Source organism: Pezoporus occidentalis, unplaced genomic scaffold, assembly GCF_034315485.1.
Source record: "Pezoporus occidentalis ecotype Australia unplaced genomic scaffold, CSIRO_AGI_Poc_V1 ctg45, whole genome shotgun sequence".
Taxonomy (NCBI): Eukaryota; Metazoa; Chordata; class Aves; order Psittaciformes; family Psittacidae; genus Pezoporus; species Pezoporus occidentalis.
In genome coordinates, this window is record NW_026915780.1 from 5,436,927 (window position 1) to 5,581,105 (window position 144,179).

At 41.8% G+C, this 144,179-nt stretch overlaps 1 protein-coding gene across 12 annotated transcripts; it reads left to right on the forward strand.

Annotated features, from left to right (window-relative positions):
* Positions 1-5,880: 5,880 nt before the first annotated feature.
* On the forward strand, positions 5,881-92,693 carry FGFR2 (fibroblast growth factor receptor 2). 12 transcript variants are annotated; one of them, XM_062635276.1, is made up of 18 exons: positions 5,881-5,969; positions 10,121-10,380; positions 25,942-26,208; positions 27,408-27,482; positions 34,759-34,928; positions 41,320-41,443; positions 59,824-60,014; positions 60,847-60,994; positions 64,873-65,075; positions 73,799-73,950; positions 77,522-77,643; positions 78,267-78,377; positions 79,141-79,331; positions 82,654-82,776; positions 84,108-84,178; positions 86,188-86,325; positions 87,115-87,220; positions 90,886-92,693. In XM_062635276.1, exons 2-18 carry the CDS (start codon positions 10,206-10,208, stop codon positions 91,048-91,050), a joined length of 2,532 nt encoding a protein of 843 aa, XP_062491260.1. In that variant the 5' UTR covers positions 5,881-5,969; positions 10,121-10,205; the 3' UTR covers positions 91,051-92,693. The 12 variants fall into 12 exon arrangements, with proteins under 12 accessions (XP_062491260.1, XP_062491270.1, XP_062491271.1 ...); XM_062635278.1 differs by lacking the exon at positions 5,881-5,969 and adding an exon at positions 7,527-7,883 and having other exon boundaries at positions 64,873-65,069; XM_062635275.1 differs by lacking the exon at positions 5,881-5,969 and adding an exon at positions 7,530-7,883.
* Positions 92,694-144,179: the final 51,486 nt, after the last annotated feature.

Consider the following 144,179-nt stretch of genomic DNA (forward strand, 5'->3'; position numbering starts at 1 on the left):
GACTTTTGTTCAAGGAACTCCATATTCCCTAAACAAGCAAATCCCTATTTGTGTTTGGGCTTTACCTGCTTGACCGTTCCGTTCTCATCCCATTTTGTTTGGACTGCAGCTTCTGAACGTGGTTACAGAGTTAGCGAGCAAGGGCTGTTAAACCTTGATGCATCTCTGTTTATGTGGAGGCTTTCTTGGGCACGTCACTGGCTTCTCTCCAAGGCAATCCAGTTTCTCAAGTAAAATTGTGGGTACCTCAAATCACCTGGCAAAGTGGAGGAGGAGGTCATCTTACAGTGGGGACTGATAAAAGACATGGCTTTCACTGAGGGAGATGGGAAACACAGAGGAAGAAGCAAATTCCTGGGAAAACTACGGTAGGAGATAGAGAAGTGGAATTATGTGCAAGGGACAGGGAGAAAAGGAAGAATATGAAGTGCTTGTGGAATGCTGACTTAAAGATGGTTTGAGGGACGAGAAGAATGAGGCAGGGAAATAGTTGTAGGCACTTAGTGCTTTATTACCCGGGGTTGTGGAAAGTAAAATATCCAAAAAAGACTTTTATTTCATGTTTCTGAGCTGCTAGAGGGTGACTGTGCCCGTTTGTGTCCGCAACTGAGCCTCGGAAAGACTGGAAACACAGAGCTTGGCACTGCAGTGAAGGATGTGGGAAGCAGAAGGGGTCTGCTGGGATTCAGTGGCATGGGATGGCCCGGTCAGAGGACCCTGCCCTGGACGAACAGATTGCTTCCACTGTGCATCCCTGCCATGTAGTTTTCTGCCCCTTCCAGGGTTTAAGCTACAACACGAACCCTGGTGTGAGGCCAACTTCACACCTTCTGCTCTGAGGTTGTGCCTGAAAGTAAGAGCTGAACCCTGCGGTGTCACCAGAGAAGCATCTGATCTGATGTAACATTGCAGGGGAAGCTGCCACAACCACCAGTTGGTCTAGTTAGACAACAGGGCTTCAGTAAAACAAACCAGTGGGTATTGATCAACTGGAAGCAGGAATGAGAAGCGCGCAGGCCAACAAGCAAAATACATCCAAGTTCTGTAAGAGAAAGACAAATTGTCTTTGCAGCCTTTGTCTTCTCGGTTTTATAAGTCTGGCTCTGTCTTGCTGTGCCCTGCTCAGTGCTGAAAAGGAGTTTATTCACATGGTTTCTCTGAGGCCTGCTTTAAGGGAGCTCGCTGTTAAAACATCTCCAATGGATGCTGCTTTCCACTCCTTTAGAACAGACACTATCCCTCAAGAGCCAGAGGTGCTCTACCAGGACAGCGTGTGACAAATTCTTCATGAGAGAATACATAATAAATTGAGGATTTTCTTTTATTTTGATTATTTAGTATTCAATATTTGCATTATGGAAGTGCCTGGAGGTTCCAGCTGAGATCAGTGTCCTATTGTTCTAAGCCATGCATAAAAACACGGTCAGAGATGAGGAGCTTACCATCTAAATAGATGAACTGGATAAAGGGTGGGAGACAGGAAGCATCTATTATTCTCATTTCATAGCTGGAGAGCTTGGACACAGACAAATTAAGCGCCTTTCCCAGGACTGTGTAGGAAAGCTGATGTAGAAGGGCAGAAAGCATCAGATGTCCAGTACCCCAGTGCAATACCCTGCTCATAACACACCACATTTCCTGTTTAATACATCCTGCAACAGCGTAATAACAGCAAAAGATGGGGTTTTTTAGTGTTTTCCTTAAGACACACAAAATGAGAGAAGTACCAGAAAGGTTACATGGCTACAAGGCATAACAGTCTGGAGGGACTGTTGATACTCAAATGCCATTAGAAGACACACAACAGGAGTGAAAATCATCTCTTTTTTACCAAGTGCTTGGCCTTACAGCACAAAGCAGTGTCTCTCAGAAGTTTCTGCTGTGCATTATGCAGAGGGAGAGAAAAAAATTGATAGACAAAGGCAATTAATTTGCCACTTTCTGTAGCTTAACCAGAATGAGGTTTTTATTGATAAATCCTCAGTAAAATCATCCCTTTACGTAATAGGAACTTCAGCCCCCCCCCATATATTTTGCTGCAAAAGTACTTGGTAGCCCATCTGCTTTGTACTTTTATGGATAATTCTTGGATCTCCTGGCATTAAAATAAAGAAATTCTTATCTCAGTTTTCAGTTCAGCAGCATCTTGAAGTAATCCGTGGTGAGGACTAGTGATGGAAGCCTCTCAGTAGAGGTTCTTCTGTTAGAAATGGATCGTGTTTATAAGAACACAAAGTGACTTTCCCCTAAGACACGGACAAACCTATAGAGCAACTTTGCCTGTCTTGGAGAAGAGAAAGATTTCAGAAGTGGGTTCCTATGATCTGCTTCTTTGGCACCCTAAAATCAAGCTCAAAGCTCTCAGGAAAGGCAGCCATAAATACTTTGGAAACCAGGTAAATATTTTAGCTGCCAGAGTGAGGGTTTAGGCACTTTAGAAGAACTTAAAAGGAAAAATCAATCTTGGACAAGTATTTAATTGCATCCATCATGGTCAAGCAAAAATTCTGGGGCAGGACAAGGGATAACAGGGAAGAAATGCTGCTTCCCAGCATCTTCTGTGGAGAAGCTGAATCCTCAGTGGGGTTTGTGACTGAATTGGGATCTAGGGGGTTTCTTTCCATAGACCTCTGAACTTGGATGTGTGGGTTTTCTTTATCTTTATTTAATATTCTCTATTATATTCCTATTTCCATCAGATAGAAATGCGACGTGATAGCAGGTCCTGTGCCTGGAAAACAGAACAATAATGAAGAATTGCCTTCCCTCAGGTACCTGTGGCCTCCCTTGCCATCTGTCTGCAATGTGGCAGGACCTGGGGCTCGTTCCTCGCTGGGATCCCATGGAGGAGCCGGTTTCTGTGGAGCCCTGCCTACAGTAACATCTCCAGCACTTAAAAGAAATGTCAGGGGCTCTGTAAGGGTTAGAACTGAGGAGTGCTCAGAAGCTCTGCGCTGTGTTTTCATCTAAGGTGACTTTTCCCACATTACTCGAAGGCATTGGTTGCCTGTCTCACCTCATCTCTCTGTTGATGCAGTGCTTAACCTTCTACCTTCATCCCTAAAAGCCCTTGAGTTTGGGCTCTTGGAGGCTCCAGCCAGGGAGCTGCCTGAAATCAGGCACATCTTCACCTCACCCTGCCAAGGAAGAGGAGATGCCAAGTGGAAATGAATCCATCTCCTCACCTCTGTCTGCTCCGCAGCGGAGATGGGGCTGAGCCCAGCTGTGCCTTCCCTGTTGAACATTAACCGTATCCCTGCCTGCGTGCGGAGGGGGGACCAGGGTCCAGCTGACAGCACTGACAAAGAGCTGGCAGGGCTGAAAGATTCAATTTAACTTGGTTTCTCCTCCCTCGTTTCCATATGCGAGGGGGGGAACGGGGGGGGAACGACACAGCACTGTTCCTGCTTTTGAAACTTGCGGTGCAAAGGAGCATTGGTGTCCTCATTTTCCTTCCTCCCTATTGATGTATCATTGCCAGGATGAAAAAGGACGTCTCAAGAGCCTTTGAAAAAATGGGTGACTACTCAAGACATTTTATAAAGGAGGAAGAATGGGGAAGAAAATAGGACTCGGTAGGGGGTAGAAGGAGCCTGAATGTGTGCCTTGTTTGTCTATTCTTCTGCTTGAAACCTGGAGCTGTTGTTCGTATTTCAGTTCAAACTGTCACCTTTAGTTCATGATGGCTTTACTGCCCTTGCTCCTGAACCTCAACAGATTGGGGCTTATTTACCTATTCACACTCTGCTGTGGAACCTCATTAATAGGCTTATTAGCCACACCATTCACGTGCAGGGGGGCTCACAGAAAAGATCCCAGCCACTTTGAGAGGAGGAGGAAAAAACTGTAAAGAGATTATGCTCTCATTCAGCCGCCTAACTGCTATGAAAGGCTCCCTGGGCCCACTGAGATCTCTTGAAGCCTAAATATGATGACAGAATTGATCCCCCCTCTACTCCCCCCCTTTTAATTCCAAACATGCTTCTGCTTTTCTCAGATGGAGGAGCTGGGCTGTTGTGGGCCACTTTAGGAGAATGTGGCTCATTTAAGAGAAAAGGCTGCTATTGATAGACTGCTATCTTTTCATCCCCCAAAAAGAATAAACTCTGACAAGTGCTTCCAGACACTGGGAATAGGTGTTCTGGCTTGTCATTTTTAGTGGAATGCTTCCTTCTCTTTCAGAGTACGCAAAGATATTGATGAATGGGGAAAGGTATCGCAGCTTCCTGTGCCGGACAATAATTTATGTGAGAATGTGTTAACAACGTTTTCAATGGGCAGTGGACATGCCGGAGCTGGGAAAATTGAATCTCGACTGTGACATCTCAGCTTCTCAATTAGAACATTCACATGCCTGTTGCTTTAGGAACAACACCAGAAAAAAACAATTAAACCTGTGTTTCTAATCAATTACAAATTTGTCTGATGTCCCCCATAGAGCCTGAATTACTGCTGGTGATGGTGGGAAAGTACTTGCTGGGAGGTAAGTATATGTTCCAGGGAAAACTCGGTTTTGGTATCTGGAAGCATGTAAATAGGGAGTCACACTATGCCATGCAGGCGCAGTCCTTGAAAACCCCCGTGGATCAATGCTGCACACAGCATATAAAATGTACAGTAGGGCTATGCTTAAATAAAGTAGCTTTAAATTGATGAACGCTGATTTAATTTGAGGCAACCACCGCTTATTGATTTTGTTGTCAAGCTGACTCTCCAAAGCAAGCATTACATGGGCTCTGTATTAACAACCTTTTAGCTAATGGTATCTAAAGCAAATGTTTTATTAAGCATGTATCAGGTTAAGCTGGAGTGAATTTTGAACGCTGGTTTAATGCAGTTTTAAATCTGTTTGTGCAGGCGGATGATATTTGCACAACTATTGGACAACTTCCCCTGTTTGGGCACTATTAGCAAAGGTGCTCCGTGAGACACATTCACCAGGTGGTTGAAATCAGGCTTTGCACTGAAAGGCTCCTTAAGCGGAGTGCGGTTGTTCTAGCGGGTGCTATGCGCTCATCCCCTGTAGCTAACAGGCCACAGGCCAGGCAGGGCTTCTGAGCCAAAAGAGCTCCTGGAGAGGTTTCTTGGGGGGAAGCTGTTGAGCTGGGACCACTTTTGCATGAGGATGCCGATGCCGCCCCACCTTGCGCCCGGGCAGCACTTTCCCCACCCTTCCTTTCCAAACTTTGTGCGGGCTTCCTCCCGCCCCATGGCGGGGGTTGGAACTGGATGAGCTTTAAGGTTCCTTCCAACACAAACCACCTGGATTCCTGCTCCTTTCCTGCCCCTGCGCTACCCCCGTTCCTCCGCGGTACCCCCGCTGGGGTAGCGGCGGAGCGCAGTGGGGCCGTGCGGTGCCGGGCGGCGGAGGAAGGGGCTCCGGCGGCGCGGCCGCCGCGATTGGCAGAGCCGAGCAGCGCCGTCCAGGAAACGGCTCGGGTTGCAGCGGGGGGAGTGACCAGGGGAGGGAGGAAGGGAGCCGGAGGAGTGCGCCGGGAGAGAGGGGAAGGGGAAGAGAAGGGGGGGGGGAAGAGAGAGAAAAAAAAGCCCCACCAAAACCAACCCAAACCACCACCCACCCGAGGGGGGCTGTTGGCTTGACAAAGCTGCTGGCGGCTGGATGGAGCGGAGCGGGACCCGCAGCGATGCCCGCACGGGGGAGGAGGCTGCTGGCGCCGGGCACGGCGGGCTCGCCCCTCTGAGGCGGTAGCCGCTGCAGCCGAGCGAAGGGAAGGGACGGGACGGGACCGGGCGCCGGGCCGGCTCCTGCCTCGCCTCCCTCCTACCGCGTCCCGCGGGGGATGCGCCCCGCTGCGTTGCTGCGGGTTTGCCAGCCGGGGCTGCCCGCGGAGTGACCGCGGCTGCGGAGCAGTTTTCCTGCCCGCCGCGGGGACCCGCAGCCCGGCACCGCGCCTCAACCCGCCTGTTGCGGGCGACCGGACCCTTCCCTTGAAGCTTCCTCGCCGCAGGTAATGGCACCGAGCGGGATGGGGCGGGGGGGGGGAGGAAGGCGCAGCCACCCTGTAAGGTGGCGGAGGGCAGCGCTCGGGCTGCCGGTGCGGGGCCCCGCAAGTGGTGCACGCCGGCTCCGGGGCGCTCGGGGTTTGGGATGCGGCGGGGGGCTCCGTTCGCCCCGTGCTCCCCGTTCTGACACTTGATGGTCTCTGTGGGGTTGTGTGTGCGGGGGAAGCCTGAGGTATCTTTGTGACCGGTGTCCAGCGGTGACAGCGGGGGTGAGGAAAGGCACGCTCTGCCTCCGAGGAGCATCCCCCCGATTCGGAACGGGACCGCCTGGACCGGCCGCCCGCAGCCCGGCGCCGCCGGAGCGGGGGGTCCTGCCCGCCGCGGGGCTGGGGAGGGGGTGCCCGGGGTAAAGCGGGGGAGAAATCCGCGATGAAATACATATTTAAATGCAAAACGTCCCGTTCAAACAGGCACCCATTATGCGTTCGGTGTGAAACGCTATCAACATTTAAAACTTCATTGTCTCCTTTGTACCAAATCCCTGTAAATCTTCCACTAGCCTTTACTCATTTTCATCTGAAAAGCCTGTTTGGGCTGAATAGACAGCAATCAGCAGCCTCGGGACTTCTCTCTCTCTCTGGAATGTCAATTAAAATGCAGATTTTTTTTTCTTTTTCTCTCCCCCTGATCTTTTGGTGGCAAAAGACTTGAGAAAACCAGGATAGTCCTGGAAAGAGAATGAAAGAAGTTCGAACAATGCAAAAGTACTGAAGCTGCCAGCCGGTTCCCATTAGTCCTCCAGAATTAATGTTTAATAGCTGGGATGCTCAGATTTGCTTGGAGATCGAACTGCGATGTAGTCTTGTTAGTTACGTATCTGTGTGTATATGTTTATAGACGCGTGTATGTTTATGTGTGGGTATATGTGTGTGTATGTGTATATAAAGCTGTTAGCCCCAAAGCTGCACGTACCTGGATTTTTCTGATGGAGCTACTGGGCTTTTAGGGCTTCTTTGTGGAGGGAAGAGCCGTATTTCATTCAGTTTGCTATTCCCTGCCTAATCGAGAGAGATGCTGAAGGGCTGTACAGCGAGCAGTGTATTGATTCGGTTAACATACTCTACAAATTGTGCTCTCCCCGGGGAGTGATAAACATCTTATAAACAACAATGGAAGTAGATTAAAAAGAACACTGAGCATTGAATTTAATTAATGCCACTGCTGAACAAGTACTACTTGTTTGTGTGTGTGAGTGCGTTTAAGCTGAAGTGCAGCTTGGAGGAATTTGGTTGGGCTCCCAAACCAGTCTGCTTTCCCATGCTTGTCAGTTTGGCAAAGAAATTTGGGCAGGTATGTGACGAGGTGAAAATTGACTTGATGAGCGAGTGGCAAGGAGAGCCATCAATCATTGGAGCCTGACAACTCCTCCCCAAAGTGTAGGCTGAGAAGAGAGACAGAGTTCCCTTTCAAGGGGAAAAATAAACACTACGTGTGGCTTTCACTGAGTCTGAGACTCCAGGAGGGATTATGGTATTGTAGTCAGGAAGCCAGAATTGTGGAGGCCAAAAAGCATGCTGGGGCTGTGTTCCAAACATTGAGATAGAGGTACATAATTATCCAGCACAGGAGGTCTTTCCAGAGACTCGTCCCCCAGCAACTGTGGCGATTAAGCTATGAAAAGAATTTGGTTTCATTTCATCTTCGTTGGACTCAGCTTCTTTTGGTAAAGGGCAACCCTCGAACCCCGGTCGCTGTTGTGGTGGTAGAGAGTGGTTTGGCTTCACGGATGGGTCCAGAGCTCTGGTCTGTGCTTTGTTATGCCTTTGCAAGCTGCGGGTTTGAATTCTGTGGTGCCCTGTGAGTGAAGAGCCCCTTCGTTCTGCTGGCAGATGTTCAGCTGCAGAAGCAAATATCTACAGGTGAGAAGATGCATGGTCAGGTAGCCTTGTGGCCACTTCAGGATTTAGGGTGAGGATAGGAACCACAAACGTGCCTTCAGTGGTGTTTAATGTAGCTTAAAAATCTAAACCAGCTGAAATGTAAGCGGAATTAATGCTGTTGGAGTCTGGAATATAGGCGAGCAGTCTGGTATGTTTTCTTTTTGCAAAACTGTGATTTTCTCATTTATATACATTGCCTTTAATTGGAATTTACAGGATGATTTATGGCAATTAAATCAGCATTACATCCAGCCTGTTCATTAGGGCTCCTACCCGCTTTACAGCTGGATAAACTGAGCTACAGAGACGTGGTTGTGGGTCTGGTGGTCGGGTGGTTGACCGGGGTGGCAGCATCCAGGAGGGCTTGATCCGATCCCTTCCCAGATGCAGTCCAGTCCCAGAAACAGAGCTCTCTTCAGTTCTACACCTGCTCAGTGCTTATTTAAAGAAGAGCTGGGCAAGCTCTTTGCAAATGTTTATGCAGTGGTCTGGTGGTGTTTTCACTGGAGGTTTAATAGTAGTTGCTAGCTTGTGGTCTGGGATGCTCGCGTTACGCTTGAATCTCTAAAGGAGGGACAGAGCTTTTTGCTGATACCAGCTGAGGGGGGAAAAAGCTTGCCCTGAAGTACCAGGGATTCACCTGAAATAGCATGTGTTAATTCTTTTCCCCAAGTGCCTTATTTATGTCATCTAAAATCTGTTCCTACTAATTCCAGATGTGACTGTATCTAGTAGCCAAGATAAAAGATGCCTCGACAGCATTTCTCTCCTTAGCTCTGTGAACTTGGTTTGTACACAGCAGGTAGCAAAAGGCTAATAAAATCTGAAAACACTTTTTAATGGTTGGCCTTATAAAGGGAGAATATTTGGCTGTGTTTCTGTGTACTTTATGCTGAGGTACCATACCACATCCAAATGGCAGGGAGTTCTGGGAAGTTTGCCTTTATCTTTGCACTCCTTGCCTTTTTAAGGGTGAAAGTAGGAGGGGAAAAAGGGGTTTTATGTTATTTCCCCCCTTCAAGACAAGTGCTCTCGAATCTTCAGTTGGGTTTGGTCACATCTAAGATGAATCATTGGCCAGGTTGTATTATCCATTGACTGAGGTTTACCATCTTTTAGTTTTGAAGTGGAAAATCAGGTCTAATTTTCTGGTTGAGCTGTTAAATCACCCTGTGAGGATGTTCTTCTGACCCCCACCTGGCATCTTCCTGTGGTGGCAACAGGGTCCCATTAAGAGAGTAGTGGTTACTTTGGTACCACTTCCCTTTTCCATCAGCCTGTGCCTGGATTACCAGCTAACTCCATCCATTTAGATTAGTTTTACAGTGAATAAAATACTTATTTTTTTATCTTATCTAAAAAAATATAGATCAATAACCATTGTTGAGAGAGAAGAGAAACGTGTGTGCACACAATTTAGCATATATGAATGGAAAACGATGCTGGGGAGGTCTCCTGTGAAACTGCAGCCTGTACCATCCTTTATAAGGGTCTTAATTGCCTGTAATGGCACATAGCTAACCAGTATCCCCACAAAGACTGGAGCCTTCCACCTGTACAGGACTCTCAGGCTTTAGAAGGACACTGAGTCAGAAGAAGGTGTATCCATAGGGGAGCTGGAAGTCAAATACAGTTGGAAGGAAGGTGGAATACAGTTGGAGCTGGAAGGTGAAATACAGTTTTCCAGATTATCCAAGTCTAAAGAAGCATTTTTCGACTGGTTGTGCTTCTTTTTTTTTCCTTGTGGAAAATTACTGAGTTCTTGCAACTTCAGCTGGCTGCAGAGCTGCCTAGGTGAAGGAATGAAAACCAAGGCAAACTTACATAAACCTTCAAACAATAACATGAATATAATTTGTATAATTGTGGTAATTTCATAGCATTACAGGTTATGTGCCTGCACATGTGTGCGCCTCTCGGTTTGCTTTAAAACCTGTATATTTTTCTGTCAGTAAAATAGCTCTCTGAATATGTGCTGAGAAGTGATTTTGTGAAAACAAGGAGGACTTGGTTACGCCTCAGGTGATGATGGAAGCTGCTAACAGAAAATGAAAAGTCACTCACTTTTCACATATTCTTGAAGCTGGAAAACTGTTTTTCCCATCCTCCTCCTCCCTTCCCTCTCCCCTCAGCTCTGCTCGGGGCTTTTGGAAGCTTTTGGGTTTGTGCTTGAAGATGTTTTTGCTGACAGTGTTAAATCTCTCTTCTCCCCACAGCAGCAGCAGCCGTCGTTCCAAGGGAGGAGGTATTACCCCGGCCGAAGGCACTGCTTTCTCTCCATGCTTCTTTAGAGGTGTTCAGATGGGATTAAAGTCCACATGGAGATATGGAAATGGACCAGGAATTTACTCTAAAAAGATGGTCAGCTGGGATTCGGGTTGCCTTATCTGCCTGGTGGTGGTCACCATGGCTGGACTTTCCCTGGCTCGACCTTCGTTTAATTTAGTTGTTGAAGACACCACGCTGGAACCTGAAGGTAAATCACTCTTCAGTCCTTGATTCTGCAAAATAAGTTAGTTCTAAGTGCCTGGATGTCTGAAATAGAAGTCAACATCTTTATGTGCTTTGATAAATCTGAGGCAAGTAACAGATTAGCCCTCAAGAGTTATGTTTTTTGTCTTATCCTGCTCACACGTGGGCTGTGTGCATGCAAGCGTTCGTTTGTTTAATCTTATGCAAGCGAGTGGTGTCAGTGATTTCGCTTGGGACTGTCATCACGTTGTATAATCAAAGCGTACGGCTGAAAGTTTTCAGGAGCGGGTCTGTAAGGAAACCAGGCAGTTGCACTTGCATCCGTGTTGCCGTCTCAAGGAACGGAGTGGCTGTATAGCTGCATGTCGTTGTGATTGTCTTAACCTGAGAAGTTCGGAGAGAAATGAAAGCCAAGAGCTTTTCAGTCCCGGTGCCTGAATGTTCAGTTTTGCCGGGCACTCTGCGAATGTGGTGTTGCGGCTTTATCAGTGTTTGTACTTTGAATGCATTTCCCCATTGCTGTTAATATCCAGGAACAACCGGTACAGTGTCTGGATTGCAAGTCTGGGAGGTGTAAATGCTGAGTTTTGTATAGCAAGGACTGCAGTTTATTGCTGGGAAAGACCTTTACGTTGAAAGAGGTGTTTTGATAAAATCTCCTACTTTGAGCCGGCACCTGTTGATATGTTCTTCTAGGTGTATCCCTTCCTCAGGCTTTGCAAAGTGCTTTTCTTCAACAAAGAGCTAAGGAGGGGCTGCTTTTTTATTGTCGTGAGCTGATTGTGTTTAAGGATGATTTTACTGGATTGTGTAGGATCCTTCCTGCTCTCTGAGCACCTTAGGGCGAAAGGGAGGCTTCCTTCATAAGGTTTCATCTGTCCTTTGGAGGAGTGATAACACTTCTAAGAACTCAACTGTCAACCTACTATAATACTCCATAGAGCATTTGTGATCCAGCAAGCTTGCTGGAAAGAATTTGGCCTTTACACATTCTACTACTCATGTCCACGGATACGGCTTTGTTTTTGTTTAATACATTTTCATGCAAAACTTATTTGTTTCTATCCACTGCCTCTAAAAATAGACGTCACCAGCTAACACATATTTAGAATCTGTTCCAAGTACAGTTTTATTGATGGCAGGGGATGAACTATTTAGAGACGAGGAGTCCTCCTCCCTAGCAAGTGTTCCTTAAAGAAGTTAACGGGGTATAGCAATATTGTCATCTGTCAGCCATAGAGATTGCTGATAGCAAAGATGTTTTATTTTCCTTTCAAAGGTAACTTGAGAATTAAGAAAATAAAGCCCAGCTCTCCTCACCACTCACTGTATGGGTTGTTAATTGCACATCTGGTGCCTTTTTGGCTTTACAGAGGAATGACAAAAGCATGAATAACCCTGGTTGCAGACTTGCTGTTTGTAGTGAGGTTCCCTAGTTTTAGGGTTAAATCAGAAAGAATGCGACTGCAGGATTGGTGGGGTGTTTTACGGGGAGAAGAGCAATATTTTCTGTATGATGCCTACTAATTTTTCAGCTCTTCAGGGGAAGAATAGCTTCTATTATTTTTAAAAAGCAGTTTAAAACCATGTTTCTTCCACAGTAAATATCCAGGGGGTAGAATCTGGGTTTTATCAAAGAGTAAATTGTTAAAAAGGATTTAAAACTTCTTCCCTGGGCAGGAATGTTACCAACATGAAACAATTTTAGACGTGAGAACCCGAACCGTTACCAGAAATAAGAAAAGGAAAAACCAAACCAAAGACCCAACAAACAATTATTCTATGACCCAACAAAAAAAGTGCCTTGAAGTTACTGGTATAATAAAAGCTTTTATGCTGCAGAGTACGGGGAATCGTGTGGGATTTATATCTGAGATTTGGGAAATAAAACCTCCTTTATGTACTTCGTTAAACCTTATGTTTTTACACAATCACCTTCTCTGGGTGCCATCACTGCCACCCACAAGCTTTCCAAGCCCAAAACGAGACAAAAAACCCTTCCAAAAACCTTTGCAAAACCCAAGCAGACTTCTTTTTTAATTTAGTAAATGCCAAACATTTTGTCCAGAGCTAATCTGGGGGGTCAGGTGCTCCAATAATGCAGGTTTTCAGTAGGGCTGCTGAGTGTGCAGTCATTAGAGCTATGACATTTCATACCAGCTGAGAAGGTCGGCAGGGCCGTGACCTTTGGTGACACATGTTGATCTGTTTTTCAGTCTTCCTTCATGGACGTGCCCTAAATTTTGTCCTTTTTTTTTTTTTTTTTTTCATGTGAGGTGCTTTTCATTATTATTTATTGCTTTAGTGACTCAGGATACTCAAAAAGCTGTATGGAAGATTCAGAGGAATTGAGATTGTGGCTTTTTATTCCTTTGGTTGCAATAGAGCTCTTGTCTCTTAGCTAACTTGAGGGGTATTTTGCAGCCTTCAGAGTAGCTGGTTAAGCATGTCCTGTTAGTACAAGCAGTATTTATCTAATAGGGTAATTAACTGCGTGGGTATGTGCAGGTTATGGGCAAGATGTCATGCATCAAGGTTCTTTGCTTTTGGTTATCTGTAGTCAACCAGTCTCTGGTGGCACGCTTCTTTGAGGTGCTTTTATCAAATGCTGGGTTCATTGAGCTCTGAATCTCATCTGTGGCCATTAGATATTGCTGCAGTCATTTACTCAGTATTTACTCTGAAAATGGTATCTTGAGCCATTGTAAATTAGGACATCAGTGTTGGTATCGTGACTTCTCACCAGTGTGTGGATTCTGAGTGTTATTGGTTGTGGTGCTTTCTTCCCCCTAAGCTAAAATGAGAGGCTGTTGAGCACTGTGAGCAGAAACAGGACCTGTAGGAGTTGGTTTGAGGGCTGTCAACTCTCAAATTGTATCTCGCATCCAGTGTTTACATCAATGTTTTTTACCCTAGGGAGTATAAAGCCTTTCTGCTTTTAAATATTTGGAAATAAGCCTACCCCAGTGTGTACAAAGGAGCCATTCTCTTTCTGTGTACCCGGGCTATGAAGGCCTTTGATGATAGCCAACTTTTCGAAAGGGCTCTGACCGCACACATAGGTTGAAGGGTTACTTTGTGAACTGAATAATTAGTTTAGACATGTATTTGATAAATAGCAAGCTCTCCCTTGACCTTCCCTTGCCCAAGCTGTGTGTTATCGTTCTGCTGGGTAGTTAATTTAGTCCCTTCCCCATGTGCAATGCCTCGATGCTGTCCTTGTAGCACCCATTCGGAGCCCTCGCTTGGCGCACAGTAGCAATGTGTTTCAGTTCTTTCAATTTAGGTCAAATTTCAAAGGACCAATTTAAGCTTTCCACGAGGGACAGCCTAATTCTGGGTCCTGTGAAAAACACAGCGGGTCAAAACAGCCTTAAATTGTGCATTTGGGAGGTTCCTAGGAGCAGCAAGTGAAGGAGAGAGACCTTTAATGGGTGGTGTGTGCTTATGGTGGGCTATGAAGTGAGTAACCAGTTGTCATTTGGGTTTTAACTTGGTCCCAGCTATTTGCTGGCACAAAACAACACAAAACCATAAGCACATTCAGTGCAGTCCCCAAAGCAGTACCTTCATTTTGGTAAATAAGCTGCATAGTGTGAGGGCTATAATGTTAATTTTGGTGTCAATGTTGCATATAGGAGCGATATAACCTTAATTTTGATAACAGTGTTGCATAATATGAGCACTATGCCTTTGTTTTTTGTAAAACTGCTGCATAATGGGGGCAATTTACCTTCACTTTTGTAGAACTGAGGGCAGTGCTTCAAAGGTTAGCGTCACCTGTGGTCACAGTGGTTAGCTCAGTCCACTGGAACATCCTTTGTTAGCCACTGCAACATGCCTGCATCAGGATGTGGGGTCTTGTGAGGGTCTTCTCTGGCTCCCAGGCAGTGGGCAGGGCTGCTATACAGAAGATACCAGTGGTGGGATGTCCCCTGTCCTATGTGGAGTAGCGTGTTCCCCATTCTGGGTTGCTTTCATGGGGCCTCTCCATGCCAGTGCCACCCTGCTGTGAGGGACCCCACATGGTGGTCATCTTCCTCGGATGGTGGTGAAGCATCAGGATGCTCTTCCAATTTGGCTGGAAAAATAAAGCAAAAGGTTCACCCAGGGTTCCCTTATTATTGGTGTTTTGGGGTCTTTTTTTACAAGAACACAGAGGCTTTGATATCTGCAAGTTCTGAGTAACAGTTCAAACTGATTAGTTAAATCAGAGTTTAGGTTTTGGGTTTGTTTAAGGCAATTATCACAGCTTATTATGGAGGAATGTGACATCCCCACGGCTTCGGGTGAGGGTTGGATGCCCTTTCAGGGATCTGGTTCAGTAAGTTATTTGGCATGGTACAGGAATTGCTAGCTGAGATTCTGGGGAACTGTACAAACAGCCAGATTAAATCAGTCTTAATGTGCCCATTCTGCATTGAAAATCTGCAGCCCTTCAGCAGGGGCATGGTCTTGAGCTGCAAACTAATTGGGCATGGGTAGGGTTGTTATTTACAGGCTGTGTTGGTGAGACACAGCTGTTGGGAGCTGGTAATGTGTCAGCATGGCAAGTATTTTACAAAGTAGCACAAATAATTGCACATTTGGGGCTTATCTGCCATTTTTGCTTTCTTTTTAAACCACTTGTATAGATAAAACCCCAACCCAATGACCAGCTCCAATGCGTGTGTAGTTTTCTAACTTTGAAATAGCTCTTCTTGGGCAGAGAACTTGCACCAAACTTCAGGCCGTAGTAAGGTACTTTACAAGGAAGTCACAAGTTTTCAAGTTACCTTTGAAAGCAGAATTTCCAGTGAAAATGCTGACATTTCCAGTTCTTCAAGGCTGTGTATTTGAGAGAGGAGGGACTATTGTGGTGTTTTAATAAGAACCATAGCATAGCTCTTAATGAGCATATTTCTCTATCCAACTTCCCGACTTCAGTAGAAATGATCACTTGGCTTTAAATACATAGAGTCAAAGCTTGTTATTTTCTTAGAGTGAATATTTACTTCAGGAACAGATGGGGATGCGAGAAAAAAGATTTAACTTTCCCTTCCTCTAACATTAATAGAGAGAAATTCCTCATTGGAAGTGTCATATTTTTAAAGTGTTACATATTTTGTGAGTCCTCAAGGTTGAAACTTCAGTGAAAGCAGAGACTTTCTTTGAAGCAGAACTCCTTAGCAATACAAATCCATGTTTTTAAAAGAGCCATCACCTGCTGAGGCAAGTTACATCTTGTCTATTTGTAATAGTGCGCTTGGTTTCACTAGAAGAGAAAATGTATTAGTGTGGTTTAAGAAGTACAAAATTCATGCTGAAAAAGACGTCAGGAACCCAAGGTATGTCTGAAATGATGAAGAGTCTGGAGTTTTGCACCAATGTGGCTGAGGGTTTGGTTCCCTGGTAGAGGATTCTCCATCCATCAGTGGGTCGGGTGGGAGCATCTTCTGCAGTGTCAGTCAGGAGGCACTGATTTGTGTTTGTGGTGGCTGTGGGAAACTGGGCAGTGCTTTAGAGTGGAGCCTGCCAGGGTAAAATTATCCTTACAGCAAACTGGGAACCAATCTGAAATTAAGACCTTTGAATTTCAGCTCGGCACGTTGCCCTATGTGTCTGTAATGTGGTTATTTAGGGGGGGAATTTGGCACAACGTGCCCCCAAAATCAGAGGTGCCGTCTTGCAGTACCAGGCACTAAACTGCCTCTTAAACTGGTTGAAAACGAAGGAACTTTGAATACAGGCAAATCTTAAATAAAGACCAGATTTGCAAGGGTGCAGCAGCCAACAGCTCCTGTTATAATTACGAAACGTGTGCTGGGAGCGCCGAGCTGTTCTGGAAGTTTGGCCTTTTGGGTTTCAATCGGAGCAGAGAGCGTCAGCAAAACTGCGTCTGCATTTACTCCTTGGCGATTGTGCCTCTCAATGAGGACGGTTGCAAAATGAGGTATTCCAGTTTAAAATTCACATCCCAGTTATGTACATCTCCAGGTTATCCATTTCCACTTTAATTATCATTCCTGGCCTTTTTGTTAGTATTTTTTTTTCCTTTACTTTTAAAACAACAACCCGTTTTTTGGGATTGGTTTTTCTGGACCTACTTCTGAGTATCGGAGTAGTCAGCACCTGGTATAGAGCTGTCTCTCGGGCTTCACTCTCTGCTGGTTCAGATCTTCTGCTTGTCACCACATAGATGTCATTATCCATATCAAGGAGAGGGACAGAAAGGCAGACTGAGCGCTAGCTGAATCCTACCGTGCCGCTTCCTTCTCTTGCCATGCTATTATTATTTTAATTGTGTTTCCAAAATGACTGTAAGTGAAAGCATTTGGTGAACCTCAGCGACACTGAGCAGTTGAGATCTGACCTACTTTCCTTCCCTTCCTCACATGCCGTTGCAAGTTGTGTGTAATTATTGCTTTTCCTCCCCCGCAAAAGAACTGGCTCATGGGGCTGGGACACAAACTGATGTGGAGCAGCCCCGCAAAGTGCCTTACATTGGCAAAGCCATAAGAACTGAAGAGGAGGAGAGAATTCCCTTGCACCAACCTTGCATTTGTGAGGGTTTATTGGAAAGGGCAATGTGCTGGGGGGCTGGAAGGGAGAAAAAGGAGGGTGAGAAGCTGGTTGGGGAGGAGAAAACTAGTATTTTGACTGTGTGTGTGTGTATATATATGTATATATTTCGTGAGTTTCTATTTTGAAAGGAGTTTTGGGATGTGGTAGTTATCACCTCAGTCTTTCTCCCAGGGGGTTTGTGGCTGTTTGAGCAGGGTTTGGAGTTGGCTACGGTGGCTGGGCATGCCTCAGCAGTCTGCACTGAGCAGGACAAGTCTGTAAGAGGTTAAAATGTGCTTGGATGGAACAGGATATGATCCGAGCACCATGCTCAGCTGAGTTTTTAAGCTTTATAAGAAGTCATGGTATAGAAAAACTACATCAGATTCATGATGCTCCTAAGGATGGGCTGTGTGGTAGGTTTGCTGCTGGCAGGACCTGCTTGCAAGAGAAGGTGCTGCTGTGAGACTGGCTTTGCAAGTTCGTAAAGTGCCCTGCTCAGTGTCTCTGTGTTGCAATGTTTAATTTGTTTCAGGGAAAGTAATACGGTTTATAATGCTGAATGTCACCCAACAGTTCTTAAAAGTCATTTCAAAACCCCAGCTGGAATTCTGAGCAGTTCTTTAGCTTTGTTCTATTAAATATAGTAAAGAAAAATAATCCGGTTCAGCTATTACAGCACTGAAGTACCCAGATTTATCTGATACTGTTTGCTCACCAGGGTATTTCAGACACGCAGATTAACATGGAGGCTCCTTAGGAAACCTGCCCCACTGCTCAGTAATAGCCCTTCTCCTAACAATTCAGAAGCATTTGAACCATCTTCCATTAGTATGGCAAAGTGCCCAGGAGCCACTGCTACAGCAAGGAGTGATGGAGGTGTCTGCAAGTTAAAAATAGCCCTTGTCATGTAAATGGTTGTGTGCCACCTGGAAGTGCAGATAGCCAGCCTGGCTTTTAACTTCAGGGCTTGTTCTGCTGCTCTTGCCTTGTCCCAAGGTACCACTGGTGATTATTCTCTGTGTTGAGCCTGGAATTGAGTTAGCTCTGATACCTTTTGACTAAATGTTGTGAAAGGGGAGCCTGGCATGCCTCAAAACCTTGAAGTACTTGGAGAGTATCCTATGGTTTATGCGTGTTGTGGCGAACGCTTTCAAAAGCGCTGAGGGGCTGTTTTGGGGTATTGTTTCCAGTGACTTTTTTCTGATCCCACTTTAGGAAGAGGGGGAAGATGGATTTCAGGGGAACAGGCAAGATGAGACTTCCAGACGAGCTGCTAAAATTAAGAGGATTTGTATAGTCAAGTAAAAATGGGACCGTGTACAAAAGAAACAACTGCTGACTTGCTTACAGGGAATCTGAATAAATGTTCCCTGTATCCAGAACTAACACTTGGACACGAAATTGTGCAATTTTTAACCTCACGGTTGTAATTTATTTCTTTTGCATTTTGAATAGCAATAGTCCCGAGCATGGCCTTCGGCAAACCTGGAAGAAGTAGGTTGTGTTTTTATGTTCGGATTTGTGTTATGTTCTATTCTGTTTTTATGTTGCTCTTGAAATGCAAATAAAGAACCTGAAAAAAAGCTACAGATTGGAGGAGATGCAAGAAAACATTAAACCCAAGAAAAAGCCTTTGCGACTAAACGCGCTCATACCTTTCCCCAAGGCTCTGTATCTTACACGGAGCCTTTCCCAAGCAGATCTTAATGCTAAGTTGGACAATGTGAGTTGCTTAAATTGCTCTGTCACTTAGTTATGTGCAGAATAGAGACGGGAAGATTTGATGTGCTGCTGAAAGTAGAAATAATTAGAAAATGATCCTCGTCTTGGATTCCGGTTTTTAGGGAGAGGTTAATTTTTTTCCAGCTTTTCATTTGAGGTTCTGGTAAAGGTGATACATTTCCCCTTTGCATTGTATAATAGATTACATGAGAAGCCTCTTCTGTAATGAGTTTGAAGAGTAGTTAATTATTTTTGAGATTGCATTACATGTGTGTGAGGTTTATATTGTACTCCCCACTACACCTAGCACAGAGACTGCCGCTCTGTTGATTTAGGCACCTAGGGGAGCTTATGGCTTGAACAAAAGTGGTCAAGATACAGTGCTTGGAACTAAAGGTTCAAATCCTGAAGGTGGCCAGTAGCTTCTCATCGTACCGGTGGCATAAAAAGCAGCACAATAGTTTTAGTTTTTTTTTGTAGCTGCTCAAGGTTGTGGGTGTTTTCTCCCTCCGTGGTTACCAAGTCTTTGAGCAGAAGGCATACTGATGCTCTCGTCTTTCTTGTTCTGTCCCAAGTCTGGAGATAAATCCTATGGTGACTGTTGTATAAAGAAGTCTTCATCCTGTAAGGAGCAGGCTGTGAAGAATGGGGACAAACAGGAAGAAATTGCAGGGCAGTTCCCAGCAGCAGGAGGTGGCCTTGCTGGTCTCTGCTGTTTACTTTGAACTTGGCGTGCTCCGAGTCTTCCCTGGCTTGGCTTCCAAAAGCATAAAGCACACGGCCAAGCCCAGGAGCATGTGGTACTTGGCATTTTTGACACATATTGCGTGGCTGTGCAGCCATAACTCAACGATCACAACTATAAAGACAGGTAGGAGCAAGCAGGCTGCAAGTTGTAGGACTTTTTAATTTCTGTATGAAGCCTGGACAAGTACAATTTCTCCTTCTTTTGAGAAGGAGTCTCCCTTTAACTACGGGGTGAGACGCATCAACCCAGATGCTTTTGCCATTAAAGCCATGCTGCAAACACAGGGTGGGTACCCAACTCACCACGTATCAGCCAACACACCAACGTAGCAGGGGACCTCAGGAGGTTTGTTCCCACCACGCTCTTCAGCTGGCTTCTTCCTTGTGTCTGTAGCCAGGACTAAAGGCTGCCTGGGGGTAGTTACCTCAAGGAGTTGCAGTTCTGTAATTGCTCATCTGCCAAAGAGCATTACGCAAGGAAGATAGATGTAATCACATGGGGATGACTTTTAGGTGCATATGCAGAGCTTTTTTTTCCTTGGCCAGGGGGTCCTGCAAGTGGTGAAACTCTTTGCCTGCTCACCAGAATTATTTATTTTTCTAAGTCTTTAGAGCTTAGGAAAACAACTTAGTGCAGTGTAACATTTTCCCTTACCCATGATGACATTGGCAAGTGTTTCAGTTGGAGGAGATTCGCTTCTTTTTAATGATCTTAGTATATGTAACACTCAATAGGAGTTGACATGATGTTGGAGGTCCACGCTTTAGCAGGTCGGTGCGGCTGGAAGCTCTACACTCGTTCTGGAGTCTTGGGAATGTATGTGGCAACACTTCGTTTTGCAAGTGTTTGCTTCCAGAGAAGAAGGATTCTTCCTTCTGGTTGTGTCTCTTGTACCCATCAGATGACTGGGCCTCTATAGAATAAGGATAACAGGGTTAAATAGGATGCCAGGAAAAAAAAAAACCTCAATTTATTTCATACAGTTTAGCACTTAATGGTTTATGGAGTCACTGCTTTCAAACAGAGCAGCTTGGGAGCTTGTTTTAAGCCTTGTGAAGACTTAGAATCTGACCCATAGTGTTTGTAACTATCATGGATGTCCCTTTGATGCTTTGTGTTTGATGAAGTTTTGCTATAAGGCTTAAATCTTTTTCATCACATCATTATATGGTAGAGGAGGAAGCATGATTCCTGGTCTTTGGAGTGGTGTTCAGTGATGAGGGATTTTTATATATTTTTATATATATGTTTTAACTTTGGTGTTTTACAGTTCTAGCAGGAGCTGTAGTGATTTGGAAAGGAAAGGTTTTTATCAGAACAGAGGCTTCCTGATTATGTCTAGCAGAGGCAGAGCTGGGCATAGCTGGCAGCTCACTGGCGGAAACAAGCCAGCAGGAATCCAGTGACTTTGGAGAAGAAGATGGATGAATTGCCAATACTGTTTTGTCCCCCTTTGTATAAGGAGACGTGCTTAGCCTTTGTGGCTTTGGTTTGCTGTTGGCTCATGTGTGATGGTCACCGTGGCCAAGAATGACTCTTTGCATTTTTAAACCATTGGCCGTTTTATCATCCATCATCAGAAGGAGACATGGAGCTACTCTTAGTGTTAGCCTGCCAACTTAAATTGAGGAAGAAGCCCACCAGTTTGTACCTGGGAGGTAGGCGGGAAGGTTGCAAGCTTGGCTGATGATACCTGGGCTTCCCAATCCTGCAGAGGCTACCTCTAGGGGAGAGCATAGAGGCTTGTGTTTGACTCCCAAAGTCATGATGCCCATGGCTATTCTGCTTCAGGCACGGTTCGGCATCCCCATTCCGTGTTGCTCATCCAGTGTGGTCTTGCTTGATTTTCCTCAATGGCAGGAAAAACAGGAGACAAGGGTAGGAGAAGCAGGAGGAGTGGTAGTGTTTGGCAGCCAGGCATTCCCTGTGGGGACATTCAGTTTTGCAATGAACCTCTTGGATTCGTGACAGGTCAGGTCTGTTGACCCTTCTGGGCACGCTGTGGTGAGTGTTTAGTTATTTACTAAAGCCTTTTGAAGAGAAAGTGGCTTGATGGGGTCTGAGGCTTTTGTGTTATGGAGAGTTGTGTGAGAATCTTTGCTGGGGTTAGCTATTAGCTGATTGTTTAATTATTTGGCTCTGTAACTAAGTAACTAAATGCCTTGAGCCTTGAGATAAGCAGCTCTTTGTTAACTTTTTAATAAATGGAGACAAATAGTAATAACTTAAAACCTAAGGAAGTATAAATCTCTCGTTTCAGTGACTGAATCTTGAACAGAAACATGATTTGGAATATAATTGCGTATCTCTTAACAATCTGAAGTACAGCGTTCAGAATGTCCCCAGTCCTCTATTGTGGTCATGGCTTTTATACAAAGAGTATTTACTCCGTTTGATGGCTGGATGGCATAAACCATGCTGCGAGACTGTATGAGCAGGCAAAGAAAACGTTCACATCTTGTTTATTTAAGAGCAGCTTGGTTTTCCATGGTGGTATTGTTCAACAGCTCCACCTATAAAGTTTAAACACACTCTGTGCACCACTATTACAAATAAGGGTGTAGCTGGGAGAGGACAATAGCAGAACCAATGTGTTCTCCCTTGTCCACCAGCGCTTTGAGAACATCATCAGATATTTTGCACATGCCGTTGTGGCTTGTTGGCTTTTTGAGGGGTGATAGGCAGGTGCTATGCACGTCAGGTGATGCACCTCTGCAGCAGGAACTATGCCACAATTATAGGGTTTGCAGGAAAACTGTCTTAGGAATTCCTTCTTCAGCCTGGAGAAGAGAAAGCTCCTGAAGGGGAGACCTTAGAGCAGCTCCAGTGCCTAAAGGGGCTTCAGGAAAGCTGGAGAGGGGCTTGGGACAAGGGCCTGTAGGGACAGGCCAAGGGGAATGGCTTTAACCTGCCAGAGGGGAGACTGAGATGAGCTCTTAGGCAGAAGCTCTTCCCTGTGAGGGTGCTGAGGCGCTGGCACAGGGTGCCCAGAGAAGCTGTGGCTGCCCCATCCCTGGCAGTGCTCAAGGCCAGGTTGGACACAGGGGCTTGGAGCAAGCTGCTCTAGTGGAAAGGGTCCCTGCCCGTGGCAGGGGTTGGAGCTGGAGGAGCTTTAAGGTTCCTTCCAACCCAAATCATTCCAGTGTTCTATATATCCCATGCTGCCTTCCCACAGCTCTGTAGAACTCTCCCAATGAAGGGCTGCTTTACAGGCTTGTGGTGATGACTGAAGGATGCAGTTTCAAGGCAAAGCTTTGGAGAGGGCTGGAGGAGCATGTGTTTGATATTAGATCATCAAGCCTTGCTTTGTGCTGTAGGCTCTTCAGGGCTATCTGCTCCTTCTCACATCTAGCTATTTTCACTAGGGGAAAACTCGGGATGCTGCTGCTGAGAACACTGGAGGGTGGATGCAAATGAGAGCTGAGCAAACTTGCAGCCTTATTTCCCTGTTATGCTCAAAAGATGTGGATGTAAGGAAAAGAATCCTAATGTGAGCCTTAGGGAAGCCATAGATTTGATGCTGCAGCATGCACGTTCAAAACTTGGCCCTAATTTTCTGACCAGCGTAAAAACGCTTGTGCAGTGTCCTGGAATGAGAATTAACTCTGCACATAGGTTGTTTATGTGCTGCTGGGAGTGTTTTAACAGTTCAGACTGGTTGATTTTTGCATTGAAGCTGATGGGCGGACTCATGCCTCCGAATCCCACCTGTTCTCTGTTTGCTTTTGGGCACCATTTCAAACCCACACTGGAAAGAGTTTATAGGCAAACATTATAAAAAGTGACAGTCTTAAGTGCTGCTACATTCTAGTTTGGCAACACAAAGGCTTACCTGAAATAACTCACTATTTCCAAACATGACTTCATTATTTCATGACAACACTTTGCTGTGTCTTCCCTGATACTCTAGAGAGAAAGAAATGGAGGAGGATAATATTTACCAAATGCTAATACCTATTGGAAACTTCAGTATGCTAGTAATTTTCTGTGGAAAAGGCATTTTTTCTTTGTCATTTTGAACTAAATTACTGCTATTGAGTTGGGATTTGCATTTGTTTGAAAGGCTCATTGTACATTTGGGGATAGGAGTTTTGAAAGAGATGGAATCGAGGATGGGAGGTAGAAAATTACCTTCTAATTGTATGTGAACAACTGAACTGCCCAGGAGGATGCAGCAACCTATGTGAGCATCCCGTGAGTTTCCTGGCCCTCTTTGGCAAAAGCCTCTACTGCACTTAAAGGAGTGTTATGCTCACCCATAGTGGAGTTTTACAAAGCTTAAACAAAGACATTTTCAGACTCCAGGACATTGTTGGCACAAGGCAAACTCCTTTAAAGAAATTTGCTTTGCAGGTAGAGCGTTACAAAGAGTCTTAAAAACTTCAAAGTAATTTAACTGGTTGGCTTCAGCTCCCTCCTTTCTTCCTTTTTGTTTTAATTTGGCAGAGGAATCTTAATTTAAAATAAAATCTCAAGCAGACTCAACTATACTCCTTACTGTTGCAAAGCACATGCAGAAAGGAACCCATGCTTAGGTTCCTAACAGCGTAGTGTAGTACCCAGTGGAGCACCTGCATTGCAGATCTGTGACTTTGTGAATGTATCAGCAAGGCCAAATTAGTTTATAAGGAGTGTAAAGTTGTATTGGAGCTTGTCCTAGACTTTGAGATGGAACTTTGCACACTAGAAAGTTTAGAGACCTTCTTATAAAACCTAAATCCAAGAATCTTTATGATCTCTGTAATTGGTCTTGTTTAGATGGTTTTATGTACTTCTTCTGGTCACCATCTTGGTGTGATGCATATGTCAAATCTGTTGTTTAAGAAAGCATGTTTTCCCTAGAGAAAGAGGAGAAGCTGCTTGTTTTGCAAGGGCACATCCTTGGATCTGTTTTCACTCAAACTCCCACTGAACTCCTTGAAATGACATAATTCCAGGATGAGTGGGAGAAGAAATCTGGCACGTTCAAGCCTGTCAGTTTAACCCAGTATTTAAATGCATGAGTGTCCCACTGAGGTGGCCACTTCTGGTACTTATAGAATCACGGGCTATCTCAAGTTGGAAGGGACCCATAAGGATGATTGAGTCCAACTTCCCTGCTCCATACAGGGCTACCCTAAAACCAAACTACTGACAAGAGCTTCAGCATTTCCAGACTCATGTCCACAGGCTAGCTCAGATGTGATGCTTGTTTCGGAGTTCTCTGTTGGAAGTGTGATGCAAGAAATGACCAACGCCATGCCCTAAGGACAGGGCACACAGCTTTCAGGGTTTCAGTATTCTTAGGCTCAAGGGTTTGCACTGAAGAGTCACCTACTTTAATACTCCCTCAAACTCCCAGGCAAACAGAAAGGTGTGTGTGTATTTATATATGCACATGGTGCCTGCATGGGAAGAAGGCTGTGTGCTGGTGAGCAGCTGTCTGTGCGATGTGATGCTCCTCAGGAGCAAACAGAAGATGGTTTCATGCTTCTTTCCTCTATTTACTGTTCCTTGGTGAGGTCCAGAGCGTCGTGGGATGGGGGATACTGTGGTTGTAGGGAGAAACCAGTTACAACAGCTGTCCCTATATGTGGAGCATTACCTGGAGCATCCCACTGCGGAGATGGTCCCAAGTGTCTGGGGCTGTGGTTCCCTCCCTCCTGCTGAGAGCCAGCCTTGGAAAAAGGGGTGATAAAGTTCTAGTAACTATAGGCAGATGTAGTTTTCCAAGGATGGTTTTTTTTGGAAAAAGACTGTGGTTTGGCATTCTTCTTGTTATTTGGTTATAAAAGGGAGCTGGTGGATGAGCCATTTTGTTCTGAACTTCTGTGTACACTGTGACATGCTTTGCTTGTGTTCCTGGGTTTCTGCCGTATCCTGCTCAGGAGAGGATGTGAAATAAGAAATGAAGCATGAGTTAAAGGAAAAAGTTACTGTCACTGGAACAGAGCTGATGGTATAGAAGGCAAAAGTAGAGGCTTTGGGAAGGCTGCAGGGAATAAAATAAGGGGCATCATATATGCTGTGTATAGGAAACTATGTTTATTGGGGGGGGGGGGGGGGAGCTTGGGCATTCTTCCAACAGAGCTCTTTTCAGTTTGAAAAAGAAAACAACAAACTTATAAAATCAGATGGGGCAAGGTTAAGTTTTAATTTGAATCGCAGACCCAAATGCTAAGATATAAACCTGAATTTGCTTCTTGACCTCCTCCTCCCTCCTCCAGATTCCTCAAAGCCCCAGGTTCAGCAGCGCTCATCTCCCTAGAGCTGCTCACAGTGGCTAGTGAGAAGGGTTGTGCCTTTGCGTGGCACTTGGGACAAGGCACATGTCGAGGCAGCGATCAAAAGGGAATGAACTTTGTTTGTGGTTAACTTCTTGACAATGAAGCCTTTTCCATACCTGTGAGTGGTTCAGTTTCACAAGGCAGATTGCTGGGCTGATTTGGATGAAACTTTTTTGTTTAACATAACTTGATTTCTGTGCATGACAAGGGCCTTCACTGACTTGTGTTGGAAATTCTCTCCTTTCCTTTCTCTTCTTTTCCTCCTTTCCTCCCACCTTCGCAGAGCCGCCAACCAAATACCAAATCTCTCAGCCAGATGTATACTCAGCACTTCCAGGAGAGCCGCTTGAGTTGCGCTGTCAATTGAGAGACGCCGTCATGATCAGTTGGACTAAGGATGGGGTCCCTTTGGGGCCCGACAATAGGACAGTGATTATTGGGGAGTACTTACAAATTAAGGATGCTACACCCAGAGATTCGGGCCTCTATGCTTGCACTGCTGTTAGGACCCTAGACAGTGATACTCTGTACTTCATTGTAAATGTTACAGGTGAGTGAGTTAAATGTAGGTTTTTGCATGTAGACGCTGTAAAATGTGATATAAAGACACGTTATGCTATAATGTGAAATAGCCCACTCGGGCACAGCAAGCTGAGCTGCGTTCTCTAGTTATTTAGGTATTTTCCTCCTTATCCTGACTGTGAGATACACTCTTTGTATATAGAATCATAGAATAGTTAGGGTTGGAAAGGACCTTAAGATTATCAAGTTCCAACCCCCCTGCCATGGGCAGGGACACCTCACAGTAAACCATGGCACCCAAGGCTCTGTCCAACCTGGTCTTGAACACCACCAGGGATGGAGCATTCACAACTTCCCTGGGCAACCCATTCCAGTGCCTCACCACCCTCACAGGAAAGAATTTCCTCCTTATATCCAATCTAAACTTCCCCTGTTTAAGTTTTAACCCGTTACCCCTTGTCCTGTCACTACAGTCCCTAATGAAGTGTCCCTCCCCAGCATCCCTATAGGCCCCCTTCAGATACTGGAAGGCTGCTATGAGATCTCCACGCAGCCTTCTCTTCTCCAGGCTGAACAGCCCCAACTTCCTCAGCCTGTCTTCATACGGGAGGTGCTCCAATCCCCTGATCATCCTCGTGGCCTCCTCTGGACTTGTTCCAACAGTTCCATGTCCTTTTTTATACTCCTTTTATTTCACAGGATCTACAGTGGGGGTGTTGGAACTAGATGATCTTTTAAGGTCCCATCCAACCCAAACCATTCTGTGAATCTGTGATCAAAATGTGCTGAATAGCTCTCTGTTTTATGCCACTATGCCACGATCAGATTATAGTTGTGGCGATGATAATGCCAGTAGAATGAATACAAGGTCCCGTTTCCCCCCCCATCAGAAGAGGAAAAGGGGTGTCCTACATCCTTTAAGGATAAATAACTCTGGAGACCCTTAGTTCTGTTCAACTGCATGTCTTTAAGAAAAATAAGAATTAAAAGTAGAAAGAGATTTTTGGAGTCAGCGAGATCCCTATGGAAACTTTGCAGCGTTTCAGGAGTATTAGCTAGTTTTGTTAGAATGTTATAAGAATAACACACATTTTGTGTCTGGATTTTCTTTTTCTGTAGCCTCTGCAGAATGTAACATCTGTTCTCCTGATAGATAATCTTAAGATGTAGCATATTGGTTTATTTGTCTTTATTTGGTTTAAAGACTTGATTATTTTTAATGTGCAGATGCTCTTTCCTCTGGGGACGATGAAGATGACAACGATGGGTCCGAGGACTTTGTGAATGACAGCAACCAGATGAGTAAGTAGCAGCCAACTGGCAGAAGTCACTAGCAAGATCCACGTGGAAAATAATGCCCCATCTTTCGCACTCCTGCCTTCAGAGCTTCTTGATTGTTCACTGCATGGGCTGTCAAATAGCGGTTTCTTTGTCCTTCTCCGTTTTCTGTTTCACATAGTTCATATCTTGGAAAAGAAAAAGAGAAATAAACTAATATTCTCCTAAACTTTACTGGTCTGCACTTTCTGTCTCCTTTCTTGCTAGCATTTCTGCGGTTTCCTTTCTTCCTGAACTGAAGTTCAGTCTTTGTCTGGTTTAGACTCTTGCAGATGAACTAACTTCCCCTCAACTTAAGCTGAAATGTAACAGAAGAACCAAAGATCCGGCTCACTTTGTTAAAAGGTGGTATGGAAACTTTAAAAATTAAGTTGTAATGAGGCAAATCCTTCAATCCTTAATCTCGGCAGAAATCTCCCCTGGGAGAATGAGTTTGGAGACAATGAGGTTCTTTTGTCTGCAAAGGACCTCAAGGTTTGTGGCATAGAAAGCAATCCAGCACTAAACCCACATTTTGTGTTACTTATGTGTGATGAAAATGGGCTAAAAGAGTCTTAAACCTATCTGAATGTTAAACTTCAGTCCCTTTGGAGAATTTGGAAAGCTATTAATAGGCTCTAAATAGAACAGTTGCTAAGGAGAGAAAAAAAAAGAAGGTAAAATTCATATTGGTTCCTTATGCCCCTATGTGCTGCTGCAAAATCCCCTCAGTGACTGCTATCACTTGTGCTTTGTAAAGTCAATAACGTGCAGAACACAGAAATCCTTCATGGGAGATGTCAGCTAGTTACCAAACACAGTAGCCAGGTAGTATGTTTGCTCGTCAGCCTGATTAGTAGCTGGCAGCTATACTGTATGCTTGAAGTATGATAAAGTACAAGCCTGGCTTGAGCTCCCCTAGTTAGTTACTGTTATATACGACTGCCCCTGGTCTGAAGCTGTGAAACATTAGATGCTATTTAAAATGATATAAGTTGTTAGCTGCCTGTTTGGCCCCTGCCATCTGTTAGTGTGATTAACCCGGTCTGATTCACAGGTGCAGCTTGAAGTGGCTGAGATTAGGCAGCTGGAGGCTGCTCTGACAAAGAATGCGGTGGCAAAGATAATTGGCGAGTTTGGGAAAGGGACACTGCCTTTAAAAGGAGTTGTCTAAGCAAAACTCACCAGCCTAGGCAATGTTAGTGTTCCCCTGGAAAGGACTCGTGGGTAGGAATTCCTTTTAGGAGACATCCCTATGTCTGTTATCCCTTTAGAGCTTTTTTGGTGTTGGTCAGGACAGGGCTTGCATGTTTTCGGTGTGTTAGCAAAGACAATTGTGCTTCTAATCTGTGCTGATGCTTTGTGAGCCCAAATGCCTTTTGGAAGAGACAGAAATGAAAAGGACCTGATCTCAAGGCAGCTATGCCTTATAAGATGGTTGTGCAACAGGGAGAAGTACCCAGTGGTCATAGTTATAGAGTTATAAAATGGTTTGTGTTGGAAGGGACCTTAAAGCTCATCCAACCCCCTGCCACGGGCAGGGACACCTTCCACTAGACCACAGTGGTCCAAGCCATGTCCAACCTGGCCTTGAACACTGGGGCAGGATCATCTTCTCTGGGCAGTGGTGTCTTGTGTAACACTAGTGACGGTCTTGTATTACGAGGTGTCATTGTAAGCTCCGGTTAATCAATCTTGGTTCAGGAGCTGGTGAAAGGCCCCTGACGATTTCCATCTGCTGGGGATGGGGTGTGTGCTTCCACAGGGGTCAGTCACACTTTCCCTGCTCAAAGTGAAAGGTGCCTCTACAGTGTGAGCGCACAAGCGTTTCAGGTGGCAGGAAGAGTGCAAGCTCTTGTGGTGCAGAAGGGAGGAAACATCAAGAAGACAGATTGCTCCCAACCAGAGCGTTGCACAAACAAATCCTGATGAGATTGCTTTCTACAAGGTGCCCACAAACTGCTGCGGCTTCTCGCAAGCTGCAGATGGGTGCAGGGAGCAGCGCAGCCTTCCTCCTGATGTCTGAGGGCTCGATGGGAAGAGTTGGAACCAGAAGACTAAGTGTGGCACCACATCCCTGCAAGTAGTCTGCTTTCAATGAAATGTTGCATCACAGTAACTCGGCTGGATTAAAGCAGCGTTGCTGAAAGAGGGTTGTGATTTGGCAAGATTGGAGCTGTATGAAAGTTAGGGGTGGGACTTGGTGTGGTGCTTTTGCAAACCACTGAACTCTGTGCATCTAGCATCTTCTGAGAGCTCCTTCCCATCGGTGCTCCTCTTCTAGATTTTATATTGCGTCCAGAAGGCCACATCTCATTTAAGACACTGTGTTCCAAGACAGATTGAAAGGCAAGTAAGGAGTTCAGGGGTAGCCAAAGGTCCACCATGAGCATGCCGTGGGGCAGGCAGTGTTGTGTAATGCTCAAATATCCCTTACCGTGTTCTCCTGCCTATGTGAGGCAGAGCCTGGGGAAGTCCACGATCTCCCAAGAGCCCCTGGTTGCTGCTCTGTAAGAGAAGAAGACTTTAAGTGTTTCCTGAGCCATGGTTTGAGCTTTGCAGATCTAAACCGATTTCACTGATAATTTACATACAAATTACAGCTGCGATCATTAAGGATAAGCAATGGAAATTGGCCCGGTTATGCCTTTACTGATGGAAACAAAAGGCCATAGTCTTCAAAGGTTGTTGCTTTTTGATGAAACAATTCTGATAAAGTCCAGCTGTCCTGGCATGTTAATTATGATGTGATGAGGCAGGAAATGGCTGTAGTGCCTTCCACAGGAAACCGAACCATGGCATTCTCATTCCTGCATATTTAAAGCAAACCTTTTTAGAGCTGTTTCATTTATGAGGGTAAGTATTCCTTTAAGCTTTTCTAATTCGCCTCAGTTGCAGATATGTTTTTCAGAGACCAAGGTTTTCCAATACAAGCAGAGAGGCTATGGAGGAGATCTAGTGTCATTTTCAAGGCTGCCCAGAAAATACAGCTGCCCTTGAAGTCAGTGGGGGCTGTAAGTGGCTCGGTAGCTGCGAGGAGCAATTCATCCTCAGGAGAGGAGGGCACTTGTGTGTACACATGTGCGTTTGACCATTTGCCCTGTGTGTATTTATAAGCAAAAGGCATGCATAGCAGATTTCACTCTGCGTTTGGTGTCCTTTTAGCTTGACAGATACTTTAACTGTCTGAAAAAAGCACTGTGGTAGATTTGTTCCAGACTGCATCCTGAATAGCTTTTTATTACTTCCAGCTTTTGTTGAAGGGATTAGTGCTTGTGGGGAAGGTGCAGGATTGGTTCCACTGCAAAATAGTCCTCTCTTTCCACAAAAACGGGTTTGTTGGCAACTCGCTTTTTCCCCTTTGTTGCCCTAAAGAGGTGCCTTAGCTTGGTTTTGGAGGGCCACCTCCAAGGACCTTGATCTGGGACTTGGGTTTTGCAAAGCTAAGGGCTGCTCATCATCAGTTCCTACTGGCAGCAGTGGAGGATAATACATTGTTGGTGCTTGTTGCCTCATCTTGTTAAAAGGTAGCCCCAATTTAAGGGATTTCTATAATCTTGACTTGGTGCTGGCAAGGCAACGGCTCATGATGTGGTCCACTGAGATCTACCAACAGTGATTTATTCCGGAGACCCCTGGATAGCCCTGGAGATGCTGCTATTCTGCCTTAAATTCTAGTCAGGCGACTGGAAGCTTTAGGACTTTTTTCCTTATCGCCCTTTAAACAATTTCTTCTGGGCCAAGCAATGGTAAATTGGCACCAAGAACAAAAAGTATCTAAATGCGATCCACATGCTGTTCTTTTCATGCCTTGAAGACGCTCAGAAAGGATGAAACAAGGTTCAAATTCATGAAATCCTTTAGAGTGGAAACCCACTCAAGGGAGCAGCAAAAATAGGATGTTGCCTAGAAGTGTGTTTTAATTAAAGGTCAAATACAACTGGACTTAAAACCTTTGCAGGGGGTTGGTGTGGTCATTTTAGGTGTGCTATTGCCTGGTCAAGGAGCTCGTAGGGCAGGCTTGGAGCTGACTGCTTTAGTAGTCCTTTGTATCAGATAAGTCCAAGTGAAAATTAAAGAGTCCTGAAGTGAAGCAGTCCCCTGGGCAGCCTAATTTCAATTTCACATGCAGGAGATTTGCCTGATTAGATATAATGTATTTGCAGTGGAGTGCAGTGTGGGTCAGCAGGATATTTTCTCCACTAATGAGAGCTCCAAAAGCAATCAGGAATTCCCACCCGTTCCCCTGCTGCTTGTTACTGCTATGGGCTGGAGTCTGCACTGTTGTAACGGTGAACTTTTAACAGTGGAGCTGCCTATTTCCACCTGTCCTGTTAGCAAAGCTGGGATGAGCTGGGTGCTGTCTGTGAGAGAAGCTGGCGCTATTATCTATTAATCTATTACCTAATAGATAGATGGTCTGTTAATGATCTATCATCATTAACTATGTTCGTTATTGGTTTTAGTGAATCTGAACGTTTTTCCTCTAAGGACAAATAAAAGCAGTAGAAGGTGCCTTTAGGTTATGCTAATTTAATCTATAAAGAGAAATGCTGTGCGTTAATCACTGTATGAAAGCACAAAATGAGGGCGAGTGTTACGGTTTGTGGATGTTGCTGCCTTTTTCTCTTTTCCCTTCAAACACACCGAGGAGCTGCCAATATACATTGCTGCTACCTAGTGAGAAATGGTAGGATGTCTTGAAGCGTTTTCAACATGTGATGTCCGCATGTTTTTCTCCAAGCTCCCCTGTAATTCGGGAGCCTTGCGGATTAAGCTGAGGACTGTGTGAGGGGAAGCTTTCCAAGCAGAGTCGTTTCAGCCCGGGGAGTTTCCTTTCCCCTTCTCTCCCTGGCACAGAACTGAGCTGCTTCTCTTTGTTCCTGCCTGCATCCTCCTGGCTTCTTCTCTGCTCCCACCTCTTCCAGAGAGCAAAGTTTTTTCTCCCTGTGCATTTGTCATATAGGACTCTTATTGGAGCACTTCTCTTCCAGGAGCAGTTTTTTAGAGGGTGAGGGTTGATGAAAGAGGCATATATACAAGAAAACCTGAGGATGAGCTGCACTATAATGCAGCAGAAACCTGGTTACACGAAGCAGCTTGGTTTGGGGAACTGTTGGTAGCTGGATCCAGACCAACTCTGATGCCATGTTGGAAGCTTCTCCAGAGCTTGGTCCATCCTGCAGAACAGCATCACCATGGGTGAGCTGTGGAACCTGTGCTTCAGAGGTTGTGCTTGCCAGTGACTGTACCCAGGCTCTTTATGCTCTATACGTGCGGGAGGGGGTGTGTGTGACAGACGTGATGAGTAGTGACCATGCTGGCTGAGAAACTGCTGGGTCAGCGTTGTCTTTTTAGGGCGAAATCTGGGCGCTCTGCTCTGTCTGAGGTACCGATATAACTGGTTTGGGTGGTTGATTGGCTTTGACCTGCCACAGTTTACTTTGGCTTTGTGGGAGTTGTGGGTAGGGCACAGTAGTGGTCACCTTGCATTGCCTTGTGCAAGAGTTTTAGCAGTCCAGAGAAAATAATCCTTTTAATTTATCAGTACCAACATGTAATTCCCCCTTTTCCTGGTATACTTGTAATATAATTAGGTCTTTGCGTGTGGTAGCTAATTCCTTTGGTTGGCTTTGTTTAAAGTCTTCTGTTGTTTTAATGTGATCCTGGTTTTAGCAAATAATGTTAACAGTGATTTTCCTTGCATCCCTAATTCACTTCAGTCTGTGTAACAAGTTCTTAGTATTGCAGTTAAGTTTTCAATAGTGACCGGATTTTCTACTTTGATTACATGCACAAATTTGCTTTGCTTTTCTGCTTCATTAATTTTAACACTAATTGCCAACCCACGTATCGTTCTTAGCATCATTATGAGACTTGCTTTTAGAATGTTGCCTTTATACCGAGACGTTGTTAAAGGGTTTATTCCTGTATTTTCTATCCAGCTGTATTTTTATTTAGAGAGGGGGGTAGCAGGATTTCTGAGTTTGCATTGATTGTAAGAACTGCTATAAATATTTGAGGAACGGAAGAGTTTATTTATAGTGGAGTGTTAGGCTGCTAATGAAGGAAATGAAACAGGGCTGAGAGAAATGGAGTTATTTTTCTGGACCCCTCTAGTCCTAAAAATTCCACACTAATCTGATTTGCTTCAGGAAAACTCCATTGTAAAAGAAATTAATGTTTCCTACTATTAAACATGAATCTTTAACTTTTAAAAATACCTGTTATGGTGAGACAACTGAAGCAATGCCACAAAGACTGTGCAATGTAGCCAAAGTGGTGCATGGAAGCGGAGCATGGGATAACCTTGTATATGGATGTGTCTATCCGGATTTGCTTCTTAGGGGGTTAAATGAGATGGGTAGTTGTGTGTTTTGCTCTGCTGTGTTTCCTGTGCTGGCACAGGACAAGTGGTTGAGAACTTGGTTGAAAGGGGGGTTTTCCATGTATTCTGTAGGCTCCTCGTGTGGGCACAGACAGGGCCAGGGCATGGCAAGGAGGGAGTGAGTTGAGCCAGGAGAGCCTTGCCAGGCACTACTAAAAGTGATCATTTCAGTAAATGTAGGCTGAGAGAAGTATTCATTTTGTGCCTTGGTGTTGGTCTTGTTCAATTTGGGCTTTGACAGGCTCATGAGAGTGGGAAATCCCAGCAAAAATGATGAATGCTGTTACTGAGTTTTCCTGATCCACGTGTGCTCATTTTCTTCCTCCTTGGTTAACGTTTCAGAAATACATTCCATTTGTAAATAGATTTCAGTAGTTTCTGTGACAGTAACAACACAGTTCACCTTGCCATCGTACAGTGTAAGTTTTAGCATGCTGCCAGGCAGGTAGCTATGTTTATCCGCCTTCTAACACATGGAGAGAGGTTAAGGCTGATGCTTCCAACAGCTCTTCTGACTTGGTCTGTCCGGCTCTGCAGCTGAAGTCAAAGAATTCAAAGTTTGCTGAGCACTCGCAGTAACTCAGCTTGAAGTCAAGTGTCTCATCATTTGAGTCACTGAAAACTCAGTCCCTCTGTTTTACTTGACACACACAAACCAATGTGGTTAATCATTGGGATTTCATCATAAATGGTGTACTCAAAGCTGCAGACTGAGCCATTTGAAAAACTGGTCCACACTTGCAGCATATGACTTCCAGTCATGTACTCAAACCATGTTTAATATGTGCAACTCTTTATGTCCTTACGGAAGGGGCTGGAAAGGGAGCTCAGTTTCCAAGTACTGATGTTTCTGGGTGTATTTCCTTGCAACAGGGGCACCCTATTGGACACACACAGACAAAATGGAGAAAAGGCTTCATGCGGTGCCAGCGGCGAACACCGTCAAGTTTCGTTGTCCGGCGATGGGAAACCCAACGCCGACCATGCGATGGCTGAAAAATGGGAAAGAGTTTAAACAAGAGCATCGCATTGGTGGATATAAGGTAAGAACTCGCAATGGGGTTTTGCGATTTCTCTCATTGACCAAGGCTGTGAAAAAAACCAAAACTGAACTTGAAGTCAACAGAAAACTTGGATCAAATGTAGAAGCAAAAAAAAGAGTAATTGTTTTCTTCTGGGGACGGGTGGGTGGTTTCTTTGGCAGTTACTGAGCATTAATTCTCTCTCTATATATAACTTTTGTCAAAATCAGGCTTCTGACATAGCAGTGCAGCTAAGAATTTTATAGAGAGACTTATTTGGAAAGCCAAAGACTGACTTTGCAAAGTGGAGTAAGACTATTTTGCTCTATTCATTTTTGACTGCTTTGTTAAAAACGTGGCCATCCACACTGGTGATAGTAAGCAGTTTAATAAAGGAAGGGTTGTAAGTCAAAAGTTGTTATTTTCTATAGAGTTTATGGTCTGTGAAACTGAAATGGGAAGCAGAATTTGAGGGGAAAGTAACAGCAATTACTTTAACAAGGGTTTGTTTGAATTTTAAGCAGCTTAGATTAGATGTTTCATTCTAAATTGGTGGTTACTGATTAAGAGAGAAGTTTAGGGAGGCCATCTCGCTCTGTGGGTTAGTGCATGGACCTTTAACCCCCCGGTATCTGCCTAGGTCAGGTCAGAAGTGAGGATTCGGTCATCTTATCCCCCTCCTTGCATGAATGGGAGTGTGTGACTTCGATGGCAAATTGCTGTTCAAGCACTACCCTTGCCATCCTGCCTGCATTTGTGGGTTACCTGAACTTCTTCTGTGGACCTTCTGCCAGTGGCGTCCTCACATACCCAGCATCTCAGGGCTTCTCTGCAAAGATGAGAAGTTTATGAGTTAGTCACTTTGTGTCACGCTGCAAGCCCCGACCTAGAACTTGTTCAGAGCAATTTCTAATGCTAATTAAGACAGAAGTTAACTGCCTTCGTCCAGATGACACAGTAAGCTCAAGACTGAGTCTTGGGGTACCTCACTGCTGCCTTACCCCAGTAACTGCAGTATCTTTGGGGTGCCACATTTTGCAATGCCCTGATGGAGCCGGGGTGTATGTTTCTTCGTGTGCTGTTGACTCGGATCCTGCTTGGTACAAAACCCTAAGTTTTCCAGTGCAGAGGAGGAGAAGCTGTAGTCTCCTTTCCTCTCTAGCTGGATTTACTGTAGAAAGTGTCAATTTTTCCAACATTTGTGTTAGCACAGAGCGAAGCCCAGAAAATCTCTCTGCATGAACACTAATTATCTAAGTAGACTTTTCCATCTATGTTTGCTTACACCATAAATTACTGTTGCTTATGAGTGTACACCTGGCAACACCTTCTGCCTTTCATAACGCTGCAGAGTGTTAACGAATTGGCTCCAATTCAGTGATTTTCACCTTTCTCAGTGCTTTTCTAAAACCAAAAAGAAGGCAATTAAAAAACAACCCAAACACCAAACCCAAACTAATCCTGTCTTGGAAAATAATAGTAACTGTTTTGGTACTAACTGGGGCATTATTTAAACCCTTTATACCTCACAAAGGGGAAATGGAAATATCACTCCTGAAAATCATGCAGGAAAATGTGTGTCTTACAAGGCAGGGAGGGAGATACCTGATGTCTGGTTTGGGAGGATGATCTTTGATGGGGTAAATCAGCACTTGTGGGGCTCTGTGCTGCCCCTGCAACCTTGTGTTAGGATTCTGCGTGAGCTCATTTAGACTTGAGCCCGTTAAGTGCCACAGGTTGAATTTTTGCTCGTGTGTATTAAACATATGCAATTTCATAGGTATGTATGTACTCTGGGACAAAACCACAGATGCCTATTTCTAAAGCCACCTGGATCAGCGAAGTATATGCCTGTAATTCTCAGTCATAACTTCTTACCTCTCTTTAGTCTGAGAGAAGTAAAGAGGGGGCACAGCTGTGGATTTTAGACTTTCTTGTTGCTCAGAAATACATCAAATGTTAAATGATCTGGTAGCATTTACTTAGAGGATCATAGAATCAACTAGGCTGGAAAAGACCTTTAAGATCATGAAGTCCAAACTAATCGTTGCCATTCTGCTTACCAAATCCATATATATTCTAGTTTCTGTTGGTGGTTTAAGAATGAAGCTTGTTTTCAGTGAATGGGTGTTAAAGAATGAGGCCTCCAGAGCTTCTGGAGCCTGTGTTCTCTTCTTGTAGAGGGGCAGGTTGAGGTCGTTATGGGCTTATCCAAATTTATTCTGGAGTAAAGAGAGAATTGTATTTTCTTGTATTGCATGTCTTTACTGACGAACTTGTAATGAAGGAATCCTCAGAAAGGACTGGTTTGTTTTCAGCCAGATATCACAGCAACTCAAGATAATTCTTGTATGATAGCTTGTCTTGAATCTGAGCATTGCTACATGTAAAGCATTTCTGCTGGACCTCTCCATAATACTTTGAGCAAATAGAATAGCTGGAACCAAGCTTGGCCGTATCTGCCATGACCAGTTGATGTAACACCATCTGTCCTTTTCGGAAGAGGCAATCATCCCTTGAAGACTTTAAGAACAACGTAAAAATAAGGAAAACATGAAGATTTCCACTAATCCTGCAGCCACCTCTCTCCTGCTTCCTTGAGCTAAGAAATCTCTTCTTTGTATGCTCTTTATCACAATCAGATAGTGGCCTGTAGTACTTTGTCCTTCAGACCGGGGAATATCTTGAGTCAATTTGCACTCAGTCAGGCTAGCAGGAGGGTGTATGTGCTGCCCAAGATAGCTTCCAGAGTGAAATTCCTCCACCATGACTAATTCTGGGTGGTGAATTTCAAATTTGAACCTTCAATGATTTTTCAAGGTATACACAAAATTCTGACAAAAAATCATTTGTTGAATGTCTAAGTCCTTTATAGTTGTGTTTTTATATCTGCCTCTAAAGTGATGATAGCTCTTGCTTGTGCAATTAAAGGCATTTTATAATTTCTTTGAGTGAATAATCTACATCCTCCGTGAGAGACCACAGGAGCCTTTACTTTTCTATACACCACCCAGAAAGCAAATGTACTTCTATCAGTTGGTACTATTTAAGCATTAACAGGTGTATGTGTTTTCACGTGTGCATTTTGATAAACTTCATCACTACAGTTGTCTTAAACACATTTAGATTCAGGCAGGTAAATACAGAGTAAAGAAAGAGTTCTGACTCTATAGGAACTGTAAAAGCCTATGGCTTTTGCACGGACGTTCTGCATTTGTTCTCTCTACCTGAGCTGATTTTGTGGGGAATCACATTTTTACACAGTCCTAGAATGGTTTGTGTTGGGAGGACCTTAAAGCTCATCCACTTCCAACCCCTGCCACGGGCAGGGACACCTTCCACTAGAGCAGGTTGCTCCAAGCCCCTGTGTCCAACCTGGCCTTGAACACTGCCAGGGATGGGGCAGCCACAGCTTCTCTGGGTACCATGTAACAACACCTCACTACTTTCACAGGAAATAATTCCCCTACGTCAAGAAGAGGCAATGGCAAATAGAGAGGGATACTCTGAAGACCAGGTAATGGAGTAGATTCTCCAGGATTTTGAAAAGAACTCAATATGAGCTAAGATTTCTGGGAATAAAATAGTAGAAATAATAGCTGGCAAGGAGCTAGTCAGGTTGAAGAACTGGAAAGCTTTTTGAATGCATCTGTGGACACATCCTTTTCTGGACTCTCTAGGCCTGGTGAGGATATTCCCGCTTTCAGCAGCTTGTTGCTGCCCTCCGTGTTTTTTTCCTAGTGGATTAGTGCGTATGAGTTCCCTAATATGTCTGCCAGATAAGCTCAAGTCATCTATTTAAACAGCTTCAATGGACCCTGTTGGTAATTATCTATGGAAACTTATCAGGGAATATTTGGAGAGCTGTAGCACTGGTGTCTTCAGTTAGAAGGGCCCTAGTGAGCAACCAGGAGGGAGCTTATGGCTTTACCCTTCATTACCGAAGAGGCCATCTATTTGCAACTTCAATCATAACAGTGGGGTTGGTTTTGTTTTGTTTGGCATTTGGTTAATGGACTTGGACTTGATGATCTTAAAGGTCTTTTCATAGAATCATAGAATAGTTAGGGTTGGAAAGGACCTTAAGGTCATCTAGTTCCAAACTAGATGTTTCTATGATTCTATGATTTTGGTGCTGGTTGTCTGTAATGGCTCTAGTTTTACTCCCCAAGGACAGGGTTTGTTGGGACTAGGGTTGTGACAACACGTTACTTGAAAAGACCATGTTAAAGAAGACTGTATGATCATGGTGTTGGTTGCACGGATGTGGCACAACCATTGCGTTTCTGAGAATGAAAGGTTGAATTTGGAGTCTTCAGTGAGAGAAGATGCTGTCATCCCCAGCAAAGGGGACTTTTTCTGGGCATTCAATCCTGCACTTGTAACCAGAAAGCACTAAGCCAGCAAGCTGGATCTAGTTGAATCCAGATCCATGTCATAAATCCTGTTGTGTCACAATGTGTCTTATGTGCTTTGTGCCTCTACAGCAGTTGTTTAGCTTAAACTGAAGAGTTTCAAGCTGTTGTTTTACGATAAAGATATTATCTCCTCTTATTGGAGTTACAAGAAGGGGAATTGCACAAATACTTTTTAATATTGCCATCCAGTGTATCCACTTGTGGGTGTAAGTTAGTTATGTTTTCTTATTGGATGCTAAACAATTTCTTGTGTTTTCCTATCAAACTAATTACTTACAGCTTGTTAGGAATTTTTATGTTGTTTTAACTTCCATACAGCCATGATTTGTTCTTCCTGTTTTGTGATCAGATTGGTTAAAAACCCTTGCTCTGATTCCGAGAAGCGTGATGTAACTTGTAGTGGCAAAAGGTTCAGGTCGCTTTGACCAAATCTCCATCAAAATAGCTTGCAAGGAAGTAAAATAGCAAAACTATGTAGCTGCTGTATTTGTTATTTTTCGGTGGTTTATGGCAGTAATTCTTCCTGACCCAAACTTCGACTTTCAAGGTTGCATAGCAGAATAACAGCACAGTAACACTAAAACTCTTTCTAGCTTTATAAAATCGCTTTGTAGTTCTTGATAGTGTGGAAAGAAAATAAATCGATACACCATAACGGGACAATAATAATATAATCTAGCTAAAGAGCTAATTAATAGCTGGGGGCACTATGAAAACCAGGAACCCCTTACAGAGAGGACTCTTCTTCCAATATCTGAACTGGAACTATTTTTCCTCCAGCAAATATGAGGGCTAAGCTCTTTGCGCTGGGGATAGGGCCCTGTGCAACCTTTTCCTGCTGGATAGGGACCTCCACAATCGTCATTCACAAAGCAGGATTTCAGACCTATGGTTGTAATGATGTTTTAAGAATGTATAGTTACTGGAAGTGTTGCTGGTCCATAAATTCTTTTGGTGTACTGCGCTGAATTGCTACTTTCCATTTGGCTGATCAAAATGACTGTACCAGATTGGATTTTATTCCATTCGCTAAACTAAAGTACTTTGCAATTTCAAAGTTGTATGTTACAGCTACTTAATGTTAAGATTTTTGAGTGCTTTGTCAAAAATGTAATGCTAAAACAAGGGATTAGTGGATAGCCAGCAAAAGGTCATTTTGGGAGCCAATTTATGACGCAGGAGATATATATATATATGTACCGGATGACTCTATATCCTTCCAGTATTGGGCTGGATCGTATTTTCTGCAAGACCAGTGCCAATGCTCCTGTTGAGTTCAAATGGGAACAGAATCAGCACCTTTAATACAAGCTGTCCGAGAAGGATTGTATGCAATAAATGTATATCCTTATTCTCTGTTTCCGTGAGGATTTTCTTCAGGCATTTTTCTGGAAGCAGCATCTTAATTTCTTTTGCTGCCCTGGGGTACCACAGGAGAGGTGTTGCCACTCCTCTGTCTGTGGGAGGGATCCCAAACATTGCCCTTTGGTGCTTTGTTTCTCCAAAACCCTTGCTGTATAATTGAGCTACTAGAAAGACAGAGATTTGATGTTAGGGGGTAATATCCATGCTGTATTGCTGGTGGGTAGTTAATATTATCAGATGATTGTTTGGAGACAGATGGGAAATGTCCTGAGGGTATGAATTCACTTTAGAGTGGATTGAGAGGTAAAGCCTGGTAAGGTGACTGCTGCTAATTGGAGCCATCCTTTTAAGCCTGGTAGGACTGAGTGTGCACCGAGGTCTGCAGTGCTCAGATCAGGGACAAGGTAAATTTATAGCAGAATGTGTGAAAGCTTTCACTGCTGCAGCCGTGCTGTACCATACCAGGCATAGCCAAAGTATTTCACTGTCCGGAACAGTTAAATGAGCACAGAATAGGTTCTCAATCATGGATTACAAAAGGTTAACTATTCAGGAAACAGGTCTTTTGGAGGGGGAGAGAGTGAGACTATGCAGTGAAGTTACCACTCTCTCTGGTTACAACCCACCAGGTCCGCAACCAGCACTGGAGTCTCATCATGGAGAGCGTGGTCCCATCTGACAAGGGAAATTATACGTGCATAGTGGAAAACCAGTATGGATCCATCAACCACACTTACCATCTCGACGTTGTTGGTAAGTAAAGCTCTGTCGTGTGTGACACTATGTTTTAACTTGATGAGTTTCTCTATTAAAACATTTAGAACTAAGCTGATGCATTTTGCATTCATTTTGAAGATGATTTTGCATTAATCTGAAGACAAGATTTCACTACATAAACATATCCTCACATAGCAATTGGTTATCTGTCTCTTGTCTGTAGGAATAATCTACTTGTACCTTGCAATGGTGTAATGTCCATGTGTACAAGTGAATTCTTGTTTGTGTGATCCACCTACAAGCTTACCATGACAACCAAATAATAAATACTGATGCAATTTTAATCATTAGTGTTACAATTGGATTACTACTTGTACAATTGTCCAACACAGATTTTAATAGCTGCAGTTATGAAAATTGTCAAGGGATCCTTTAGATTAGAGTTGAAATGATTTTTCTTACAATGAGAAGATAGATACTGACTTTGGTGACGCTAATGCTGATCTGGAGCTTTGGGAAGGGTGCTTTGCACTCACAGCAGTATAACAGAGGTCTGACCATAGCCTGTTGTGCAGGCTCTGAGCAGTTCCTGAAATGCAGATGACAAAAGTAATGAAGAAATGTTTTACATGAGGACAAATCATAAACAACTGTGTGAATTCTTAGTAGTAGCAAAGCTGTGATTCAGCAGGACTATCAAGCACATGCTTAATAATGTTAACTTAATAATACCAAAATCCTGGTCGACTTTAATAAGGCTTACACGTATTTATTTAAGTGCTTAGTAACATTAGGGCTTGAACTCTTAGGATCTAGTTCTCTTTGTATTCACCCCTGCTCTTGCTGCTTAGCCTGGATGGGTGTGAGCAGTTTTATTGACTCTGAAGGCATCTCTGTCCAAAAGTAATCAGTTTGGTTGTTACTGTAGGACCTTCTAGTAGTACTTTTAGAAGTGGAGTCTCATTTTGTCTGAGACCACTCAAATCTGCAGGAACCCCCAAATCCAAAATAAAGCAGGTGCCAGCTTTTCAGGCAGCAAGAAAGGAAAAAATCCCCGTGAAATTACCAGTGAGAATTCCCCATGGAATTACCATGAGAGCTTATCTGCTCCTCTTCATGGAGCACAGGAGGAAAAAGATAACTTTGTGATGCCATCAGACTGGAGCTCTGCCACCAGCGCTCAAACATTTAAGCCTTCAAAGCCAGTCTGTGAACCACCCACTTGGTTTTAGGTAGTCAACACTGAAAGCAATGAGGATTTTTATAGCCTTGGCAACATTTTTGTCATCCATAGTGAACTATGGGTATTGTTGAGGTGAACCAAGCAAAGCCATTTTGTTTGAGCACTTGTTTAAACAAAGTTTATGGAGGGTGCAGCAGCAACGGCTGTTAGAGGTGGTAGTAAATTGTGTTCTGTTGCCTCAGTCCTCTGCTGACCACCTTGCTGGAGGCAATGGGCTGCTCACACAAGCTTGCTTTAAACTTGACTTAAAGCCTGGCCCAGGAAGTGTATAAGATGATGATGAGTTGTGGCATTTTTGAGTTGTTTTGGGTTTCATTTTTCTTAATCCTTTAGGAAACGTAGATTAACTCAAGTTGCTTAAAACTCTCTTTTAAGAGGTGACTTAGAAGGAAAAAGGCACTCTTGCAATATTGCGAGTTTTCCTTGCTGAAATGAAACTGGTTAAAAATTCCCCTTCCCTTCTCTGTCCCCTGCTCGTTTTCCTCGTTACTGCCCCAGCTCCAATCTGGCATGTTTTACACTGACCATAAATCTCTTCACCCATTTTTTTCCTAGCAAATGTGTTCCTGGATGATGTGGTCACTTGAGCAAATATTTGTCAGAAGCCCTCTCACCTCCTCTCCCCCTTTGAGCCTTTTGAATGTCTTACATTGAGGAATATTATGCAGAAGTTTATTTTTCCTGGCAGTAAATTATAGGGACCTGCATGAATGAATGGAATGGTAATAAGGATTATGTCATTTATTTAAATGTCTGTTCCTTTCCTATAGAGAGGCAGAAAAGTAAATAATGAGGTTTTTCAAAACTGACTAGTGATTTGAGGTGCTGGGTACCAGGCTGATGGCACCCAAAGGAGCCTTGATTTCCCCTGGGGGAATAATCAGCATTTTCTGATGCTGAGACCCTGTGGGGTATGAAACCAGAAGTCCAAAAGCGATTTTTGCAAGTCATGACCTGCATTTTGGAGTTCTGTGTAATCATTTTACTTGCTTTTCGCATCTAATTTCATGAGTTCAAGAGTGTAAACTAAAATATCTATGCTCAATTCACTGTGAGTCTCTTGAGAGATACTGCACTGGGGCTTTAACCTGAAAGGGGGATTGATGCTAGAGAGCTCAGCCATTGCTGTGTGGCTGAAAGCTTGTAATAATCATGGAGGTTGGGCATAAAACTGCTGAAGCAGTAAATTAAGGCTGGCCAGAAGGGGAAACTCTGACAGTTTTTCTAGTTAAGACAGTTCTACAGAAATTTATTTTGTCTCTTTTTCTGTTTTCATATAAATTTTCAGTTCCCACAGGGTTGCGGAGAGTTATGGATGTTTGTTTAGAGGCAATTGCGTATGTAGACTGCATCTGACAAACTTCAGGTTGTAATTTTGAGGCAAGTTCTGTGTGGAAAACTGTCATTTGAAAGCCTCTGAAATTGCTTTTCCTATATGGTTTAACTGGTTCCAGAGTTGATTAAGTGTAAGTAATAGCAAATGGTATTAAATATGGCAACGTCTTACACTAACATGAGCATCTGACTATATGCTGTAATGTAGTGAACCCTCTGATTATGTCACAGATTTGGGAGGTATCCCAGCAAAAAGCGTGCCAAATAATGACACAATGCTGGTTAGGAATAGGCCAATAACTTTCCAAACCTTGAACTCTTCTGACAATTAAAAACCTGGAGCCAGCAGGGCTGAGTAGTTTTCAGTCAGAATGTAGGTGTGAAGTATTCTCATTTTTACCTTGTAATTACTTGCAAGAACCCTCTTAAAATAGTCAACTGGGCTCAGATGGTCTCATTCAAATTTACAAACCTGGCAACACCACTGAGCTGAATTTTTTACAATGGGAGTAGAAAATACCAAAGAAAAAAGCAGCAAGCTGTTGGCAGCCTCTCTGTATCGCACGGGATACTCGTGCACGTTGACAATATTAACAGGGAATTGTCCATTCGAGTTGGCCAGGATATTCTGTGTTGGACAAAGTTATTCTTTACATGTTTGGGATACCCCCATCCACTGCCTTTTTGTCTCTCCTCCTCCATTTCTAAACAGGGACTTAAGAAGGCTGACTGCAGGACTTTGCCCAGGGATACAAACGGGTTAGATGCAGTAGTGGCAAAGCTTACGTTAGGATCCTGTAGAAAGGAGATGAGTTGATTTTAGCTTCTTATTGGACTCCTACCCAAAGGCTTCAATTACTATCAAATACTTAATGTCCAAGGCAACGTGACAATGCACAGTAATTGCTTACAACTGAAATGTGGAGAGGCTGGGAGAAGGAAATGTCACTGTCCATTTTATAGATGAAAACCTGAGCTGTGGAGCGATAAAATTTCTTGCCCTGGGTCACACAGGAAGCTGGTGGCAGAGCCAAAAAGTAAAGCTGGTACTTGAATCCTAATCCAGGACTTTAATTAAAAGAATGTTCTTTCTCTTGCACAGTTTAGCCCATCAGCTGAAGTGCCTTTTTATTCTTTTGTATTTAACAGTAGGTAGAAACTTGCATTTTTATAGTAAGCTTACTAATCAACTAACTCCTTTCTCATTAAACATATATAAAGTCATGCAGTCTTAAGGGAGAATGAATGAAAACGATGTGGTTTTCACTTACGAGTTGTATTGTAGTGAATCCGGGTTGGAGGAAGCAACGTGGGAATGCAGCCATTGAGACTTGTATATAATTAGATCACTCTTGGATTGCAATTATCGCTAGAGTACAATTTCAGCAGCGGCAGTTCTGTTTAAGCATGGAAGTAACTAATTGAATTTATATTTTAACAGCAAAAGAAAAAGATTAGCCTTTGAACAGCCCTAGTGCAGGTAGCCATTTCTGTCCTATTTAATGTCATCATCCAGGGAAACAAAAGATGGTTTGGTTTCAGGTGGTGTTTGGCACTACCCAGTTTGTTAGGTTTCATAAGCAGCTGCCATAGCACAACACCTCTTCCAAGAATGTATAAGAAGACTGCTGTTTACTATAAAAATGAACATTACATGTCACAAATATATAGTTTTAGAAAGGTCCGTTTGCAGCCAGGTTAGCTGTGCTTTGGCCAGTTTCTAATTTGCCTAATAGCACTGCCTTTGGCTCTCCTTACTGAGGAGTGAACTCCAGAGGTGGCCACGCAGTTGTCCCTTACCAGTAATTCGTATTTTCATATGAAAACAGTGTGAGAACTACTTCTCATCCAGGGAGCACTTTAAATGACTCTCGGTTTAAAGCTTGTGCCCCAGAAATCTCATGTATGAGTGGTTTTACTGACGGGTGTGCAGAAAAATGCTTTTATTCGGAACTCCTGGAGGTTTTAGAGGGCTGGGGGGCGTGAATTTTACTCTGGCTTTTTACAGCATGTTGTTAAAAAAGATCTGATTAAAACGGAATCAACTTTTTTTGCTATTGGTGGTTCACTGTTTATATTTCCCTTAGTTTAGGCAGAAGAAAGAACTTTGCCTTTGTTTCTAGTCAGTTTTATTTTTGGCTTCTCATGTGCTCTCAGTCTCTAGCTGCGAACATGGCACGGACACATATTTTTCTGTTAAAGACATGTTTCCATTTTGTCATTCCCGGATTCATAAAAACATATGCATTGTTATTTGCTTTGTGCCAAGGCTTGTTTTGTCAAAACAAAGCTCAGAAGTAGCTTGACTGAGCTATAGTATGTCCCTTAATTTCCAAAGAATTATATTTAGGATTCAGGTTACTGTGAAAAAGGAACTGACATCAACTAAATACATGCCTTGGACGTTGCATCACTGATGTCTGGCAGGACTGAAGCGTAGGTATTACAACCAAGCCTAAACTTGTATTTCTGGCAGATGTGCTTGTAGTTGTTGACTACCTCTTTACATGGACAAGCTTTGGCTTGATGTCTTCACCCAGGTGCTTGCGGCAAGGGACATGATGAGACAGGGGCTGAAAGCGTGAAGGAATCTGTACTGATGCTTGCCCTCAGGGGTTTGGTTAGGCCGAGAGGGAAGAAGACTTTATTTAATGTACTGATAAGCCCAAGTGTGGACTTTACACCTGGCACTAGGCTTTTGGCAAGGTGTGTGCACCTGAGAAGAAATTACACAGATTGTTTAGTGCTGGAGGCTGTGCGGTTTGCTCCTGAAAACAAAGACCACAGTGTGATGGTTCAGCTAAGGGAAAAGGCAAGCGTACGTTTTCCCCCTCCCCTTTCTTTATAAGGTAAAAATATTCCACCCCCCTGGTTTTACAGCGTTAAAGCTTCTGATTTCATTGGAGTAGTCTGGCTAAATTATGTTTTATGGACAAATACTAGTGTCATTACTTCATCTACTGAGTGAACAGTGAATTTGTCATGTTTGGAATGCTTCCTGCAGAGTCTGCTGGGGGAGGACTGGTCTCCCTGTCCCACTTTCTTATTACAGCCCCAAGGCAGGTATTTCTCTTTCTTTTGATGAATGATGAACAGGATATTGTTTCAGCTCTGTTATTATCATTTTTAATCATGCCTTCTAATTCGCGCAGTATCCTACTTGTGGAAATGCAAGTAGGAATTTGCAGGAGTTGTCTGAAGATGCTAACAAGACTGTTGTCTTGTCAAATGTGCAATTGGCATGTGTCGAAAGCCACGTCTGTGCCTAATAAGAGAGGCGTTTTGGTCTGATCCAGTCTTTTCCAACAAACTTATTACTGAAAGAAATGAGTGTAATTGGCAGTAAATTGGTAAAGTTACATCCTCTTAAAAAGTGCTGTCACAACTATAGAAAAGTCATAAATGAGCTGTGATACAGACTGGATGAATGGGCCATATTAAAGGCAAACACAAGGCTATTGATCGTGCCTGCCTTATTAATGAGGAGTTTGCACCTTCATTTCTTCATGTTGTCTGTGAGGGTGGGAGGAAATGCAAAGGAGGGACAGCCCCATGGCTGTAGTGGGATATCTGGCCTGCACTGGGAAAGATGAATCCCAACCGACCACCACACTGGTGGTTTTGGGATTGACTAGGATTAAGAACAACGTAGCAGAGCTGGAAGTAGATGGAGGCGACGCTCAGCAGAAGCCATCAGGGGTTGTTGCATGGCTGAGGCTGGCAAGAGACAGGATTGGGAATATACAGGACTGAAAGGCTGTAGGGAGTCTTTGCAGAGATTTTCAATGTAGCAGAGGAAGAACCCTTGAGGGATGGTGTCAAGGTGAGATAGGTAAGAGGACAAAAGATCAGAGGAGGGCCATAAAGATTATCATGAGGGTGGAACCTCTCCTATGAAGACAGGCTGAGAGAGCTGGGCTTATTCAGCCTGGAGAAGGTGCAGGGAAGACCTTATAGCAGCTTCCAGTGCCTAAAGGGGTCATACAAGATAGCTTGTTAAGCACTTTTGAATATTGAACTGCTCTGTAAATAGAAAATATTGAGATTATTTTTTTCCTGTTTCTCTTTAGAAGGTTTCATGAACACGGTGAAATCTTTAACTGTTCATGAAAGTGAAACTGATGCTGTCAGATCCTGAGTGTAGTTAAGAACTCAGCGTGGCAGTGTATTGGTTGGAGTACAGTTAGTCTTTACCATTTTTGCAACGTTTGTGAAAGTCTAAAGTTATATATCCTTTTAGGGCTTTGTAAGCACCGTCACAAATGAGGTGGTCAAAACAGTTGCTCTTAAGCTGTTCGTGTATTCTGCATTTACAAGTGCATATACTTTCGTTGGTTAGTGTTTATATCTGCAGCATTGTTTCTGCTGTTAGACTGGATTATATGCATTACTGAGCACCATAATTTCATTGTAGCAGTTGGTCTCAAAGGTACTTTTCCTCTGATATCTGTGCTTGTGCACTGTCTAGAGTGTCTGTGAAACCCACCCATGTCTACGTTTGAATGAATATTACAACAAATGACGTTTCCTTCCTTCCCCCCCAACTTCAGTGGAATCTTCTCAGAAAGCAGTTCCGACACCCACTGCTCAGCCAGAGGCTGGTGATGGTGCTTCTGGCTCTTGGCTTCATATAGGGTGGTCGTCCAGATTGTATGCTGAAAGGCAGGAAAATGTGGGTGCAGAAGAGTTGTGGTTTAATCCCAGCCAACAGCTAAGAACCACCCAGCTGCTCACTCACTGCCCTGGTGGGGTGGGGGAGAGAATTGGAAGGGTAAAAGTGAGAAACGTCGTGGGTGAGATAAAGACAGTTTAATAGTTGACATAAAAAAATAATAATAATAATTAGAATAATAATAACAATTTTAATGAAAAGGGAAACAACAAAGAGAGAAATAAACCCCAAGAAAAATGAAGTGTTGCAAATGTAAAGCAATTGCTCACCACCAGCTGACCAATGCCCAGCCAGTTCCGGAGCCACTTCCTGATTTATATACCAAGCGTGATGCCACATCATATGGAATATCCCTTTGGTCAGCTGTGTCTCCTCCTGGCTTCTTGTGCACCCCTGGTCTACTCACTGGTGGGGTGGTGTGAGAAGCTGAAAAAACTCCTTGACTTGGTGTAAGCACTGCTCTAGTAACAAGTAACACATCAGTGTGTTATCAACGTTATTCTCATCCTAAATCCAAAACATGACACTGTACCAGCTGCTAGGGAGCAAATTAATTCTGTCTAAGCCAAAACCAGGATAAGAAGGGAGGTCAAGAATTGTAGAAAGTAACAGAGAACAGCTTTCTTGGTTTGGAGCACAAAGCTTGTGTCCAAGCATGGCCAGCCTAAGTACTTGGTATGAAACCTATTGCATCTGGCAAACTTTACCTAGGTTTACTTGATTTAATAGAAATATAATGACAAATGTGTATAATCAGGGCCTTCTCAAGAGCAGTCTTCAGCATCTGCTCCAACGTTTAGAACAGGTTATGGATACTGTGTTGTAGAAGTGAGGGACATCTCCTCTCTCTTGACGTGGGACCACATGATAGCAAACTTCATCACTAAAGAAGGTAAAGGCTGAGTGTCTTGAGGCTGAGTCAGGATGGTCCAGCACGGAGCATTGAAACTCTGGGTGCTGGAGCTTCTCCTGTTCTGAGAGCCTGCACACCAGGTATGTGGACAGTCAGCCACTGGTTGGCTATGTCTAGCAGGGAGAGGAGGGAGAATACCACTGTGCTTCCCATAACTTCTTGCCTGTTTTGTTCCGTAGAGCCTATGTGTAAGAAAAGGGGGAGAAGTGTGCAAGTGTCAGAGCTTTTAAAGGTTTACACAGTCTTTTCAGTCTTTTCCATTTCACTTTAAAGGCAGAGCTGTTTGCAGGAAAGGAAACATGGAGGATGCAAAATATGCAGTCAGGTCACAACAGCAACAGCAATAATAACTCCCACTGTGTGCTTTGTGGCATCACTGGGTGCACTGGTTAGTTAAACCCACTGCAGCCGGGAGAGAGCATCATCACTATGGGAGAGATGCTATTTGCCAGGCGTACAGTAAATCTTTGGCAGAGCCTACTGGAGAGCCCAGTCCAATGGTGCTGGACCCCAGCGTTATCTCTGGTTATTCTAACGCAGCTGAGTGCTGGGAGCTGTGCACAGTACAAAGGAAGATACCTCTGTCTGTAAAAAACAATGCAGTCCCTGGAAACCACCAGAACAAAACAATTTGACCACTTGTCTGTGAGAAGCCACAAGCTGTTTTTCACATTCTCTTGTAGCCTTTTTGTTTTAGGGTGCACTGAAAAGAATTCCAGTGGTAATTTCAGCTCCTCATTGTTCTATTTCCCATGTTTTTTTCACACCAAAGTGAGGCCTCTCCTTCCTTTGTTCAGACATGTGAAGCTTTTGCTTAAGCATGCACTGTGTGAGGGACACTGCAAGTGAACTCCGAGGTTAGTGTTGGAGCAACGTCTCTTGCTGCTATGGCTTTTTTTGCTCCGTGGGGCTGATGAAACCTGCATGGTGCCCCCCTGACAATAGGGCTTTGCTCTATGGACAAACTGCTCTTAAAACCCTGTTGATAATTTCATGTTGTAAAACAAGAGTGTTCACATTGCCTGCCTTAGCCCTGGGCTTGCTGGGTGTACATGTGATTTGAAAGGACAGCTTTTAACTAGTTCTGATTGTGATTCTTTTCTCCCCTACTGTTTTCACTGACATCAGTGGACTTCGTATCAAGCCAGATAAGTCAGTCTGGCTTGCTTTCTTTTCCCTGGCTTGCTGCCATATGAGAAAGAGGTGTGCAGATGAACTTGTGCTGTAAAAGTGTTAAGCAAAGATGGATTTTAGCTAAAATGCACATAGGGTACCAAGCTGAAGCCATGCCGTAGAGCTATCCAAAGAGACAGATGGGATAACATCAGTGGGAGCTTTGCCTGCTGGAGCAGCAGTGCCATTACTTCAAATTGGAGGTGAAGGTGGTGAAACCAAGGACAAAGAGTTAGAATGCACCTGATTAGTTTCTGTAAAGGTTTTAAAAGGCACTGCCTTTTCCTTAGGTGGCTTTGGAAAGTAGGAGAGCTTGAGTGGCACAAGGAATTTGGATGGGGTGGCAAAGGCTTTGCTCTGGGTAGCAAATGGGTCTGCTCCTGTTGTCTGTGACAGTCTTCACTCTTTAGAACTAGAATGCTTTAATAGTCTTCAAATGTTTAATTGTATGAGAAAGTATTCACTGCCAGCAGGGAATATATGGAGTCTGATTCCCTGCTGTCTCACTTTATGCTGACTGTTGATACTGGTCCACAAACCAAAGCAGGGATGGAGGTTTGGGCCCAACAGTTATGAATGGTGAAGTGTCTGACACAGCAGTAGAAAGAAATACCTCCAGTTTACATAAAAGGCTTCTAAATGTGAGGACAAAGGGAGCTCAGAAAGTGGTTATGGAGGTTAGCCCCTCAGTCCCATCTGCTTGAGCAGATCACTGTGCTGCTCCAGGCCTCACCATGTTCACCCATAAGGGCCAGTGATACCCCTTTGAGCTCTTGGCCACCGAGAAGACTTCTTCAAGTAGTATTGGGCTGACAGGAAATGCTGTACATGGAGACTCCTGCTGTACAGGAACATTGACTAGATGAACATTTGTTGGCTAATACGTCCTGATAAAAGATGCCAAAATTTGTAAGGCATGATTTCATCAGCACTGATGATACTGGTCTGATCCATAAGCTATTCACTAGTCTGCCTGAAAAGCTCCTGCTCTTCATCAAGTACTCTTGCCAGGGATGGACACCAGCACACTTTATCTCTTAGCGTTTAATGACAATGATTTGTTATTCCTTGTATCCTTAAAACGTCTGATTTTGCAGAGTATGGGAAGAGAGCATTGTCACTAACTTGCTGTGGATGCTACCTTAGCGTGCATGGATTACCTAGGAAGAGATGGTTTGAGGGGTGTGTATGTATGCACATTGAAATGGAACATGACAGTTCTGCAGCACTACTGAGTTGGCCATAAACAACATGCAGTGCTTCATATTATGCAGAGAGGAAACCAAACTGATGTGCAGCTGCTTAGAAGCTGCTCAGCCCCTGGCTCATGTGTATGTACTGTATGGTGTTAATTAGTAGAGGCATTTGCCTACACCTGCTCCATTGTTCCTGGTCGTTTGAAAGCACAGCCAGCACTCAATCTTGCTCCTCCATACCATGGAATAATTAGTGGAGTTTCTATGTTTTCCTTCCAGCACCTCACCAGCAATTGCTTATTGCTGGAGAAAGGAAGGGAAGGTTTGGTTTGGCCCTTGCGTAGAAAGCTACCTCGAGGAGGAAATTCCTGTGGGGACTCTGACATCTGTCTGGTTAGACCCCTCCTATGCCACTCCACCTGGACGTATGGAGAGCAAGTGTGGTTTCAAATCGGGTCCTTTGTATGAACTTGGATAATGCTGGATTTATAAAGAAATTGAGTTGCAATTCCTCATGTGCCTTGGCTGCTCCTGGAGCTCTCCTCACGAGAACTCTGTAATTAATCCAGCCTCGGAGTGCTTGTGAACTGAGGCCAGGTTTGCAGCGCATGGCGGTGGGATGTTTCATGAGGGACAGCGATCCTTGCAAACTGGTTCCTTTGCTGCGAGCTGGGGCAGGATAGAAACTTGATAGGATTCCACTCACTGAATGGTGAAGTATTGCTAAAAATTAAATATTTCTTTTAATGGTTGATATTTACCCCAATAGGTAGTGTTGTAATAGGGGCTGTGGTTGGCGCAGTGGCTTTAGTAAATGCCCTTGCCCAACGGTAGGTATCACACCACCAAAACCCATCATGAGAGCCCGTAATAACAGTACGAATATGTACAGTCTCAATAGAGATGCCAGAAGTTGAATATAGAGACACTGGTTTGCACAGGTAGAGAGTTGTTCTCTCAAACTGTGGCAGAAGTGGTCATTAGTGCCTCTTCTGAGAAGAAATGGTATTTCAGCTTTGAGGTGGCACAGGGTGCGTGACCTGTGGGAAGCTGGAGCCGTACCTGAGAGGTTTTACCTTCCTGTCAACTCCAAGCAGTGGTTAAGACACCTGAGAAGTTACCATATAACTGCATTTTCTATTGGGGCAGTTTGGATAGTCCCTTGGGTATCATTTGGAAGAAGGCATGAAGAAGGGGTTCTGGGTGTCCTGGAGATGGGGCTCGTCTGTGGGTCATTTCGTGGCACAAGGGATATCAGGTAGATACGTCTCTAAAGTATCTGCCAAGGGCATCCCCTGACGTGTTGCATTGTTGGATAGGAGAGGACACACGCAGTTAATTCAGAGACAGAGCCATGTAGCAACATGTTCCCCCATCATCAGGGCTGCTTCCAAGCCTCAGTGGCCTTCTGGGACCCCCCCTGTTAGGTATATGACTCAGTGGAACTAGCGGGAGAGTGTGGGTGAAGGCAAAACATAAGAGAAATATTTCAGTCTGAGTCTATGATGAAAAGTCTGTGATTTGATTTTTATAAATATAAATATATATACATATATTTTTTTGAAGGCTGAAGAGTCAATCTTGCAAGCTTGAGAGGCTAAGCCAAGGCAAGAGGCTGTGATTGCAATCTGGCCTAAATCACTGTAGGATGCTTTTGAGACCCATAATTTACTGGATAATTAGCATTTTCCAAAGCAACAGATGTTGCACGATCGGAAGGAAGGTGGTTGGGAATGGGCAGTGTTTTCATTGAATGGGGTCCAGGCGGCTGCTTGAAGGTTTCTTGAGCAAAATAAGCAAGTAGAGCCGAGCATGCTGTGCTGACCAGGGCAAAGGAAGACGAGGGCATGGCAGGTCTGTGTTTTCATTTAAGCTGAGAGACAGCTGGGGCTGCTTCATTTTTCATTCGCTGATGTCTGGTTACACAGAACCTCTGCCAGGGGCTATCGATCCAGAAGTGTTGCTGGTGCACTGAGAGGCATCGTTTGAGGGAACCCCTCTGTAGCTTCACAGTGGCAGCCGTCAAGACGACTCCTTTGGAGTCAGTAACATTTCAAAACTGGTATTAAAGACTCTGATAAATGTGTCTCATTATAAACTGTGGAGAAGAATTGGATAACTTTTTCCCCATCCCTTTCCTTCCCTCCCTCCCAATAACTGAGGATCTCTTCATTGTCCCCAGAGCTCATGTTTGGTCTTGCATTTGTTATTCAGCTTTTATTTTCCTAGCCCGCACTCGAATCCCACATTTGGAAGGAGAGGAAACAAGCAAAATCAAAAGGGGGAAAATAAGAGTAGTTTTCATTTATTTATTTATTTTCTTAATGAATCGGATGCCTTATGCAAAGCCCATTGAATTCCATGTGAGTTTTCCCCCTGACTTCAATGGGCTTTGGTTCTGGCTTTTAGCTCCCATGAAAGGTCCTGAACTGTCTGTGCTGGGGTGACAAGGAGCCTTGGATAGACAATTGCCAGAGCTCTTCTCAGCCCCTGGCATAGCCACGTTGCTAAGGAGACTTGGCTTCAGGATGGGCCCCAGAGCTCAGCCCTTCCGGGGTTATTGTCTTCTCTCCCTGCCAAGGCACTCCAGTAGCAGCAGAGACACTCTTTCAGTCACAATATGCTCTACTTGGGCCTCTGGCAGAAGCAGATCCTGCCCTGCATCTTCCCTCTGCCAGCATGCTTGGCGAGCAGCCTCTCTTCCTGCAGTTATTCCATCCCTGCATCCCCTACACTGGGACTTGGAGTGGTGGGATCGCATCCCTCTTGTTCTGTTGGCTGTGGAAGCAGGGGTTTTGGCTCCTACCACCCACCTCTTCACCCCAGTGTCTTCACCTCATACATTTGCATCATGACTGTTTGGTCTCCTGTTTGGTTTCCTGCTATGTTGGCTGCAGCTATCAGCAAGATTTGGAGGAGATAGAAAAAGCCAAGGATGGGAGAGAGATGAGGCCCTTTTGTAGGAATCTCCTGTCCAGGGACTTAAACTTCTTAAAGAGCCAATAGGACTCCTTGGGAAGCATGCAGGCTCTGGTTGTCATTTCCAGGATGGTTCTTCCAGTCATTTCCCCTTCCATCACCTGTGGCAGGATGAGCCTGGGTTTGTCCAGCCTTGAGCAAAGGCGGCTCAGTAGAGACCTTGTCACCATGTTCCAGTGTTTAAAGTGGCTACAAAAAGGGGGGAGAATCCCTTTTTACAAGGAGTCATATGGAAAAGATGAGGGGTGATGGGCACAAGTTACTCCTGGGAGATTCCAATGGGACACAAGAGGAGAATTTTTCACAAGAACAACCAGCCATTGGAATAATCTCCCCAGGAAAGTGGTGGATTTCCCAGCGTTGGACACTTGAGATTCAGCTGGACAGGGTGCTGGGGCATCCAGTTTTGATCATGCTTTCCCTAGAAAGGCTGGACCAGATCATCCCTGAGGTCCTTTCCAAGCTGGTATTCACTGATTCCATGATTGGGCTCTCAGCTACCTCCAGGTGTCCTGCAGGGCCGGGTGCTACTTGAGCAGTTCCTTCAACGTGCCAGTTTTGCGGAAACTTGGAATTTTCCAACTTTCCTGGAATTCTTTGCAGTTTTCTTTCTTGGAGGAAGGTATTCTGAAGTTTTAACATTAACCGGCTAAATGACAGTTTCTTTCAAGCCATTGAGCAGGTATCTTTGTCAGTCATCTTTTCAGATAGCGAGTCTGTTTGTCTATAGATAAGCAAGGGGAATTGCTCACCCTGAGCACTTCTAAAGTGGTGTAAAAGTTAGCTGCTTGTGGCCTTGAGTATGATATTCCTCACGTGAGCAATCATTTTCACTCTGCCTTTTGCAGATAGCTGACTCCTCAAATGGGGATGATGTTGGTTTTGTATCTAAACTTCAAGTTGAAGAAAGCAAGCTGGTGTCTTATCTCTTAAGGTGGGAACCAGCATTAAGCATGCTTTCTCTCTAAAAAGCGTTCTAAAGTTAGGCTGTGGGAAGAATTAGAATACAAATGAAATGTAACATATGGAGATTTATATGTAATTATCAGTTTGGCTCAATTTCGGATCAAGACACAGAAAATACTGTTCAATTTTAACCACTTTTAAACACCCATTACATTTGCTTTTAAACATCTATGGCGTTTCAGTTGAACCAGGAAGGTCTGATTGAGAAAGCAGGGCCTGTCTATGAAAAACCTTGTAGATCTGTATGTAGTTCACTAGGTAACTAATATTTCTATTTCATTTATGGTTTAGTGTGCTTAAAGGCAGCTCATCTGTGGGGTGATTTTCCATATGCATATGCTGTTGGCTTGATTTTGAAGTGTGTTTGCAGTGAGAGTGGACAGGCAGCAAAGATTTATTTCTTGAGGTTCTGATTCAATTTGGTATCAATGAGCAAGAGGAATATTGAAAAAGGTAAGGCTACAGAGGCATGAGATGGGTTGCTAACTTGTTTTGTATGAAAACACTGTTTGTCTGAGTTAAGTATCTAGAGATGTCTCGTTTAGCAGTGATCCTGGTTAGAAATATTAGGGTTTTTTTTTTTAGGGCTAATGATAAAATTAGTTTCACCAACCTTTTAGACTCCTTTGCTAGTCTTTAGTAGAAAAGAACACGCTGTTTCCATCTAATATTTGTGTAGCCAGTTGTTTGAGTGATGATATCTGCTTACACATGTACAGCTTGTATTTTAAATGCTAAATAGTGATGTGAGATTTATGAATATGGTTTTGACAGCACCTATGCTTAAGCAGAGTCCTTAGATGCGTGTGGTTTGCAGAGAAATAGGAAAGACAGGGTAACAACCCGAAATGGCTATTTCTAAGAAATGATACTGTATAGAATCATACTTGGTCATTTGTAATTAGTGGAGTTTCTCCATATTTAGTTATTTTCCCCAATACTGAGTGTTTCTTGCGGTCTTTGTCATGAAACCCTGCTGAATTTGCATCACGATGGTTATGTTGTGCTGTTTGCCTGTGTGGGCATAGAAATATCCCTTTCTGATGAGGTGGGGGAGTCGACAAAAACCAATCATTGCCCCATATGTTGATGGGCAACCAAAGTTTCTTTTTAGCACACTTACCCTACAAGAAGAAATTTCATAACTGGCTACACATACACACCTATACATATGCACACACTTTATTCAGGGGTTTTAAAGGAATTTGGGACCTAGAACGTAAGAACTCTGCTTTTACTTCTTTGCTTTGCCTCCTCTTTTCTGGTAGAGGAAATGTTTGACAGTCATCAATAAAAGATTAAATCATTGATGGCTATCGGGGTAAACTAAACACATTTCATGTGTTGATGCTGGCATAGTAGGAACTTTTCCAAGATGTTTCAGGCCTCATTCTCTGGTTTGTTTAAGGGCAGAGAATAAGGTCACAAAGGAAATCAAACCCTTATGTGGAGAAATGAAACATGAGGCCTACTGACTTCTAAAAAACATTTTAAATAACATTCTCTAAGGTTTCATTTTATACTGAAGGCAGCTGTAATAAGTTTTGGAAGATGGTGTAAGGTTTCTATTAAAGAGAGATTTTTTTGCTTGCTGTTCTTGTACCCAAATGAAGGAGCAAGAGAGATGGAATTAAAGCTTATTTAGTTTAAGGTGAGAAACTACAAGTTCTCCCCAGAACTGTAAAATAGTAATTTATGTGTTCTACTGTAATTTGCAAATTAAAAAGTAGATCTTTGTTCCTAGATCTTTGAAAATGACACACAGAGCCTTGGAATAATTTAATAACTGCAACAACAAATGCACTTTTGCCACAAGTAAAATAAGACTGCTGCTTTGTAGCATGCTGCCAGCGTAGCCTCACTGAGTAAATTCCCAGTAGATGTTTGCTGCACGCCAAATATATTGGGCTGTATAAAAGATCCCATTGTTCCATGGGCATCATTATTTGCTATTATACTCGCAATGTTTGCTTGTGAAACAGTTTATTGGAAACCAGTATGTTTAAAAAGGAATGCTTGGTTTGAAATTCAGTTGATTTGGCTCGTAACGTTCAAAGGTTTTACAGCATACAGCCTCTAAAAATAAATACTGAGGTCCACTGCTCCTTACTTATCTTTGAAAGAATTCCTGGAGCAGGGGGGAAAGGACAGCTCAGGGTGGGCAGTGGGTGTTTCACTTCTAATTCATAGGTTGAAAGTATAAATAGGTCTGTATTAACTTTACGTTCTTATAAAATGAAATGGACAGCGCTGGGCTTGCAGGAAGAATCCTGGAATGATTTGGGTTGGAAGGGAGCTTAAAGCTCACCTAGTTGCAATGTGAAGATCTCCCACCTTAACACACCAAACAACCAACTACAAATCAGAGAAAACTGCATTAGTAGATCTGCCTTACTGCTGGAAACAGAGATGGGTCTGTGACAGATGCAATGGCTGCTGGTCCCTCTTAGGAGATGTTTACAATTGGCATCTGCCCAACTCTGACCACAGAGTTGGAAGGAAGGAACCTTAAAGCTCATTCAGTTCCAACCCCTGCCACGGGCAGGGACACCTTCCACTAGAGCAGCTTGCTCCGAGCCCCTGTGTCCAACCTGGCCTTGAACACTGCCAGGGATGGGGCAGCCACAGCTTCTCTGGGCACCGTGTGCCAGCGCCTCAGCACCCTCACAGGGAAGAGCTTCTGCCTAAGAGCTCATCTCAGTCTAATCTAAGAAGGTGGAGAGTTCCCTGCTAGGCTGGTGAGACTGCATCTTTCTGAGGGTTTTCTGGGAAGAGTGACATTGTCCATCCCACTCACTGAATTCAAAGCAATTTGGTAGGCAGGGTGCTGTTTTGAGGACTTTTCCTTCAAGCATCACATAAGGAAAAGCCTTTATGCTTTGTCCATTTGCCTTGCCTGGCACAAAAAGGCCGTTGATGGCCCTGATGATGGGGAGCTGGCTCCTGCACTGCCCACCAGAAGATTTTAGGTGGTTAGATCAGGCTTAATGGGGGTGATGAAAATGTGATGATTTCCCCAATGCCTATGAATATCGCATCCACAAAATTGGGCTGGTAATGCTGGCTTCACTGGTTCTGTGGGTACCCAGGTGATACAGGGTACACTCGGTATGTTTAGTGATGTAAGGTTGTCCAAGAACATTTGATAAATGCTGAAGCAAGTCCATAGATCCAAAGCTCTATCAGCTCACACTGAATATGCTGCAGTTTTCCAGAGGACTCTGTGTTTCCCTGTGTCCTGATCAGAATAAGAACAAACTGGTACTTCTGTTGCTGTGTTGGTAAAGCAGAGAGCAGCTATTGTGATAGCACTGGTCACAGCATTTTCAATAGTCTAGGTGCTTGGTGTGTGCATCCTGCTTGAGGACTTTCAGTGCTGAGGCGTCTACTAGTTTTGGGAAGTTCCCTTTGGTTGTTTTCTGGGTAGGGTGGCATTATCTGTCCTGCTCACTGGATAATAAAGCAGTTTGGTAACCAGGACTGTCATCTTGAGGACTTCTCATTCAATCATCACATAATCAGGTTTTAAAATGAATCAATAATTTTGCTTCTTAATTTGTAGAGTTTTAGTTCAATCAAAATGTTTTAAAATTCAGAGGTACTTATAATAGCCCAAGCAAACCACAAAAAACCCCCCATTTTACTTAATTCTTTGTGCGTTGAGCTATGAAAAATGCTTAAAGTTTCTAAGCACAATTTCTCCCCTCCCCTCGAATAGCTGTTCTTTCTGTTACAAGTGTAGTGCTCAAGTCATCTCCTTTGAACTGCAGTTTTTGTTATAGGTTTTGGCCGCAGCGTTATTTCGGAGGAGTCAGCCAACAGGCTTACAGGGCTGTTTGGCTCGAGTTCACTTACAGTTTTCTTGGCAGCTCTGCTTATTTATGCATCTTTATTTCTCTCCCTCTCCCTCCTCCTCGCTGCCTCTCCCCACCCGAACAGAGCGGTCACCGCACAGGCCCATCCTCCAAGCTGGCCTCCCAGCCAACGCCTCTGCAGTCGTCGGAGGGGATGTAGAGTTTGTCTGCAAAGTCTACAGTGATGCCCAGCCTCACATTCAGTGGATAAAACACGTCGAGAAGAATGGCAGTAAATACGGGCCAGATGGACTGCCGTATCTTCAGGTTCTGAAGGTGAGGCTTTACAGATGCTGGAGATGGTGACGATCCCTTTAAAGCATCGAATGTACTTGGTGTAAATCCAGGAGTTTTGAGATGGGAACTTCTTTTGGAAGAGGAATTGTTTGTGTTAGAAGTGAAATAATGACTTAGATAAGCGTTTGATTGTCTAAATGTTAATTATACAGTTTATAGACGCTGTTTTGCTCTTTTTTTGCTTCTGTGAAGTCCTTTATCTCTGAATGTTTCAGGCGTGACTTATTCAGGCAAAAAACGAAAACCCTCTTAAGATCACCATTGACATTTATGTATGGGTAGAACTCATCCAAAACATCCCTGGGACAATCGACTCCATTTCTTTCACGTTTCTTCAGCCTCTATTTCAAGCTAACGTGACACCTGCTGTAAAAGCTTGTTGGCAGGGTTGGGTTTTCTGGATGCTGAGCCTGCAGAGATGTCCGTTTTTTGCTGGTGTATCAGTGGTGGGGTTCTGAGCAAGCCTGACCAGGGAAACTCCAGAGTTTTTGAGCTGGGTAGCATTGCCAAAACTCAGCACATTGGCAGGCAGGGCAGCCAGCTCTGTACCATCTTGTTCTATGCAGCCAGTGTAACAGCCCAGGTCCTTTTCCCCCCTCACCGCTGTTTTCTAGCTCCTCGTGTGATGCTTTTGATTTAACCCCCCCCCAAAAGCCCAACAAAACCCCCAAACAACCCCCAAACCTTCAATGTTTTGACTCTGTGTGAGGCGGAAGGCATATTCTTATGACGTGTTGGTGGTGGGACCATAGATTGGTGTCCGTTTTGGGCAGCAGTGACATTGTTCTCCTGTGTTATTGGTCTATTCTAGCATTCGGGGATAAATAGTTCCAATGCTGAAGTGCTGACACTGTACAATGTGACAGAGGCGGACGCTGGAGAATATATTTGTAAGGTCTCCAATTATATAGGGGAGGCCAACCAGTCTGCCTGGCTCTCAGTTCTGCCAAGTTTACAAGGTAACAATGTTTTTTAAAGCAAGCTGGATGTAGAAGCTGGAAAAAATGGTGCTTTGGGAGACTGCAGGCAGCTTGTAGGATAACTCTTTGGCCTTGTGGTATATGTGTAATCCTCCTTTGGTGATGCAACTGGTATTACACCAGCAGCCATGGAAAAATTCCCACAATATTCTGTGTGTACCATAACTACTGGTTTCTTTATTCTCTCTTGTGTCTGTGTGTTTATGTCACTTTTGTTGTTGATTCTGCATACTTTGCAGTTCACGTACAGGGTACTCATTGAATAAAGTAATTATGACCTATATATATTTCCATATATATATATATGCATATATATATATATGAAGTGTTCATAAAGTACCCATTGAAGCACAAATTAGGTCAATTTAATCAGTTATAACTTCCCACATCACCTGTGAATGCACAGGGTGGGAGGGTTTCCCAGTTGTTATTCACACATTATTAACTGCGTAATAACCCACCAATAATGTGACTACAACTCAGAACTACCTTTACTTTAAAATGGTCTGGTAAAAATGTGTTTATTCCCTCATCCTGTATTTCAAAGTAATATCTTTGAATGGAACAGAGACAGAGTAACAAACAATTTCTCTAAATCTCCATCACAGAGACCTTGATGTCTTGCTGAGCCCATCTTTGGGCAGCTGGGAAGCTGTCTAAGATTTACTCTGTCTGTATGAGTTTGGATAATCACTGATACACGGATTGGTTTGGTGCATAATGACTTGTCAAGGCAGAGATTTAACAAGTCTGGAAGGAAACCTGTTAAAAAACCCCCAACTTCCAGAATTTATTTTTCCATCTTTAAGATTTAGATCTAGTGGAAGGTGTCCCTGCCTGTGGTAGGGGGTTGGAACTCAGTGATCTTTAAGGTCCCTTTCAACCCAAACCATTCTAGGATTTCCATTTCCTGGTTCTGGAACCTTTGTAAGGTCCCGTTTTTCTCTCCATTTGAGAGTCACAACTGATCTTTTGTTTGAACAAGAGCTGAGATACCTTCCACTGTACTTCTAAGCAAACCACCAGATATTACCAGGCTTGTATTAAAACAACATTTGGCAACACTGCACAACGTAGCATGTTTATGTGAAGTGCAGTGGATGATGCAAGGGCCATGTGCTGCTTAAGACAGCTACTAAGTTGTGTCTTTTCAAGCAGAATTTGCCTTTCTTTTAATCCTTTCAGACTATATTTTTATAGTAAATTCTTTCCTCTGGAACAGGTAACTACATGTGAAGGATCCTGCGTTCTGTCCTACTTTGTTTTCTCTTTGTCTTTCAACTTTCTTTTATTATAAAAGAAGAATAAAAAAAAAAAAAAAGCTTTGTGGGTGAATTTTTCCATGTCATTTGATTGCATGCATGTTTAGGTGGTGAGTTTAGGTCTGGTGAAGGGTGTCGATTACTTTCTGAGGTGAGCTGGGACCTGTTGGTAAACGCCTTTTGGATGAGGGATTGTGGATGGGGAAGGAGCTTTGCATCTCTGCATCTCTACCTTTACAAAGCCCTGTGGCTCCATCTCCCTATCCACAAGAATTCTTTCAATGTCTAGCTTTTTCTCTTGCTTCCCTCTCTTGTTTTTTTTTAGGCTGCCGGTGTTAACACCACGGACAAAGAAATTGAGGTTCTCTATATACGGAATGTAACTTTTGAGGATGCTGGGGAGTATACATGCTTGGCGGGTAATTCTATTGGGATATCCTTTCACACTGCATGGTTGACAGTTCTGCCAGGTATACACTGCTCTCTTTCTGTGGTTTTTCCTCTTTTGTTTTTCCCCTTGTTGATTGCTGCAGAATTAGGCACGGCTTCTGTCTCGGAAATGGAACTTTACAATGATTTTTATTTAAACACAGTTGTCTCAAGCCAGTGAATTGTTTTGCCACACATTTGCAACTCCAAAAACCTATCAACGGCAACAAAATAAAAGGGTTGGGGGAACGGCGTTTGCACTGAATTGAAATATTTTTACATCTGTTAAATGATTATCTGAAATGCTGAGGAGCTGCCTTTCCTTAGCACTTCAGTGAGATGACTGAAAATCAGCACATTAATCATTGTAAACTTTTTCAAGAGGATGAAAGTCAAAGCTTCCTTTGAAGCTTTGGGACTAATTTGGCCACAGTTACGTACTGGTTCATTAAAATACCTGAGCTATTCAGTGTATTTCAGTTCAATTTCACCTATCATCCAAATTCTGATTTTAATGCCAATGGATTGTGTACAGAAGCAGTGTCTTCCATATCTTGGGAATCGGCTCCGTGCATCTTTAAACATTGCATGCTCTAAGAAAACAAGTAGTCGTTTGCTTTTACTGCAAAGCATGTCTTGCTGTTTTGGGGTTGATGGTGTTTCTGTCCTTAAAAGAAACAAACATCAATGTGCTTTATTGCCTGAAAATTGTTATCAGCTGTTAAAGATGTAACCGTAGTTGGTTTTGACACTAGTCAAATCTTCTCGTTTATAACTGTTGGCAGCTGCCTTAGGAGGTCCTTTGAAAAAAGAACATGAACCACCTGAGGTTTGCTGGGTCATCTTGTGCTTACCATTTATTAATCGTTAATCCTAAGTAAAAGGTACAAAACCTGCATGTGCATATGGCTGAGGTTCATATTATGGGAGTGAAATGTTCCCATTTGCTGCAGATTTCTTACCCGTTATCAAAATATACTGACCAAGGCAACTCTATTGCATCTCACTCGGATGTGAACACTGAGCCTGCATGGCCTGTCACCGAGCAGGCAAAGCAGTACTTGTGTAGAGCTTGCTTCTGCAGTGTTTGCATTTTGCGAGTGCTTGAAATGTATTTTTTTAACCCGTTTTTGGGGATGAGATATTTTTATGAGCTTAGAATGGGGCCCAAGAAAATCTCAGCTTGAAACGTGCCTTGCTTGCGGAGTGACCGCTGATTGCTGTGGAATGCTGTTTATCTGGGGGGTTGAATCCCAGATAAGGGATTAAGGACAGTGTTTGCACATATAACTGCCTTGAAGATAATTTCAAAATGCTTTCAATCAGAGTAACAGCCATGTAGAACCACTCCCACCAAAATCTAATCTCATAGGGTTGTAACCACTGATGAGGTTACTTGAAATATGCAGTCCTCATGCAGGACTCATTAATTAATGTATTGGTAGCAATTCAGCTTCCACTTGCCTTATGCTTCTTAATCTCACACTGGGCTCTTCAAAGAACCTCAGGGGAGGCAGGCATCCAGTATAATGCAGCAGCCAGGTCTTTGAAACCCCCCCTGAAACTCCTAACCTGAGTTTAGAAGCATGATGAGGCATGGTTCATCCTGCCTTCCCTCTGTGTTTTGAGATTCCCACTGAAAACTTTGGATAAACAGGCAATGCAGACTCCAGCCCAAATGTCTGTTTGCACATTTAGACTGTTTTAGGCTAACTAATTCAATATTTTACCCTTAGATGTGTCTTTATGTGATTAAAATTAACTACAGGGCTTTTGAAGTTTGACTCGAGCCACAAAATGAACCTGAGCCTAGTTTGAACACTCCATTTTTTGATTCTCCCCTAAAATTATGCTCAATCATCCACTTTTTCAATGCATATGCATCTACCTTTCTAGGCAGACACATGTATATGCCTGTATGTGTATAGATACATGCACAAGCTCATGCTGAATGGCGAACTGAGAATTCAAAGCAGTAAAAGAGGACTTGCTCTGAGACTGCAAGATGGCCTAATCATGCATAACGTTCTGTATGTCACACAGTCACTGCAAGAATCGCTGGTATTTTACCATGTCAGGTTGTTCCAAGCACTGTGTTGAACTGTGTTTGTTACCATCTGCTAACTCTGTGGCGTGATTGTTCCCTCCTAAAACCTTCCAATCCAGCTCCTGAAAAAGAAAAGGAATACCCGACATCCCCAGACTACCTGGAAATAGCAATTTACTGCATAGGGGTCTTCTTAATTGCCTGCATGGTGCTGACGGTCATCCTGTGCCGCATGAAGAACACCACCAAGAAGCCTGATTTCAGCAGCCAGCCCGCTGTCCATAAGCTGACAAAGCGAATCCCTCTGCGCAGACAGGTAACAGAAAGTAGATAAAGAGTTCAAAAAACCTTTTACCAAACAACTAAGCCAGCACATCCTTAGCTTTGGAGTGAAAAGCTTTGGAACGGGGAATAAAGAAACATCACACCAAGTGGCAGTGAGGATGGGATTTCGTCTGGCACCTAGGAGGCTGGCATGGGAAGAAAGTACATCTTAACACAGCAATGTGTGTCTCAGGGCAAGGGAATCGGGGCAGGGATGTTAGAGGAGGAATGAAAAAAATGGAATATGTTCTGTATTCACAGGCTATAGATGGAAAAAATGTATTAAAAGTATTTCAGGGCCTGATCCCACAGCTCATTGAAGTCAATGGAAAAAATTTTACTGACTTAATGGACTTTGGAACAGAATCCTATTTAATTGTGTATTTATAATGTTTCTAAGGTGACTATTATTGTAGTAACGAGGTACCAGATACAGAGAGGTATTTTTCAGGAAGAATTTTGGAGACTGAGGGTAGGGAATTTCGTAGCCAAGCATCCAGAAACAGCCCCAGAATAGACAAAGACTGTAATAAAATAAGAATCGTGGAGATACTGCATCAGCTCTTGGACAGTTTGATAAAGATGCTGATGCTTTTGAGTGAAGAACAAAAGCAAGCTTCAGATTTAAAACCAGCATTGCATGAAATATGTTTTACAATTGCCTGTGGCTGGCAATGAGTGTTTCTGGAGAGGGCAGTACCACGAGCAGCAAACCAGTTGAATGAGTAACAGGACTTTGGCTTTGTCACAGGCCATCCATTGCCAGAACAACCTCCATTCCCACATACCATCCTTTCCTGAAAGACTTGTTTCTTTTGAAGCTGGAGTTTAATATGCTTTGATTTTCGCAGTAGGTTTTCAGGATAGACCTCTGAACCCACCAGCTCCTACCCCAGGCCTCACCCCTGTGAGGTGGAGGGATGTCAGCCCCTGAGGCTGTAGTTCACCTCGCTATTCAAAATAGGGTCCACGTGTAGGGTTTGCATCCAGGCTTTGCTCAGGGGGTTAGGATCTGAGGGTTTAGTTTGGGTCCATCTACACCCTGAATAGGTTGTGCAGAATTTCTGCAGCTTGTTTTTAACCTGTCCAGAACATTATTAGTGTCAGGGTACATTAAAACTACTCCTTCATTGTGGCTAAATGTTTGAAATTTAGATGCACCATCACACATAATAGGATGGAGCTTGGTCTTGGGATTTTGAGCAGTATTACTTCATTTCCTTCATGGTTTCTGAATGTCCATGGTTAAAATGCTGCCAAGTAGTAATGCCTTAGCCAATCTTCCTCTAAAGTGTAGTATTTTGCAAAATCTTGAGGTGGGGGACATGGACTTTGTCTGACCTGAAAAGTATTTGGTTTGTTTTATGCACAAAAATGTTAATTCTTATTTCATCTGACTTTTTCCCCCACTTTTTTTGGTAATGTTATGATTTTACTCATTTGCTTAGAAATCACAGGGAAGAAGAGGGACTATGAGTGTATCGGAGTGATAAGCCCTCGGCTCAATTCGCACATCTCTATGGCTAAAAATCTGTGTAGCTTTCAGGACAAAGAAGGCTTCTCTAATGTTGTATACTTAACCAGAGAGAGATACATATCAGCTGCTTAGATAAAAGGCATTTATTAGATTTCTGCCTGAATACAAAAGCATCATAATGACTCAGATAAGTTGACGGCATTAAAAATACCTCGGGTTTGGTGTGAGCTCAGTTGTGTCAGTTGGAAATGGTTCCTCAGGGGGAGAGTGTTATTTCATTGCGTGTGACAGCAGTGCCAACCACTGCCCTCAGTTTAGTTATTTATCATTAAATGATGCAATATGGACCTTCTCCAAAGCTATTGTTTCACAGAGGAAAAAAATATTTGTCTTACACCATGCCTGTCAGATAGGATTTTATTTATGTCTTTTGTTTTTCTGGATCTTCTTCGCCAAAACAGCATTTTGTTTTTAAAAGTGGGAATAATGGTCCTAGGAGCAGTATATACGTTTGAAAGCGCGAATCCTATTTCAACCCCTAAGCAAAAATTCCACTACTCTCAATTCTCCCAAGTAGTTTCTTGTGAACAGGAGTTTCTCATTGAAGGGCTCTCTGCTTTCATATCTTCAGAGAGGGAAGTGTAACTGCTATAAGCATTAGAAGAAATCTGTATTTCTGTTGTGACGATTTCACTGGTTATTTCACTAACTGCCTGTGTTAGCTTGTAGAAGGAGGATAAAGCAAGCGATCCCTGAAGACTTGCTCATCAGCAGTGAAGATTCCTTAATTTTTCAGTTAGCATCGCCTTAGTATCTAAGGCTGCAGCAATTGTTTGGTTTCTGCATTTGTTTTACAGCTGGTTTTGGATATCAGAATTGTTGTCAAAAATCGAGAAACATCAACAATAATCCAGGAGATGTTATATTGCATGGGCGTGTGTTTCTGGATTATTCAGCTCTGTTTGTTTTGCTGTACTGCCAGCTTTACTTTTTGTTTTGGTTTATTTGCATTTCAGAGGTCTGTATTGAAAGCCCGCTGCAGTTTTGTCACTGAACCTTAATTTATCTATTGGTCACAGAAGGTTCTCCCTTGCCTTTGTGCTGTGTGTGTGAGGGATAGAGAAAGTGGCTGAGTTGTTGAGAGGATGGGGGAGATGCTCGTGGCAGGTAGACTGTGAGCTGGGCAGCGATCTGGGGCTGGCTGATGGGTTTTGTTGGAATTCCAGAGAAATGAGGCCATAGATTGGGGAATTCTTGATATTGTTTTCAAAGCTTTCTGCTGCTGGGTCAAGCTCCCTAAGGAGTTGGATATGAAAATAATCCTGGTTCTCAAAGAGGCATTTGCATGACTGTGATGCCATCTTGTCAAAGCAGGAGAAGAGTCTTGCTGAGTAACATATGGTTTGGTTTGCAGGACTAGATTCTCATACACTATTTTGTCTGAGCTACTACAGGATTTTATCATTCCCCACATGCAGGCATTTTTTTTTCCCTGCCAAAATGAAGTTCTTTTCACGTTTATAGGAGGGGTCATGATGAAGTCAGGGTTTATCAGTTTCCTCCCCCTACAAACCTCAGTCTCCCTAGATCTGGTACTTGGTTTTCGAAATAGAAACTGCTTACAGGGAAATCCAGCAAACAGTTCCTCCTTTTTATATAAAAGCAGAGATGTGCACTGCTCTGTTGGTATTGGCAATGTTCTGTATTGAAGTACAGCTTGAGATGGAGGGGGAAGGAGTATTTGTAGGATTGAACATCACAAGCTGATTTGCAGTATAGGCTTCGGGAGACAGGGTCACTGAACCAAAAAGGTACAGAGTAGCCTTTAGTAGGATATACATCTATTTTGTAGAACTTATTTTTTTCTCTTCTCAAATAATTCTAATTGAAAAAGACAAAAAGACAGTCTCTGGTGACTCGCCCAGTCAAAGTCAAGTATGAGTGTGTGTCATCACTAGAGCATTTCATTATTGCTATCACAGTTAATCTGTCAAATATGGACCCCTCGACTTGGGTGCACATATATGTCTTAAACAGGGAGGAATGATTTCTTATGCTCAGTCTTTTAAATACGTTCCCATTAATTTATATCTACTATCGTTGTTGAGTCTAAGCCTTCATAAGATATAGAGAGTGCCTTTGTGATGAACAAAGACTGATTGGTTTAAAGTAAGATTTAAGCTCACCCAGGAAATAGCTAATTCAAAATGGTGATATCAGCTAGAACCTGTAAAAAAAGAGAAGTGCTGTGGAACAAGTAAAGTAACATGGTATTTCACATAGTTTTGAGCTGTACAAATGTCATTCCTTTTAATGACTGGACTCTGAACTACAAAGATTAATACACAACTGTGAGTAGGATAGGTAGCAAGGAATTTACCTTAATACCTATTTTAGTTTCTTGCTTTATCCTTGGAGTTCTCTGTATGGAAACCATTGACTTGCTCAGTATTTGTTATGTTGTTGTAGTTGTATGTTGTTATAAGTGTTTCAAAAGGAGTGCTTTTCATGAAGGGGTGATGATGTGTGCTTTAAAATGTCAGTACCTAACGCTAGGAATCCTCAGTTTTGTGTGTAGTGCATTTAACCTTCTATTTTCCTCGATCCAGTCACTTAGGTAGACTGATTCCACCAACAGCTAATAGCGTTACTTACTAATTATATTTATATACATATATGCATATGATTTCAAATTAACTTTTATAGCAGAGCCTTCAAAAAGACTGACAATTATAGGAAATCACTGCATGGCTGCTAAAATCTCACAGCATGAGTGCCAGAACTGACAGATCTAGGCTTCGGGACATGGTATAAATCATCAGTGGAGGAAAACACCCTTCATAATCAATTACAGACAATTACACACTGCTCTGCAGCTGATTTTGCCACATGGCATTTAAAGATTCCAGCAAAGATTTGTTTGTTTTAAATGCTCCACTGCTTAGAAATGCTTGTAAAGCATTAACTTAGAGCTGATTAAATACAGTGTGTTGGCCAAAGGAAAAATACATTGGGGATATAATCATGCATTGGTGCCTGATGTTTGGACACAGCGGGCTTTTTTCTTTCTGAAGTACAGATCTGGGGCTGAAGTCCTGTCTTGGGCTGGTACTTTTCTTGGTTCTGGCCTCTTAAAAGCAGAAAGGAAGCACACAAAGAATATTTTATAGTGGAGATCTACCTTTCTGTTGAGGTTGAGGTCCTGTTCAGTGTTTGCTTAAGTCACGCTGACTTCTGCCTTGCTTTAATTGAGCACTCAAAATAGTTTCTTAGTGTAGTGTTATCACTTAAAACAGGTGTTATCAACACACTGAGTAGACCTTGAAGAAGTCTGATTCACCTATATCAGATGTCCTTCATTGCTTCTCTGCTCTGGCTTGGCTTTGTTCCTTTATCTCCGAGAAGAGATAAAGGTGGTGAGCTGGGTGACTGCCCAGGAGTTCATGCATTCTGACTAGGTGTCCAGCTGCTGCTTCCTGGCACCTGATAGACCTCAAAGTGGCCCTGAAGTCTGTATATTGGCCATGTACAATTACAGGCTTGAGGCAAATACTCACTGTGGCTTCTATTAGGCCTGTGTCCAATGTACCTTGAATCTTTGCATAATGAAAGCAAAAAGAGCATCCACATACTTGAAGGCAACACCACATGCTGCAGTGTAGGGCTCATGTCAAAAGTGTCACTGGTTCTTGAGCCTGCATGGTAGGAGGTTGGAGAGCAGTGCTGCAAGGAGCAAGGTAGAAAAAGGCTTTCTATCTATGCTCTTACTTAAATGTATGCATTGAAGTTGACCATGTCTACTGACCTTGGAGTAGGTGGGGTTTTCCTTATGGTTTGATAGTGCACTCTAAGGCAACAAAAGAAGGTGCTTAAGGGATGAGTTCAAAGGTTAACTCTTGACTACTGCAGAAAAGTTGTAAGGCCATTTTGAAACAGAAAATCTCCAATCACAGGCCAGCCTGGATTGGCTTCATCTTTTCTGGAGCAGATTTTTATAGCCCTTGAGCTCCTGTAACTCCTTGTACTGCTCCAGTTAATCAATCAGAAGAATATTCCCTGGGAGTACAGTCCATTTTTCTTCTCCCAGACAGTGAGTTAGTGGTTCCTCTGGATTTCTCATCATTCCTATTCACATTAATGCACTCTGGTTACCTACAGCATCTCTGGCCAGTCATCCAGTTATTGTGTGAAGTAAACATGAGCAATAGGGTTAGAAGGGAAACTGGCAGAGTCTTTCATCTGTTTTTTTTCTATACTTTATTACTATTTAACTTCTGTGTTTAAAATGCATCACCAGAGTATTTCCGTTTATTGCAAGTTTACACTGGTAGGTTTTAACCATGCTAAGACTGTTGAATTGTAGGGTAAGAGCTAGGAAGAAGATGAAACTCTGGCGGAGATCTGAACAGTGTCTAATACAAATATTGCATTCATGAAGAAAAAGACCCCAGAATGTTGTGGGCCATTTCTGATACATAAGGGGTATCTAAATTTGGCAGTTTGACTTCCATGCTTGCCTGATGTCCCATGAAAACAGTGGCTATAATGACAAAGAAAGGCAAGGAAATAAAGGCAATGTTAATAAATACAGGAGAATCAAGACTTGCATAAAGGTCTTGGTAGAATGGCTGGGAATAATGGGTGGATTTTGGAAATGTGAGGGAAGTGATCATAGAGTATGAGTAGGTTTGTAGTGAGAGATGGTAAAAATGGAATCCAGAAATAACAACAGGAAAATGACATTTAGGGGAACTCCTGGGGGACAAAGGAGTTACCATATTGTTTGTGGACATTTGCACATCTCGTACTGCTGAGCTGGTTCATTTTGTAAAGCATCATTCTAAAATCATAATGAAAATGAGCAGAAATATAAGCAAAAGTCTGACTCCAGCTCTGGTTCTTATGCTGGCTTGCCATAAAGCTCCAGCAGATGTGCTCCCCTCTGTAGACAGGGTATGCCAACATCTCTCTCTTGGACCCTGCTCAGTATTCATTTACTGATTTATTTAGAGCTACGTAGTCTGCCTTAAGAGCAGTTTTCTGTTTGTATCCCAAGTGGTCGCCGTATCTGTTATCCCAGAGAAATGTGCCAGGTACTTAGGTTTGCCAAAATAAATATTAAGATTGAAGATGGTGGAATGAACGAGTGGGGTCCAGCTTTCCTTTGAATGGTACCCTAATTTGTGCAGTTATGCGTTCTTGTTCCATAGACACCTTAGTGTCTTGCATACAGAAACTGGAGCTCCTGGTATCAAGAAAGGCCTGTCAGCTGCAAAAATGATTACCAAGCTATTTTTTTGACAGCAATCCTTAGCACTTTTTCCTTATGAAACCTCTTTCCAGTCTTCATCTCTAGTCCTAGAAAAAGGTGTCAAGAAGCCAAAACCATTTGATGAGATGGGTTTGAGGATCTCTTCCTGCAGAAAGACCTCTTAAAACAAGTGGTCAAGAGTTATGAAGAGAAATCTGTTTAAGAGCGTTAGCCTTGTCTTGTCAAAATACGTTGTGTAAGAGCATGACTTGAAAAAGCCTTCCAGCCGCATTCTGAGGAGCTTGAGTAATTCCATGGGGTGAGATGCTGTAATTGCTAATTGGGTTTAATATAAGGAAGCAGTAATATGGACTTCTCAGGTGTCATGGAGACAAGAGGATTTTGTGTTCATAACCCTGTAACACTGATTTTCACTTTAATGCTATTAGGATCTATTTGCTTATAATTGCTTTATTTAGTTATAAGATCTGTGGAACAAAATTGTAACCTGGTAACATTTTACATATGCAACCCTGGGTATTACATGAGCAAACCTGGTGTCAAATTTGACTCCAGGCGAAGGGGACGAAGGTCAACAGTGGTAGTTGTTCTAGGCTTTCAGCTTGGGCAGGGTCCCAGCAATGCTGGCTGAGAAGCACCTCCTGCCACCTGATGTGAGGATGGTACCAGTGATGGCACTGTGAAAGAACCTGCATCCTGCTTTGACCACCAGGTTTGGGCTTGGCCAAGCCTATCATGGCCTGAAGAGAGAAGGAAGATTCACACTTAAAGGAGGGGAAGGCTGTCAATACAGGCAGTTTTGTTTTGTCTTCATGTTCACATGAAACTGAGGTCAGCAGACAGCAGGTTGCTGCTTGCAGGTTTGGGGAAAGAGCCTTATGGAAGATTCACACCAAAACAAGTTTTGTTACATGGGTGGAAGAGCTGCCTCCTTTTTCAAAGCAGTTATCATTAAGTGTCTTTGCTCTAAGGAGAATGTTGAGACCCATGAGAAATCATACTCCAAAGTGAATTACATTTCAAAGCATTGGACATTATTTTTAGGAGCTCTTCTCCACATTGCCTGCAGAATCTTTAATTAAGAATGTAGTTAACTGAACTTGAGTATCCCCCAATTATTGTGATAGCTTTTTCATGCTTTCGATATTGAATGCTTAGAAACTATAGAATCATAGAATCATTTAGGTTGGAAAAGACCTCTGAGTTCCGCGAGTCCAAACATAAACCCAGCACTTCCAAGTCCACCGTTAAACCATGTCCCTAAGCACCACATCTGCATTGCTTGTAGAGACCTCCAGGCCTGGTAACTCCACCACTGCCCTGACAGCTTGTTCCAGTGCTTTTGATAACCGTTTTGGTGAAGATGTTTTTCCTAATATCCAATTCAACCCTTCCCTGGTGCAACTTGAGGGTTTTTTTTCTTCTTGTCCTATCACTTGCTAAGTGGGACAAATTCAACACCCACCTTGCTACAACCTCCTTTCAGGTAGTTGTAGAGAGCAGTAAGGTCCCCTCTGAGCCTCCTTTTCTCCAGGTAAACCACGCCAGGTTCCTCAGCCTTTATCATAACACTTGTGCTCCAGGCTCTTCACCAGCTTTGCTGCCCTTCTCTGATGAAAAATATAGGAGCCTTTGCAAAAATAGTGTTTTAAATCAAAAATCCAAAATTTGAATTTACTTTTAACACCAAAAAAAAAAAAAAATAGTAAAATTGTCTTCAGAGTGAATGCATTTAGAACTTAATGGTTTTTGACCTATGGGGCAGACACAGCCTTGGCAGCAATTAGAGTTACTATTGTGCTTACAGGGAGGGAAAATACATGAGAATCGTGCAGTAGCAACAGGACTGTAGGTTCACTTCCTAATACCACTGTTCTGAGCTGGCTTGGTTAGCAGGTGCTGCCGGGTTCTGGATTTTGGGTCAGAATTACATCTCTGCCTTTCTTTTTTGCATCTTGTATTACAACAATAGGTGTCAGCCGACTCGAGCTCCTCCATGAATTCCAACACGCCTCTGGTGAGGATAACCACTCGCCTCTCCTCGACTGCCGATGCCCCCATGCTGGCAGGAGTCTCGGAGTATGAATTGCCAGAAGACCCAAAATGGGAGTTTCCAAGGGATAAGTATGTAGTCTGTTTCCTTTCGCACTACCTAAGCACGTGATTTGTAATGTGTCCTTTTAACTCAAGAAACCCTGGGAAATCTCAGTTACCCAAATCTCTTGAAGATCAAGATGCAATTCAGTTATCTGAAGTCAGTTTGTTTAAATAGAAACTAGATTTTCTCTGCCTGTTCTGGTTTTATTTTCAGATTTCTTGTGGGTTTTCAGATATTCTGCTGAAATGCATCTCCTCTATCAGGAGAAGAGTGAACCTCAAATGTTATCTGAAATTATGTATAGAATCATAGAATAGTTAGGGTTGGAAAGGACCTTAAGATCAGCACGTTCCAACCCCCCTGCCATGGGCAGGGACACCTCACACTAAACCATATCACCCAAGGCCTCGTCCAGCCTGGTCTTGAACACTGCCAGGGATGGAGCATTCACAACCTCCTTGGGCAGCCTATGGTCTAGACTGGGAGAAATAGCCACATACAAGCATTGGTGAAGGACAGTCAAGATTTCCTCAAGCAATACCTCTGTACATTCAACCATGTTCTTCAGTTATTACTTAGTTAATATTTATAGAGCAGGTAATACAATATCATGTAGGAGATAAAGTCTAGAATATGGTATTAGACAGCCTTTTCTTTCTGTCAAGACTCTGGGTAGGACTTGTTTTGATCTTATGTTAGCCTGTATTAATGGAGACAGTGATTTTTCATTTAGGGGGACATTTTGCATATTGTATGCATATACATAGAACTTCTGTGGCTTAAAAGTATTAGGTTTCAAGCAGAGCTTGCTGAATTTTGATATATGCAAATTCGTGTGGCTCCATAATGTTTTCTTCAAAGTCTGTTGACTAACATGCAAAATGAGCTTCTGAATAATCTAATTAAAGATGTAACCGTATTCTTTAATATGAAGAAGACATGTAAAAGAGAGATAATATTAACAGAGGTAGAACCATGATTATATGTTAACGTTAATACTAACTTGAAGAAGTCTTTAGGTGGCTTTGAGAAAATAACCCCTTTTATCATGAGCAGTTCTCTTTGAAAGCTCAGGGTTGTAACTTGTGGATGGCAGAGCTGTAATTCTGAACCTTCTGACAACTGTTCTGGAAATCGTTTTAATGATGTAGCTGCAAAGCAGTGCAAAATGCTGTAATTGCCACCTGCAGGATTCTAGTCAACAGTGGGGGCCTGTATATGTGCTTCTGTCAGCCCGGACCCTGTGGGGATACACTAAATGCGGAAAAATTTAGAGTGCTAAACATTTCAAACCAGCATTCAGCGCAAACGGCGGTGGAGCAGATTTGCAATGAAAGGAGGCTATTTAGAGGCAGTTTATTAGGTTGGGGGGCAGGAGGCACACAATGAGGGGTTTGTTACTTTAGTCCTAGCAGGGCAATAGCACATAAATTAAGCAGTTTCCAATGCAAATGTTTGTTCTCTGCCAAGATCCTAAATTCAATTTTAGGTCTGGAGTGACCTCAGCATAGCGTACGCTGCCCTTCAGTCTTTGCACCGTTTAAAACTCGCGTTTGCTTTAGAAACCGATCCAAAACAGCTCGAGGAATTCTAACCAAGGCAAAGACCGCATCTGACAAGGAGTCAGCGGGCTGCCCTCCGGAGGAGCCGCTTCTCACTTCTGACTTGTGCCCAAGTAGATAAGCAGGGTTTTCAAACCACCGAGCCTTGGTTTAACGCTCTCCTGTGGATGATATGGCAGTCTCTCGCTGTATTTCCCTGGGGAAGACGGAAGTCCATGCTTTAAGAATGAGTCCCTACATACACTGTATCTGTGAATCTTGCTTTTGACCGTGAAAAGCCAGTCCTGAGGAACTTGGTTATGAGAATGCTTATCGGAGTCTGCCCCCTCCTCTGGATAACATTAGCAGCATCAAACTCATCGACCACCCTCCCGGATTTCTGCTATGGCACTGCTTCTGGTTGTTAGATGATATTTTCTGCGAGTAAAGGAGCCCAAATCTGGCCCTTAAGCACTTAGGCTGGAACAAAAAAGATTTTGCCCAGAGGCTTTAAAGTTTCTTTTTAATTCTATCTTTTTATCTTCATAAATCTGAGATTGGCATCTCTGTGTCTGTTACAGCTGAGTAGGTTTTGCAAGCAGGTATATGCTCTGCAAAATACACTTCGCAAGCACACTTAACAGCTGCTCCTTTTAAAAGGTTTCTGATGTAGACACTGTGATTATAACTGAGTTTCAGTTTCTTCCAGTCTCTGCTTCCTGCTTTCTGAGCAGAACCCAGGTGCTTGCAGGCAGGAGGCATCTTCTGTTACCCTCCTACGTGACACTCGTGGCACCAAAGAGCCTGCAGCCAAGAAACAGCCTCTATGCTAGACCCAGCTATGGGTAAATAAAGCATCCTGTCTTGCCCCTTAAAGGATCAAAGGGAATGCGTGAGGATGTTGGATCTTGCTGGGGTGGCTGTAAAGAAGACAGCTTGTAGGGGATGCTCGGATGTGCCAAGTGCTTTGTCCCATGTAGGTACTGCCGTGCAGGGAGAGCATCGCCTCTTTATGCATGGTGGGACTTGCAGCAGAGAGCAGAGCTGGTGGCCATGGCAGCTCCTGCCAGCTCTTCAAGGCACAAGAGCATCAGCATCACTGGAGCCTTAACCCAGCCCCTCACAGCAGTAACCCCTCCTGAGCCTTCGCTGCATGCATGAGCCACCTGGGGCAAGAGCCTTATGGAAGATACACCTCCTTTTCCAAAGCAGTTAAGTGCCTTTGCTCTAAGGAAGACGTCAAGACCCCTGAGAAATCGTACGCCAAAGTGAATTACATTTCAAAGCATCAGGCATTAAATTATATTTAGGAGCTCTTCTCTGCATTGACTGCCACCATCCTCCTTTCTCTTCCCCTCCTTTCCCTCAAGAAGGCAGCTGGGTGGCCATCTTTTCAGCCATACAACAGAGAAATGAGTTTGATAATCACCCCCAGACCTGCTGTCTGGTCTGTCCTGGCTGATTCGTGCAGTGCAAGTCATCATTAGGCAAATCTTCACAGCCCGTGTCCCCAAACAGAAAGCAAGAATGAATTTTGAGCTAAAATTATGCTGCCTGAGAGCATATTTGATTTTACTTTCTGTTTGCACTGTGCCACCGTATCACGAGAGTTAATACCTAAAACATCCCCCTGATCTTAATACCACCCTTTGCCCAAAGAAACTTCTTTCATCTCCTTGTGGTCAGTGTGAAAAAGAAGACAACTGGCCATGTTACAAGGACAGGAAAAGCTCACGTGTTGATTGCTGCCCTCTGAAAGCTCTGCCCCTCCATGCTGTCTCCCTGCTACAGCCTCCTAGTACAAGGAGAGGAAGAGCTTAAAGGCTGGGTTTAGCAACTGATCTGCCCCTTTGAGATGCTCGCTATCCCATCCCTAAGAAAACATACTGCGGCGCACATGAAAACTGATGCATGCACAGAGTCTCATTAGTTCCATATGATAAATGCTTCGTGCTGCAGCAAGATGCTGAAAGCTTTTTTATATTTAGCCCTGGAATTTCACTGGCTGCATCCCTTCACCAGATGCTGAGTGTTAATCTCCTGTTTGCACCTCTAGGCTGACGCTGGGTAAACCCCTGGGAGAAGGTTGCTTTGGGCAAGTGGTCATGGCCGAAGCGGTGGGGATTGACAAAGACAGGCCTAAAGAAGCAGTGACTGTGGCAGTCAAGATGTTGAAAGGTAAGAAAATTGGGTGATTAGGGATCAGAATGGGCGATATGGCAGTCTTCATCCACGAAAAGCTTCTTTTGTGGCATCTGAACTCTGTCATCATGGGGGGGTCAAAGAGCACATAGCTGACCTCAGCCTTCAGCAGTTTGGGGTGTAAATCTGTGCCTTGACAGCCTGTTTATCTTGAGCAGTGAGTATTTAGGAGGCAGAAGATATATTAGCATCGTGTGGGTCTCTCTGCTTTTAGTTTAGTTCATGTCAGAGGCTGTCAATATGTGTATCCCAGCCCATTCAGTCCAGGTGGTTAGGGCCTATTTATTTTGCATTTAATTATAAGGTTAGTTTGCAGGAAAGGCATAGTTATTGGAGGCTTGTTAGCTAAGGACAGCATTTTCGTGTCTGATATTACTGCTGCCTCTTAACATACAACGTTGAAGAGTTGGTCAGTTTATCAGAGACAGATTATTTTTGTTAGGGCATAACATATGACTTTATGTAACATACAGCATATACAGGAAAACAAATCCTGTATTCTTCATTCAGAAGCACATGTTTTACACCAACTGGTGAGCCTTTGTGAAGTTCGGGGTGGCATGCTTAGAAAACACAAACTGAACCTTTGTCTTGTACAGATGATGCTACAGAAAAAGATCTGTCTGACCTGGTGTCAGAGATGGAGATGATGAAGATGATCGGGAAGCACAAAAACATCATCAATCTCCTTGGAGCCTGTACCCAGGATGGTGAGTAGAGAAAAGAAAGTAAAGCAGGACTTTCCAACAGGTCTGCAAAAGTCTCATTAATCATAATTTTTCAAGAGTTTTTTAAGGAAGCAGTCATGCCGTGATGGGATTTTTAGATATTTCCTTAGCTTAGCAGCAATATTTTAACTCCTGTCTCTCATTATACTTGCAGCTTTAATATGAGAAAGGGTACTATATCAAATGAAAACTCTCTAATCCCTTGCTGCAGGGGGAAAATTGACATTTTAGAGGGGCTTTACCCATGCCTGTTGTTCTGAATTGTCAGTCCTGCTTTAGTGGAGCTTGTATCCCATGAATCTGAAATGAGCATTTTTACTCTCTGAAGACCACAGTGTTTTTATTAAAAGCTAATTATGTCACGTAAAGTGATGCAGAATGGCATAAATCTCTGGGAATTAAAAAAAATCTTAAGCACTTTCCCTTTGTTTGAGATCTCACAGCATTTTCTGATTGAAAATGCTTGCTGTTCAGTACTTGGCATGGTCTGGAAAGGAACAGTCACTACCCCAGGGTTTAGGTACTTTCAGACACTGTAGCTCTGCTGCTATCCTGCGATGGAGCTTTGGGCCAGTCATTTGGCCAGGTCTAGACCTCCTTTTGTTTCAAGTTGTCCTTACTGGCTTCGCAGTTAAACATTTATTGGTTCAGTTCATTCATTATAGAACTCTGAAAGCTTCTTCACATAAAGACACTTTACCCTCTGACCTTACTCTGGTTTTCACACGCTTCTGTTTACCCAAAGGTCCATTGTATGTGATAGTAGAATATGCTTCCAAAGGAAACCTGCGTGAGTACCTGCGAGCACGCCGCCCCCCGGGGATGGAGTATTCGTTTGATATTAACAGGGTACCAGAAGAGCAGATGACATTCAAGGACTTAGTGTCATGCACCTACCAGTTGGCAAGAGGCATGGAGTACCTGGCTTCACAAAAGGTACGTAGAACTCAGCAAATACTACACAGAGTACGTGATGTGTGTGCTTGTTTGGCACTTTCTGAGTTTGGTTTTGTTCTCGTCTCGTTTATGTTCAGGGATTTACTGGGAAAAGAGCCCTTCTAAAATGAGTTGCATAATCCACGCTCTTGGAGAGCGGTGGGAAAATTCATACACTTGAACTTTTTAATCACTGTTTAACAGTATTGCTAAAATGAGGCGCAGAATGGATCACTCAAAGTAAACACTGTGTACATATCTGCTGTTTGAATTCATAAGCACAGGTGGTCACTTGATTACACAAGTCACATTATTCCACCCATGGGGCAGCAGGCACCATTTGCCTTCTGTTTCCAGTCAAATCAACCAAATCATTTCATACAGTGATGTGAAATAAATGACTTCAGTTACTTGGAGGGTTTACAGAATGATAATAGGCAGAGTTAAGAAGACCACAAGATGCCAGGGCAGAAATGAACAGAAGAGGGAAAAATAAATGGAGTGAATTAGTCACTTAAATTATGCACTTTACTTAAAACTGGTGTTTGTCAGGAGAGCAAGCTTATTGAAAGAATTCATTTATCCTGTCGTGTCCCTAGGCATTTATTTCTTCAACTTTTCTTTTTAACCAGTAATTTGATTAAATTATAGTTATGAAACCTGCAATATCCCTGTATAACTAACTGTAAACATACTGCGGCTTGGTGGACAAGCAATCATGAATACCCTGCGTGGTGTTTGGACCCAGTGGCTAAACCAGAGCCCCCGATATTGATGATAAATACTTCCTGCAAGGTGTGGAGTGGTTAGTGGGATTTATACTAATTTCCCGTCATGTTCACTCCCAAGTATGAAGCTGTTTTTAATCGAAGACCAGAGCCGAGTGGAACCCTCCATTCCTGTTGTGTGGAGTCATGATTTTACTGCTTTTCTGCACTCGTAGAGGGGGTGTGTGTGTAATCTAGGTCTAATTTTGCTTTTATTCTTTAATTTTGAAACAGTAATTCTCAGCATAGTGGGGTAGTCAGGGCAACATGCATGAGACCAGGACAGAAATCTAATGGAGTAAGCATAAGTACTGTGTTATGTAAAGTGCCTCTGGGTATCCCTTTTTAAGAGTAATGAAACATTTTCCTGGCAATGAGCCATATCCCAAGAAAATAGAACTGTTGTGAAGGGAAAAGGAAAGCTTTTGCTTATCAAACCTTGAGCACAAGCATCCACCTGAGAAGCTCTGAAGCGCTGTTGTAGAACACTACCAAGAAGGGGTGAGCTCACAGAGATGCACAGGGCAGAACCATTTCATCCTTGACGCAGACCCTTTGCAAAACCACTTGGTCAGCACTGCGCCGAACTTGACAGAGTGCGAGGCATTGCGCAAGGCAGAGGGGAAACAAAGGCAGCACATACTAAGCTGTGCATTCCGGTTCTTCAGATATCCCACCACTTCTGTTTGTATTTCACTAGTTCTTTTCCCTTTAGGGAACTGAAATAATAAGAGCTGGTCTTCTCACAGTATTTCCATCATGCAGGAAGGCCAATGTTCTTCTTATTTCAGTCCAATAAATAGGTCGCTGAGACTTCAAAAGAAAGAAGTCAAGATGATGTTTGGGCACCTACTTTTTGCCTTACGTAAAGTTTTTGCCTTGCAAGCAATTGTACTTGGAAACAATATCCCATTTCCAAAGTCGGTTGGATGCTTTTTAGAACTCTTGGCATGCCCTCTCTAACCTTCCAGTACCATGCAAGCACCACGGGGGAGCTCCAGGAACAGGGACTGGCCCAGATTGTTGCAAAGAGACAGCAAATTGTTAGGGCCAGAGGGTAAGCTGGGAAACCTGTCAGATATGGAAATCAACAGGGGGACCATTTAGAACATAGGAAGAGCATTAGTTGCAAAAATGCAGGATATGAGAAGTATATTGGCAGAAGGTGCCAGGATTTGACTCACTTGGTGTTAACATTCCATTTGAGATGCTCTACGGTACCCCCAGCCTTCTGTTCTGGAAGGGCTTGGGTCTGCTGCAGATCCTGTGTCATCCCTGCTAGTCTCATCCAGATACCTTAGATATCCTAGGGTATCTCAGATGACATCATGAACTTGTAGTTGGTTGACTGCTTTGAGCTCATAGTGCCTTACATCTATAAGAATAAGGACAGGGAAGTAGGGAGGCTGGCCTATGTAGTTTTTGCTGATGGTGAATTACAAGACTGATTTGATGCTGAAAGCATGTACTGTTGTCTGGCCCTGTGCACATAAAGGCATTGCTGGAGCAAGTTTTTCTTGGCAGTTCCCCATGGCTAACCCAGTGAGGAGCAGAAACTTCATTTTACCCATGCAGGATAAGAGATCTCAGCAAATTGCTGGGACAGGTTATAATACAAGAAAGAAATTGGCTCTGGTATAATTTTTGCAGTGGTTCAGTCCAGCATGTCTATGCACATGCTGAAATAAAGAGTACAACACAAAGGGTAATCCAAAATGAAGGGGGAAGGATATTTGACTTGAAAAGAAGTAGAATATCCTGGGAGGACTCCAAATACGGTGTTTCTTACCATGCCATCTTGTATGAACCCTAATAATGCTACTTAAACACAGGAATAATATACTTTCAGTGTCAAGAATCAGTTATAAGTTTTCAGGATAATGCTGACTTGAAGGAAAAGTCTTTAAGGAGAGAGCTTGGATACTGAAACTAAGTGTGTTGTTTTAAAAGCAAACAGCCAAGCCTAGACTGTTTTGGGCTTCTTCTTTCCTTATCATAACTAAGTTGTCATAGTCTTAGGTTTGAAGTAAATTCACACACTCTAGACATCTATTTTAAAGTTCTGTTCTGTGGTTATACTTCATATTAAGATCTGCTATATTAAAAATGGTTTCACTGCTCCACTGTCAGGTTTTAGCTCTTGTGAGATGGTATAGTTTCAGAGAAGCAATGTAACATTCATTAATAGTATTTGTAATGAAAGTGCTGCAATACCTGTACCTGGGCACATGTAATGGGGAGTGAATCACAAAGAGCCTGGCATGGTTTGTGTCAGCACCCAGGCTTTCAGCCTTAGCAAAACACAAGTCTTAAATAAACCAGGCTTTTCTAAGAGGCTTCTTAGGGCTGGTGTTCAACTTGGAAACACCACATGAGAGGATGGACTACAGTAAGAAAGGCAACCTTATTTCATGGGCTTTTAGTAAATGTGTGACTTTCCCACCTTCTGATTTGGGTTAAAATCTGTAACGGAGACTTACTTACAGTGTGGAAGCAATTTAACTTTTACGACAGTTTATTTCAGTGGGCCTTTTTTATTTCCCTTTTCTTTCCAGTGTATCCATCGAGACTTGGCTGCAAGAAATGTTTTGGTGACTGAAAATAACGTCATGAAAATAGCAGACTTTGGTTTAGCCAGAGACATCAACAATATAGATTATTATAAAAAGACTACTAATGTAAGTGGATGGTTCTCGTATCTCTGATAACAAGTGTTTGTTTCAATGTTTCACTTAAAAACTGTGGTTGTAAACTTAATGGGCTTCTTGTACAGCAGCCTCACTTTTCATCTCGGACAGAAAACGGGGATCAAGGACGTAAGTGTTTCTGTCCTCTCTTACCGTGACAGTTAGTTAAAAGATAACCAAAGAGGCTGTATATTGTATGATTTATTAGAAATTCTAAAATACAGGAATTGCTTTTTGTGTGTCCCTGACTCAGTCACTTGAAACAGTGGGAATGTTCCTGTTGGCTCCAGCATATTTTGTACCAAGTGGAGAACCTTGACAAGCACTGCATGAAGAGTGCTAGAAATCACCCTAATACAAGTCCTATTTCGGTGTTGTAATGCCACATACAGCTTTATGCTTTTTGCCTGTATTTGTTATGCTGTGTGCAAGTTACGAGGGTAGTATCAAACTGGGGCTACAAGTTGAGAAGACAGGTTTTTCCTCCCTGCTCTGTACCAATTTGTACCAAATCAAGAACATAGATTGTTTCAGAGGTAGTTACTGATGCCTAGTTTGAACAGCTTACACCTCTTTCGTAGGGGTGCTCATCAGATCTTTCCTAGCTCATCAGATCTCTTAAGATCTCTTAAGATCTGATGAGCTACATTTGGGTTTTGATGGGAGCTTTGCAGTTCTACAGGCTTTAATATTTTGTATAAATATTTATTAACAGTCACATATAAGGGCTTATCTATCAAAATAAAGCACCAAGTAATTAATAGCATTAAAATGATAATATCTGCCTGCTTCCAAAAGACAGAGCAATCAGGTGTGGGTACATCAGTACTGGAAGGAGTTGAACCTTCTTCCTATCAAATGTAGTACGACTCCTGGGCTCTGAGCAGAGCTGTTTCTATGCAAAGCAACAGGCAGTTGTGACTGAGTTTTGGGTCACTGCAAAAGGTAGAACATAAACCCCAAATTCTTATTAAAAACCTTATTTTTGCAGGCAGGCCTATTTTTCAGAGGGTTTTTTTTTGTTTGTTTTTAAAGAGCTGCTTCTTGTATCGCTCTCCCAGCAAGCAATCTGGGAACTTTTTGGGGAGCCCTCAGTGCTTTTAATTTTATCTTCCATGATTCTATCCATTTTTCTTCATGCTCTCTTTATTTTAGCCCATTTTGCTTTTTCTCCCTTAAAATTTTCAGGTAAATTCTATGCTGGTTTGCATTAGCAGACTATTCTCTAAGAACTGATTAACCTTTTAGAGAAATCAGGGCTGAAATCATCCTGTAAATTGCTGCTGGTTTAACTTCTCTTCCCTTCCCCTCCTGACTTACAGGGACGGCTTCCAGTAAAGTGGATGGCTCCAGAAGCTCTGTTTGACAGAGTTTACACGCATCAAAGTGATGTGTAAGTGGCCTTATTTGAGTGGGGTTTTGAGGGGCGGAGGGAGGGTTGTTTTGGTTTGCATTTGTGAAAGTCTGTGATATTTTCAGTGTATTTTGCTGTTGTCTTTTACCTGTAGGAGTTTTCATTCTGTTTCACATATTAATAGATGGAGCAGGACTTGCCCTTAGAAAGTGAGGATTTTATGGTAGACTGCTAACCGGTGCTCTGTTACTAATCTGCCCGGCTTCAAAGCACATGAAAGGTGGAAAATGCTAACCTCCTTCTGTCAGTGCGGAAGTTTCCCCCCTTGAACTTATTTATGGATGTGCAGCTACAAAGAGTCTATCTAATTTGCTTGGCTTTTGACATACTCTGGACTTCCTTCAGGTTAAAAAACATGAGAGGGAAAGAAAGAAAGCAAAAGTTCTTATAAGAAGTTGTGCTAAGTTTAGGTCCAATAAAACATAGGCTGGATATAGTGGGAAAGCTCTCTCTGATTTTCAGAAGTGTTGGTGTTTCCCGTGTAGCAGAAATCACTGGACTCTGACACTTCAAATCTTTTAATGTGTGCACAAAAGTCACTGGCTGATGCAACCCGACTGCTCAGGATTTATTCTGCTTCCTATTACTGTTTCCTAAGCCCGTCTACAGTACTTGTGTGCACTGTGCTTGAAGTGGATGTGTATTTTTATGCAGTGCAGATGAAGATCTCATGGTTTTTATTTCTCCAAGAGAAGCTGTTAACTGTAAAGGGCTGGATGTTTCCCAGCACTGCTTTAAAAGGTTATGCATGTCAGTGCAGGGTTAAAGGGAAAAAGGGCAGGGTGGAGAAAACAAGGGGTATCTCCTCATTCTTTAACATGGGTCCACTTTTTGAGCTGCGCTGCCCTTAAGAAAAGCATTTACTGAGGTTTTTCTTCAGTATTTACAAGGAAACTGTATACACAGGTTAAGGGTGAACCCCACTTTTGTTTTAAAACAACATCTTGGCAAAAATATGAAAGTGAATGTGAAGTAAACCACCTCACTGGTTCAGGATTGAAAGTCAGTCCGAGCTCTTCAACAGCACATGGGTTTCAGTGCTGGAACTTGGAGCCTCTTGGCCCCATGGTGGCTTTGAAGAAGGCTAAAGATAATATTATTGTAAGTTTGTGCAAACAGTTTGCTAAAATACACTGCTCAAAGCCTGGAGAGCTGCAGAGAAGCTGGGGAGCCAGTGCAAGCTGTGTGCTGTAGCTTACCTGGCAAAGCTGCCTGCCAAAGAGCCCTGGTTTGCCAGCGAGGTGGGCGCTGGAGGAGGTGGCAAGCAGGCAGGAAAACTGGCTTTAAATGATCCTCTTTCATTTCCTAACAACAATTAATAATAAAAAATAGGCGAGCAGAATGAGGCAAAATATTTTTGTTTTGAACAGTCTGCTTTTTTTTTTTTCCAAAATACCCTGCCACATCACTGCAATCCAGGTCAGCTGTGAGTGCTCTGTAAGTAATTAAGCTGTGAAGACGTGGTTCTTTGCAATAGTCCTGGAAGCTTGGGTGCTTAGAGCACAGCAAAGGCAGAGTGTGTTTCTGATCTTTCTGCTCATGTCAGTCACTATTTCTATGTGCTGCCCAGACATATATCCAATTAATGGACTGATATAGTGAGAGGCCAAGGGGAATGGCTTTAACCTGCCAGAGGGGAGACTGAGATGAGCTCTTAGGCAGAAGCTCTTCCCTGTGAGGGTGCTGAGGCGCTGGCACAGGGTGCCCAGAGAAGCTGTGGCTGCCCCATCCCTGGCAGTGTTCAAGGCCAGGTTGGACACAGGGGCTTGGAGCAAGCTGCTCTAGTGGAAGGTGTCCCTGCCCATGGCAGGGGTTGGAGCTGGATGAGCTTTAAGGTTCCTTCCTTCCAACTCTGTGGTCGGAGTTGGGCAGATGCTGATTTCATCATCTCCTAAGAGAAGCCAACAGTCATTGCATCTGCCACAGACACATCTCTGTTTCCAGCAGTAAGGCAGATCTACTAATGCAGTTTTCTCTTTGATTTGTAGTTGGTCATTTGGTGTGTTAATGTGGGAGATCTTCACGTTAGGAGGATCGCCCTACCCGGGAATCCCAGTGGAGGAACTTTTTAAGCTGCTTAAAGAAGGGCACCGAATGGATAAACCTGCCAACTGCACCAATGAACTGTAAGGACCCTTATTTGCTATACCAGGACTGGAGGGCATAAAGTGCACTGAATTCACATGGTTAATGCTACCCCCAGCAGAACTGTAGATATACACGTGTGTAAGATAAGTAAAGGTATGAAAAGGTCTTCAGGAAATGTTTGACAGAGGATTTAAGCATCTTCTTTACACACCCTGCTGTGATCCCATTGAAAAAAAGAAGAGATCATCCACTATACTGTCTTCATCAGTGTTTTTACACCCACATTTGCTTTATTTTAATCTCGTTAACATGGAAATGCCTAAATGGCCACTAATCATATGGAAGGTACATCAGGCTGGTTTTGTACACAGCAAAGCACATCTGGGAACTTCTGCGTTAGCACACTGTTATCTCCTGGTGATGGAGGGAGGGTGTTTTCCCACTCTGATATTTCAGTGGAGCCCTTAACTATTTTTAATTTATTTTTTCTTAATAATTTCTTTAATTTCTTCACAAAGCCCACAATCCCTAACATGCACAAATATTTAAGCATGAGTCATTTAAAACCACTGCAATTCCTGGGAAAGAAGGCTACAGAATTGGGTCCACAAAAAAAGCAATTTAGACACTGGGTGGGGAAGAGATTCAGGAGTAGAAACGCACCTTTGAAGAAAAGGAATATCAAACAGCTTTGGCAAAGTCAGTGGTCAGTGTACAGGGTTGTGGGTGCTTGCTGCTTTGCTTGTGATGAAGAGCATTGTGTGTGAAGAGATTTGCGAGGAAACGCGTGATTTTAATTAAGCCAAGAAAATGTGTGTTTCTTACAGCTATATGATGATGAGAGATTGCTGGCATGCTGTGCCTTCACAGAGACCGACTTTCAAGCAGTTGGTAGAAGACTTGGATCGGATTCTCACTCTCACAACTAATGAGGTAGGTAAATTGTTTCCCTCCATAAGCTGCTGATCAGGACAAATGCTTCAGGAGACAGATGGAATTTATTCAATTATGAAGTCCTGCTCAAGTTCTCTTCTTGTTCTGTTTGTCATTGTCCTCTGAGGTTACATGCATGAAATCCTCGGTTTCTTGCCATTATGCCTTGATTTATGTAACTAAACAGAAACACATCTTTAAAATGTTTTTGTTTATTTCTCATTGCATCTTTTGATGTTTTTAAAGTGGCAGTATCGAGGGACTGCATGCAGCAGGTTGAGAGGCGATATATGTGTTTCAACATGAGGTTCATGTCAAGGAGATATGTAGAGTTCATGGTGTTTTTCAGTTATCGACCCGGTTTGATTCCCAGCCATGATATCTAGGTCAGAAAAGGAGAAACTGTTGATGGTAGATTTCAGATTATATGTCTGAGAGTGAATTAGGTTCACTGAAATAGCTCTCTGTGGAGGGAAGGAGGACCCATAGGGAACATGTGAACAGTCATCCAATTATCCAAAGGTCCTGCCTAACACTGCTTCAGGTTGGGATGTATGAATGCAGAAAGGTTTTATTTGAAGAGCATTCTTTCAGAGGTCTGAGATATTATTAGTTTTAGCAAGGAACACACTGATTAGGGTATTCACACAGGAATCGGCTCTCTTATCACTAAAGCACATGCACCTTTGAGGAAGATCACAAGTGATGGAAATGTTGATTCTTTTGGTGGAAACTTCTTTTGAGAGAAAATGCTTGCTGTCTCAGAAATGTTTTGTGAATTCCTAATATTCTAAGAAATGATATCTATAACGGGAGGAAGAGAAAGAACAAAACACTTAGGGAAGTAGCAACAACTTGATTTAACAGTTTCAAAATAAATTTCTCTGACTTGCTCTTGCTTCTTTATAAGGGAGAAAAAGGTAGGGAAAAAAGATTTGGATTGTTCTAGATACATATATGTATTACTTTCTGATTTTTCATAATTGTCAGATAAATAAAAAATGGATTATTATGCAGCTTTAAGAAAGTCTGTGTGCAACAGCGTTGACAGGAGAGCCTGAGTAAAGAGGCCCCATTTTTTATGACCATGATTTGTTCAGTAGATCCAGTTGAAAAAGAGACTTTTGCTTCAGTAGCAGCTATATATTTGCCTGGATTCTGGTTTTAAGGCTTACTCGAAAAGGTGGCACCTTCAGGAGCGGCTCAGAGTTGGGGTAAGAATATGTGTGTGCTCCTTTGGAGTCGGTAATGCAGCTCTGCATATCATTACCGTTCTCCCCTCATCCAGACGGACTGCATCTTTTCCTGCCTAAATTATACATGATTTCACAAGACTTGTTGGAGGTGGGCTGGCTGCCACTGCAGAGTGCTGGGTGGCTTGGACTGGATATGCACTTGCAAATTGAAGCGGGAGGTTCTGGGCTGCAATTCTAAGCCTGGGAAAGGATATTGCTTGCTTTCTTGTGTGTGTTTAACCATCTTGCCTTCCCAAGTCATGGGGCTGGAAGGATCTGAAAGGTAACCTGAAAAGGCCTTTAGGGTTCTGTCAATTACTTTAGACTAGAATCACAGGAAAAAAGGCTGGGAAAAGCTCAGTACATCCAGTCCATCTGATCGGCCTATGGCAGGATCCACTATACGTTTGTCATTCCTGACAGATGTTTATGTAACTTGTCCTTAAAGATCTCCCCTGCTGTATTTCTGCATCGCCCCTTGACAGTCTATTGCTTTGTTTCATTAGCTTTATTTCCTGAAAGCTTTTCCTAATCTCTAATCTTTCAACATAAGATATTGCTTTGTGTCCTATTTACCCTGGACATAGAAAGCAAATTATTTCACTTGTGTTTGCAGCATGTTTTATGTTCTTGAAAACTTGTCATGTTCTCACTCAGTACCTCCTGAGAACTCTAGTGTGTCTCCCATTTTCCTCTGTAGCTTTTGAGATCTGTAATCTGCACAGGTTTCCTGAAGTCGGGTCCATCATGCTTCAATGGGATGGTACTTCTGCTTGTCCTCTCTGCAGTGGCACTTTTCCTTTCCCCCTGGAATGACACCGTTGGTACAGAGTCAGCCTAGTTTACCCAACAACTCATTTTTTAGGGCAGCCAATAATATCTTCCTCTGCATTTGTCCAAGTGATTACTTCTGCTTATGGAAATGTCTTCCTCTTCTCCATAATCATCGCTTGTTGGGTTTTTTCACTGGTGTTTTGGGGGATTTTTTTTGTTTGCTTGTTATTTTTTCCCCTTCCAAAAGACACTATTTCTGATGCTTCCATGGTTAGCATGGAATGTTTCCTAGAGCCCCAAAAGCAGAAGTTACCCAGAGTCAATCTCAAGGGTATATTGTTGTATCAACACCAGGAACCAACCTGATACTGGGAACTTCTTATGCCCCTTTATGTGGTTCTGGCCCTTGGCATTGGATAAGAAAGCTGGAGAAGGGATAAGAAGCCCACCTTAAATACTGAATTCATAACTGAATCGCATCAAGTCTTTTGATGTGACAAGCCATGCCTGATATCCCATGAGAAAGCGCTGTTTCTTCAGATACTGGAATACTTTCTTCTTCTGTCTGTCTAGAAAATGGTTGATTATTTCTGTTCATGTAGGACTGGTTTCCTAAGAAATACATGTCATGATTGCCCTTGTGGATTTTTTTAAAGGCAAGGTAGGCAGTAATCACAGATCCAAACTGCCTTCTCTTGCTGGCTACTGTATTTGTCGGCATTTTAAAACTTATATTCACTGCTTTTAAAACGGTGACCATTTTTTAACTATAATATGGTAATGATTGAATTTCTGATTTAAAACAATATGTTAGCTGAAGAACTAAATTACCCCAAACCGAAGCACAGCAGCATAAAATACTGACTGAGGTGGAAGACTTGTCTCGTCAGTACGATCATAACTTGCGGTTTAGCAAATGAAGAGATTGCATTTAAATGAATGCAGCTGCCTTTAGAAGTTGAAAGAGAAGGAACATTTCAAGGGGAAAAATAACTTTATTCTCTTGCCAAAACTGTTGTTTCTAGCAAAAAAAGCCTTAACCCAAAACTTGGATTCAGCAGATATTATTTCCTTTTTTAATGACTGCTTTGGTCATAGCTACTCTGGGACACACTCACACACACACGCATATGAAAACCCCAAAATCTAGTGACTTTATTTTCCTTTTTCAGCTCTTTTTTACATGTATGCCACTGCATGTTTAAACACAAATTTAATATCACAGAATATAAAACAGAGATTCAAAGTGACCAAAGGAATATAAAGTTGGAAGTATCCTTCCCTCACCAAATCATTACCATGTGCTAAAGAAAAATGGTTCTATTTAGGATGAAATTTCATTTTTATCATTGCGAGTGAAAAGTCCTCTTTTGATGTGGTTGGCAAGTTTTATTTCCAGTGGCGCGGCTAATGCTGGTGATGTTGGACTTCAGGAAAGTACTGTGTTATTGGTTTGGGTTTTCTTTCTCTATCCAAGCTTCTTGTTTTATGAGATATTAAAGCAAGAGGTGGGTTTGAATGCAATTGCGTTACAGAAATGAGTGTCATCTTTAAACTCCTCTTTCACCCATGGGATGATCAAGCCAAATCAGTGCAGCAGTAACATGCTATTGTCAGTCTTACTGTCTAAAGTGTGGTTTCTTTCTTTTGTCATAGGAGTATCTGGACCTCAGTGGACCTCTCGAACAATATTCACCTAGTTACCCTGACACGAGGAGTTCGTGTTCTTCAGGTGATGACTCTGTTTTTTCTCCTGATCCAATGCCTTATGAACCTTGTCTTCCCAAGTACCAACACATGAATGGAAGTGTTAAAACATGAAAAGAAGTCATACAGATGAATAAAGAAACAAGAACATCAAGCTACCTACCATATACAAAATGAATTCTTTTCTCCAGGACCTTAATGTTTCTGCTTGTACATATGAAATATGGAAAAAAAGAAGAAAAAGGAGAAAAAAAAAAACCCCACAAACCAAACTTGGAGGAAAGCAGTTCAAAACCTACATAAAGAAACTCAGAATTCACAACTTTTAAACATTCCCCGCAAGAAGAATGTTTATGAACTGTGTCTAGATACCCTTTGCTATCAATTCTCTGGCTTCCTGTAAGCTGCAACAGACTTTCTTTGTACAATGGACCAGTTGGACTTGAGGCAAACTCTGGGTCTGCCTTTCTTGTTTATTTTGTAATATTTGGAGAAAATATATGTTGGCACACACTTACAGAGCACAAATGCAGTATATAGGTGCTGGATGTATGTAAATATATTCAAAATATGTATAAATATATATTATATATATTTACAATGAATTATTTTTTGTATTGATTTAAAAATGGATGTCCCAATCCACCTAGCGAATTAGTCTCTTTTTTAACAGCTATTTGCTAAATGCTGTTCTTACACAGAATTTCTTAATTTTCACCATCCAAAGGTGGAAAATACTTTGCTTTCAGGGAAAATGGTATATCATTAATTTATTAACTAATTGGTAATGTACAAAACAGTTAATCGTTTATAGGGTTGTTGTGTTTTTATAATTTAAATGGCATTTCTATGCAGGCAGCACAGAGAACTAGTAGATATAATGCTCAGACTTTACTAGTTTTCAGATCTTTTAAAAAAAAAGAAATATTTACAGTATATAACTAATTTGGGGGAATTAAACTTTTGATTTATTTGTGTTTTAAAAACTGCAGTGTCAGATGATTATTCTTATCAAAGCCAAATCCTTTCACAAGAAAGTCTTTTCTTCTCAATACCTGTCACTTTAACAGTTTAACTCTTTAGAAATGTTTCCCGTGGCCAAAAATCAAAATCATTCCACACAGACACACACATAAAAAAAAAGGAAGAAAATTTCAAAGAGGGTTCCTAAAGTAAGGAAAGACATGAATTTGTCTATAACCATAGCAGAACATACTGCTCTAAAAGGAGCTGAGCTTCTACCCCTGAGTTGCACATGCATCAAATTAACTACAATTCTCTTCCCTGAGTTTGGATAATAGGTTCCAGATCTTTTGGCCTGTATCTTTCGCCTTTTAGACTATCCTTCTATTGTAACTTAAGTTAAAAAGAGAGTTGTTGTTTATAATGACAATTTGCCATAGGAATATCAGCATCTTTTTAAGGGATTAATTCATGCTGACTCCAGTATTTCCTTCTGATCCATTCCATAACAGTAGGTATAACACTGGCCTCTGCTAAAATATCACTGTTGTTTGTATCTTTTTACAGAAGCCTTGTGTTTTTACTTTCAGAACACTCACACTGATATGGCCATGCAGTATGAATGCAAATTACACTGTTTTATGTGGTGGTGTTTTGGTTTGGTTGTCCTTTTGTTTTTAAATTGGGTAAAAGAAGTATTAAAATCTGTTAACTTTTGTACTGACAATAAAATGTTTCTACAGATATTAATGTTAAAATTACAAAATAAATGTCATGCAGCTTATTTTTCCTAATCCTTTGTGTCATACAACATGGTTTCCTGAACATCAAGTGGTGGAACACATCCAGAAATGCTTTCTTTTGACCTGATCAGAGGGCCTATACTACCAAGCTGTTCATTCAGGAATGATACTTTTGCCTCTGTCTCATAAAATGTCTGTTCATGAATAATACAGATAATTTGAGTAAATATATGTACAATCTTTGGTGTTTGTAGGGTGGGATGCTCTTTGCTGGAAGCCAGTTCATAGTGTAGACATAGAATATTTTCTCTTGTTAGTCTGTATCCTTTAATTAGTGAGATTTCTCACTCATAGTGGAGAAGCTGGAGGGCCATTTGTATAGGAGATCTTAAAAAAATTGAATGGAAAGAGAATAATTATGAAGAGAGTACAAAACTTGGGGGTTTTAGACTTGAAAACAGAGGGAAGATACACCAAAATAGCTAGAAATAGAAAAAGTTCCCATTTTCTGTTTGAGACAGAAATGGGAAATTCATGGTCACGTTGCTGTTGCAGGTTAGCCAGAAAAGGGTTGTTGTCTTTACCACATGCTATAAGAGTACTCCAGACACCAAACTAATCTTCGGTTTCTTTTTGTCTGTTTCTATTTTGACCAGAAATCTTATGCCAATCCCAAGAAACTCTAAAAAAGTGCTTGTTAAAAAACTGATGATTTCCAACTAAGAATTATCTGATTGAAGAATTCCCACTGGCTCTACTAAAAAATAACAATTCCCTTTCTCCACAGCATCTATGACTATTAGCAGCGATGGAAGCTGCTGTCTGACTGAAACCACAGTAGTCTTAATGACATATGTCTGGCTTTAAGATTCTCCTGAAGGGTATGAGAAGAACTTGAATCTTGCTCTGCTTCTATTAAAATGAACCTAATTGATCTTTACTACTTTGTCTTTTAAAAATAACAAGATTGTAATGCTCAGAATCGTGATGGAAAGGTGCTATTAAATGATGTAAACTTCTTTGGTTACTCTGATTTTGTTTAAAACAGTTTGTATGCTTTTCCTGTGTTAATTTTCCAGTTTAGCTCTCAAAGATGTAGATTTACACCTTGGGGATAGAGCACAATTTCACAGACACTGCCTGAAGTATATTTATTATGCAATTTTCTTAATTTTGTAGTGTAAACCCTGATTTAAGCTTATATTCTCTCCTCCTATCTGAAGACTTTCTTCTCCACTGCCTACTGTTTAATTTCCTTCTATGAAAACACTGGCTGTAGAGCAGGGCACAGAAGGCTCAGTTTCTGGGGGAGAAGCAGATCATCCTCTGTAGGGTTGCAAGAGGAAGATAGGCAGCAGAAAATAAGATCTGGCATTGACGTTTGTCCAAAGGGGAAATATTCTTTATTGCCATGATTACTTTTGGCTTTCATGAGAAGAAGGGGTTAGGAATTTGGATTACTATCTCATCTAAAAATAAAGTTGACATTATTAACAGCAGCAATAATGAAAAGTGGCATTATATCAGGAAATGAATTTATATTGATGTGGATAACGAGGATTATGTTCAGTGTGTACGCAGTTTCCTGCAGCACGTAATTGTTTCTTGTCCTGCGTTAAGTATTTGAATCAACACAGCGTAACATAAGAGAAAATATGAATGTAGAAACCAGGTTTGTTATGGTTCAAGTTCATAAATAAGTTCATATTGCCTGTTTGCTTTTGGTTTTTTTCCCAACTTTTTAACTATAATATATATACATGCATCAGATAAGAATATTACATCTATTCTGTCACTTTTTATTGTTTTCATATCGTTCATATTCAATATATGTTTCGTTATGCTTTTACAGAAGAGTTGACCTGTGTTCTGATTTTAAAATTTGTCAAAAGAGAAGTAACTTCACTGTTTTATTTCTGGAAGTAACATGAGCAAAGCTGTGTACAAAGTAGTAATTTTCACGTCTAACCCTTGAGAAAAGAGCACCACAAAACCCTGGGGTCTAGAAACTATCCTTTTAGTGATTCAGTGGTCTCAATGTCACTCATTAAACCAAGAGAAGGCTAAGAGTTGTCTTGAAAGGGTATATAGACTGCTGTTAAAGTATTTCTTTAATAGTAAAGGTCTCTTCCGTAAGAATTCCAAGTCAGTGCCTAAAATATGGAACAAAACCCATCCGGGCTAAGTGGAAAGGCACACTTTTTGGATCATAGAATAAGTGGAAGGAGCAGCTTACCCTTGGGTGCCACTGACCTTCCCCCAGTTGGATCCCGCATGGCTCAACAGTGAGCAAAACCCAGCAGTTAGGTAAGCTGGCTATAGTATTTCCTTCTGTCCTCCAAGTCTGAGATGGGAAAGCTCATGTCATGCAGATCCTGAATGGCAAGCTTTGGAGATTTTCTTTAGTCCAAGAAGTTTCAAGTGTGTGCATAGTGCTGCTTGAAATCTGCGTGTTATTGTTAAGTGAGGGTAAGGAACCATTAGAAGACAAGTCCTTTAGCAAACCTTGCAGAAATCTTCATATGCTTTAGTTTCATTTGGAAGTTTTTTAAGTAGCTTAACATATTCAAGGGGAAAAAACTGGGGCAAAACCAGTTGCTATTCATAGAAGGTAAAAAAAGGCAACCAACAAATGTTCTTGAAGGGTCATCTGTCCGCTCTGTAACCAGGAAGTTCTGTATCTATCTGCATCATTTGATCTAATTAGTATAGAAGTGTTTCATTGATTTTTCCACAGTAAATGTAATAGATTTGTTGTGATGGATGAAGCATAAGTTATCTCCAGCAATTTGTGCTTGGAAAGATCGTCAGTCCTTCTCCACCTGTAGATATGTCTACTTCCGAGCTTTTGTTGGCGTGAGTGCTAAATGTTACAAGTAGCTTAAATGCAATAGAATTTATAGAGCAAGTGTTCATTTTTATCCCCTTTTACCTATGCAAATTCCTGTTAACCAGTTTTTCCATAAAACTCATGCAGGAGAGAAGATGAAGGCAGTCATTCTCTTCACCATGCACAGCAACAGAACAGGTTAAGAGGCACCAGTTCATTCAGAGTGTTTTTATTTGAATTTTAGAAACAGTTTCTTCACTAAGACTGCTTGGACACTGGGATAAGCTGCCTAGAGAAGCAGTGGAATCTGGCTGCAGATATTCAAGACTTGGCTGGTCAGGGCCATGGATAACCTAATCTAAGGTGCCGCTTTCAACACGAGGTTGGCAAAGATGATCTCCAGGGTCCCTTCCAGCTGAAACTTTTCCATGGTTTTGCAAATCTGAGTTGTTGGCCAAAGGTAACCCAGGTCTGAAGAGGAGCTCTGGAAAGCTGCACTGGCTTATGCTGAGGTTGTCAGTGGGATGTATTGTTCAGTAAATTCAATTTAATGATGCATTTAACAAGAGAGAGTTCCCCCTCTATTAAGGCATTTGGATTTTAAAAGTCAGGTCCTGGATAGCTTTTTTGATTATCACAGCTGGCCAAAATTTTTCTGACTAAATTCCTATGCAGTGGAAAACCACTGTTTTGTCAAAAGCTCTGTAGAGCACGAGCGTCTTGCAGAAGATAAAGTATTTTGACCTTTTCAGAATGACACGACCCTGTCGGCATCATCTTGTCAGGAAGAAATGAAGTCATTTTATGTTGCAACTACTGAACAGCAGACAATAATAAGGTCAAAGTAGGAATCTAGTATTTTGATCTTATTAAAACAGAGTGGTTGGGCTAACTTGAAGTGACACCCAAGTACTGCAAATAATTGCACTTTTAAAACCTTTTATTTATTATAAGAATATTATAGATAAATTCCAAATGCCAGTATTTCCTGAGAAGTACACTTCTAGATATCAATGAAGTTTATATTGCTCAAACCCTATCAGTATTTTGACATACTTTTACCTGATGTTCCAGCTGTTTTGCCCTACAACCAAGCTGCTGTGAGTGGGAGCAGGAGCTAGTATATCTCAGGAGGGGGTGTAAGGAGCCTGGTATCATTTTCACTGACTCAGCAACCCGTACTGGGACCAGGTTGCCTGAATTACTGGACAAGCTTTTCCAATGCCTCAAAGGACATCCAGGGAGGATTAATATCTTTGTGGCATAGGAGCAACTCATCTCATCTGCTGTGGCATATGAGGCAATAAGGAGAGAGTGGAGAAATAGGACAGCAATTGAGAGCCCCAGTGTCTGGGGAAATCTATGTCCCGTTATACTGGAATGAAAGGAAATTACAGTTTATTGGAAAAAAATCAATACAGCCAAGGACTGTGTGAAAAACATCTCAGAGATGGAGAGCTGAGGCGCAGTATTTTGTCTAGACATGTTTCCCTCGCATGACTGTAATTTTCTTTAAGGGCTATTCAGCAGCATTACAGTACTTTCTTGTCCAGAAGTTTGCTGCCACAGAGATGCACAAACTGACAGCTCAATAGTGCTGTAAGGCTAAATTCAGTAAGTCAAGGATCTGCCATGGGAATGATGGTTTGGATATTCAGAAGAGCAGGGTTCATCCAGGTCTGGAAAGAGTGGGTGTGACACCACTGGAGAAAGTGGAGTTGCATCTTCTTGCATCATGCTTGGATTTCAAGACTTATGTGTTAGGAAGTTAATGCCAGAGCTCCTGAGGAAACTTGGACCACGTGTACTGCAGCAGTGATGAGGTTTCCTGAGGAGGTGAGGGAACTTCTCTGTGCAGCCTTTGTACTGGTGGTGCCTAAGATGCATGTAAAGGCTTTCAGCTGAAGGGAAAGTAATGGTCTACCACAAGCAAGAATTACGCTGCAAGAAGACAGGTGAGAGAACAAAATTTGTGCAGTTGGCACTGGCTCTTAATTCAAAGTGTTCCCTTACGAAACTGCTCATTTTCTCCTCATCAGCTCCAGGAAGCCGCCAACCCAAATGCCTGTGTGCTCATCTCCTGTGAAGCTGCCAATGGTTTTGAAATGAAGCTGCCAGCATGCAGCTTGCCTGGTACATCCAACTTTGCTGAAGCATTTTCTTGCATGAATACTCATCTTACCAGTTTTCTTGACTGTATTTCATTTACTTTTCAATTAGGGTTTTTTTTTTTATGAACTATTTGTATTTTTCAAGTCACAGATTCGGGAAAAGAAAAGAAACCAACAAAGCAGACCCAAGGGTTTCTCGTAGGGAATTATATAGGCAAATTTTTATGACTTATATTTTTCCAAATTCATATTTTCCCTCTCATTTAAAATTTCCAAGACTTGTTCCCTGACAGCTGTTATAACAAATGGTGGACTTCTTCAGCTGATGTAATCCAAGACTTCGTTCATGTCAGAGGAGATGTAATATTTATTTATCCACTGGCCAATGAAGTATAATCCACTGGTTTGTTTTCTTTTAATGTTCAGTAGCCCTTTTTTAGTGTTTTTCAGTTAAAATAGTATATTTCTCTCTAATTATCTGTATAGACTAGATCTGCACAAGACTTTTTGTAGGTCCAGCCCTACAGGTTGCTCATATCATAAAGCTAATGCCATATAAATGTTCAGTAGTCACATAATAGATGTAATCATGACAGAGTTCTGGAAGGGTCAATAAAAATGTTACTAACCAGATTAAAATTCTGAAGGAAAAATGGTTTCATTGCGAGTTAAAAGTTTTGGTTTTTTTTCCCCTTTAGTATTTGGCAGTGCTTTGCTTGCTCTTCGTTTGACTTTTTGTTTCATTGTTCACAAATACTCTGTGGATCCTCCTCTGATTTAACAGTTGGGAAACAACAGTTATATTCAGGGTGGTTCCAACAAGTCTTAAAACCACCTCAGAATTTCATGCCTGGTCTCTCTTTTGGTACCAACTGACCTAAATATGACAGATGTCACTTGCATCCAGACTTGGTTCTTGTAATCTCTATTTTGCTTCATATGTAAGTTGGCTTTACATATGTAGTATATGTGCTGAGCCCCCTTTATTCTAGGTGTTGCAATAAAGAAGGAGGAAAAACCTCCTGTGCCTTTCTTTAGACTTTGTTTCTTTCACTGGAGGCAGATAGGAAAGAGGCAGCAGCCCCTTGCTTTTCCTAGCACTGCGTTCATTGTCTCTCTTGCTGAAGCCTTCTCCACCTCGCACCCACAGCACACACCACATTGGTAGTTAAAAACCATACACCCTCAAAGACTTACATATTTTGTTGAGATTTCTCTGTAGCTCGACTACAGACAGCCATTGCTCCATTAATCACCCCCCTCTGTTTGACAAGCAGTAGATTTATGGCACTGCGTGGATGGAACCGAAATGCAATTAAACACTATCAATCAGTCCCGCTGAAGCTTCCAGATTCTGCTCGTGGAATCCTTTTCAAGCGTCATTAGAGCTGGGGCTTTGAGAAGCATGGAGTGAAAGCAAAGAATAGATGGCAGTTTATCCAAGGTAATTTCAGTCTCTCAAAATACACCCCAAAGGTCTAAATGTAGTTTTAAAGAAATAAACAGCAAGGGGAAGACAAGAATCTAGGGGGTTGCTTTTGGTCCTGGGGTAAAAGGAGCATCAGATGATGAAGTGGTAAGTCACTGAAGTTGTATGGTTTCTGCAGGCTCAATGTCTGCTTTCACTCTGAGTGGCACAGCAGCCATGAATGCTGTGTTCCTTTTGGCAGGGGAACATTCCCACTTCATTAGTTAATAGCAAAGATATGATACAAACATGGTGAAGATGCACGCTGGGTTTGTAAATACTTTCTTAAATAGCTTTGGTGTTCTGGCTTTCCACAGTGTCTCTGTGTACACCCAGACCTCAGGATGTGACTTCCAGAAAAGTACCATCAAGCAGAAGTAGCTTAATTTCATCTATTAATCTATTATTTATTTATTTATTTACTAGCAAATGCAATTCTTTTTCCTCAAAGCAGCTGCAGTATTCATATAGTCATTTCAAAGCATTTTGAGGGTTTATTCTCCACTCCATTGTGTGTTGTTTGAGGGGAAGTGCTTAGTATTCCAAGAGGTTATACACGTTAACAAATGCAGTGTCAGTATTGTTGTTATATCTGTTGTGACTAGAAGCATGTGTAAATTGCTATGTGATCTTCATGTAATATAAAAAGGGAAAGATGCTCAGATGTTAGTGTCTGTGCTCCTTATGCAGTCCACATATCGAGCAGATTCTTATATAGGAGATTAAGGATATATTCCTATACACACTGGGGGGGTCTCTAGAGCTTTTTAACCCAATAGGAAAAAAAGTCTGACAGTTGCTGGCACCTAATTCTGCGTTTGATATTCAAGAAAGGCCAGTAGTCATTTTTGCATATTTATTTCTCATTGCAATCCCATCTTTATCCAAACGACTTCTGTTCTGAATCTGCTATGGAGCCAGTACACAAGACTTACCATAAAAAAGTAAGAAGGCTCTCTCTCAGCAAAATCTATATACATTTGATGCCATTGAATGTAGGAATTTTGCCAGTAGCCACATGATGAAGTTCCTTATGGTGCCAGAGTGATGTGGTGAGGAAGTTGTCTGCATCTCTAAATCCCCACTTTATGCTGATCTTTGAAAGGCAAAGGATATTTGAAGGGTGTGACACGTGACAAGAATCTGCAGGAAATTACCATTGTGTGTTTCCCCTCTGTGTACTCGACCGTTTCATGATAACAACTAGTTATGGAGAAGCTCTGTGTGAAAGGAGCGTGTTGGCTCCTTTTAAACATGCACCCACCCCACAGGAGCACGATGCCCCAGAAGTGCAGAAGATGGGTCCAGAGCTGGCCAGTGGGTAACATCCTCACTCATAAGACTGCCAGCCCAGGAGTAAGGAGGTAGAGAAAGAAGCTGCCTCTCTGCATAAATTTTTGTTCCCAGTAATTAATGGAACAACGTTGGAATCTCTGGAATCTTGTGGTAAGTGGTGTGATACGGTAAGCATTCACACTGGATGTATCCTAAGCTTAGTGTGATAGGAGGATCAGACTCTTGGACCAGAGCCTACCACTACTACCAACACTCAATACCCAGCACAGGCTGCTGCTCTTTATCTCCACAAAAGGGCTGCTGGGAGGCTCTGGAAAAAGGTACTACAGCACCAAAACCACATCTTTGAGAGGAACGTTGCTTGTAAAGCTCACATTCTCTCTGTGAACACCTCTTCTGCTCCTTCTTGCAGTACAACCACCACCAGCTTCTTTCCCTACAGCAGCAGTATCAGGGGAAGAAGCAGCTGAAGGGGGTAAAAGTGTGCTCTCCCACATTAGCTTTTTTCCCCCAAAAGGGACCCCCATCCTTGTTAAAGCTCCCCAATGTGTGCCTGACCCGCATCAACACCGCTGGCTGCAGGAGTGAGCAGCTTTCATCCTGGCTGCCCCTTTACCTCCTAAAACCAATCTCAGTTTTATTTTAGATCAAGCCCCCCCCCACTCCAGTGCCTCTGCTGTATGATCTAAAGATAGCTACTGCATTGACTATATAGCACGGACACTGCACACATGCTGCTGGATTTTGGATGTGTTTTACATTTTCCAATTGTTAATTTTATAATGTGTCCCTCAGGTCCCTTATTAATGGACAGCTTACAGAGGAGGTCTGGGTTACTGTTTACCACAGCCCTCAATACTCTGGCATCCCTTGAGTCAAATTGAGCGCTCAGGCTTCTGCTTGCCAAGTTAAATCCTTTTAGCATTTTTATAATCTCCAAACACACGTTTCTTCATCTCCCGGACTCGGTCTCTGCAGTTCAGTAAGCATTTGTTGTTTGAAATCAGATCATGATGAAATCTCTTAATAGCTGCTCTATGAAAATATTTTGTTTCAAAAACACTCCAAACTTAATTGGAATGAAAATACCAGCAGCTGGATTGTAGTTTGAAGTTGTAAGTCTGAGAAACAGCTGGAACAGCAGGACTCAGAGAGGCGTTTCTAAATCTTCCTCTTTCTACAGGAACGTTTCAAGGCTGCTGTTATTTTGGCAGGCAGTGAAAAGGACCCACTTGAGTTTAGCCTTCTCTGACCAATACCGTATGCTGCTGTTAGAGCTGTCACTTAGCTTTGCAGCTAGAGCACAGAAAAAGGTTTCTGTCTTGTTCTAGGTTTTATAAGGGATCTGATGTGCTCCACGTATTACCAGAACATCATTGCCATTGCTGCCATATCTGAACAATGACTTGCTCTAGCGGGGAAATTAATTTATTCTCAGCTCATCTAATAAGACTTGCAGAAAAAAAACGCTATAAAGAAAGATTTTGGATGAGTTTTTCATTGGATGAGGGCTCACTCCTGCAATTGTATTGAGTCTTCACTCGTCCTAAACCAGAGATCTCATGAAGCTAATACAAGCATTCATGAACTTGCTAGACAATTTTTGTTGTGTTTTATTTATGCTTGGTTGGAGAGGCTGTTAAGGTTCAAACAGTTTGAGACGTTGGATACGCACACTGGTTCTGTACAATGAGTTCAGTTGGCAAAATGTAGTTCTCTGTCCAGTTTCTACTAGATAAAATTCCTTCCAGCACAAGAGCTAATTGGTAAGGGTGGAGGTAATTGCCTGGAGAAATTATCTTCTTAGGGTAGGAGTAATCCTCACACACAGCACAGCGGCTTTCTGTTTGCATCTGAAAAGACTGGCTCTTTGGCTTGATCACTGTAGAACATTGAATTTTAAGCAAAGAGGAAAATGAATTTATTAAAAAAAATGGATTTTTGACATTGGGGCTTTAGGATGCAACCCCTAACAAAACCTTAAATTAATTGGAGCAGTCTTTAGATAAATTCTCATTGGAGATGTTTACTTTCAAGTTACACTTTTGACCAGCATGCTGTCTGGCTGCCTGCTGGTCATTTTATAACGTTAAAGACATAATAATACAAATTTGGCACATAATGCAATGAGAACGTCAGCAACATCTGAAGTCTAAAAGGGTCCCATGCACTTGCCTGGGTGCAGCATCTTCCTTTCTGGCATTAACAGCTGAGTATAGCTGCAGAACAAAATGGTTAAGGATATAAAGCAGACTTCCAGCTTGAAGGAGTTGTCCTTCTTTTAACTCTTACTGACCAATCTAATTATCCTAAGGAAATCACAACTATGAGAATGAGGAGAGAGGAAGCAAACATGTTTTAATGCAGAAGAAGAATGATTATCTTATGTTACTTTAGGTCACTCCACCCTGACATAGCGGAAATCACGTATTAGAGGATAACGTGTGCTCCATATATGTATTTTGCTTATTCTTTCTCAGCAGTGTTATTTCAGTGGCTGTAAGCAAGTTGTTCTGTGCTTCAGGTATTTAAGAAAACACTATTCTTTTCTGGCTTTTTAATTCTTCCACCAAGCATTTGATTAAGTGCATGGACACCATACCTGCAGGTAAGGTTGAAACTCATTAGAACTGCAGTCTCCACTTTTTTTCTGGTAGATTTTCTAGGGATAAAACTTGGGAGGTGTGACTGGAAAAGTATCTACCTTGTTCATTTTAATGGGCTCTTTCTGAAACTCCTCCATGGAGAGGTTCCCTCTCCCTTACATCACTGCTGCAAAATCCTGGCATTAATTCAACAAACTCCTTTAATACTTGTGTTATGCACCACCTTTGTTACTGCTGAAATCAAGCTGAGCATAAATCATGCCCTTATATACAGGAATCAGAGCTTCTGTGTAAATGAGGTGGCAGTGGGCTAGGGAAAAGTGGTTTTGGGTGCATTGACTGCCCCATGTCAAGCAAGCCCCAGGTACAGGGGCACATTCAGATCTAAGCAGGACATACCACAGGTCTGGGTTATCTTTCTGGGCCCACGTCTATGCTGATGCAAACAGTGCTCAAGCCAAAGTTGCTCTGAGGAGAAGGTCCATAACAAATATTAACAGATCGCTTTTAGCTGTTGTCAACCGATTTTGGAGGGTTCTTTTGTTTTTTGTTTAATCACCTTCCAAGTTCTGTATTATGAAGGAAGATGCCTTTCTGGACAACGCTGTAGACAGCAGGAGTGTCTCATCACTTTGGCAACGTGAAATGGACACACATTAAAGACGTGATGCAGACTAGACCTGGTGAGTATCTGCCAAATATTCTATGAATATTTATTTGGATTTTGAATCAAATTCACTTTGGCCTTGTTCCTCTTTGTTTGGAGCTTATACACTAAGAGCACTTGCAGTCTTACCATCCCTGACCACCCATAAAAACGTTTAAAATCATTTGCTTCAGCAGAAGTAAAGGTTTGGATTTGCCACGTTTACATTGCAGGTATTTGCCCAACTCTCACAAAAGAAGGGAGAAAACAGTGAGTGCAGTGCTTCTAGCTGATCGCAATAGCCTCTGGAGTGATAATGTGGAAGGGATTAATGTTGATAATTTTGCCTTGGAAATACAACAGAAGGTTAATTTTGTAGGGAGAAAAAAAAAACGCAAAGGGAAATGTATTTGTTTCTGCCTTTTGCTGAAGGCTGTATTTCACCTGGAGAGTAGTCACATCAATCCTTCAATCAGGTGGTACCAAAGGAGAGGGAGATGTCAGGTGAAGGCATGTGGGTGGAAAAGGGGACATGGGACCTTATAGCAGTTTAGCTGGCACTGGAGAAAGTTTCTGTTGTTGTAGGTGATCTTTGTGTGTCTCTGTTTAAGCTGTGTTGAGGGTTTTTGTCGCCCAGGTTGTCTTGCATGCAGGAGTAAATGTAGATGTTGGCCTAATGGTCTAGGGCAGGAAAAACTGGTAGCAGTGGCTGGAAAAGATAGCTGGGGAGGCAGGGATGGATGGGTTTAGCACAAAGCATTTAGCAGCTCTATAAACAATCGATGAAAGAAAGGAAATAAGAAATATAAGAAAAGAAATCCTAGTGTGGTTTTAATAATGAGAGCATCCAAACAGGTTGTGATCTGTTCACGGAGCCTCTGCATTCAGGGAAGTTAAAACTGCCAAATACTTTATTGCTTTGAACGCTCATTTCAGAAATCAAGGAGTTTATTAGAGTCCTAAATAAGCATATAACCAACGGATAAACATGAGTTTCAAGAATAACCAACTGTCATAAGGCCGAAAGCTGAGATTCACAGTTGTGGTCTGTTAAATCTGTTTTCCTTTATCCTTCTGGAGTAGCCACAGTCCCAGATTGTTAGATTAGGTTTACCTTTCAGAAGAGAGTGATTTACAAGATGCATTTTATGATGCACATCCCAGAGCTAGTTGCACTATCCCAGCAGAGTTGTACTCTGCTGAAATTAATGTGAATGCCATCATTGTATTGATCAGTTGACTATGACTGCAGATATTTGACGGTTATGGATTCTTTCCTGGGGTCATATTAAATCTTAAATTAAGTTTCTGAATTACTGCAGTAAAGAAGAGCATCAGCACGTATAAATGGATAAAAGCACATAAATGAGTAACCGAGGAAGTTGCATCAATTTAAGCAGCCTGTTTGTGAGCTGTACTTTATTTTGTGCCAACTGCATCTTCTTACATCATTAAGTTATTGTCGTGGTGTTTGGTTGTGCCCATTCGATTATAAAATGATTTTTTCATGTGTTAGTCTTCGAGTGCTGTGAAGATATCAAGCAATAATCAAACCTTTTCTTCACGATTGTGAATATACCCTTGAGAATAATGGATTTAAAAATCCACTCTAACCTTTTGCTATCGGAACACAACATGTGTCTGACCTCCCGACCTCACAGCTGTATTCAGGGAACTGTATACTTCAATGATTCCTTTTATACAAACCTGTGTTTCGTCAATTTTAAAAATAATTATTCTGAGTTTTCATAGAAATGAGTCAGAGATGCAGCATGTTCCAACATGTAAAGAAAACTCCCCAGCAATACTATTAAAATAACCTTACTTGTACAAGAACCTTATTTTTACCAGGACAGAAGAGTTATTTATGACTACTTCTCTTATCATGGTGAGTATGGTTTAATATGCCACTTTTAACTACAGCACTGCTGTTGCTCTTTAAGAGTAATATCCCATGAAATAGATGTCAATTCTCAAATACTTTAAGGCTGAGAGGCTCAGGTGAATTATGCTGAAATACAAGGAGGTTTTTATGCTCTAGTGAGGCATCAGACCAGCTGACAAACAGCTTTACATTGAATTGCGTGCAATTGCCTAATTCCTGCTAAGGCTCTTTGAGAATCCTGTTCTACAAGGGTAGGTATCTAAAACAGTTGCACCTACATTTCTGCTTTCAATTTTGTGACTTCTGTCCCTTCACTAGCACGATGTCTAGCACAGCATCACAAATTGCTGTACCAGTGCAAGCGATAGGCGATGAACAGTGATGTAGAGATGATAGGAGTGTGTGAAAGGTGAGAGAGTAGAGGCATTTTAAATGGATTTGTTTTTGGAGGAAGACTGATGTTGTTGTGTCCTGACTGCCAGACAAAACTCGCAAATGAAAATGTAATTAATTCAGAGCATTGAATATAAAGATGTAAATATATATACAAAATCACACTTGTAATTGAAGTACTTCTAGTGGACATCTGGAAATAGAGACATTTGGTTTGAATTTTGATGGTATGGCAGGACTTCTAACAAGAGTTTTAAACATAGGAAAGTCGGAGTAATATTCTGAGTTTCACTTTTACCTACGTCATTGATGCCTTTTTTTTGTGCCTAACACTGCTTTAAATAAAGCAGGACTGATCTGTGTTTTCAATGTCAGCATTCTCATTCCTTTCTTACAGAGTGATACTCACTGTTCCCATCCATCATCAATTTCTCCTTCCTAAAATTGCCCATAGAATCATAGAATAGTTAGGGTTGGAAAGGACCTTAAGATCGTCTAGTTCCACCCCCCTGCCATGGGCAGGGATACCTCACACTAAACCGTATCACCCAAGGCCTCAGCTTGCACATCCTTGCTCCCATGCAACTCCCACTCCATTCCACTCACAGCAGTGCACTTGCTTCAGAGCTCAGTTCGTATCTGCAGCATCTTGGTTCAGTCCTCTACCTATCTGCTTTGTGAGCTGTGTACTTCCAGTTGCCAGGGCATTTAGAGGTTATTGGGGGATGGGGGAGAAATAAACCAAGGAAAAACCCAACAACCCTATGCATCTTCAGTATTGTCATATGCTTGACATGTTACTTCGTACGGTACCTAGTATAATGAGACTGTACAAGTTGCATGGGTACAAAAATGAGCATTACATAGTCAATAAATCATGCAAGGAATGTGGTATCTGTGTACTTAATCTAAATTTGTTAACACTGGCAAGATAAAGGTCATTTTGACTCCATGCCGACTCTTGAAACTGGGACGCTGTTCAGAAATTTGAGGTTTCTTCATCCAGCTGTGTACATGTGCCTTGTTATCTAATACTTTAATTGCTAACAAAACAGTGGGTAGTGGAGAATATACTGTTCTGTGTCAATATTTAAGCAGGACTTTACTTATGGCTTAAGTTTATTCACCTTGGAGAGAGCATTTTTGCCTCACTTGAATAATTGGGCTAAGAAAAAGCAGGGTTTCAACTTGCTCCGGTGGTTTGCACTTACTATAAGCAAACAGAAAAATATGTGAACTATTTCTGAAACATGTGTTCTTCAGGTCCTTTTTCTTCTTTCTTGAGATTTCAGGAACTGTTGAGACCTCACAAGGGTCTTGGACATTTTCCTTTCTCCTTCCCCTTCCCAATGCTTGAGGCCGGTTAAACTCTCTGGCTTGTTTCTGATTAATATTTGCCTAAATTCTCAACATTTCTCTGCAAGGATTAGCAGTTGTGGCTGTAACTGTCTCTCCTTCCCTTCTCATAACTCCTTCAAAAGCTGAGCATGGGGATGGGGACTTCTGCAGGCATATGAGCAAAGGAAGCTGAGAAGAGACAGCAGAAGCTGTTCAGGTTTAAGTACAGAAATCACCAATCTCCACCCCATTCTCAGTGGCTTTTCTCAAGAGAAGTTATCACTTAAAGTCTAAAGTTTGTTGTTTTCCACACCCGAAAGTCTGATCCTCGCAGTGGAGCAAGTGAAAACAAGAGATGCCATCCTACTCCCATGAAGCCTTAAGATATCTGGAACAACAATTAAGGAGGAGGGTATAAAGATGGATATTTTTTTCCAAACTGGAGCTCTCCGCATGGAAGAAGCAGTAACGTAAAGCTGTGAAGTCTGACACATGCAGAGGCTCAGGCTGTATCAGTTTTCCTCAAATCTGTTCACAGGGCTAAAGGATCTGTTTGTTTTTAATACCTTGTGTTCACCAACCCGTGATAACATGAACAGAGCAAGCCTTGAGGAAGTTACATACTTTGAGCACTCCTTTATGCTTCCTGAAAGTTTCTCCAGAGTTGATCCTGCTTCAAACTTCCCCTTTCATACTATGCTACACTAGGACATGAAATAAATATGTAGTAAAATGAAACTTCTATATCAAGACACTGAATGTGTATTCAGTCTTTATCCTGCGAGATAAGACAGCGTTCCAACCCAAACGTATCATAGACTATGACTCTACTATGCATCATAGGACCCCAGAAACAAGGAATCTAGGTACCAGACTGCTGCTTTTAATACAAGTCTCATTCTTAGTTTTAAGACCTGGCTTACGGCCATAAAAGTGGTGGTTTTGTTGGGTGAGGGGCTTTTTGGGGTTTGGGGTTGTTTCTTTTAAGCAGAGTAACTGTGCAAAGAGCACATACACCATAAGTTAAAACCATGTGAAGATAATTGAGGAGAGGAAGAAGAGGCAGCAAGCTTTGACAAAAGAAGCTTTTCTCCACAGAAGATGTGCACATATGCCATGCCTTTAAAAATCTCTGCCATTAGGCTTATTAGGAGAACTGAATGGAACTTGTCCATGTATGTCCTGGAGTAGATAAGGCTCTAACTATCCCTTCAAAGGCAGTTGGAAAGGCTCAGAACAGTGTTTCAGGGGTCTAGACTGATGCTTGTGGTGCATGAAAATATAAAGGGAAGTAGAGTGAGAGTCGGATGATCTGCATTTAGCAAGCTGAACAACAGTTTTCAGGCTTTTTCTGTGACAAACAAATGTCACCTTGTCTTTCAAGGTGAGTTTTGGACATTTTTCTTAGCTAGATTCAAGCTGTGGAGAAGCGCTGCTTGGCTTTTGTTTGCAAACCAGCTCTTTCTTCCACATCCTCTCTCTAATCCAGATTTATCAGTAATTTGGAGCAATTCTTACGGATACACGTGTAATGCCAAAACAATCCCAGAACACTACATTTAAATGTTTAATTGCTTTATAATGATTTCAATTCTTATTCATATATATTTTCAGTAGGAGTGCTTATAGAAAGGGCACTATTTACTTTGCAAGGACACTACATTATGGCATGATGAGGATCTAAAGTTTGCAGTGGCAAAGTTAAAATATTTTCTGCTCTGAGAATAAAAATTAAGTCTGCATGAATAAGATGAATATTGCTAAACCTGGATATGTAAAATGTCTTGTCTGTCCTCCCTATCCCTAATATTTAGCCAGGTGCTAGACCAGCTAAAATCTGAGATCATAGAATCATAGAATAGTTAGTGTTGGAAAGGACCTTAAGATCACCCAGTTCCAACCCCCCTGCCAGGGGCAGGGACACCTCACACTAAACCATATCACCCAAGGCTCTGTCCAACCTGGCCTTAACCACCATAGATGGAGCATTCACAGCTTCCCTGGGCAACCCATTCCAGTGCCTCACCACCCTCACAGGAAAGAATTTCCTCCTTATATCCAATCTAAACTTCCCCTCTTTCAGTTTTAACCCGTTACCCCTTGTCCTATCACTACAGTCCCTAATGAAGAGTCCCTCCCCAGCACCCCTATAGGCCCCCTTCAGATACTGGAAGGCTGCTATGAGGTCTCCACGCAGCCTTCTCTTCTCCAGGCTGAACAGCCCCAACTTCCTCAGCCTGTCTCCATACAGGAGGTGCTCCAGTCCCTGATCATCCTCGTGGCCTCCTCTGGACTTGTTCCAACAGTTCCATGTCCTTTTTATGCTGAGGACACCAGAACCGCACACAATGCTCCAGGTGAGGTCTCACATGAGCAGAGTAGAGGGGCAGGATCACCTCCTTTGACCTCCTGGTCACACTCCTTTTTATGCAGCCCAGGATACGCAGACAGATCTCTCTTACTAAGCTTCTGATGCTTAGAACTTTAGAGTTTATGTTTGGAAAGCTTTCTTGTAACAATGAGCAGCAACCTTTTCCTCTAATGAGGCCTGAAGTTCATGTAATCACTCTAAACATTGGTGCTTTAAGAAAAAATACCAAACATTTTATAGAATTATGGGTGTGGGAGGTCATCTAAAAGGATGAAATGAGTAAGATCTCCAGATGTTAAAGAAACAACATAGTTATAAGAAGTTATAAAAGCCAAATTTAGATGCTGAGTTTTACATAGATGTATTTTCTTTAGGATTTCCTGCTGAAAATGATAGATCCAACGTCCTTTATCACGTCAGTGATTTTGACTTTGTAGGAGAATTGGTGTATGCTGGCAAGAAAGGTTCTTCCGATATCACCCATGATAAATGTTTGGACACAAACCAGTTTTTGTAGCATTAGGAAAAAGTGGTTTGCCTCTAATCCTAGTACTTTCCTTCCTGAGTTCTCTGTGACATCTTGCTTTTCAAAGTCAGTTTTTGTCTCAGCCTAGCAGAACTTTGAAACATAGATTATAAGGAATGTTGTTCCTTCGAATGCAGTGAAATCCATGGCATTTAAGATTTCCTATGTCATTAATTTAAAATGTGCATTTTTGGGTCTTTTCCCCACTTTTGGGTATTGGCAGTCTGAAAAGAGCTGTGTATTATACTGTGCCAGTTGTTCTTAATCATTCTTGTGACAATATTATCCCTGTAATATGGCCAAAGCAGAGTCTACGTGGATTATCTGACACTTAATTACCTGAGTTACAAGATATAAAATGTACTTTGAGCACTCATGAGGTATGTAACCAAATTATCCACTGCTTTTGTGTTCTTCCCCACTTTGTCCTTCTTCATGGCTTGCATTTATGAACTGTTATTAAAAAAATATCAAATCAAACCCAAACCAGGAGATTTATGTTTCTATGCTGGTTCGGATTAAGATAGCACATAAGAGAAATATGAGAGTCGGTTTGTGGGTTAACTTTGTTTCTCATCTTTTCCCACATTGTATTTAAAACCAGGGCAGACCAGTTGCTCTGGAGCATAAGCCTGTGGGGTTTTCATATTTTGTGCCTTCTAATGCATGTGATTTTTTAAAGCAGTGCTAGATGAATGACTTTAATGACTTCTGTGTGATTTCTTGTACCTGGCTCATGCAGAGATGTTCATGGTTTTCCCACTCCTGAGCGATGGAGGTGCATAGATCTGCATTTACAAATCAGTTCTGATCCCAAATGTGTTAACTCAAATGTGGATACAGAGACACTAAAAATCTCTGGATATTCCTAATTAGGTGAGTGCTTCAGAAGAAATATTTCTGCAGTATTTCTAGAAATCTCTATATCTTTCCATGGTTGATTTGTTGCTGTCACTAGATGAATGCCACATCATTTGCAGTGCTAATGCTGACTTGGGGACAGCTTTGACAGAATGTCTACAGAGGCCAGTTCTGCTATTCCCACCTTGATAAGCCAGCAGACAGTTCAGAGTGACAACATTGGCATTATCCAGACTTCTATATTGGGGAAAAAATAACAGTAAGCTCCTACCCTTTCTGTTAGTTCTAGTATAGTTATTCCTTGGGAAATAGCCCTATAGAGCCACATTACCCTCAACTTCTGTGCTGTCTCAGCAAGCAATTATTCAGCTGATGACAAATTATTCTACACATCCTCATAGTAAAGTAAGGCTCTGAGAACTTCTTTATGATAATTCCTTCAAAAAAACCCCAAAACCAAAACCCAAAGCCAGATCTGAATGTAGTCTTCGTAGGTTAAGAAGACTTCATGGGTGAACAGTTCTCTTCTAAGCCATTGCTCTTAATCTTCCCTGGGTGTTACATGCTGTTCTTAGGCAGTATGTTCCAGATAATGGACTTTAAAACAAATGGTTTAACTTGCAGAGACTATCTTAAAGCTAAAATCATGCCAAGGTTTGTGTTGCTTTGAGACTTTAATCAGCCACCTTTTGCATTTAATTGCTATTTTGGCAGGCTAGAGAAAGGAAATAGAGATTTTTAGCAATTTTATATCAACATGAACCAAAAAGAATGATAGCCAATGAAAAGGTCTTTTTCTAACTCAGAGATTCTCTGCTTGCCAAGAGTCAGAAGCTTTTTGCAAATCTCAGAGGTGGGAGAGGAGTTTTTTTTGAGAAAAGCTTGTTAGACTCCTTTATAATGGAAGACTTTATGCAACACAGGTAAATGCATGATATGCTCCCATTTAGAGGACATCCTGCTTAGCACATCACACCTACTTAATGTTCCACTCCAATGGACCAGCTTCTTGGAAGGCTTTGTGGAGCTCTGATACGCATTGAAAGGTAACAAACCTGTTATCCAGTTTACCTAGGTAAGTTTACCTCTATATCTGTATCCTAGGTTGTATTTCCTACAGTAGACGTGTGCTACTGACTTTCACCTCATTGCCTAACAGCACAAGCATAGCTGTGGCCAAATGCGTTGTTATCATTAAGGTCTGTGCTCTCCTGATTCATCCAGTGAAAAGCAGTTGTACAGTTATTAATCAAGAAAGATCTGTTTGTCATTAATATCCACTTCACTTCAAACTTATTTAAGTGTTGGAAACCTCAGAAGCTGCTATTCCAGTTGCTTATAATGCGCTCTTTGTTTTCTGTTTGGCTTATCTTTAAGCACAATACAATCCGAAGGAAGCACACCCACTCCCTAATGTTTTCCTTGGGAGCCAGAAATGTGTGCTGCAGCATATTTAAGCGGTTGCAAGTTAAAGTGTATGTTATGAAAGGTGCGGGGGATGGTAGCGGTGGGATGCAGGAAATGATACTGAACTTTAAAGTTTGCAGATCCAGGCTAAAACCAGAGTTCTGACAGTTCCCGATTTGAAACTGTGCAGCTGAAGTCAAAAAGCTCAACTAGCAAATGCAAAACCGATCAGCTCGCCTTGCTTGATGGATGGCTTTTTAAGGCTGGTACACCTTGTGGTCCGAATACACCCAGTCGTCTAAAAGTTCAGCAGCTAAACTGAAACTAACCATTGTTCAAATACTTTTGTAATGAGAGAATCTTGTTTACTTTAACGGTTTCCCTTCCTAAGAGGCATGCTGGTTTTTCCCAGCCTGCAATGTTTCTTCTTTCCTTATAGCGTTTCCCAAAGTGACGTTATCCCTGATTCCTTGGATCGTTAATTCTGAATTCTTTGTACATCTTTTGTTGCTCTTGCTTTGTTTTTTTAGTACTAAACCTTCCTTAAAAGCCCTAGATTTTACTTTAGCTAATGCTAAAGCTATTCATACAGAGGGCTTATTCTTTACACATAGTTGGCCTGGGAGGCTACCTAGGTAGTCCAGATCCGGTGTGTACCTACATATATGTGTGTGTGTGTATATATATATTTTGCTCTTACCCTCCCATATACGTATATGATGTTTATATATATCTATATACACACAAGCTGTTTAAGGATTCTGCTCTAAGGATTCTGCTCTTGCAGGTGTCAGACACGGCACCACTGTGTGTATTATTAGCCACTCCTGCATATGGGCAATGGTACCACAGCCAAAAGCTTGATCTGGATGTGAATTCAAGCTCACACATATACATGCATACCCCCTGTCATGGCTCATCTATGAGAGGACAGCAACCTCCTGCTATATTACTTACTAGAGCTCCTCTTTTTTCAAGATGCTAAATCTCTGCTCTGAACATCTCCCTGCTCTTCAAAGCTCGGTGGGATCCTCCATACCTGCAGTCTCAGCCCCTACTTGCTTTTGGCATATGACTTTTCTTTTTCTGCTGCATTTAGAGTAGAGTTCCAAGGTATCAAATCAAAAATGACAAAAAAAGACTGAATTAAAAACAAAATCCTGCATATCTTTTGTATCCCGTTGCTGCTTTAAAAAAAAAAACAAAAAACTAAGAAAGACCGAATTGTCTACAGACACCAGATACAAGACCTTATTTAAGAATCTCTTTAAATTTCACAAGGACTCAATTTTGATTCTGAAATTCAAAAGTCATTTGCGATTTTGGCTCAGAGTCACAAATAAATATCATTGGAGGCTTCTGAAAACTCAATTTCAAAGCTGTTCTTGCAAGATCTCTTATTTAACAGAAGTGTCTTACAAACAGTTTAAGGAGTTTTTGTTTTGCTGTCTCTGAATCAAACTCAGGCCTGGGTTTAGATTCAAATTGTAACTCTGAGTTTTCATTTCAAATGCAGTCTGTAAACCATGGCAAGTTTCAGGCACGGTGGTTTTTCTGTTAAATAAATAAGCATTACTATTTAATTGATACTTCTTAACCAGAAAGGTCAGCCCCATTGTTTCTAAAGCTATTCGCTGTATATGAATCTGAAACATAAATCATTAGTTCCAACTGTGAAAGCCATGATGCAGTCAAGCACTTGTCACATGGAATAGAAAAATAAACAAGTTATTCCCCCAAGACCTCTGTGCTATTTAGAGCTGAATGAAAACCTCGTTGAATAAAATCATCAGTTTGAATATACTTGTTTTATGAATACTACTTGAAAGATTATATCTCACTCAAATGCATCTACATGTAAAGTACTTGACTTTTAAAAAGACTCTAAATGAGAAATTAAGCATTAAAAGCAGGTTTTTTCAATCCACTTTTAACACCAGCCTGGTATTTGTAATTTCTGCTAACGAAAAAAATCTTACAGAAACAAAAAAGTTGGACTTTCTTGTATTTCTAGTAGCCCGTACGGCTTCATCTTTTCTGGAGAGGGAAAGAACAAAGAAGAGAAGAGAAAAACCTGATACTGGTAAAGGAAAACTGTCATTTTTCACTTTTCAGAAGCCAGCCTGAAATATTTTGAACTGAAATTGAAGTATTTTGTTCAGTGAGAAATGAAGGTGGGAAAAATGCTCCAATGCAGATCTATAGGTGTTGAACAGCTTCTTCCTTTTGCAGCCCTGCTTGCTATTGGTAGAGCAACACTGTCTTCCTTTCTTTCCCTCCTAGTACAGAAAAAGAGTTTGAAAACATGAGATTTTCATTTGACCTGTTCTCCTTCTGCTATTCTTGCTGCATCTCTTTGGAAAAAATGCTAAGAAAGAGAAAATAAATCGCTATTAGAAATATGTGATGTGACAGCCTTTGCACCTTAGCTTCTTGACATATATCTGCTGGTCATACACTTTCAGGAGAACAATTTGCTGTAAAATATAATCCATCTCTCTCACATATAAGCATTCAACAAAGTTGGCAATGTCCCAGGGAGGAAGAGGAAGGCTGCAAGGCACACCCATGTGTGCAATATCACATACACCATCAGCTAGCGTAAACTTTGTTCCAGAGCAGGGCTGCCTGAAAGTTCCATGGACCGGTGTCTAGAAAACCTTCCAAAACAAGGCTTTTAAGTGGTATTCTTGGTTTTTTTTCCCTGGGTTTGAAAGATTTCCTTGGTTGATTAAGTCATACAATTGGTAGAGGTTGCCTCTTGCTTTTGTCCTTCCATCGTCACAGCTACAGCACTTACATTCACTTGTCAGGGTTTCTTTTGTAGGAAGGGATTTTTTTATTTCAAGTTCATTCTTGCTAAGTCTTATTTCGACTAGAGACAAGCATATTGGCCTAGGAATGCAAACCAGAAATGACTTGCATACTGGGTTGTGTTTAAATATAGGTCCCATTACCTTTGTCGCTTACCGTCTTCTGTTGGCCTCTGTGAAGTTGTGCTCATTATGCAAGTTTGCCTGTATGCCAGAAGTGTCTGTACCTGCTGGTGTTTGCCTGTAGACTTGTGTCTGAACAGCAGTTAAACACCTCCTGTGACATTTTGATTCTTACCATATCTAGCAAGAGGCAGGGGGGCAGAATGCCATGAAATATGGGACACTTCAGAACAATCCAACAGCAAATACTCTTCACTTAGTGTATTGCCTTGGGATGCCAGTGGCAGTCGAACCAGCCCTGTATTTGCAGCCACTGCAAAATGCTGATGTAATAAACAGTCTCTCATGCTTGCAGCTGGACCCGGCTGGTGCAGTCCCAGCAGCCAGAGAAGGGAAAGGGGCTGGTCTGTGCTGAGGAGTGGGTGCTCAGAGCACCCTTCTGGGGCAAAAGCTTAGGGAAGCCTCATGCAGTTCAACAAGGCCAAGTGCAAGATGCTGCACATGGGTCAGGGCAATTGCCAGCACAAACACAGGCTGGGCAGAGACTGGATTGAGAACAGCCCTGAGGAGGACTTGGGGATGTTGGTTGATGAGAAGCTGCCCATGACCTTGCATCAGCATGCGACTGAGCCCAGAACCCCGTTGTGTGCTGGGCTGCACTCCCAGAGCATGAGCAGCAGGTCAGGGAGGGGATTCTCCCCCTCTGCCCTGGGGCCCTCAACACAAGAGGGACGTGGAGCTGCTGCAGCGAGTCCAGAGGAGGCCATGGAGCTGCTGCGAGGGCTGGAGCAGCTCTGCTCTGGAGCCAGGCTGAGAGAGCTGGGCTGGGTCAGCCTGGAGAAGAGAAGGCTCCTGAAGGGGAGATCTTGGAGCAGCTCCAGTGCCTGAAGGGGCTGCAGGAAACCTGGAGAGGGGCTTGGGACAAGGGCCTGTAGGGACAGGCCAAGGGGAATGGCTTTAACCTGCCAGAGGGGAGACTGAGATGAGCTCTTAGGCAGAAGCTCTTCCCTGTGAGGGTGCTGAGGCGCTGGCACAGGGTGCCCAGAGAAGCTGTGGCTGCCCCATCCCTGGCAGTGTTCAAGGCCAGGTTGGACACAGGGGCTTGGAGCAAGCTGCTCTAGTGGAAGGTGTCCCTGTCCATGGCAGGGTTTGGAACTGGATGAGCTTCCAATACAAACCAGTCTGGCGTTCTGTGATTCTATGACCTGCTGCAAGTGAAGCCCAGGCTGTGGGCCAGACAAAGTTATGTCTCTCCCAACCTGCTTGACAAATCCAAAGCTGAGAAGGGGTGAGTGACATGTCTTAAGTGCATCTCCTTCCCTGGGCAACCGTACCTTCAAGAGACCATTGCACTGGTGCAGTCACCCCTGGTAGGGAATCCAGTGGTGGTATTAGCAAAGAACCTGAGGAGAAGATTGTGACAGATGGTGGCTGTGGGATGACTTGTTAAAGTGAAGGACTGTGCATAGATTGGCTTTGGAAAGAGCAGTTGTGGGACCATCCTCAGGTTTAGCAGGATTTGGGTTGTGAGACCAGGTGGGCGAGTTTCATTTCTTGCCTAGATTTTATTTATCTTTACACCTGTTCCCCTAAAAGGGGTGGTTGAGTTTCCTTTGATGTTGTCTTCTACTTAAGTTAGTACAGAAACAATTATTTTTCCTATATTATTTTCATAGCCTAAGTGAACAGTTAAGTAAGAGCCTTGTAATATTTCCATAATTAAATCTCTGACCAATGAAGGTAATTCACTTGAAATTACGTCTCTTCTGAAGTACCTTAGTGCATCAGGGCCTGGTTTTGGCTTCATTTGTCAGGCTGTTTCACAAGCAGAAACTAAGTGGCCTAAAGTTTATAAACAGCTTTGAGTATTGGCTACGTGCTCTGCTAGAGCAGCATCCATCACGACAACGTCAGGGATGCAGCGGGGCGTTTTGTCTTATCTTCTCTGCCTCTCAGCAGTCGTGTGTTCTCATACCTAGACGGTTGGCTCATTAAAACAAGTGTGTTATTGCTGAGCATGAAAAAAATAGAAAGAGAGACGCTGTTTTTAAGACTTGGATTTATAGCTCCATGTTGTAATCAGACATCACAAATTCTTTCACAAGAACTATAAAACAAGTTTTCTCATGAGAAGGAGAAAAGGAGGGGGGGGAAGGCGACCATGCTGTCCTCCATTAAACAATTCTGAGTTTCTAGTTTAGTGCAAGCTCGAGGGGAAAAAGGGGACGTAGCAGTAAATCATCTGAGCAGCTCTCAGCCGTAAAGTTTCTTGAGCAGTCAAAACTGCCAGGGCTTGTTTGGATGACTTATCCTAGGCAGGGGGGATGGAAGAGGGTTTATAATACAGCTGCAAACTTTTGCTGTCTCTAGTGTCATTGTTGTTTACATTACGCAAGAATGTGCTACAGAAACCTCCTTCCATTTCAAAGGTGACATTTTCCTCTCTGACCTTGTTTTGAGATTATTTCACCCAGCCAACGAAGCAGAAATCTGGAATCGCCTCAGCACTGGTTAAGTCTTTGCAGAGGATGGGGAGTTGGGTAGGGGCTGCAGCAACCCAGCCTGGTGAGGCAGGGTTGGATGTGAGGAGAGACCTTTGGGTCTGACTGGGGTTTGGACCCAGCCATTGAACGCATTGCCAGAAGAGGTGGTATGGGCTGTTATCCAAATAGGATGATTGATTGAGTGATTGCTTTGTGTTGAGGGTGGAAGGGAGAAGGGTGCCAGTTGGCTTGGGTGACTGGTAGCTCTTGGATAACTTACCTGTTCCTCCAAAAATGATGCCAGCATTTTACACTAAATCGTTAGATACTCTCCATTAAGCTAAGGCTAAAATGTTTATTGCTTATCTCCATCAACAAAATTCGATCAAAGAACTTCATCACTGTGCTGTATTTCAAATTGCTATTGCTGCAAACTCTGTATTGTAGTTGGAGACACTGTTTTCAGTAGAAGACAATATTTCTATTTGACAGTGCAGTGATGTATGTGATATCAGAGCATGCCTTGAGGAGCAGACTACAGTAATGTATGCATGCAGGGGTGCAGGCTGTCACTGCCTGGATGAGCTATGCAAATGGTGAAGCAGTGTAAGAAAAATACACCTGGAGACAAGGAGAACTTGCCCAGAAGGGTGTTACATAGTGCACCTTGAGACAACTCAATTGATAAATTAGGGGAGGATAAATATATCTTCAATACAGGTTTTAGATTAGTAACTTGGGAATTTGTGGGAATAATAGTAGAATTTACTCATAAACTGTGTTTTGGGGGGAAATGAAGAAAATTAGTCCCAAACCAGGACTTCATTCCTCTTTCTTCTCCTGAAATTCTTTCTCCTTACTCTTTCCTCTGAGCACTGTTATAAGAAAGATGTCTCGTATCCTGAGACCTCTGACTAAAGCTTGAGATGAGTATCTTTTAAATTAAACAGAACTCAGCCTGACCTGTTTCTGTCTTAAATTTCTTAATAGTATGGAATATACCCTTTAAACAATCTTAGACCTGTGCTTCCCCCTTCTCCCCTTAATCTAAGGTATGATTAGTGTTTAATGGACCTTGAAAAGCACCTTTATTTATAATGGCGACAGGTTGCTCTTGTCTAAATATGATCTCCAGTTTTCTGTTTCCTCCTAAAATGAAACCCAAAATTGTGGGACACATACTTGGTTTTTATGTTCATATATGCTAGATATTTTTAAAGAACCTTTTTTTTGGAAAATAATTTAATATTTATAACTACTTATACACCCCAAACAATAGCCTCCTTTATGCTGAGTAGATTGATAACACAGTATCTATTACACAGATATACCAGGGTATCAGGTGCCAAGAAACACTTTTCGTTAAGGAGGACATATGAATCCAGGACATTTATTCTTCATCTAAAGAGACAGCACTCTCATACTCGCTACACTTTGCTGCACAAAGAGCTCAGAAGCCCTCCAAATGTCAGCCTGTGTGAGTCGAAACCAATGATCTGTCTTGTGTGATTTGCTGAAATCCAGGGATAAAAGTAGCTAGGACCCAGTGCTTTAAGAACATCAACTCAAGCAGACAAAGGCCCAAAATGTGATTTCAGTAACATCTCTTCTATAGAATAAAACCTTATGCATCAGACCTCAGGTAGAAACTGCGTTGGTTATGTGTGTGCATCTGCTTATTGAGCACAAAGTTTTTCTACAGAGTGATCTTCCAAATCACACAGCCCCTCTCATAGCTGCCTAGCTCAACTCAGACTAGAAAATGAGAGATGAAGCTTTCAGAGCTGGTGGGATGATCCTGTGGGAGAAGATGAACCGTCATTACCTTTGTTAATGATGGTGGATCCCTGTGATATGATAAAGCAACAGCGCCTGCATAGAACTACCTAATTAAATGTTTTAGGAATAAATGACAGTGGGATTACTGGTTTTCTCCACACCGGCATCAAATCCTAATACAACTGGCCAAAGTTCAGATATGTTTGCATTGCTAATATAGCTGGGACTGATTTCTATTAATAACAATGTTATTGTAAAGGCTAGAGGATCCAGCTGAGGCTGATGCTGCTCTGCTCTCAGTAGCATACAGGAAAGTCAAGCAAGTCCCTTTATCAAATCTGGAAACAACAGTAACGATCTCCAGAGTCTCTGTCCAGTTACTTAATCAGAAAACAATTCTTTTTCAATATATTGTTTATTATTTTGAATAATGCTCAAACTTTAAAGTACAATATCTGCTCACCTGGATCATGTCATGTTCAGCTATGCTAATTTTCTAGTAATTAGAACCCCTGGGGCTGGATACCATCTGTTTTCCACAGCTCCTATCACCTTAATATCTAAGGGCAGATTTAAAAAGTAAAAAAGCCCAAATGGGATTTAAGGGCCTAGAAAGCACGGATTTTCATGTTCATCTTACTTTTGACACATTCAAGGTAGTTGCTTTGCTTTGCTTTGCTTCCCCCCCCCCGACTTCTTTCGAAACACAGCTATTCTGCTATCTTTTTCTCCCTCATCTGTGCCAAATCCCTAAAGGTGACTTAATCTGTTGAGAGTCCCTCTCAATCATTATGCTTTAAGCTTTAATATATGACTCAACAGATAAATATTCAAAAACAGAGCAATTTCTCAGTGCTTTTTCACTAAGTAAGCTAAGCAGGGTGACAAGGCCAGAGAAGTTTTGATTTGAGAAGATCAAAATGGAATGTGGCTAGCTTAGGCAAAATGAAGGTGGTAAAAAATTACTGACTGTACAACGTACCCAGGTTTGCTTAAAATATATTTCCAAATTTGAATAATTTGGGCTCTCCATAACTGGAAGATCTTCCAAAAGGGTTCTCTATTTTTAGTTTTACAGATCATCCGTGCTATTTTTATATGTTCTGATATTACATCATTTAACTCTGTGAAGTGATTACATCGGTAGGCAAATTTGCATGGAAGAATGAGGCAATTTAAAATGTGTCATTTGATAAGAATGAAGGGGAAAGTGAAAAATATTTATCCACATATAATGTCTTCTTCTCAAAAGACACTGGAGATCAAACCTGGAGAGATTAAAGGAATCTAAAGGTCAAATAACTAATACCTACAGTAGGTTGCAGGGTGAAATAATGATTACGAAATGACAGCCAAAGACAGTGGGAGAACTATGATGCATAGCCAAGGAGAATAAGGCCTTTTCACTCTCCATGTTCATTTTTCCATTCCTAGAGCCTGTTGTACTTGATGCTCCTATACTTAATTCTCCTCTTCTAAACACTTTCCTCATAATGATAGCTAGTTTTAAACTTTTAGGTTAAAATATTTAGAAAATAGTCATATAGTTGTCTCTAATGGTTGGTGATGTTTAGATAATAGTAGCTTAGCACTATATTGTGTAGGCACACACATGTTCATTCCTCAGAAGACAGGGCGGTTATGCAGGCGTGACATTTTTATTGATTGCACCACATTAAATATATCAGAAGCAGCAGATCATAATAGGTTCTTTTACTAGTCCTACTTACAAGAGGAAAGCTCAGTGCAAGGATACGGAGGTGCTACCTAAGCATGAATCTCTTCAGATCAGATTTAGGAGAAGGAGCCTGAAAAGATGCACAAACGAGTCTCTGAACCTCTTCACTACTGCCAATAATGATGTGAAATATGTATTGAAAACTATGTGTGTATATTTGTGTATAGATACTTATATTCTAGCTTGTATGGTAAAGTGATGGTTCTTATTGCTGGTTGCTGATATTTGAAGTATTTGAAGTATTTTTTGCACTGCTCTTTTTAAAATAATGCTGAAGTTGTTTGCTCATGAATTACTGATAAGGCCAAGGATTCTATTTTCACTGCTCACTGAAAAATGTAAAAAATGTGAATCTAACTACCAGGGCTACACACATTATCTGCTAAGAGATTAATAAAAATCCTTTCCAATCTTTCCCCGTCACATAATAGACACAGACCAAGGATGCTGTGACACACGTTACCAGCCTGTTGACAGAGAATTGGAGAGGTGGGTGCCACATCTGTATTACACATCCTAGACCCTGACTGCTAGCTGTGGCTTTAATCATTTTCATTTTACTAATCATAAAAAAAGCTAACACAATGAATTAATCTAAACAGAGATTTAACTTCAATATCACTGAGGCATGCAAAAAACTCCTGTGCAAGTAACTTAATTCTTCAAGTGGGATATAGTTAAAACAGAATGAATCATGAAAGCCTGAAGAAGAATAAGGCAGGGGTATTTAAAGAGGAACCTCCCTTGAAGATCCAATGCTATTTGTCTAGAGACGAGCACTGAGCAGCAGTAGGTGTCTGAAATGCTCAACCTGAATTGTTTTGCCCCTTTAAGGAGAAAATCTAGTTCAGACGGAATCACAGCCTGGGTGCGTAGTAGAGAGCTTGGAAAAGCTTCGCTGTCGTCATTGTTGTTCTTATGGCCAAAGACTGTACCAAATAAATCAGAAATTTTTGTCTGTTGCACTCTTAGCTTTCTGGATGGAGTCTGTATTCAGCTCAGGTTGCAGGCAGAAATGCTCACGATAAGGTTGCTAAGACTCAGGAGCATGACTTCTGTTTGGGATGAAACGATTTCAGCTTTAGCCCACTCGGACATAGCACATTTCTCACTAGTTGTTAATTACTGAGATCAGTGTTCAGAAATACTAGTTTCTTGATTTTCACATTTTGATTTCCTTATATCTTTGTGTGTACATATGTATCTCTTTAGTTATACTCCTTGAGCCATCTCAATAACTCCATCAGGTTTACTGAGGAGGCAAAATGCTAATATTTAAAAGTTTCATGAGCTGATCCACTTCTTGGTCAAGTAACTTGGGTTTTGTGACTCAGAACTGTCAGTTGCTCGATATTTATTGTGTCAGTGACTTCAGTTAACACAGAAATAACTTCCTTCTCATCAGGATTCTGCCAGTGATAAATACAACATAAATTAGGAGCACTGCACCTCATGTTATGCTTCATTTTGTGAAATAGATACGGGGATAGAGAAATTTGTTGGTGGAGTGGTGCTTTTTTGTGCTTTTGTATTTTATCTGGTGCTAGTTGATTCTCCAAGTTGTATAAGAATAGCAGGACATGAGGGCTAATGCTGTCTAAGAGATAGTTAACTCCTAATGTGCTGTTGTGCGTAGTGTTTTGCTACACAGCCTTCTGTTGGTCTGACCAGCCACTTCCAGGTATTTATCTGTGGACTTGTAAATAATCCAGGGACCCTGAGCAAGGCTGTAGAGTCCCTCACACCTTATATGGCTGGCATTGCAGCATCAGTATTAGTGCAGCGCCTCGCTGACAGATTGCTGCTCTGACCATGGCGAGAGGTCGCATGTATTTCTACCTCCTAATTTGCCCGATGAGAGACTATCGAGGTTGAAGAGAAGCGATTGCTCCACTCCTGCTTCCCTCAGATTGTTCTTTCTTTGAGGACAATTTCCTAAACAATCTTGCTGCTCTTAATGAGAAAAGCCCAAAGTGTTTATTGTAACCTGCTTTGAACTGTTAGCAGCTCCAGAGGAGGGAGGTCTTCGAACAGAGCCCGTCTTGTGCCAAAAAGAGAGCGCTCGGCGGAGCGGGGTTGAGGTACAGAAGCAGGGCAGCAAGGGAACAGCGTTAATAAAAACACTGCAAATGAAACGTTAGCGCGGGGTGGTGAAAAAGCTCAATTTTATTTTGTTTTCACACATTAGGTTTTGCTTAAAGCAGACAAGTACCAGGGAGAGCGTTCTGAAAAGAGGCTTTGTATAGGAGCTGGGGCTCTATCCATCAGATTTGTCATTTCAGGAATGCAGCCAGATGTATTGACTTACTAGCAATTGCATTGGTGCCATCTGGCCTGCTGGAGGCTGTATTAAAGATGGAAAAAACTGAACAGAAAGAAATGAAATTTGTTCATCATGCCATTACCCTAGCTGCTTATTTAAAGAGAGGAAAAAATGTAACTTCTTGGCAGGGGGTATGCTGTTTGAAAATAAGATATAAGGTTTTAAGGACCGCAACTTTCAAAACCAAGCCCTGGTGTTTATACGTAGACTTGAAAGCTGGGCCTCACTGTTGTCATTTTGTGTATGTTTTTTTTTTAATGGAAAAATGCTTTCAAATCCTACTGTTCCGAGCTGTAGAGCAAAAAACACCCCCAGTCCCCTGCCTGGTCCACTGCAGCGTTTATACTTACTCATTCTCAGTGGTCCTCAGTACTATTTTAGCTGTCTGAATTCTCTCCTTGTCTCAGGAACTGAAGTTTGTAGGTGTTGTACTTTCTATTGCTGACCTAGGAATGTCTTCCTAATATTTGGATCATTACTTTTCTAACTTACTGGCATTGCTCTCTAAGGAGAGCTGCTATTCCCAGTCCAACGGTAGCAATAATACAGCCCTTATTTTAATACTGCCACACCTAAATGTGCTTATTTTAATTAATGAATACCAGGTCTAAAGTATTTCCATACATTTAATAAGCAAGATGTTTTTCTTAATATTTAGAGGATCAGGGCTAGTGTTAATCTTTATTGACAGAATAAAAATGAAACCATTTTCAGTATAGAAATGCACTGTGGCTAAGGGGTAAGAAGTGTTCCCCAGCCTTATTGAGTTATTATTTGAACTATACATATATTCATATTTAGTTCTACAAACAGTCTCCCTGAATCAATAGCTGGAGGCTGCCATCTTTCCGGGAGGTGATTCCTTTTGTTTCACAGGATAAAACTGTGGGTCTGAATCAGCTCCCACTGGAGTTAATGAAAGTTGGACTGGCTCCTGTAAGAGGCTGTGAAGCAGTTGTTTGTTAGGCATTTTCAACCTTTGCTGAAGGTCAGAAGAAAGACTTGATTACTGGGAAGTAAAACAGTGTAGATGCTAAATTAGATTATTTTCTGTTCTTCAGTACTCTCACAGACATACTGGTTAATTTACTGTCACAATAAAAGTTGTTTACAATTACTGACAACATGATGAAACAAAGGACCAGAGTCCCTTCTAAAACATATATTTCAGTTCTGCTCTGTTCTTTTTACTTCTTTTGTTTTTGCCATTTAGGACAGAAAGCTCTTGAGGGCAGGGAAGTGGAACTTTGTAAAACGCTGAGCTACTTGTGGGTGAAGTCAGTGTTTTAGCACCCCTGAACACACGTGTTAGAAGAATACACAATAATTTTAGGATTTCTGCGACCATGAAACCTCCATTATAGCACTGCCAGGGTCTTCACTGTGGGTTTTTTTTTTTCCCAACAAGATGAGAAATCCTGGCACCAATACTGGAAAAGTCAACAGTGACTAAATACTCTTAAAAAAAGATGTAATGTTCTTACTCATAGCAAGCCATGGAGCAGTGTGAAAAAAGACCAAATTCAACCCTCATTAAACAACAGGATAAAGACTTCTGTCCACTCTGGAGAAAGCTGGTTTGTGCTTTCTAAGGAAACACTGAGCAGCATCACCTGAGCAGGAGTGTTAGCTGGTGCAACATTACGCTACCATGTCCATAGCCATAGAGAGCACCAAGCTTTTGGTTTTTATACAGATATATTTATATTTATATATATAAAGTGCCTATTGCCATATTGATAAACATTCTTTGGAACCGCTCGGACATGGGTGAAAAATCCCCAATGTCTGAATCATCTCAGTAATACGCCTTCTCATTCTGCATTTGGGAGAGTGTCTACTATATCTGTGGCACTCCATCTCCCTGCATCAGGATGGAGCAGCACAACCTCAGCTGATAAAGTGGACTTGAGGCTGCTCTGAGCAGCTGCTATTTCTGAATGGCCAATATGTTTGCTGAAGAGCACTGTGGGGTTTTGTTGTCACTCAGTTTTTAGTAATGTGAAATGTCCTGGGAGTCGATTTAAATAAGGTCGTGTCCCATGTTTCCCCTCCCTACACTAAAATTTGGTATCTCTGGTAGCAATGTGTGGATTATTCCTCCAGCGGATTAATTAAAGGACTTAATCTCTGTGCCTTTTATTTTGTAAATTCAGAATGTTGACATTGTTATTGTTAACAATAGTCTTATGATTATAAGCAGGAAGACAGGAGGGCTCAAGTGTATGACACATAGGACAAAATGCTGTTCTGGCCAGGAACCGCACACTGAGCGGAACAGCAAGGGTACAAAATATTCTGGGAAAAGAGAAACGTTGCCATTTCTCTGCAGGGAGCTTCTGCCCATGCAGAAGTTACCACCAGATATTGGCAGCTCTGCCAGGAACAGAAACATTTCCAAAGCCCTGTGGGTGAGTTTTGAGGGGAAGAAAGCAAATCATAGGTTTGAAAGTTTGAAGAAAAAATGGAAGAGTGACAAGAGGAATCGTCAGATTTACATTATGAAAGAGCTTGTGAAATTGATTTGGGAATAATAACTTTCCTCTCCATATTTCTTGGTTTTCCTCAGGTGAACTAGAAAGTAGTCCAGCTCACTTGAAATTGGAAAGTTCTTCAGAAGTATGTTATGTTTCCATATTTAATCTATGAGAGTGCATAAATATAACGCGCATGAGATGTGGGCATACATAAATAGCATGTGTGTATGTATTATTAAGTGTGGGATTACAGGTAGTGCAGTTTTAAAGCATGCTGAGTAACACCAGCCTCTCGATAACAGTAACACTGGCTCTCTCGTTAATACTAATGCAAATAATGCAACCAGAGAAGTAAGAAGAGTAAACAAATTAATAAACAATACTAAATAAGAGCAGGTAATTAAGTATACTGTGAAGAATAATGTAAAGTAGTAAATCTTCCACATTTTTCTTATTCATTTAGCATATACATATGTTATATAGCTGCACAAATGGAGCATATACCTTCTCTGTATTTTTTTAGCAATACAGCACCCATAAGATAAACTAAGGATGACAAAGGGGTGTGTGGGAAGACAGGAAAACTTATTCCTCACTGTCTAGAGTTCTTTGCTGTCTAATTCCTTTTTTCCTGCCCTTCTAGAACCCTGTAACAGAGAAAGCTGCTAGTGCTCGGAAGGCATAGATACCACCTTATCTGGTGAGTTAGATGGGTTTTTTGTATGGGTTTGGAAAAGTTCATTGTACACCAGAGAAGACTACGTGGAAAAAAACCCTTTAAAAAGTTTGTAGAAAACCTGGAGCAGCACAGCATGTGCATATGTAAGTATTTAAACCAAATACAGAGTTGCGGTAGCCTTGAACAACTCTGAAACCAGTGGGTGTTTTCTTCTTGAATATGAGAACAGTATTTTGTCAGTCTGTTTTTTATTAACACAAACAGGCTAGTGGCAGTGACATAGGTAGTGACATAAGGTGTATTTACAATAAATAATGGACTGCCAAAGGGGAGAACTGTGCAAGGGACAACTTTCATGTGTACTTTTTGGTGATGCATGACCTACCCTTATTCCACAGGCCTTTTATCATCTCTACACGAAAGAAACATGTTTTAGCCAAGATTCATGTGGACTTGATAGCTCTATCTTTGTAGCTTTTTCTACAGTGCTCCCCAAAGGGCTGATACTAATATGTAGTCAACCACCTTTAGGCCATTGTTGGGTCAACTTGGACAAAAAATAGTAGTTTCCGAAACTTAAAACCCCTGTATCGGTGACAAGAGAAACAAAATCAAGTGTAAGTCCAGGCAAAACAGCTGGAGATGGCTGGCAGTTTCAGTGGCAATGTGATGCAGATTGAATGTCTTGTTCAAATACAATCTCCACAGAGACCTGTTGACAGCTTGCGCTGTTTCTGCTCTTGATGTTGGTATTCTGCACTTTCAGAGAGATCCTGCTGCCCATGAAGGTATGTCTAAGAAGTCAGAAACTTTAAAACATTACATATAACACAAAACTCTCCTAGTTTAATTCCAAAATTCCCCTAGAAATGAATCTCGTGAGGTCAGTGAGGGGAAGGTCCTGGTGCCACTGTGCTCTGTGTGAAAATTACACCGTGAATTCTGCACCAAGATTTTGCCCATTCTACTTGGAGGAATGAAGCTGCAGTTCTTTAAGAATATGGTTTTTTTTCAACTCCAAGTTTCCAATATGCAACACTAACTTGATGTATTAGGGTTAAAATTACAAATTCATCACCTAATGAGAAATAGATCCTAAATCTATCACTTGTGCTACACTGCCAAAAGCAGATCCTGGTAACTGAATTGGCTGTAGTCATCTTTCTCCTTGCTGAAGTTCAAGCTCTTATGTTATTAAATGGTTTATTATACTTAGGTGATGTACTTAATTTGCTTGTTTTAAGGGACTGCTTCCTCTGGTTTCTTTTTCAATTAAGTGACCACTCTAAGTGCATTTAACAGTCATTGACAATAGTACTTTGAATTACAGATCTAGTTAATCTTACGCTGCTCTTTATCCCCACAGCAGCGATAGCTCCAGAATCCCATTATTAAGCACAAAGCCAGCCTTAATTTTGCAATTAAAAGGAAAGTAATTTGATGATGCACACACAGACCGATGGGGCACGTGTGTGCATGTATAAACACTGGAGTATCATATGGAAGCTCTTAATGAAACCCTTATGATATGAATAATGCTCAAGTTACAAGTGCTACAGCTTATCTGTTATGTGTGGTAGGTGATAATAACTCTGCCGTTCAGTCAAGGCAGGAAAGCAATTTTAGTAAACATAATACCTGAAAGCAATTTTCAAATTATTCCCTGAGTCCTAATGGATAGTAATCTCCATCACAGTTAGGTTATTTTTCAAATCCTATTTCTTTCCTACCAAGCATGCTGCAGGTTTCCCCACATTTGTGCTCCTACCTTTTCCAAAGGCTGAAATGTACCCCTGCATCACTTTACTTTTCTTTGTCTCCTTTTATACTATTTACCTATGGACAGGGAAAAATTGTCCTTAATCTCTATGCATGGTGGGGAATGCTGCTTTTCCCCTTCTCTTTAAGTACCCACAGGGACAATCCAGTCTTTCACTATTGTAATTACTGCATCAGACAGTAACAGAACAGTATCAATATCATTCTAAAAGACATGGTTTTACTATCCTGACATAAAGGCCTTAGACTATCAAAATTCTTCTTTAACCATGCCAGGAATATAATTGAAAGCATATTTAGCTGTCTGGATATAGAAACCTAGAGGAATTTTGTTGGTCTTGTGGTTAGCTAAGGAAAGATGTGGAGGGACGTTTAAACCAAGAGTTTCTAGAAGCCATACATACATGTTCCTGAAATTTGAGAGAATGCATTTGACAATAATGCTCACTTTGAAAACTGGGTATGAGGCTCTTTAGGATTGTTCTTGTGTGCCTTTGGCTGCCTTGGTAATATTTTTGGAGAGAGAGTTTTGGTCACTGTTCTGGATTTGTTCAGGGAAGACAACTTGGACCTTTTGGACGTTGATGCACTTCTAGCTTGACTGAAGTTAAATGCTCTTCAGGTGATATTTCAGCTTAGCTGAGATTTTTTTTCCCAAGCAGAACCTCTCTCCAAAAGTTGCAGTCAATGCGAACTTTCCTTTCAGATCAAAGTGAATAGACTGGCTCTGTGTTATCACCTGACAACATTATCATTGGGAATATTAAGCTGTCAGCAGCAGATCTGAAGGAATCATTTTCCCAATCTGTAGTGAATTATAGGGGATGGGAGTCTATCACACATAAAAGTCTTTCTATTTTCTAAGTCTGTGCCTAATTCTAATACTTTCAATCTGACCTCAGGCTGGATTTCCCTCTTGTTTTAAATCATGCTCAAGACACAAGACACCTTCTAATAGCTTAGTTACAAGATTTGTAACAATTCAACACATTTGTGTATGTATTTATGGTATTTTTCATTTTAGATGTATTTAAATGTGTATGTGTATGTCTGGAGAGAACAGAGTCTTTTTGCTGAAATGCTCACTGCCTCCCTGTTATAGATCTTTCCCTTTTTTGTTGAATTCCTGATTAATATGTTGTTTGCATCTCCTAATACTATCACACACATCATTTGGGACTGAGTGTGGGTCAGTGTCAAGTGGAACAGGATTAGGATGTGGGAGGTTGCTAGCATTAATGCTTAGCTACTAGGATTAGGATAAGGCTATAATTGAGCAGTTCAACTAACCTGGGATTCATCAAGAGATTTGCAAAAGTACATTACAGTGGTCAATGAAAGGAACTTTTAAACTATCAAGGCAACGTGGTATTACAAAGCTCTAATTGCAAAGAGGCAGGGTTAAGCAGTTATCACGTCTCACATGTACAAACGTAAGATGGTTTTGGCATTGCAGTGTGTGTTTCTGCTTGTTTAGAGATAGAGGGACAATGAGATATGAAAAAGTGTTTTGTCTAAAAAGTTCAAAAAATGGCAGAAAGACAATAGTTTCTAATGATATCCCATTGGAGTTGTTATCTCATGGAATTTAGAGGGACTTGGAAGTGATAATAAAAAGTAAAATATCCCAAAGGACCTTTAAAAAGGTGTTTTAACTGAATGAATAACTGCAGCAATCTGCTATTAGCCTAGACAGAATTTCACCAATTTCTCTAATCCTGCCAATTTGCAGGCTATGGAGGTAACACTGGCTAGAGCAGACACATCAAAATATATAAATGGTGCATAGGTTTTGTGGTGGTCCTCTTGACAGGGATGATAAGTGCTAACAAACCATAAAGATGGTTCCCTTTGCATTGACAGGTCACCCCAAAGCTGAAATGGTCCACAATGGTGATAAATTCCTCAAAACTGCATCCTGTTTTCATCTAAATCTGCATTCCAGCCACAGTGTAGTTGGCAAATATTAGTGCAGAGAGAGCAGTTTCATTGTGCAATTTGTCTTGGCTGTGCTCAATTTTTTTTTTGGGGGGGGGGGAATGGGAATGAAATAGCAGCTTTTGATGACATCATAGCTATGGCCGAGATTAAAACTGCTCCCCTGTGGGGTGTTGGTGGGATTTTTGCTCTATCAGCTTCATGGACATGTATATTTGTGCTGTACTGGCAGCGGGCCCGTTTCTATGATTGTTTTATGGGGTGTCCAGTGTTATTAAGCCTCTCTGTGTTTTTTCCCCTTTCACTTTTTACTCCTGAGCTGCATTTCTGTAACCAATTTGCATTACTTTATGTTCAGTTTCATGTGCCATGTGTCAGCTGAATTACACTTCACATCTAAAGATTCAAAGCCTTTGGAATCCTTCTTGGTGACTATACTGCATTTACTTCTCACTCGTTTGTGTGCAATTGAGGAGTTTAACAAGTTTTCAACTGTTTTCCATGACTGAGCACATCTCTGCACAAGATGGATTAAAAAAAGAACCCTGTAAAGACCCAAAAAGAGAACATTTAGGAATAACTAACAGTGCAATTTGTACCTTGATCTATAACAATCTTCCTGTGTTCTGGCTTTTATGTGCATTCAGCAATTGCATTATTCTGTTGATTTATGAGGAAAAAAAAAGCCTATTCCTTATGTCCTTGAAATGCAACACACAGATAAGTCTTGCTGTTGTCTCAGGAGAACCAGAGGGGTACTGAAATATACAAATCATTAATAAATTATCATCATAATAATGTCAAGCTGCTTCATGCTGGTCTCCATGAAACCCGTAATGGGCTTGAGGTTGTAAAAGTATGTATCTTTTCTTAAAGCCTTAAAATATTTTTACCATGGTTTCTGTTTCAATTTAGCCACATTGATGCATTTCTAAGGTTCAATAAAAATAATGTAATGATGTGGGCTCTATCCCATTCCCAGAAAGTATAAATTTCTAAAGATTCAGCAATATCACCAAATCTTACGTCTTACTTTCCATGGGTTCTCTTGATTCCTGCATGGGCCACCCATGAAGTTACCCAAATGTGCAGTACTTAGTCTGAGGGTTTTGTGAGCTGCTTTATTTGGGAGTAGAATAGGTATCTCAAGTATGATTCCCTCTTTTTATCCCCTGTGTCTGTAAAGCACAGATAACAGAGATAGCCGTGAACGACTTAATTTTGCTCTTCTATCCAGCTGAAGTCAGCAGAGTAAAGATGGTGTAAATAGGGTCAGAGTCAGGCTTTTAGTCACGATAAATTTCCTTATGCTAGTGGCAGTATGTTCAGAATGCTTTGAAGTGCTGGTTTGTCAGAGTTCACAACAGTTCATTTCAGCTCCAAATAAAATATTATCTGACTTTGCTGGCTTTCCAGCACCAGGCGATGTAACAGTAGAGCTGTTCTAATTCATTTTATGAATCCAGTTCTCTTACACTAGTTTCTTTATTGGAATTCATACAGAGCTTTCTTTAAACACAGCTTTTCACTGAAGAAAAACAAAAGAGTGTTTATATAAGACAATAGGGCAGACATCATTTACTGTATAGGGTTGATATTGAGTTTATGCAACTAAGACAAAGGGAAATGAACACCCCCATGTGGTATAACCTCTGCAAGAGTGTAGCTTTGTTATTTTAAGGCTTGAAATGACATACCTTTTAAAGTTTGAATTATTGAAGAATATACTCTACAACACGTACTTTGTTCTACAGAATGCAAGCACAATAGTTTCCTTATGTCTTTGAATTTAGAATACATTCAAAACACGACAACTGCCACCTTTTCTGAAGCAGTTTGCAATGTAGCATAAAATCCCAGCTCTGTGACTTAAAGAACTTTCAGCAGTTGGTGTGTTTTTATGGGGGGATGTCTAACAATGTCAGCACTAAGGCTTAAAATAAGCCCAATTGCCGAGCAGAATCCCTTTAACATTCAGCTTAATTCTGATGTCTCTATCCTCCTTCCTTCTCATCGCCTGCTTTGTGATCTTCTGAGCAAAACAGCCTCTTGGGACTTTTTCAAAGGTTTTGAAGCTGTGTGCAAGAAATGATGAGGACAAGGAGGAATTTCAGGGCCTGTGGACATGGATGGATCCAAAGGACTACAACTTTTCCACTTTTATCTTCCAACTCCTTATTGTTTTGCAGTTAAGAACTGAGATAACTGTTTAAAGCATAGCAAAAGATAAACTAATCTATTTATTAATAGGATAGAAATGAATTTTTCTCTTAATACTTTAGTGGCTCCAAAAAGTATACCTGACTGCAAAGAATATGTCTATTATATGTTAGAGCTGCCAATCATGCAACCCCATAGGACTGACCTCACTACAAGCTATTATGAAGTTAGAGTAAATCCAAACAAATTAGTGAACAGTGTCTGCAAGGTAAAGAATTTTTTTCCCATGTTGATATGTTTGTGAAAAAATCTAAGTTTAAAAAAAGAAAAGTAAATTAGAGGAAAGGAAATCTGAAAAGAGCTAATATCAGGGATGTGAAGGATAGCTATAGTTGTGAGGCATGAAGATGACTTGGTTTTGGTGCAGACCAGATTGCCCATCTCTGGCTTCCAGAGTCATATCCAGGTAGTTGCTCAAGTGATTGTTCTAATACAAGCAGGGATGAGGGGGAAAGGAGGCAATTAGTTTCCTCTTAGGAAGAGCCCTCTGAACTACTTCCCTTCCTTTTGGTCTGAAATAGTCTGTGTCTTCTGTCCTGCAGGTCATTAATTTACTATATAAATGCCCTTCTGTACAGAGGTTAGGGTACGTCTTTATGGGTACCTCAGGAAGTAACATCTAAATCTGAATGTGTTAGTTCATCTAGCCTGAGTTCAGTACCAACTAGGTAAATCATATTTGGATCAGCAATGTTGTATCTACCTATATAAAGAACACATTTTCCAATGTGAAAACTCTTAGAATCTCAATAGGGTAAGTGGAAACCTGTGGAGGTCATCTAGTCCCAAAGCAGTCAACTAATGCAAACCATTCATGACAGTTTCGTGTAGTTTATTTATTTATTTATCAAAAAGGAGGGTGGGGAAAAGGCATATTTAATATTCTCTCCTGTTAAGGTTGTATTCCTCATGAATGGGTATGAAAGCCTCTGTTTGTGTTTTCCAGTAAACTGTGATGGACTTTCTCTGTCCTTTGAGACAAGCGTTGGTGAGAAAGGTGGAAAGACGTTGGCTGACTAGCAACAAATAATGTAGCCTGCAGCCATCTTGCTACAGATTACCTGTTAAAACATTGGGTATATAGGGGATAGATCATCTGGTTCAACTGGCAAGTAGAATTACTGCCCTTCCCCACAAGCAAGAAGTGTCTGTATATGAATGACAGTGGAGTAGTAACCCAAGCAAACTATGCAACAAAGCCATGCTTTACTGAGCTTTCTCACAGTATAGAATTTGAATCTAAAGAAGACATGCATATAGGGAATGTTTTCTTATGAGGGATGCACGGCATCTATCAGTGCTTCAATTGCTAACAAGTAACTAGAAATGTATTGACTGAAACGTACATAGAGTGCGCATCTTTCCATTCATAATTTTGGGTTTTCTCAAAACAGGCAGGTTCTGCAAAGCCATTTCACAGATCAGCTCCAGCTTGGCTATTTATTAGTCAGAATTTGCAGACTTGAATCTTAAATATATATATGGAAGTTGTGCTTGATTTCTATGGAACGAGAGAGTAATCTCTCACTTGTTCTTCTCATAAGGGCTGAATGCTGAAACTTTACCTGTGTCAGCAGCCTCTTAACCAGCTACAGCAAGTTTATTTTTAGCCAGTGAGAGACTGAAAGTTTCATTTTGAGAACTTCAAACAAAGTATAAATCAAGATCATTTAGTGATAAAAAAGCTTGGCTGGGGACTTCTATTGGCTTTTCCATGCGAAATACAACATCGGGGTTTCTTTTTTTCATGGGTACAAATGTTATTTTTCAGTGGCTGTCAGAAATGGTCTGTTTCAACTTCTTATACAATTGACCATTGTGATAAGTCAGTGAGTTTATCCTTTTTATCCATTAGACTGAATAAACACTGGGATTTTGTTCATCTTTTAAATCCATTATATGGCATTTCCCAGAGGAAGTAAGCTTTGTATTTACTTGTGTGGCAGCTCTTAGGAATATGGCATTTGAAATCATCCCCTTTTTTTCCCCAAAACCCACTTCCAAGAAACTAAGGGTCTGGCTTTATATAAAGGTTTCAAGGGCTAAAATAATTCCTTACTGTGAATCCACACGCTAAATTTAATTAAACACAGGGCTACTACAAGATTAGATCAGGAGATTGTTTATATTGACAATGCTTTCCACAAAAAGTTTTGACAACCAACTGCTGAAAATAGCTGCAGAAAACCACCAATGAAAACCAGCAGTGAAAAGAATCCCCAAGACTAATTCACACAAGAGTAAAGAAGGAATAGCCGAAGACCCTATCTCAGCTTAGGTTAATGCCGGCCTCTTCGTGGAATAATTTCTTTTGTTGATCTAAGGGAGCTTTCTTGATGCTTTATATGCTTTATATACTTGCTATTTTATATCTATTTAAAGCTACAACAGAGATTTGAGTGTGAAATACTTTTTCAATGTGAGCCAAACACTGTATGAGGACCGTACAAAAAAAAAGTAGAGATTTCAGAGACACAAATATAATATTTCCATGTGTGACAGGTATTTCTTTGGTAAAGTCTTTGAAAAGCAGAAACAAGGCAAAAAGATGGAGGTGCCACAAAAGAGAAGTACTTCATTAGGACCTACCAAAAGTGGTATTAGGTCCAGTGATGTTGTCCTTGATGTTTCTAAAGGTCATTTGACCAATAGCTACTAAAAAATAAAAGTGTCAGGAAATATTTCTGTCTTGGTGTTCTGTCAGATTGAGTGGAAATTCGGTTGCCTAACATAAATATACTCTGCCTTTTGAGATACAGTTCAAAGCCAGAATACTCTGAAAAGCCTTGTTTTCCTTGTCTTATGTCTGATTTACAATTCCTATGAAGGTGTCTCAGATGCTGTTGAACATCCCAAATAGCATGGGGTGCTTACATTTAGGCAACTGACTGCTGTGCTAAGTTACGGACTGAACAGTCAGAATTTCTCTGGAGCAGAGCCATAATCAGGAAGAGAATTTCCATTTGACTGTCTGACATATTTGAGTTAGTGTTAAAGAACCTGGGGAAGTTTCTTCTAGGAATAGAATCAAAATAATTAGAGTGTGGCACCAGCTAAAGCTCAAACATTTGTTCAGTTTCTTGTGAGGATTGAGCTTGTCTTTGGTGGGTCCTATGCTGGAATGGTCATTCTGATAGCAATATCCTGGAGAGAAACTGGTTAGCCAAAAGGTATCTTATCTTGAACATGTGCTTAACTTTTTCAGGACTGAATGTGAGTAGAGAGGATTAGCTCACTGATAGGGTGAGCCTGCTCATCTTTAGCTTCTAAAACAGAATGAAAGGACTGATTATTATTAAGACCACATTTCAATTTATGTCCCTGCAATGACACGACAACTTTAAACTTTTCTTCTGCTTAACAAGGTCATCAGAATTATTTATGTTGCCAGTTATACTGCATCTGAACATAGACAGTGCTAGTTTGGAAACCAGAAATGCCGAGTTCTGCAACAGATTTTTGAGATCCAGTTGGAATAAAGTGCTAAAATACCATTGAGTACTAGAGCACTGATTGCTTTGGAAGTATTGACCACTACCAAACTTTGCACACATGTAGTTGAAAGAGTTTTAATATGACCTGCGTCCAAAATGAAAAACATGAAATTCTGCTTGAAACCTAAGTTCAGGTTTTAGCTGTGGTGAAATGAATCTTTGCATTTGACCACAAACAATTTTCTTTCTTCTTGCACTTTTGACTCATTAGAAAAGAATCATTGCCGATACTTCTTTTTTTTTTTTTTTCCCAATAACTCAAAAATTCAGTTGTGTGCATAGTTTTGTGTGGGACAGACCCCAAACTAGTTCCAAAAGCTAGCAAATCCCCAAATCCATAATATCTCCAAATCAAAACCTCTTGCATCCTTCTTAGGCATGCTTCGATACCTCTCACTGATTTCATAGAGGGAGAGAAAATAAACAACAAAGAACTGAAGAAAACTGATATATGTACTTACATCATGAAAAGATGCTGAATGCAAAAGGTAGGATTTACAAAAGTACATAAGCGTAGCAGGTGTCTCAATAGTTTTAGTAAATCATGGACACCCAAGTTGTCCACAGACCCCAGGAGGTGCAGATATATTTGAGCTGTCCCCAGGTGAATCTGCAAACGAACAGTGATGATACTGCATTGCTGGTAAGTTTTAGTACCTTTAATGAGATGCTTATAAACCTTAATTTAAGTACTTGATAGGGGGGTTGCACTACCATTTATCTGCCTATAAACTGAAGGAGACCCAAGATCCAATTCATTGGGAGTTAGGATACTTCTGAGGAGCTGAGCCACCTAAGTCAGATGTTTCTGATAATTTAACTCCAAAGGATTAAGGATTTTTACTTCATTCATTCTCGTTCATCAACAGCTGCTAGAAAGATGTGTTAGAGCTTCCAAAATATGAAGTAGGCGTATGCTGTAAGCTGCCATAGAATCTTTTCTGTATTATTGGTACCATCAGTGCCTGATTAGGCATCATATATTTGCCATCAATTAATTTAGTCTTTCCCATTCTGATTTGAGGTTTTAATGTGCTGGCATGAGAACTTGATCAGCCATTGATGGGATAAACAAATGCAATAACTTTTTAGATAGAAGAAAGAATTCAGCCAAGGCCAGGGCACTTTTAATTCAAACATTATCTGTATTTAACCTTTCCCTGCATAGGTTAGAATCTCATATTATCCTCTCAAGGATTTTATTCTTGTTTTCCTAAATAATTATCTGGACTACCTGACTTCGTGCTTGGCTATCAAATTTGCTGAGTTAGGAACACTGAGGAAAGGTTAATGTGTTCTCCTGCAGATGATTATGTCAGAATGGGCTAAGTCTGTGAAATATAAATAGCCAGAATGCCAAAGCAAATATTCCTATTCCCTTGAACTCATTAACAAAAGTTTATTTTAGATGTGATAGGATGCAAGCTATTACTGCAGAATGGAAGAGATGGATAGATTAGGATGGAGGGAATTCATGTGTAAAGCAGGTCAGTATCCAGTGGAACTTAATACTTCCTTACTGAAAATTCAAAAATGGCTTAATTTATGTACACATTCTTAGATACAAATATTTTATTTGATATTTTACCACTTACAGGTAGAGGTTTCTTCTTTCAGTCCTTGTCCTTTCTGAGTTTCTATCCTGAATGGCAATAAGGAAAATCTATTAACTGGCTCATATGTCATGCTAAAAGGGGAATGACAGCAGTAATTCAGCATAACCAGCATATAGAAGGGTGAACACCATGTAGAAAGTCATGTAACTTATGGAGCTTAATGTTAAAACATGAGCAGCACATCAGAATCCAAGGAAATATCTGGTGCATTTTTGTTTCTTTCCAAACTGTAAGTCTGATGTACTTTGTTAACAGAGTGAGCTGCCATTCAGTCTCAATTAAACTGCCAGAGTAAGATAATAACAGCAGGAAATGCTTGGAAGATAAATTCAAGATGGTAGCTACAATGGAACTTCTCTGAACTGATTAGAGTTGTAACTATATTGTGTAGCGTACTTATAGTAAAGCTGAAATAGACTTTATTTTTCATTAAAGCAAGTAGTAGAAGAAAACACCTTATCTCACTTCCCTTCCATGCCATACCCAATACATTCACTCTTGAACTTACTCTGTTTATAGCTTGCAAGGGACAAGGTTTATTTGAACTGGTTATGTTTTGAGTTCATGTGGGTTTCTGCCTTCAACTGCAGAATGTACTCCACAAGTTCTTGTGTCGCTCTGCCTGGCTATTCTTTTTGTTGCCGTGCCAGGGTTTATCACCACTCACTTCTGGATAGTGTTAATGGTGCAGTCACTTCCTCTCTGCCAAACAACCGTAACATTCACCAGACTTCCCTGTATGTTACGGAGCAACTCAAGTATCATTACCTGAAATGGACAAAAAAATTAGGAATAAAAAAGTTAATCCTGTTTATAGAAGGAATTTTGATAGATGCTGAACACCCTTTTGACAGATTAATGAAAGGAAAAGTAGTCATTTTGGATATCTTAGCAGAATTTCAGCTGAGTGGTGCTTCACAATACTCAGGTTCTAAGAAAGAATTTGTTATGAAAGCTCATTTTTTACTGCAACAAACTGTATTTTAAAGGGAAATGAAAACCAAGCTAACGAATGATGGAGAAGTGAAATCAGTGATGAGCCACTGCCCAGTGCAGTGTCAGCAAGTAGTGTGGTCTGGCTGAGAAGAGCAATTCTCAAACAACCACAATTCCCAAGTCATCTCCTCTTTGTAACACACAAAATGTTATTAAGGGGGCCACATGGGAAGAGGTGGGAACTGTGAAACCTGTCAGTAGATGCCAAAGCAGACAGAAGTGTTTGTGTATATGCAACTGAAATTCCGGGGAAAAAAAGTTATTTTGCAGATTCCTGAGAAACTCAAATAGCTGTAGAACTCTGGTTGAAGATAAACAGTTTTACCACAACTAATCTTTTAGCAATTGGTTAAAAGACAGCAATGTTTACCTTTGGAAAACTACCACTGTGCTGTCAACTCCACCAGTTAGAGCAACTTTCCAAATTTACATCTTCTTATTCGCTTATGCTTGACTCCATGCAAGTAAATGGCTCCCACTCACTCCTTACAGTTGAAGGGAAAGGTCATAAATCAGAGCCTTCTAGTCCTCCATGATACCAGATCAAGCTAGTTCAATACACTGTCCCAGAGAATTCACACCTTTCCTTTTGATATGGCATGGAAGATCAATGTCTGAGGGCATCTGCTGGGTATAGTAGCCTTGTTGCAGAGCCATCTCCATTGTGTGAAGAACAACAGAGGCCAAAATTCTAAATGAGAGGTAGATAACTTTTCTGTGATCTTCATATTTCTTTTCCAAGATGAACTGAAGTGGAATTTCGACATGTTCAGAGAGGAATGTTATTCTAATGCATTCAAATTTTTAAAGTGAATTTTTCTCCTGAGTTTGGGCTGGAAAACCCATCCCAGACCAAAGAAAGCTTCCTAATGGAAATTTTGTAAAATCCAACCTTACTCATAAAAATACTCTGTCTGACCAAATCTGCATCTCATGAATTTGGCCAGCTCTATTTTGGAAAGCCGATTACCTATAAGGTTCTTTCCTCATTCATTCACCAGTTATTATGTCTAAGGGTATGAGAAGAAAGAAGATGTTTCTGTATCTCTGGAATTTATAGCAGCTCCTGCATTACTGTAAAGTGGACAGGTCAATAGATGTCAGTCAGAGCTTGCAGAACTGAAGGTCTTTTTCATCAGGTTGAAACTTAGATGTGTACACCATGCAAAAGCAGGTCTGAAGTATGGGAGGAAAACAAATGCATCTCTCCACCTTCGCTGCTCCTGTTTTGCCACCTCATTGGCAATTCTGACTCACTTCTAACAAGGCACTGGCATCCTTTTCCCAGTTCAACCAGTCCACTCCAGCCTCCTGGGGAGGAAGAGATCTGGTCTCTGGAGAGTTTACATAGCCTGAGAACCCAGCTCGGGAGGCCTTCATTTGACCAAGTGTGAACTAACAAAGAGTATGTCATTTAGGCAACCCAGGGGTGATATGCTGCTTTAAACTGCTCTGATCTTCAGCCAAAAGGGGGGCTTTTGACTCTGTAAACTCAGGAACCAGGATTTTTGAAGGAAGTTAAGAAATGTCTCCACAACAAGTTAATGCTTATAATGAAATATTAGTGTTCATTAGATGATGTTTTCTTCGGCTCCTGTGGAAAAACTCTCAGCTTTAATGACTAAAAGGAGCTAAATGTACTGTTTTTCACTACACAGTAGCACCTGGGTTGGTGTGATTTACAACCAATTGTCAGCTTATTCTACTGTGTTTCCTTTTTTTGGTGAGTTAAATGGGAGTTTAACATATTAAACAGACGTTGCCTGATACACCTGCTGAGCTCATTGAACTATTCAAGATTCTAAACCCCTATAAAATGACAGTGTTCACAAGTGATTAGAGATAATTATTACTGAATATTTTATATTAATTTAAACAACATGGTAATTGCTTTTACTAAGTTTCAACCTCAACGTAATACCATGTTTTAGTGGCTTCAATGTTATAAGCTTTAAATATTCTGGTACTTGTCTTAGAACTATGTTTGGCAGTGAGGTTTTGTGAAGAGCTATACGCAATGAAGACTTAAATGCATAATGTTATTCATAAAGTGTCCTTGGGTCCTTTCTTCAACTGAAGAATGGTTCTCAAAATCGAAACGTGACCCATATTTTAAGGGACATGCAGACAGTGTTTGAGATTAATGTGTTCATGTGCTTCAGTGTTGCACTCCTTACATTAGCAACTCTAGAAGGACTCTCTGAAGCTTGGATGGTCACTGAAAGCCTTGTAAAGACTTTACATGGCTTGGATGTGAAGCCTGTTGGATCTGAGTAAAGCCTACGGAGGTACAGATCAAAAGGCACTATTGACTGTTAGAACCGAGATTAAACCTCATTTCACTACGGAGGTGGGAAAAGGGAGGAAAACCAGTAGATGTGATATTCCTTTAGTAATACTCTTGTAGGAGATCAATACCATCTGCAGAATTAGCTGGGTGTGGACAGAATGACCTGCTAAGCCAAGCTGCCTTTTTCTTTCCAAAGCCTGTGAAACTAACCCAAACCAACCTTTTAAAATGCAGTTTTATGACCAGGCAAAAGTTACAGTGTGGAAAACATATCAGTGCAGCCGTATTTACTTGCTTGCCTTTTGTGGCAGTGGCTGAGGATAGCCTAATCCTCTTCCTAACAAAGTAAAGAAGAATAAAAAAGAGACAAACAAAAAGCTTGAACAAAGTAAAAAAGTCTGATGAAATATTTTTCACTTCATGCAAGCACTTTAGTAAGAGTAATGCCACTTGAATTTAGGGCTGCTTATTCACTAACTGTAAGCTACATAAGTGGTAGGAAGCTCGGGCACTCTGTCCATAATCCTAAGTGAAATGCAGGCCCTTTGCTTGTTTGACTTAAACTTCTGGGATCAGGTTTGAAGTTTTGCATAATACCACTCTGGTCTCTGAGTTTTTTCTTTACCATGCAGGTAAGAAAAGAGTTCATGATGAGGTCAGAAAATACCTGAGGTAAGATGAGTACCTTGGTTTCTTTCTTATTTCCCATAGATTATTTATTTTTTGGTTACACTTTGCCTCTTTATTACGTTTGTTTTAGTGCCATGGGACATCGTGGTCTTGAAGGGGACTTCAGCTTAACAGCTGTGTGCTGAAAGTACAACACAGTGGAGAGGAAAAAGTCTAGGATGTTTCTGGAATGTGTGGAAGAGAACTCTCTGGCACAGCAGGTGAGTGAGCCAATGAGAGAAAGCAGCATACTGGGCTTGTTTGTGACCAGAGAAGGACTTCTGGGTGATGTGGTGGTTGGAAACCATCTTGGGCATAATGATTATGAAATGATAGAGTTTTTGACACCAAGTTGGGTGGGAATGTTGATCTGCTGGAAGATAGGAAGGCTCTACATGGAGATATGAACAGGCTAGATTGATGGGCTGAGGCCAGCTGTATGAGGTTCAACGAGGCTCAATGCCATGTCCTGCGCTTGGGCTACAACAACCCCATGCAATGCTACAGGCTTGGGAAAGAGTGGCTGGAAAGCTGCTCGGTGGAAAAGGACCTGGGGGTGCTGATTGATGGTGCTGAGCATGAACAGCTTGTGCCCAGGCAGCCAAGAAGCCAACAACATCCTGGTCTATATCAGCAATAGTGTGATCTGCAGGGCCAGGGCAGTGATTGTGCCCCTGTACTGGACACTGGTGAGGCTGCACCTCAAATCCTGTGTTCAGTTCTGGGCCCCTCATTACAAGAGAGACATTGAGGTGCTGAAGCAGGGCCAGAGAAGGGCAACGGAGCTGGTACAGGGCCTGGAGCACAAGTGTGATGGGGAATGGCTGTGGAACCAGAGGGGTTCAGTCTGGAGAAGAGAAGGCTCGGGAGGGATCTTATCACTCTCTACAACTCCCTGAAAGTAGGATGGAGAGAGGTGGGTGTTGTACTTTTTCCCAAGTAACAAGCAATAGGATGAGAGGAAATGGCCCCAGGTTGTGCTAGAAGAGGTTTAGACTCGATATTAGGAAATATTTCTTCACTGGAAGCATCAAACATTGGAACAGGCTGCCCACGCAAGTGGTAGATTCACAATCCCTGTAGGTGTAGATGTGGTACTTAGGGACATAGTTTAGTGGTGGACTTGGCAATGTTAGGTTTATGTTTGGACTCAATGATCTTAAAGGTCTTTTCCAACCTAAATGACTCTATGATTCTATTATAACATTTTACTTTATTCTTCATTGTTTCAGTAACCTTGCTGTGTACATGTTACTTTTTTGTGATGCTGCGAAGAACTAGGCATCTGTTTAGAGGAGGTGATTAGTAATAACCTTTATTAGGTGCTTGTCCAACAATTCAGAAGCCTAAAGCAGCTTAAAGTTGAATAGTAGCATGAAATATGTTCACAGAATTGTCATCAATTAGGTGAAACTCACGTCCTTGCTGAAAAAGTTATTTGCATGAGTCAATAGGTAGTAGCACATTTCCTGCTAGTGATAGATACATTTTCTTAGCTGAGCCTTTTATTCATGCCAGAGGCATGTGTTGGCACAGTTTGGCAGGGTTTAGGGGAAGTCTATGAAAAACATGTAAGAAACTCTTACAGGAAAATGTCAGTGAGACCTCTCCCTTCCCTCAGATGTGTGCCTGTGCATGACCCAGAACCTGCTTTGAACTTCACCTGCAGTGCTTACTCACAAAATGTATTTTAAAGCAAACTGTTTCAAGTTGCTGCTCAAATGTGATGGATGTCACCTTGCAAGAAAATACAAAAGTCCCTTCATGTGTGTTGCTCTCATTTATTCATGAAGAAAACTAAATGGTAGCACCCCTGTGACTCAACACTTAGCATTGAGGTTTGAGAGAAGCTGGGTTTTTATCTGAGAAGCACCTTCTTTGTTGCTCCTCAGATATCACTTGAACTTCCTCTACAGTTTTCTTGAAGTGGAAGAAGCAAATGCGTATCAAGGAATTGATAGTTTAGTGGTTAATCATTGATCTCTGACTGAGGTCACACCAGTTTTTAGTACATTCAGTCTGATAATCGCGGTCTAAACTCTCAACCTTTTTTAGATACCTCATTGTGCACAAGTAGAGCTTGTAGTTTTGAGCAGTTTGTGTCACAAGTATAGCTGCTTCTCTTGCAGTGGTTTGGGTATGTTTAATTGTAAGCTGTTGCTGAGAGCTTTTGAGGAATGATTTTTAGACAATAGGTTGTTTTCAAGATGATGTTACTTTCAGGACATCATGCTTTTCCCAAGCACAAGTTCCTTGCTGAGTACAAAAAGTGTGCAGGTGTGTGACATACCAGAGACAAGTGGGAAGGGCAGCTCAGGTACTCTTAGGGATGCTTGGGAGAAGTGCTGGAGTGAACAAGGTCTGCCAAAATCTCATCAATAG

Excerpts from the sequence above, each read along its gene's own strand:
- FGFR2 (XM_062635276.1), top strand. The coding sequence starts at position 10,206 with ATGGGATTAAAGTCCACATGGAGATATGGAAATGGACCAGGAATTTAC. Across the intron at positions 27,483-34,758 it reads GAATGACAGCAACCAGATGA|GGGCACCCTATTGGACACAC; the intron begins GTAAGTAGCAGC and ends TCCTTGCAACAG. Across the intron at positions 60,015-60,846 it reads CGTATCTTCAGGTTCTGAAG|CATTCGGGGATAAATAGTTC; the intron begins GTGAGGCTTTAC and ends GGTCTATTCTAG.